Source organism: Drosophila hydei, unplaced genomic scaffold (genome assembly GCF_003285905.1).
Source record: "Drosophila hydei strain 15085-1641.00,03,60 unplaced genomic scaffold, DhydRS2 tig00000172-arrow-pilon, whole genome shotgun sequence".
In the NCBI taxonomy this organism is placed as follows: domain Eukaryota; kingdom Metazoa; phylum Arthropoda; class Insecta; order Diptera; family Drosophilidae; genus Drosophila; species Drosophila hydei.
In genome coordinates this window covers 3,413,622-3,539,268 of record NW_022045682.1, presented here as the reverse complement: position 1 = coordinate 3,539,268, position 125,647 = coordinate 3,413,622, and the positions used below count along the sequence as shown (strand labels likewise).

Genomic DNA, 125,647 nt, shown 5'->3' with positions numbered 1-125,647 from the left:
ATTTATTGTAAATTGATAAGTTCACTATAAACTAAACATGGAGGACAGCCTCAGGCAGGAAGACAACTTCAAAAATTTGATAAATAAAAAATCTTATAAAATCCAATTGAATAGTAAAATAAATTACTTAAAAAATAAACATGAAGAGCAACTAAATTCACATTTCTGCATGCGATAAAAAAAGTGAATATGGAATATAGATCTCTAGTTCTAAGAACTATAAGAACTAGAATGATAAATAAATCAATTTTGTGCCTATAGAGAACAAAAAGCGAGCAAGGAGAACATGTCCAGTCTTTTATCAAATGTAATATTGTTATTAATATATATAACTTAATTTCGTATATTGATTTACGCTTAGCGAGCCAAACTTGTCTTGGGCGACATCTGAACTGTGATTAAAAAATAATTTCATAGAAAAATATGAGACGAAATGAAAATCGAGCGAGCACGTCTCCGATTTGCAGTCGAGTGGGCGGGGAAAGTCAAAGAAAACATTTGTCAGACATCGAGAAGACTGATGGCGTTTTTGATGGCCGAGAATCAAGTTTGTTTTTACGTGCCTCGTGACGGGGACAGAAACAGGAATAGAAGCTGTAGCATGGACGTGGCAGCGCTGCTGTGTGGGAATTTGGCTGCGGATATCAAAGGTCGCAGCTGCTGCAAATGGCTGGTGCTTGGGCGAAATGAGCGCCAGCCACGGTTGGCATTGGCTATGAGAAATCGCTCGTCATTATTGACGCTTGCGAAAATTCGCTAGAATCGACACACATGTCCCTCCGCCCACTCCGACTGCCACTCCCCCTCCACTGGACGAGGCCATAAATTATGCCACTTTCTGCGTATGGCCTGCCGCACGAATATATAGACATCTGTAGCTGTGAAAAATCGTGCCACCAAAAACTTTCGACCCCCGCGCCCAACTCCAACTCCAACTCCAACTCCAACTCCAACTGTTGCCAACTTATTGAAAATCACTTAGACACACATGTGACGCCCGGACCAATGCGTTACGTGAGCGCACAACTGAAACTCCTACTCCGTCTCCACTTTGTATAATTTATGTTTGAGCATTAGAATTTATTTGTCGAGCCCCGCCTAACCACGAGCTGAGCTAATCTTATGTGAACCAACTGCCCTGAGATGGGCCTGACAGGCGTGGCGAAGCGGCGACCAGTCAAAGCTATTTAAATTGTTTAAGGTAATTACTGGCCATTGATTTCAAAGGCAATGGAGATAAGCAAGACACGCAGCATGACAACTATTTCGTATTGAGTCAATGTATTCATTGAAAAGTTTTCACAGGGCGTAAAGAAGTTAAAGACTTCTTTTGCAGCAGATGAAGTCGGTGATTTGAATGAGCCTGCTTCACTGAGCCTGCTTTATTCTAGTCAAAACTCTTGATTGATCACATTATGAAAAGTTATGGTAATTCTACCTTGCCCTTAGAATTTATATAAACATCTGTCCTCTATAGACTTGTTGCTCCACTCTAATATATTTTTAAAAAAATATTCAAAAATTTCTAAGCTTACGAAATTGATTATAAAATAAGTCTAATATAGTAAAAGTTAAGAAACATTTGTAGCTTCAAGAATTTAAATATTTTTTAAGCATATTCTAGAAGCTTACACTAAGAGAAATAAATTGCATAGAGAATGGAAAGCATTTCATCCTTTACTCATGTAACTAATGCCATCTTTTTTTTCTTAGCTCTTATATTATTTCAATGAGCAATTTAGTTAGATAGAAAGGCAAGAACTGCAAGCGAAATTAGTTCAGCAATGGAAAGAACAAAAGCCTTAAAATTTATCTTCACTTACACAAAGACAAGACAAAGCTTTATTCCAAATAAATCATAAAAAATATATATTAAAATAAGTTAACACTCATGATGCACAAAATTCCCTAAAAATGTATATTCGAGGTATCTTCTAGTCGAGCACTCCCGCACTAAATCATTTTTTACATATTTTTCAGCTATTTTTACGAAGTTTATAGAACCATACCTGACTGTAGCTGCCGTCTCCCTCTCACTTAACTCAGGTCACAGTCGAAAGGAATTTAAGAAAAAAATATAAAACTATTCACAGATATCAAAGATATACTTTGCCACTAACGGCCAAGCGAAAGAAGCGCAAAAACTTAATATGTCCTGCCTGTCTGCTAAATGTCACCGGATATAGCATTCTAATCCACAATCACAACTCAAGCATTGCTTTAAAATCCGTTTAAGCAATGTCCTGCATGGCGGAGGAGGAGCGAGTAAGGGTGGGATGTCCGGGCAGCTGTCGCGGCTGGCTGCACTTGATAAACGAGCTCCCCCTTTTGGCAAGAACAAACGGGTTCCAGGTCCAAGGCTCGAGACTCGAGGCTCGAGGCTCAGCAGCAAAACCCCAAAACTAAGCCTAAGCACTGTCAAACTCGGACATTCTAAGGCTGCTAATAGACACAGCCGAGCGTCAGCTACGGCGGCAGCAACCAGCGACGACATATTCGTAATTTATGACCCGAGCCGGGGCAACGCGCTCAATGTTATCTTCGCACTGTAAAGGACGACCAGGACGACGACGCAAACATATCTCCGGGTATACATCGGGTGGACAGAGTGTGGCCGGCCTCTGCTAACAACATTCACGCACTGCTTTTGTGGCTGTCAGTGGTCGTGGTCTGTAATTGTTTTCCTAATGGCACGGCACCCCAAACATTGACCGCACTTAAGTTGTCATACGAGTATGTGCTGTACAAATTTATGAGCTACACAGCAGCGAACTTGAGAGCTCAATTGTACAAGGATGCAGCGAGCAGCTTAAAGATTGTTACTTACCTGTCTCTTATAGATTGTAGTCTGTGACAATACTACTGGATCAAATGGCAAATGCTGTCAAATACTTTAGCAAGGAAAAGATATCGATAGCTTGAGTAGTTGCTAAAATATAGAAATCGATAATAGTGTCACTTGTGTTTGGTCTTCTCTTAATTCCGATTGCCTAACTGAACTGAACTCGTTCAATAACGAGTTGGTTGATAATACCTTAATTTAATATATGGATAACTCAATTATCCATATTATAAGTTATCGAGTTATCGATCGAACTGTCAGGTTTATTTTATCTTACTAAAGTCAATGTAGATTGTAATATGAAGATAATTTGGGAGTAGTTTAGTCATTTTGCTTGCTCCAGTTACATATTTGCTTTTCTTATTTTTGCAGTGTTGTAAAACTCGCATAAAAGCTACTTTTTATTTCACACTGACTTCTTATCCTACTATCTTCGAGTTCCCTCCACAGACCAACCCGCATCGATATTCGCTTTCGATAACTTTGTACAAACAGTGCTGTAAAACTTGCATAAAAAACAATTTTTTATTTCTGCTCAAACCCTCCGGTTAGCTTTTTGCTATTTGCATTCATTTCGAAATGACTTTTGAATCTCTTAATATGTTATTTTTTCGCCCTTCCAAGCTTATTCTAATGCCATTAAAGACTAAGCTATTTTGACCAAAACTGAATTTATGTAAAAAGGTTTCGTTCGAAATGCAAACATGAATCCACAATAGCGCAAGCAAATCCTTTTGCCAGCCAGGCGGAGCAAGGAGTAGCAACTCAATTAGTTGCACGCATCCATTAGATATTCCAGGCACAGTTGCAGAACGATTGCAAAGCCATAAAATAGCCAAAGGCCGCATTGAAAAGACCAAAAGAAGATTATTTTTGGGCCAGCCAAAAAACAAAATGAAACCAAAGATGTCACGCAGCGGGTTGCCCCAGGGATTTGCCACAGCACAGCCAAATATATAAGTATATAAATATATAATACATATATATGACATTTTGTTATGAATACTAATCTGGGCGGAACTTTAAAGGGCCAAACTTACACACTTTGCATAGCTTGGACAATAGTGTGAAATGTTATGAATTCTTGACAAGTATTCCCGAAATGGGAAATATGCGCAAAACTTGTTGATTTACAGTAGAATATTAAATTAAATATTTGAAGGGTTTTATGTTTATGAAAAAGGGCTCAAATTTTCATGAATTTATGTACAAGAAATTTGCTTGTAATTTTACAAAACTAGTGCTAAAAATTTGTTTATAATAAATTTTAATAAATATTATAAATAATATAAATACTTTATGCAAAATTATGTATAGATGTTTTAAGAATGTAGTGCTTCTATTCTAACTATTTCACGCTTTCATACATCATTTTGCACAGCTTCGATGTATTAATGAATGGAATCTGAGTTTGTAAAGAAATAGTTTATATTTAGTCAAGTCTGGAGAAGAAAAAAGAGAAAATCATAGCATTAAATATTCATAAAAATATGTATAAATTACTATAAATTAAAATTGTGCATATCATCGATTGAATATTCAATCAGTAACAGTTTTAAAGCAATTTTTAAAAATATTTTCATGACTTTTCAATCAGCTATTCTAGAGAGCAATGAATAACCAAACATAACCAAAAAATGTGAAAAAAAGTCGAAAAATATAATTGAGGTAAATGACAACGAAAAAGCTATAAATATTTTTAAATAGAAAAAAATTAAAGCAAGAAAAAGAAATCTGGACAAATCGTAAGGCAGATTAGTTGAAACCCTATTTATAAGAAAAGCGAATAAAAGAGCAGATAAATATTAATAAAAATGTCAGTAGTTTGCAAATCTCTGAGATGAACATCTCATTCGAGGCGGCTCTGTTGAAAGGTTAAGGCTTCACCCACAGATTGTGAAGTTAGCGAAATGACAGCGAATTCCCAAAGGAGAATTATAAAGAATTATATAATTATACAAAATAATAAAGTATTAGATTTTGCACATGTTTTTTATCAATTGAAAAGTAAAATCTATAAATTTGAACTACAAATTATTAGAGCATATTCAACACTTTCATAGTTAAGCGATATTGAGGCGATTTCCTACATGAGAACTATGAAAATCTATGGAGTGCCCGGCGCCAATTCGTTCAGCCAACTGCAACTAATGTGCCGCCATCAGATTGTTCGAGCACAAACGCTATGCATTGATAGAGAATCAATTTTATTCAGTGTTTGAGGGCGTTACGATTTTTTGGCAGCGGGCTCGACTTTGCGGCACATGCCGAGCAGCTGGTCCGGCAGCGGCTTGCCCGAGAGGCTTTTCACGCCCAACGGCTGCAGTTTCTTCAACAGATTCTGGACGCACTGATGCTGATAGCTGACGCCAGAGCCCACCTGTCCAGTGTAGATTTTGTCGTCCACATAGAGTATGTCGATGCCCTCGTTCATGATGCGAACATGGTAGTGATGGTTGCTGGGGAAGAAGTTGAGCTCGGTGCCCAGCTCTTTGGTGATCAGCGTATTCACCTCATAGATTTTGACCAGAAACACGACGATTTCCGAGCTGCTGTACAGCGTTTGGCCAGCAGGCAGTGCCGTGATCTCAACCACACAACGCTCGCAGCAGATGAGCTCCGGCTCGTACGGTTCCATGGCGTGAAATGTCAACAGCGCTGAGTCGGGCTAAAAGAATGGAACATACCAAAAACCTAAACGCCATACGATAGCTCACAGAAATACCTTGAAGCGCTTGCGATAGCTATCCAACAGCTCCTCGGTGCTATAGATAGTGCCATGCCAGCGTGGCGGTATGAAGAGCTCATAGTCGGCCGATGTCAGCAGCATGACGCCATGCTGAAAACCGCATGACTATGCATAATAAACTAGCTTAGTTTACTGCAAGCTTACCAAATCGTATGTATAGTCGTGCAGGTTGTCGGGTGTCACATCTTTGGGCGCGCCATAAGCATCGAGAAACATGTTGAATTGTATTGAGCTCGAGTGATATTTGGATTGCTGTATATAACTTGAGCTCACAGAAATTTTGTAAGTTTTAAATTCAATCGAAGCAATTGAACGTTGACAGCTTTCACAGTTTGCAGAGCTAGTGATGACACTTAACTAAGCGATATATGCATACATTCGATAGTTGCTCTGCCAAAACTTCAATTAGCAAATGCAATCTAAAATTATGAAAAATTTATCAAAAGGAAATGCTTCTATTAAAGTTGCAATCAGTTCTTAGCGCCAGCGTTGCCAGACTGCGCGAGCTGCCTAGTTATGCCTGCCACACTTTGAGAGAAAGTGCGGCCAAATTTTGAGAACTGTCAATCTGTATATCCGAGCAAAGACTGTCAGGCTAAAGCATACAACGAGTTTGGCTTACACATTCAGTTGAACATTTATACTTCCAAAGAGAGGAACAAAAAAAAAATTAGAATTTTTTTAAATAAATTTTTTTTTTGCAATTTTGTTGCTGAACAGTTTAGCTCAAAAAGTATCGCGAGTTTTGTGTTCTTTACAAATTTAATTTATTTATCGGATATAGAATTGTGATCATGTTTTTTTCCAATTTGTATTCTTGAGGCATATAAAAATAATTTCTTGTGATTGCCGTCTTAATCTCCTCAATTATAGCTTAACGACGTCCTTTTTTAGCCGTCTGCAGTTTTGGGAACAAGAAAGTCACATGCTGTGGCTGCGGACATCTAACCTGGTATATTACTGATTTGCGTATTGGATGCTTTTCTTTTTATATGTTGTAGGTAAGTTGTCAAAAGAAAGTATAAAGTTGTCTATCACGGCAAGTTTATTTCTTATATTATATTAATATATTTTTCTTTTATATATTTTTAAATGATCTATAATTTCCTTATTCCTCAAGCAGCTTCAATTTCTAATTCGATTTAATTCTAATTCGAAATAATGGATAAATGAGTCATCCTCTGAGCCGTGTTTGTTTTTTTTGTTTTATTTTTGGTATTATAATTTGTGTGTTGGATACAATGTAATCTGTTGCGAGGTGCTACAGAGCATAGAATCTTTAAAATTAATTCATATTCTGATTACTATAAAGATGTTATATATTTTTAATAGATATATATATATATTTTTAATAGATATGCGTAGCTTTGTCACATTTGTTGTTCAAGGAAATTTAAGAAAATATATATTTGCATTTGTTGTTCGCATTGAGTTTGCAGAATTCTTACTAAAAGCGACTCTGGCTGTCGTGCAGTCCGCTACTATACAATATAGCCAATTTAGTATCTTGGAGAGCTGTCGAGCACAGCTTCAGCAATAATTTATAAGTAATAAGCTTGAGCCTACGACAATGCGCAAAAGAGCGAATGAAGTATGTGAGGATAAATAGAAAACGGAGTGAATGAGCGCAGTTCCAATCTTAAATCTTGCATATAATATACATACATATGCTATACATATAATATATATATATAATAATTGCTGTATTTCTGAAGTCTTTATAATGTAATTTAATTTCTCCTTTTCTGTAGAATCTTTTTAATAAAACTATGGTAACAGCTTTCAGTTTTCGAGTGTTGTCGAACCTTTGTAATAAATAAATTTTCTTTTACTATGAAAGTTAATTATATGTATGGAATTCGTATGATGTACCTAGTTGACATTGCCTAATTTACAGATTGCGTTTGAGGTGCAGCAGTTCAGCAGAGCATAGCTTAACCTTAACTAACATTCAAGTTTACTTGGCACTCTTTAAGAAACCCTGCTCCATTCAACAGCACACGCAACAATAATAGCTGTAGACATGGACATTCTGTTTAACATGATAATATTTGTTCTGTGCGCTGCGCTGTCTGCCACCTGTTGCCCACCTGTGCGGTAATTGATGTAAAGGCTGTCGACGCTGTGAAGTGTCACAGCCGCTGCCTTTTGCAATTGCAATCGTTCCTGTCGCCGCTCTCGTTGAGTGCCTTGTTGATCCTTTTTGCACAGCTCCAAAGGCACTCGAAACGGGGCGAAAAAAAAGAAATTCAAAAAGACTTTTTATGTGGAAACTGTGCAGCTGTCTAGCTCTAGTCAGGCCTATTGGCCTACCCAGCCCCAAACAGCATTTGAACTTATGTATAAGCACTTGGCTAAATGATAAATAGCATACGAGTTAAAGAGGACGCATAGGGCAAAGGCTCGCACACCTAGTCACCTTGGTGCGCGGATAACGAGCGGCACATCCTTCTGGAGCTAAGCCCAAATGTAATGAAAATGAGATGAAAATTATTGCACCGTAAATCAGCTGCGTCCTCCTGGGCGCCCAGCTGCGTTCTCTGCTTTCCGGGCTAAACGTTTGCAACTGCTTAATTTGGCTTTCATTGCGTCTTTTCTTTTTCCTTATCCCTTGTTTTTTTTTGCTTTGCTTGGCGAGCCTGACATGAATTATTTAACGATCTCCAGCTGCGTTGATGCGATTTCGCAAGCATGGCTCTAAATTAAAGCTATAACAAGCTTAATGCACGCCAAAACCGCAAAACGGAAGACGGAAGACGGACCGAACCAAAGCCAAAAACTTCATTTAATGCTACAATGCTGGCCAAACAATAAGCGACCCCAACTCTCTCGCCCTGTAGCCATAGACACAGCTACAAATACACATTCAGATACACTCAGACACAGACAGAGGCACACACATACATATGTAGATGTAGCCTTGGCCATGCTTCATGTGGGGACTTAACTCTTTGTGTGTGTTTGTGTGGGCCAACGAAAAACGTCGTTGTCGACTTTCCAATTTCAAGTGAAAAATCCCGCGAATGAACATGTAAACAACAATGCCACGATAGGTGGGCAAAGGCCAAAAACAACGTGGAAACAAAGGCACAAATAGAGGCGACTAAGATTGATTCGATGCACAAAACAATCGACTAGCAAATGCACTAGAAAAATTTTAGTAAAATTAAAAACAAACTAAATGGAAAGATAATTTATCTTGGATCTGTGTGTGGCCTTAATATAAAATAACAAAGATCAGAATTTAAAAACTGGGTTTTTAGTTCATAACAAATATTTTATTTGAATTTCTTTTAATTATATAAAATAAATTAATTTGAAGATAAAGAAAAACAGTGAATTTATAAAATGAGCAATCAATGGCATTTATTTTATTTTTGTTAATATTTTATATGATTTATCTCGGAATATTCATCATTATAGAAAAAAATGTTAAAATATAAAAAATATTATGGGTTTTGTTTCATAACATTTCGTCATTTATTTATGTTTAAGGTAGGTAAAAATGCGTTATGGCAGTCATTAAACTTTAAGGTGGAATCTTTCTATATGCTGTAGCTGCATTAGGATTTTTAAAAATATGTAAATTTCATAATTGTAATTTTTAATTCCTATTTTAAATATATAAATTAAATACCTTAAAAATATCTGAGCTGAAGTACAGTTTTTTTAAAATTTCAGTTATATTATTGCATATTTCTTTACCAAAAATGTTATTGCCCAACGCCTTTTCTTTGAATATTTCGCTTATAAATGCCTAAGCTGTTCCACTTAGTAGCTAATATATCCGTTTGGGCGATACTCTACATTCAGCATCAGCTCGGCAAATCCGGCCGAAAACTACTGACAGACACCACTGGGCGCATTCAATGCCAACGCTTGCTTCCTGTAACTGCAGCAGCGAGTGCATATGTATCTGTATCTGTATCCGTTGCTGCAGCTATTGCTATAGCTGTGTGGCTGTGGCGTGTATGAGAAATTTGCAGTGAACGTTTGAACGAAAGAGGAAATCCTAAAAGCAAATAAAATGCTGCTGCTGAAACCCACTTGAAATATTTTTGGCAATGAAAATAAGCAAAAGGAGATAAACGCAGACATAATAAATAGAATAAACTAGCGCTTCGAGAATGTTGCAACGCATTTGCAACGTTGCGTGGCATGCAACACAAACGGCAGCAGCAGCAGCAGCAGCAAGCAAAAGTGCAAGCCAAGCTCTGCTGCTGCTTTTAATCCTTGGAAATTTGTCTAAAAACCCGAAAATCCGCGTCGTTCCGTGTCCTTCGTAAGGCTGATGAATGACAACGTTCTCGCTTGTCGCTGCTGTGCAAATTATAAAAGCAATTTGCATTATGTGGGTCGCCGTTGTCCCGGCTTAAATATACATAAAGCCACGAGGTATACCGTCAGCCAGCCCCATCCGCCCACACCCAAACAACGCCCACCCGCCAAATTATTCACGCTCAGGCATTGTTTGCGAGTCGTTAGCTGCTGGCTTTGGGCTTAAATTAGCTATGCACTGCAAGACTATGATTTCTGCTGCCAGGTTTCATATTCCAAATTAACTTTGTATTAGTTTATATTTATCATAAATTGTATTTAACATAACTTAAGGATATTATAATGCTTAGAAAAACTAAACCCAATTAAATCAAATTCTTAGAGTAGAGAGATATTTATATTCTTTATAAAAATTATATTCTCAATAAAATAAATAGAATTTCGATTAAAATGCTTTTTAATTTAAAAAATGATTTTAACTAAAAAATATAGAAAATAAAATGCGATTAAAATAAAGCACAATTTAAAGATTTAATTTAAAAAATATTTCATTAACCAAGGAAGATTAATATAATTTTTTCGATAATTAAAAAAAATATTTTTTAAATTTAAATGCATATGAAAAACTAAATATTTTTTAAACTCCGACAAATTGAATTCGCCTTAGTAAAATAAAATTAATCTGAAATCAATTAACTCTACACTATGAATATATATATATATATATATATATATATATACTCTATAAAAATAACACATAGTGCTCAAAGTTGTAAGAAATTAAATGACCTTTAAAAGAAATGCATTAACTAAACCCTAAAGTCATCTAATTATGTGCTTTCATTTCAATCAACTAATTGCCATTGAAATGGAGGAACAGCACTTGGAAGGGCTCTTTTTGATTAAACTATGACTCAATCGGCTGTCATCGCAATCCACCCCATGAACGGGTGGTCCACGCATAATTGCGAATACATAAATAAATTGATGCTCGCATGCGGGGTTTAAAGCATAATAAATTTTTTGAATGCGCCATTAGCATGATTTATGCCTATTTAATTTTTCATAACAATGCAGCCAACACACAGCAAGGATAATGGACAAGGACAATGAGAGCAACTACACATAATGTGACAACAGGCGCGGCATTAGCGCCGCCCGCACAAAAGGATCTGCGAGCTACGCTGGACCACCATAAAGAAGAGTGCATAAAAAATGTGATCCGCCTGAGGGAAGGGGCAAGGGGCAAGGCACGACATAATTGAATAGTAAAAGCGCGCACTGAAAATTAACCACCACAAATGACGCAAATAATGTTAAAATGTCAGCCATGAAGTAGTCGTCGGTGGGGGCTAGTAGGAGAAGGGAGAGGGGCAGGGCGGGGCAACTAGCTAACGGGAGGCGTTGGGGTAGACCGCATGTACGGACGATTAAATTTCATTGAAATTGAATTACATTAAAAAGTGCAAAAGGCGAAAAAGCAGCACAAAAGCGTAAACCACTCGTCCCCTGTCCACGCGTTGAAACTAGACTTCAAATGCAACAACATCCGCAACAACAACGGGAACAAAGCGAACAACAGGAGCGAAACAACTGCGCGCTCGCACTACCCCTCGGGCAGGACAATAGTGCGCAAATTAACTTACAAAAGCGAAATAAAAATCGCTTATGCGACCATTTTTAACAGCGACTACAAACTGATATATGTTCGCATACTCATTCAAATGTGATTGAATGGGGTATATTGGTTACGCTGTGGTGTATGTAACAAGCTTGTCCCTAAAGAAAAAGCATATCTAAAGAATTTTCCAATTTTCTGTTTGGCTTCATCTATTTCCAATGAAGGAGCTACAGCGATCAATGCTGCACTGATCGCAGCTCTAAAGTGCTAAGATTTTTATTTAAAATTCTTTTCTTAATATGAATATTTTATTTACAAATGAAGATTCCTTTTTCTATGCAAACTCTTTAGTATTAACGTCGTAAACTAGTAGGAGGCTGTCAATAGCATATTCATGCTTGAATATTCACATTTTTCTGATAACAGCAACATCAATCAAATAAGTTTATTAGCTTCAATCTTATATATAATTTTATTTATTTATTTATATAAATGGTTTGACTTTTCTGAATTGAAAAATCAATTTTTCTATATAAAAGAATTAATCAGTTATGATAAAGAAGTGTCGGTACATTTTAACTATCTATGAGTTATAATAATTTTTTCAAGAACATCAATAAAAGCTCAAATTTGAAGAAAATCAATTATATTAAATAAAAAAATTCTGGTTTGTAAATTTCAAGAACATCAACAAATGGGCGTAAAACTCTGTTTAGTCTTTAAGTTCATATTTAGCTCGAACTTTTTGCTATAAATACCATAAAAAGTGATATTCAACTTGGGCTATTCGAGCATTTCTGGCAGATAGTGAGAAAATCAATAATGTAATTTAAAATGTAGATACTTCTATAGCTTAGACAGATATAGTATATAGGAATATGTCACGTTTGAAAATATACGAAATCTTGATCTGCTCTTTCCGAAGTTGTTTTGTATTGCCTTATTTCTCTAGTAAAACGTTAAAAAGAGCTGCAGCAATTCCACAAGAGTTTTTACATAGAAGCAGCACAGAGCATCTGCTAGTCTCTAATTGAAACTTGCGCTATCTCTCTATCACCCTACCTCTAGCTCATTTACACGCTTCTCTATCCCTTTCATCTCTCTTGCAATCTCGCTAGCTTTCTCCCTAGTCATTCTTGTAGTCCCTCTCCCTCACTCTCTCTCTCTCTCTCTCTCTCTCTCTCTCTGTTGCTGCATTTGCTGCTTTGCCTAAACACCATCTGCCGCAATTTGGCTTAATGCTAAACAGCCAAGTTACTCGTTTCTTCTTTGCAGTTGCACACACAACTCTACACACACACACACACACACTAACACACACAGCAAGCAACCTCAAGCTCAAACCTTTGGCAAACGTTGCATAGTTTAGGGCGCTTTGTTTATGGTCGCGTCCTTTATCCTTTGGCCTTATCGCATTTGTCGTCACCGCGAAAAGCAGTTGCTTATTAAGTAATTTACGGATTTATTAAAAGTTTGCGCCTTTTGTGCGGCGCTGCGCTTTGTCTCCGCTGTCAGCCTTTTAACTGTGCCGTCTAATTACTTGCCTAATTCGTCGAGGTGAAGCGCACAAATGGGGCTATCATGCATTAGCTGAATAACTAATTAAGAGTTAAGTATTTAAAAAATTTAATTTAATTTAATTTTAAATATTTCTGTTCTTAAATATAATAAAAAAATATATATTTATTCACATCAACTGCTGCACTGGCTGTACTTTTGGCAGCTGGGAATCAAATAAAAAACTTTGCAAGCAGAAAAAATAAATCAAAACAGAACTCATCATTGCGAATTACACAACTCGTAGCCAGCATACGCACCACATAAATCTACTTGACGCAACGTGCCTCCGACTACTCCACGCAGATAACAACAGCCCCGCCCACCTAGATTTAGTCCACAGAGAGTCTGAGTATGGCGCAGCGGGCGTGCCGAGCAGCTCCAAGATTTATGAAACAGTCAAGTATTTTCTATTTAAGTTAATAACAATCATAATAATGGAACTATGAAAATTGATGCAGCGCTCTGTGTGTTGGTGTTGTTGTGCTAAGCTGATGATAGATGATGTGCATATAAGCTCAAATAAACACAAAAATCTTTGAGAGGGGGCGCGCGCGAAGCAGACAAAAAATAAATATAAATATAATGCCAGCAGGTCGTATACGTAACACAAGGTGGGTGAAAGTCTTTGCATATTTGAGCAGCTGCTGTGCTGTTTCTGCATTTGTGACATTCACTTAAAAATTCCATTACAGTAAGCTCCAATAACCACATGAGCAGCAGACGAAGCTGCCCCCAAAAATCTTATTTCAGGCAGCGTTAAGCACACAAATTGCAGTTGACAACAGCAGAACTAAGAGCGCATACCTGACATATATATACATATATATCATTTATATATATATAGTACTTTATTACATTTAGGGGTAGCAGAGCTTGTCGGCTACAACTCATTAAATGCTGAAGAGCACTTGAACAGCTGCTCGAAGCAGTTGAAGTTGTATTTTCTTTGCTCTATTGCTCAAAGATGAGTTGCGTTTGACCTGCGGCTACACTTAGCGAACACCTCGATGAGCAGTCAAATATTCTGCACAAATTTTGACACATTGTTAAAAAAGAGAGAAGCCTGGACGAAATTGAGCCAGACTAGCAAATACTTTAAGGGCGTTAAGCATATCAAAGATCGGATATTTGGCCTAGTGGTATAAGAGTGAAAGCAAAATATTTTTGGGGTTGACATTTGAAATGTAGATTGGATATCAAGTATATGAGTTGTGGCAGCTTCACTGCAAACTTAAAAGCAGTGATAATCGATATTTATCGAATCGAAATAGCGTAAAGTATGGATTTTTTCGACAGGCAGAAAACGGGGAAAAAAATGTTATGCTGTAAGGAATTTGAAAGAAATTTTAAACCGCTAACTATTTCGAGCTTAAAGTCAAAAATACTTAAAATCGATATTTATCGAATTGCAAAAATTTGATTTAAACAAAACATGACTAAAACTACCTTTTAGATATGCAAACTGATGATCTAAGAATCTGCAATATAAATATAACAGCTAAGGGCGAGACCTCGCTCAAAAAAACTCAATCGATATTTATCGAATTTGAAATTTAGCTCAAAGTATCGACGAATTTGCCTACACATGAAAAGCAAAACATTACATAAAGAGGCTCATAATGAATACCCCTATTTTTGACAAATTACAGGGTATTCATAGCTGAACAACAAATGAAGACCAGCGGCACTGAAAACTGCTTTGTAATTTTGTAATCAAATTAATGTTGTGTATTTAACAAAGTTTACGCCAAACTTGAAGTAGTCCCCATCCACTGTTCCAGCTCTACCCCTAAACACAAGTCAACAAAAATAAGGGAACATACAACAATGGCCAACAGAATGTGGCCTGCAGCGCAGTGCGAATGAAAAGCGTCAAAGAATTCACTTTCATATTATCGCAAAAGAGAAATCATTCAGACGGATTGTTGCCCCTGTCAATAGCAAGTAGCTAGCTGCAAGGCAAAAGGCGCCAGGGTTGTCAGCATTCAGTGTTTAATCAACGAAACTCTTAAACTAAATATATATGTGTAGATAGATAGATATATAAACTGTCATTCGCAAATATCGTGGCTAAATGTGTGGTGCTGCAGTGCACACAAATAGATCTGTTTAAGCACATATGCTCGATGTATGCTTCGAGTGTTTCCCATTTCAAATGTTTGCTTACGCATCTTTGAGTGCATGTGGTTGTGTGGGCATGTGATTTTGTCATGTACATTGATTCAATTTGGTAGTTTTCATATTTAAAGTGAGTTGCTTGGCTTGACTTAAGCAAATGCTTGCTAATTGAAATGATAAACAAAATATGAAACGTGTCAAGTGAGCTTTGATGAAACAAAAGAAATATTTAGCATTGTTCTTTAATGGTTTTTTGAATAGATAAACAAAATGATCTTCAATTAGCTGAGCTTCAAATGTTGTGTAATGCAAGTGCCTAAGCTTTGATCGTGCTTGTGTTGAAAGCTCTTTTTGTTATGCTACGCTAAAGATACAACTTAGACGTATACTGAATAGAGATTTGATTCAACATCTTTCTAAAAATCCTCTAGCTGGAGTAGAAGTTTCTCTTCAATACATTAATATACATTATGAAGCGAAACTTAGTCTGTTCTTGTTGTCATAGTATTAGTGAGCTATCAAAAGCTCAACACCTAACATGAGCTTTGGATTAATCAATACATGTGGGTCACTCATCTGTGTTCAAAACTATGACGAAAAACTATATCTAGACGCAGAGTAGCTGTCTGAAGAAAAAGCTCACATAAATTAATTCTTAAGCAAGTCAAATGCTTCAGCTTTAATCAAGTTTATACGCACATGCCCCTCCGCATCCTTAAGCTAACTTCAAACTTTAAAATTAATATCAATCGATCGCCTTCACGCACGCAGTTTGCACAAACTTTGCGTTCCAGGCTCTGCTATCGAGAGTCATTGTCTGTTATGCTGCTAACTGTTCAATATGCCAATCAGCACATCATATTGTCAATAACGAGTACTGTAATAGCTTCCAGTCAAAAGCCGGCGCAGTTACCAGTTAGCAGTTACCAACATTAAGCGGCTCAGTTTAAATATGCGCAAAGCCTTTAAGCGGTTCTCCGACTCAGACAGTTGATGGCCAAACAATGACAAGCTAAACAACAATAACAACTACAATAACAACAAACAACTATTTGCCAATGTGTGTGAGAGCTGGTGTCTGCTTGTTTGTGCGTGAATACACATAGGTATGCGATTCAAGGCAATTTCCTTAATGCTATTTGAGGAGCGTCTGGCGTCGTCTAGCAGATGGCCATAATTAACGCACGTTGTCTGTCAGGCATTTTGGCTGAGCCAAGTTTCCTTTATGAACACACGCTGAAACTTTGCTACGCATGCACTGAGCAGAAATGTTTGGAATAACTGCGTAGAATTTGCAGATTATTGGAATTATTAGGCGTTCTAGATGAGCAGAGACGGTTGTTGAACTATAATTTAATACTTAAAAATTAAATATTTCTATTTATATATTATAATATAACTTCATTTATTATTGTATTATTTATTGTAAAATTTAAGTTAATAATTAATTCTATTTTATACTTAATTTATGAAAATAAATACGATTCAAATTGTGTTCAGCAATATCCATTCACTTCTATTGATTAATTTTTCTGCATTTATATAAAATATTTATTTATATTATAATATAATTTCAATTATTTTATACTTAATTTATGAAATAAAATTCAAATTGTGTTCAGCAATATCAATTCACATCTATTGGTTAATAATTTTTCATTTTTTTTCTGAGCAAAAATTTTAGTTATGTTATATTTCATTATATTGAGCCATTTTAGGTCAAGTTAATTTTAATTTTATCTTAAATTTTTTTTTTAAATAAGGAATAATAATATTCAATAACTAAAAGCAAAAATATTAAAATGATAAAAAAATAATATAAATTATAAACTTAAGAACACAAATATAAATACAACATTCTCAAAATAAATATTCTGCAAAGACCTTTTTTTAGTTGAAGAATAAAACTTGTGCTACTCCTACATTTTATATATATATTTATATATATATATATAGATCACATTTTTATCTTCTATATATTAGATATTTTATGTAATTTTCTTCTGGTTTTCCAACCCCTGTCTTTTCTCAGTGCACACACATGACAATAATAATTATTGTCTTTATTATGCTCCTGTGCATGTTTTACTATTTTACTTATCCGAGTTTTGCCATTTAGCCAAATTGGCAGACATTTGTCTTCAGGTCGAGCTAACTGCTGCTACTCGCTCTCAGACAAAGACTTCGACTGGGAGTCCTCGTGGACTGCTTTGGCTGTCATTGCTCATACTTCATCCGACATCCTTCAACCTGTCCGTCTGCCTTCAGTTATACCTGTGGTATTTCTTCTTATTCTCTCTGCTTTTTTTCTTCTGCTCGTCCAACTTCACCTTGATGCTGTCGCAGGCTGCACATTGGATGCCTGCGAGTCCTTGCTGCTTAAAAGCTTTTCATTTAGCTTAATTAACTTATAACAATTTGGTGGTTTATTATCTTAATTTATAACCTGCAGGCATAAATCGTTCCACTCTTTTGTCTGGCGCCGTCTGCTTTCTAATTAAACTCTAAGTGAATTTCATTTGCGAACTTTTCCTCGTTTTCATGTATATTTAATTTTTATAGAGACGTCTTCACTTCTTGGCAGAAGTTTTCACTTTGATTTATTAGCGAGCTAATCAAAGCTCTCTATCAGAACCCAATCAATTTGACAACGTCAAGAAAAGTAAGAAATAAAAACAGAAAATCAAATGCAACTGTAATACAACTAATTTATTTAAAATGCTCATTCATGCCATGTCGAATTCTTGTCTATTCATCAAAAGGCAAAAGTCCTGGGCGACAGGACATGGGTCAAAAGCCTTTTGTGTGTTCGCTCCGACCCCACCGCGCCAAAGATGTCCCTTGACCCAGACCAAAGCTGTGCAATTAATATTGAAAAGCTCAGCACTACGCAAAACTTGGCAACTCAGCTTAAGGGTGGCTACCCTGACTGAATGAAGATGATGGAACTGATGAAAGCGAGCGTGTGACAAATGTGCTGCCTGTCCAAAGATTTACAAATCTGGCTAAGCATTTCTTGAAGGTAATTAATTGAATAGATTGCGGACGCTGGTCAAGCAAATGCAGACCAAGTTGACATTTGCCAATTATCTAAAGCCAACATAGACTAAAGTATGTAAATATAAATATATAATAATTTATATATTTAGCTTGAAATTCATGTAGGATTAAGGCACAAGGCATATGTATGCTGGCCCAGCAAGAGGGATGCTATTTTGAATAGCTTTATCTTAGCAGTTGTTGCTCAGAGAAAGCTGCTTTAGTATTTAATGAGATTTGCCATTTTTAAATTTTATCCTACAATTGCTAAAAATATAAAAATTGTTGCAAAATTTTGGCTTTTTTAATACGCAACTTGAAGTCCGTCTTAAAGTCGCATAACATAAATCAGCTGTTTTTGATCTTTAGGCAGTATTTAAATGGATATTAATATAATATACAATAATATATAATACAATATATAATATTAATATATATAGTTGCTGTAGAAATCAGAGTTGACGACATCCAGCACAGCCTACTCGGCGTCAGCATTCGAGATGTCCATTGACTTGATGTATATACTTCCATACATATTCATATATATATTTATAAATATATATATACATTCATACATAAATAAATACATACATACATACTTGCATGCACACATCTATGCATCAAAATTAATGAATTTACTGCTCCTCAATATTAACTAAGAAAAAACAAAAGGAAAGATCTAACTAAGTTTTGGAAATCTTTTGCCGTTCCGCCTCATTATGTGATTCATTAAACGTTTAGCGGTTTTCTCGAATATTTTTGCCTGTCAGCCTTGCAGTTGGCTGCTGGGTGGGCGTGTCGTGAGTTGCACATTTAGATAGAGCGCGCGCGTCTGTTTAATGAGCTATAAGTATCTGGTGGCAGTCGGGACTCTGTCGACAGAGTGGCTGGCACTCATTTGGTTTGTCATCGCGCCGCTAAGTATGCAGCAACTTTTGACAAACGACATTACGGCCATTGGCAATTAATTTCGAGTGCGATGAGACAGCGAATCTGCTCTGCTGGCCTATTGGCGGGCATTACGTTAGCACCAGTCATGGACGTCACATTACGTCTCATTAGCGGCTGCGGCTGCAACCCGGAAATCATTCATTTCCGCCACTCAAAATGAAAATGAGAATGAAAATGAAAATGAACAGTTTTTCGGCACTTTTCAGCGGCAGTTTTTCAAGCAGCAAACAACAAAAAGCGACATTGTCATCGAGTCATCGAAGCGAGGGGCTGGTCTGGGCGGTAGCTTAAAACTCCCCAATTCCCAAAGCTACGAAAAACAAGTGAAACTGATTTAGTTGGCTATGACTGACTGCTAGATATCCTAAGCTAGGGTTTTCCTTTAGATCATCTCTACTCTATGTGCTCTTGCGCATTGATCTGTCGAATAGCTTTACCAATTTCAAGGAGTATAATAGGAAGTTAGTATAAACTGCGCGCTACCAAAATTGATGCCTTTAGTTCACATGGTTTTCCAGTTTTGATTAAAAACACTTACCCTAAGTCTTCACTAATTTAATTTAGAAATTCTATTTAAAATGGAGCTTTCCAGAGTCCGTGGGTATTTTATAAGAACTAAAATACCAAATTTGATGTTAGTAGCTCTCATAGTTCTCAAGCTTAGAACAAAATATCAAGGCTTGAAATTGATAATTTGAAAAGGAATGATACAATCGAAAAAAATAAAAGTTCATTTTGTCTAAGATAGACAAAATTGTTTAGTATAAATATCTAGCTTCGAGCTATTGTAATTTTCGAGCTAGTCTTAAAAAAAAATTAAACTGAAAAACAAAAAATTAAAACTGAAAAAAAATGTATCAATTTTAAGTCTCGCCGCGATCTTCAGCTCACCAGTTAACGATAACGATCAGTTATCGTATTGCACATTCATATGGATAGGGACAGGGGAGGCGTGGCCAAGGAGCGTTCGCTGTGGCTTGATTTCCGAGGCTTAAGTAGAAGTATTTTATGGCAAATGCTTCTGAATTTTCCAGCTTTGAGATTTTATATTATAGATTTTATATTATGATTTAAGTAGAGCTGAGAGATATTCTCCATGGCTTGGCCAGATAGCCAGAAGAACAAGCCAAAGAAGCCAAAGGCTCGATCGACTTAGTTCAATGCCTCTATCAACATCAGCTTTTCTCAGTCTGTTATTCATCATATCCGCTCAATCAATGAGTGTAGGGTATAAAAAAACGTATTTCAATTGAATTGATTTTGAATGCTGTGCTGTCTGCCGCCTGTCTGCTGCCCATTGAAAAGTGCGTGCGTGTTTTTTGTGGGGGTACAAAGAGCAGCCTGTGGGGGAGGCTGGGTCGCACACGTTTCTATTAAGTTTCGGTAAAATGTCTGTGCAGCAGGCCCCCCTCGGAACTCATCCACACCCACGCACTCACAGCGTGCCTCACCTCGCTCTGATTGACTTTTGCGTTGACATTTGCGCTGGGTTATCGCGCGCCGCCCTTCGCTTGTTCGGGGAGTATTGCTGGCAGCGACGGGACGGGACTTTCCCCGGTGCTGGGCGGTCGGTCCACATCTGTGACTGTCTGCTGCTGCTCTTGTGATTCCACAATAAACGCATTATGCTGCCATTAGTTGAGTGCCAGAGCCTTCCGCTTGTTTGCCAGCTTCCGTTTGTGTTGTTGTTTGTTTGTTTGTTTGTTTGTGACTCGCTTTTCAGTTTTCCTTTCTTTCATTTTTGTGCCCACCAACAATAAAACTGCCTTGTCAATGGGCGAGCTCAAACAAAAATTTCCAAACTTTTCATGCAATGAATTGTTAATTTACTTAAACAGTTGCCCCATTTGCTGGCAGTTTCTGTTTTTCTTACATTTTTTCTTCACGTTTTCCACTCGCCCCACCTGTGGACAGGTTGTTCAATGACTTTTTAGTCGACCCCGGCTAACAGGCTCAGGCATCAAATGACATTTACGCTGATTGCATTTCTATGAGAGTCCATAAATTCTTGGATTCTAATGCTTCTCCTCCTTCTGGGACTTAACAAGTGTGAATAGAGTATAAAGGAAGTATATATATATGTATTTAGAGCGTTGAGGAAATAAACATTTAGTTCATATTTACGTACCTGCTCTGAATTTTAAATGAAAATGTCATTTTGCAACTGGATATCTTTAGAGATTGTAGAAAATATAAAAGTACGAAAACTGAATTCCATTAAAATTAGACTAAAAACTATATTGAATTTGTAATAAAATATATATTAATTATATAAATTATATTAAAAGAAAATAGTGGAAGAAGAATCAATCATTAATGGAAGTTTGATGAAATTACTTTAATATGGGGTAGAAGCTTTAACACAAATAAGACAAATTCTTTTATGATAGAACTACGAAAATGCATTTAAAGATTTTTTCTGAAGTTACAAATGAAAGCATTTACCAGATTCGTTAGCCTTATCTAAATCTTCTAGTTGAGCTTGATTACAAATTGCCAAAGCAAAGCCAGTTTTTTAATTGAAACTTGAAAAAAATATTTCTCAATTTAATTTTCAATAGATAATTTCTTCAAGTTTCTGAACTATGCAAAGATGATTTGGATTAAGAAATGTGAATTATGTATTAAAAAAGTGTCTCTAATAAAATACCTACAAAAAGAAAACGTCAATGCTTTTAATAGTTATTTATTTTTATTTATATAAAAATTTTTAAGCAAGTTTAAAATTTGCAGCATCGGTTGCAAGCATATTTACATATATATATACATATAAATATATATATATATATATATATATATACGTACATACGGATTAAACTAGATTGCTTCGACTGTTGAATCTGATCAGGAGACCCCACGTCTCCTTCTGCAATTCTTACAAAAATTTTCGCAAAACTATTTTCCCTTTTCAATGGGTGTACAAAAATTTTATAAAGATTTGCTATATTTTTTATTACAAATATTAATTATTTTTTATAATTGTACAATCAACTTTTCTTCGATATATGTAATTGTAACTTACAGCTTGCTCCCTGTGAGATCTGCCACCAAGAAGTAAAACGACCGTCCGCCTCGAGTCTCAAATTCAAAGTGATTTTTTATTGCAAGGGGAGCATAACAAGAGTGCATTTGCCTGCACGCTCTGGCAACTTACTCACCAGTCTCTCACCTCTCGTACATGCAATGCAGCAATTTCAATGTTCAGTTAAATGTGTACCGAGCAGCTCAACGCTAGTTCTGCGAGCGCTATCTCTTTACTCTCTTAAGGTAATTCCTTAGTTATCATGGCTACTCCATTATACTTTCCATTACAGTTTTATACTATCATCGCTATATATAGGGTATAGTATATGTCTTAACACTTTTAAAAATTAGTTTTTGTCTTAATTTACGAGTCGTTGCTCTTCAGTCTTTGATTTTCTAAACATTGAATTTTTGCCTAGTTTGTTGCTTATGTTGGCAGTAAATGGCGGTCAGCAACGCAGACATGCATGCCACCCAGTATCAAGTGCTTCATACACATTCACACACACACACACGTGTGTGGGGTGCTGCTGCGTGTGGATGTCACCTAACGTTTAACGAATATTTTGCTGACAGCGACAACGGATAATTAGTTTCGCTAACGAGAAAACTTCCACGTGCTGGCCAAGTCACACACGCACACACACACACACACACACACGAATAAACATCACACTTGACACATGATGGGGATCTCTGGTGCAACATGTTAACTCAAGTAGCGTTAACAACGGCGAGTGAAACATGGCCAACACGTAGTCCAATACAAGCTGCTGCTCAGCCATTCGAAGCGAATCGCTGGAATCCTTTGGCTGCCTCGCTTCACTGCATCCGCCGTTGCGTCCTGCTGCTAATAAAATGATTATGTGTTTGTTTTAGTGCTCGCAGGCAGCAGCCAGCATCAAGACATCGTTGTCTGTCTCTTGGCCGAGCAGACACTTTCGAAAACAATTGCTGCGATTGTTTACATATTAATGACAGCTACTTTTATGAACTGCCAACATTTTCTACATAATTGATTGCCGCGCAAGTGCTTGAGCATAAAATGCCATTTCCCGCCGGCTGAAAATGAAGCGCAAATTGCGCACATCTTTTTTTTTACAACAAGTATCTTATGGTAGCGTATATAAAGAGCATATGTGAAGTGTAATCAGCCAGATGGTGGCGGGCATTTTTTTATTTGACTATGAATTGTACGATGAGCAGATGAAGAATGAACTTAATTGAAATAGATTTGTTTTGAATGAAGCTGCAGGCAGCTACAAGTTTGAAATATCGCTTATCTCTACTCATGATATCTATATCAAAGCTATATAAGAATAATAATATCCTCCACTGCCTTCACTTCAGGATATCACAGATTTATGTACATGGAAAAAAAGAGCGAAAACAATTCTCTAGGCGTGCAGAGTTGCCTTTAAAACCAGCCAAGCCAAATAAATTGAATATAGAAAATACATAAATATTCTATAGAAAATATTAAAATTGTAAGCCTCAAAACAAACTTGAAAAATGTTCCATTACTGTATTACATATATAAAAAAATTAAAGTATTAATTTAACATATTTCAAAAATATGATAATAAAAAGGCAGATCAAGAATATGTAAACCATAAAAATCTGATTGCTGCTTTTAGTTAGTTTGAAATATGAATTATTAACAATGAAACTGCATAACTGAGACTAAAATTTATTTAGACAAATTTTGTTTTTTTTTTATCGACTATGAGTACAAGAATTGTGTTGGGACCAGCAGCCAGCGCTGCGTTTAGCACCAATAAATCCTCTAGATCTTTAGCTGATAGGGACTTATAGAAAATCTAGTATCTATTTCATAGTGCCATCTTCAGCTGTTACTCTATGCAACACTGCTGATGGCAGCATATGCAATTGTAAGCACCATTCACTTGCTCTCCTCCCATCACTCGCTTCTAACTGATGATTAAATTTGCATTAAGCACATTTTGTAATGCATTTGCCTTTTTTAGAGGCAACCGCTCATAATAAATGCTGCCCTGTTGCCGCTTGTGTCCCTTGGCCCCTGGATAAAGCACGCACCGGAAGTGGCTGTCGATTTGCAACAAATGGCTGCCGGATGTTGCCAAATGGCGCACGTGAGTCGCTCTCACTGCTGCTCTTCCCTCGTTTTTTTTAACGCTCCTCTAACCCCTTGGCAATTAATTTTGCCTAGCACGTAATTATTTTGTAGTTACACACACACACGCACAGCAACTCACACACATGCATAATTTGGGTTTTTGCAGCTAATTAAAAGCGCGTTGCTTTGTTCAAACTAGATGCAACGTGAGCCGCAAGGGGTTGGCTTGCAGCTAAGCAAGGGCAGCCGTTGCGCCGGCGGCAGCAACTTTTCAATTAGCTCTCCACTGGCCATTTGTTTGGTGGGCAAGTGCTTAAAAATTTAAATTTATGTTGCCTACTTTTGTGCGCTTATGAAATCTAGGCTGCGAGTTGACTTGTTGGAAGTATGTTTCGAAAATGATTTTTTTTTGTAGAACACTTTTAATATTTTTAGAATGAAATTCTAAATTTATTAAAAATATAGGCAAGTTAAGATAATAAATTTATTCTATAGTATAAATAGTATAGAGAGTATAGTATAAACAGTAGCTTTTAAAGCAACCTTAATCCCACTGCAGCTATGTTTGCACCCACAAACAGAGATTATCTTTTTAGTTATCCTTGCGGAGGAGAGCAAAGGAACAAAAGGAATCTAATTAAGTTTTCTCTTCTAGAGGAGACATAAAATGAAATAATTAAGGTCATGCCACTGATGGTACTTCAGAAATTTAGTTTACAAAAGCGTGCAAATTATTATATTAAGTTGATAAAAGTGGAAATAATAATTGGGCATTTAGTCTGCCTATATTAAGCTCTTAAAAAGCTAAATCAACTAATTAATTCTTATTTCTCTTTTATTAGATATTTATATTCTATATTTTAATCAGTCAGCTCATAAAAATTAATATAAGAATTTATGAAATATAAAAACATTTCTTGCTTTTTAGAAATTCGTCAGGTCTTAGAAATAACTTTTCATATATGAACATTGGAATTAATAAAAAATAGTTATTTTCAGTTCGGCATAAAAAAACTTCCTTTATTGAGTTTTTTTATTTACTCTCTGCTCTAAATCTAGTGAGTGGGTCCGTATAGCAGTAGATACGTCTTAAATTTCTACAAATATTCAATTCTACACATATTGTTTTCAAATTTAACAGATTGCTCTATAGACAATAGGCTATAATCTCTACAGCCTTGGCTTATTGTTAATAGCCAAATTATTTGCGAGATGGCTTGGCTGCGTTGACAGTCCTATCACGTATCTGGAGCTGCATTAAACACTTACCTTGAAGTCTTTGCATATAACATGCGACTTTCTTGTGATTCAATTGTAAATTGTACAAAAAATGTTGCCTACTTTTTAGCGCGAAAATATATTCATTCTCTGATTATCTTGTACATTTTATTATAGGGTTTCTTTCTGATAAAAAGCAAAGGGTATTTGAAAGTATTGCTAAAGAACAATAAAACTGAATTCTTTTTCCGATCAGTCAAAACCTCATGTTTCTGTTTTGGAATGTTTTGCTCTACGTAGGCTGCGACTGGGAGCTGGTTCTATGGGAGATTTGTAGAATAGGAGATGTGTAGCATTTAGACGTCTGCTCCAAGAAATTCGCTTCAAAATTCACGTGGCTAAAGACTTCAGCTAATATTTTTATTTTATTTATATTTATTTTATTTATATTTTATAAATTTTGGGAGACTTTCAAGTCTCAGTTTTGAGCACAGAATATCTCATTCATAAGAATATGACTTTAATTCGCAATCATCAAATAAATTTAATTCACAAAATCTGTGAATGCATTTTGAAAAGTTTAGTCATTAGTTAACAACTAAGCTGCATCCATACACATCATCTATAAAAGTAAATAAATAGCTAATTTAATTAAAAGCAGTTGCGAATCAGTTTCATCCTTGATGAAGTGCACAAAATAAGCAATAATAGAATAAACAGACGCTGTTTGTGTTTGCTTTGTGAATTTCATAATTATGGCATTTTTATTTGCATTTTAATTGCTACATTGTAAATACGCGTATTCAATATCAATAATTACACATAGACATACACTTAGTTTCTGTATTTTCTAATGGATAAACAACATACGAATATTCTACGATAAACACATAAATATGTATGCACTAAATATTTTATGCTTCATATATTATTTTACTTGAATATATATTTATTAATGTGTGTGTGTGTGTAAATGCATATCTAATGGGGTTTACAAATTGTGTTTAGCCATTAAATTGAAGGAGTTTTGTCATATATGCCTGCTGGTAATTACGCACTAATTACATAATAATAATTACATAAGTCTATATATATTTAATAATATAAGTATGTGTGTATTATAACTAAATAAATGGGCTCTGCTATAATTATTTGATTTTTAATTACTATATGCACAATTTGATTCGTAGTACTATTTGCATATTCGCATACATTCGATTGAAAACTCGTCTGGGCTCTAGCTTAGTCAACTATTTACATTTTACATAATTTATTAAATTTATTTCAATTTTTAGTTCATAATTAAGCTGTTACGTAACAATCTAACTAATCATTTAAGCGCCGGCCTTTAGCTGCCCGCATACTTGGAGGAACTTATCATACGTTTCTTTAACATTTACAATCATCTACAGCTAGAACTAAGCCTAAAAGAAGGGATAAAGCATTAAAGAGAGACAGAGATAGTGGAGAAGAAAGAAAGAGAGAGAGATAGTGTGTGGGTAGTTAGTCTATCACTAGCATAGAGCCATAGATATTGGCACTTCTTACCAAGTCAGCTTTATATATGAGTAGTTAGTTCGAACGAAACCTTTGAGAGTAATTTGTTTACTTCCTTTGAAATTAACAGCTTTTTTAACTCAGAAATGCTCTCAGTCTTAGTCACATTAAAGAAGTTTAGTTGTAACAATATTCCTATAAATCATACCAAATATATTTCGTAGTAAACAGTCGCAGTTGGGCTCAAGCGTGTTAGTTAACTGATTAAGAAAGAACAGGAGATACACAAAAGCTTTTAAAATTTTCAAACTTAATTGACAACGAGCAAGCTTTACGTCTAAATAAAGCTTGAACTCAAAAGATAAGTAAGTCTTCATATGAGCTTTAAGCTGTTTGGTAGGTTAAACCATTTACAAAGCGAAAGCTCACGGAGAAAAAAGCTCATTGATAAGAGAATTGTTTGAAGAGCTTTTATATGATTTGCTGTTTTGCTATTTTAAGCAACTGAAAGCACATTAAAGCTTAACCAAGAATAACTGAATAGATAGAGAAAACAATTTTAATATGAAAGCTTAAGAGTTCGCTATGAATTGCAAATTTCTTGCCAACTTTCGAGCATGAGCTACTTAAAGCTTTTGCTTAATCATACTGATTTAAGTAAAAATTAGGCTTTTTCAGCTGAGAAATTTATAGATAAAGAGCATAGTTCACTTCACTTTGCTTTTTACAGCTTAAGTTAAAAGCTCAATCATTTTACTCCTATTCCTTCACTTAACTTTATGCATTCAGCTAACCAACACGCATGAAGTCAACGTTTTTTTAGCACTGTTTAGAGTCAGTCACTGTCCACTTCGTTTGCTTACTCAAAGTTCTCAGCGCCGCCGTTGTTGAAGCGCTCGCACCAAGCAAGCAGCTCACGCACCTCTCTGGCGTGCAGCTGCTCCTGCAGCTGCGCCGGCGACTGGCTGCTGGCCGTGGCCAGGGGTCAGACATTGTGGCAGGGCTGTTGGCTGCTGCTGCCGCTGCCGGAGTTGCTCAACAAGCTGCGCTCGCTGGCCACGCTGCCAGGCGCATAGATCAGCTCGGCGGCCTCCTTGGCCAGCGGCTCCTCCACGTGAGCCTTGCGATTGGAGCGTGTGCTCTGCGCCCGCCAAGACTGCGAATCGAGTGGCAGCTGCTGCGGCAGATGCTGCTGCTGCGGCTGCTGCTGCTGCGGCACCAATGGCAGCAACTGTTGCTGCTGCTGCGAGGGCTGCTGCTGATCGTCGACCTTCACATAGAGACGCTCCATATCGTCCAGATCCCCATCGGCTGTATGATACAGCGCCTGATCGTCCTCGTGCGACATCAACATGGCCATGGGCGAAGGCGAGCCGCCGCAGCCGGAGTCAGCCAAGCCATTGTAGCAGAACGAGGAGCCATCCAAATCGAGCAGGTTCTGCTGATGACTCTTGGCCAGAGGCTGATCCTGCACCTTGAAGCGTGCGCTGTCCCTGCCAATGCTGCAGCCATGTGGCAGCTGCTGTCGCCGCACGCTCGCCGTCAAGTTCAACTGTTGCTGCTGCTGCTGCTGATGTGTGTTGGGTGCCGCTTCATAGGTATGGCAATTGCTCAGCTTGTTCTCTGTGATGTGCATGTGCATATGCTTGTCCTTTGGATAATAATATTGATCGGAGTAGACAGAGCGTGCGCCAGCCGTGTTGCTGGGATAGATCTCGCCCGTGGTGGACATTTGCTGATAGATGTTGGCGCTGGAGTGTGGTTGCAGCTGCAACTGTTGCTGCTGCTGCTGCTGCTGCTGTTGTTGCTGTTGGTAATGCGGATGCATGGGTCGCTGCATGCCATAGGAGTTCGGGCCTGGACGCTGCTGATAACGTGGCTGCTGCTGCTGCTGGTGTTGCTGCTGCTGCTGCTGACCGGGATTGAGTATGACGGAGGTGGCATAGGGTGCGGGAGATGCATTGCCATGACGTCCATACTCGCTGGGCGCCTTGCCAAAGCTGGACACCTCCGCATAGTCGGTGGGTATATTCGAGTACTCGCCCACGTAGCTGCAAATGAAGAGATAAAAACAAAAAAAGAACATTTATTGCCCGTCGCTTGTTTATTACAATATTCCCTCAGAGAGTGACAGAGGGAGAGGGGGAAGTAGAAACATTTTTCGGTTATAAATTTGTCGGTTCGTTTCGGATTTTTGGACTGCCTGCGCTTGAGGTTGAGAATTTATGGCGTGCGGTCGCCATACGTAGCGGAAATTTGCATTTCGCCTCAGTGCGGAAGCCCAGTTCCCAGGCAGCGGGCGCGTGCTCATGTGTAAAAATGGAATTTATTTCGGATTTAACATTTTACATATTCACACCTGAACAACTGCCCAGTTCCCCAGGCCAACTACTCTACAAAGCTGCAGCTGTAGTTGGAGTTGGAGCTGGAGCTGGAGAAGCTCTAAGCAGCAGATAATGCTTATCATCAACTGCAGCTGGGCAAAGCAGCTGAACGCGACTCACGCACTCACCTAAATTAGCAGAGCAAAATACATCAACAAAAAGAATTGAAAGGCGTCAGTGATTGACTTGAATATACCCTGTAAAAAAAGCTGTAGCTGCATGTGATTTCTGCAAAATTATTTCAAGTAAAAATACTTTTGAAAATATAAATTTTATGTCTTTCAGAAGTCAAGTACTTGAACTCTTACTCTTAGCTCTTGGAGTTCTTGAAATATGTGAGGTTAAAAATTTAATTTATTACATAAAATTTTTGAGTTATATAAGCTTTAAAGCTGTTGAAAGCTCAGAACCTATTCTTGAAAATCCAAGTTACAAAGGCAAATCTTTTAAATATTTCTAAGGCTCTATCAGTCCAGTTAACCTTTCAACAACTTCTACAGGTGACAAAAAAAATCCAGGTGAACACAATTTTTAACATTATTTTCGTATTTAAATACTGAAAGCGGATTAAATAGCAGCGAGCGGTAAGAGTGAGACGAGCGAGTGTGCAAAACGAGCCCGAGTCGAGCTAAAAGCTGACTAAAATATGTATGCAAATACATACATATATATATATACATATATATATAGCGTATTGATGGAGTCGCCATGGTGCAGTCGAGGTGGAAGTACAAACAAAAAAAAAACACTTTGGTGCGTGCATTTCAAAATACGCTTTTAATGCCCTTAATGAGTTTTCATTTGGCGAAGGGAAATGTCTGTGCGCTGAATGAATCCTTTGTGCCAGACCAACAAAAAAGGTAAAACTGACTGGGGTCAGCGTTAAATGTCAATGAAAACTATGTGCAAAAAATAACTGCACGAGCATAAGTAGTTTAAATAGCGTTTACATTGCAAATGTGCAAAATATATACTTATTATTGAATTGGAAGGGATTAATTGGGCAAAAAATTGAGAATCAAAATTATATTTAATAAGCTGAATTTGAATTGAAATTGAAATTTAATCAAGCAAAAATGTTCAGATGCAGGTGCTGCAGCGTTGCCACCTGCTTGTGTTGTATAGAGCTTAAGCATAGGGCAGTTGCTGGTATTATCAGAATTAAAAATCATTATATATTAAATTTATTTACGAATATTTATATAGTAAAATAATTTATTTTTAATGGAAATTGTTAGGAAAAAGAATTGTAAATTCTGAATAGTCATTGCCACATGGTTTTGCAATGTTCGTTTGTGTTGGAAATGGTGATAATAATTATATTCACATTTGTGATGATATATATTGATAAATATTCAACAATTTTAGACTTAAAATTAATAACAAAATATACACAAAAATTTAAAATATATTTAGAAATTTTTTAAATTTTAAATATAATTATTATATATTTGTATTTCGAAATAAATATTTAAAATATTAAATTCCATTTAAGAATAGTATTTTGTATATAGAAGCATTAATATATCTGAGTGGGTTTCGTTATCAGATATATTAATACAGTTCTGATAACTGGAATATTTAATGATGCTACAAGACTCTTAACGCACGCTTAAAACTGCATTAAAATTGAGCCCAAACGAATGCATTCGTTTTTTTTTCTCGCTGCACATATGACACTCATTAAAGTGTGATTACTTTTATATTGTTATTGTTATTGTTATTGTTATTATTATTGCGCTTGTTATTGTTGTTGTTATTGCGTGTTTGTTGCAATTATTATTAATATATTTGCGCGCATTTTCAATTTGTGTTTTTAATGTCTAATTAAGTGTGCGAAAATAATTTTAATTATGTCGCTGCAGATATTCAGATCATATATATATATATATGCACGGTAGTTGGAAATGCAAATTGCATTTAAATTATGGATAAATCGAGATTCATATAAATTTATATTTATTTCATTTTGTCGTTACATTTATTTCTCATTTTTATTTGTATTTTATTGATATTTGGTGCGGCGTTGCTGCTCTTCAGCTTTTTACGCTTGATTGGCATTTAATTGCCTTTCAGCGGACAGCTGTGATTTTTGCCAGTCGCCGTGGACTTATTACAATCCACTCTCGATTCCCGAAAGTTATGCGAATCTAAAAGCGCACTTTAAAATAATTTAAAGTCTATTTTGTTAGTGGCCACGTCAATTATGTAATTGCATTAAATCTGGGAGCGCTGCAATGCGTGAAATTGGCCACAAATAAATAACAATTACGGCTTTTTCGGCAGCGAATCAGCGAGAAATTAAACAAATCTACAAAATGCAAACAATTATTTTATGCCTTCTGATTGCCAGACAAATAAATTAGCCACGCCTGCCGTTGTGCCAGCTGCCATTCTACAAATAATATTTTCAGCTTTGATTAACCATTCCACTAGAGCCGCAAATGATTTATACGAAATGTAAACGAAAAAACATGAAAAAAAGAATATTAAAACAATTTGACCAAAACATATTTTGGGCAGGCCAAACAAAATATTTGCACTCGCTTAACTTGCTTAAATTAAGCGAAATTTAACAAAAAATATTATGAATTTTTTTGTTATAAAGTTTCTATAAAGATTCATAAAAAGTTAATTATGAATCCATTTTTCTCTAATTAAAACAATTCCTACTTCAGCCATCAATTCTAGTTAGCTAGCAACTAAGCTGGACTCTTCTAAACCTTAGCAGACAGCAACTTAAAGCCGTTAAGTCTTAAAGCTAGACAAATGTATATGTTGTGTAGGTAGCACAAACTGCTGCTCGACACTCCAATAATTACATTTGTGCCAAGCGGCGGGGGCGAGCTGGCTGAAAACTATGCAGCCAATGTGAACTGTCCGCCGAGAGCTGTTCGCCAGGGAGCTGTCCACTTGCTGCTGCAAAAATCAACATAAATAGCGCGGCAACATCTCCATTTCTAACTTGATTTTTGCTGGCCCGGCGCCGCCTGCTAAAAAGCGAAAACAAAAATCTACCAAAAAGTTAGGTGTGGACTATGCTCGACTAGGAAATACCCTGAGTGGCAATAAGCAAAAATTTCAATATTTTTTAACTGTGTAGAAAATCTATAAATTTATCGATTTTACAAAATATCGATAAAGTATATTTTCTTGTGATTGTGTTAATAATTAGAATCATATCATCATATTTATTTTTATAGATTTTCTTAAAATTCGATAAATTGTAAAAATTTTATATTTGCGCTTAACAGACAATTGGAAAAATGAACTTAATCGATAAGCTTATCGATTTCACCTAAGGAACATTGCCTCGCTCGGTCTACCAATATTATGCCAGCATAATTACAGCTTGGTGGATGTCTTCATCTCAGTATATAATATCGCTCTTCCCTCATTCAATACACCCACTGTGTCCACTGTGGCAGTGGCCACAGGGTATTACAAAAGTTGTGTAAAAAAAATTGTTTTTGCGACGCGCCAGAAAAATGCAATTTCACAGTTTGGTGAATTTTTATTGTCGTCGCTTTGAGTGGGTCCCCAGTTAAATTTCCTATTTCCCTTTCTATATTTTTTCGTGCGCTTACTCTAGGTGGGGGCGTGTCTACCTATGTAACTATGTGGAAAAACTTACCGCTGATGATTGCGTTCGCCGGCATGTCCATGAATATCATCGATGCCGCCTGTGTTGCCGCTGCTGGTGGTGGCGCCGCCTGAGCCGGCACCGCTGGCACCACAGACGGGCGCATAGTCGGCAATGTGATCCTTCTGCATGTCGAGGGTATCGCCACTGGGCGAAGTGCGCCAGACCATGCCTCCCGTGGAGGCATCCAGCCAGTAGCCGTTGCCATTGCGCGTCGATAGGCTCGGCATTTTAAGCACGTCACTCGTGTGACTGCCTGCAGGTGAGAGAGAGAGGCAGAGTGTGAGTGAGAGCAATTAAATGTTTTGCTACAAATTGTGTGAGCCAAATAAATTGTTGCCCTAAATGAACAAGCAGAACAAAGGTGGAGACAAGCGCTGTGTCTGTTTCTTTGCCTGTTCCCAAAAACCAATTCGCAAATGTGCCAAAACAATTTGAGCCTTGTTTTATAGAAAAATTTGTATACGACTTAAATATTATTGCTTTAAAACAGCGAAATATGGCAAATTCTAAAAACATATTAAATATAGTTTAAATATCTTCAGAGAATTTGTGGAAACTTTAAATTTAAGAAGTAAAAAAAAAATAATAATAAACAAAATTTTGAAGCCATGCAAAAAATCTGGCTATAGCCAAATTGCAACTATTTTTGTAGCTATTTTCAATTTTTTAAATTTCTAGCTAATATTTTAAGCTTACAAAAAAGCTTAAATTTGATGTAAATAATATCAAATTTTTTACAAAATATATATTATATATATTTGACAGCTCAATGTACAAATAAATATTTATCATAAAAAATAATAATCATTCAGCGTTTTTTACTTATTCTTTCATTTCTGCCATATCTGATATTTAAAAATTCATTTTATATGCTTAAAAAATGTTTCGAATTTATAATTGAAATATATTTTACAGCTTAATGCCGAATTGTAATTACTATATTTTCCTAGCTTATTTTACTAATTATTTAGAATTTCTAGCAAACATTTTAAAGCTTAAAAAGTAGGCGAAAGTGTCCTTTTCGTTTGGCTTATGGGATTTCAATGCAGTGCTATAAATTCAGCGCATTAAAAATAATATTATGCCAAGGGCAGGCACAGGGGGGCGTATGCGCAATTTACCCTATTGTCACAGCACACGCACACACACACACACGGCACACAGTGGAAAATCAAATAAATTATTGTCAATTTTCCAGTTGGCGCTTGTGCAAAAATGTGTTGCATACTTTCGAGCAGCTCAAATAAAGTAAAAGAGGAAAAAAAGTATTGCATAAAAAATGCAGCAATTAAACTGTCCCCGGGTTATAACTGCGCATCAAGCGAGTATTTTATGGCGCCTGTTGTTGAGTGGGGCGCAGGGGCTGAGGTTGGCAGTTGAGTTGCTGGGGCGCGGCCTTCATTGTCTACAGCTGGCCAGGTGAGCTTTGCGCTTTTTGCTGCTTAGTTTATTGCAACTGGCGCCCGATGAATATGCAATGCGCGCCTTTTTTTTAGCATTGGGTTTTTTCGTGCTCTGCGGCTTGCTGAACAATGCCAAAGTTGAAAGGCAATGTGGTAGTTGTTGCTGCCGCGACAGCTAAAAACCAAATCACAACTATATTGTAAACTAGTGTAAACTATGGAAATTGAAAATAATAGCCAACAGCTTTTACGGGCTTGTTCTTAATGCGCTTTCGCTGCGAACGCGCTGCAGAAGTTCTTTTTCTTTTTTTGAAAGGGCTTTCATAAATATTTTAAGCTCCATTTCATGATGACTATATGTTGGATAAATATAGGAAGAGGTGTAGTAAAAGTAGTAGGAATGAGTAGTAGTGGTTGTAGGAGTAAAAGTAGATGTAAGAGTAGTAGTAGTAGCATTGGGATGTCGTAGTAGTAGTAGAAGTCGCTACTAATAGTAGTAATTGCAAGCTATCAACTGCTAGTAATAAAAGTAGTACAATGTTATATAGTACTAGTAATAGTAGTAGCAGGTCGTAACAGTAGTAGTATATAGTAGAAGCAATAGTAGTAGCAGTAAGTAGTAGTAGTAGATAGTAGAAGCAATAGTAGTAGCAGTAAGTAGTAGTAGTAGATAGTAAAAGCAATAGTAGTAGCAGTAAGTAGTAGAAAAGCAATAGTAGTAGGTAGTGATAGTAGAAATGGTAGCAGTAGTAGTAGTAGTATTAAATATAGTAGTAGGTAGAAATAGTAGTAGGTTGAAATAGTAGACCATAATATTAATTGGAGTAGTAGTGGGTTGTTATATAGTGGTAGTAAAAATTGTAGTAGGAAGTAGAAGCAATAGTAGTAGGTCGTAAAAACAATAGTAGGTAGAAATAGTAGTAGACTATAATATTTGTTGTGGAGTAGTAGGTAATTATAATATAGTGGTCGTACTAGTAGTAGACATTAATAGTAGTAGGTAGTAATAGTTAGTAGTAGGTCATCTTAGTAGTAGTCTTAGTAGTGGAGGTAGTCACAGTGGAGCTTTTAACAATAGTATGAATATGAAAAGCGTAGTATTAATACTGTTAAGGAAGTAGTATTTCATGGTAGTAGCTGCAATAGTAGTAGCAGCAATAGTGGCAAATATAGTAGTAGCAACAATAGTAGTAGCAGCAGTAGTGGCAAATATAGTAGTAGCAACAATAGTAGTAGCAGCAATAGTGGCAAAAATAGTAGTAGCAACAATAGTAGTAGCAGCAATAGTAGTAGCAGCAATAGTAGCAGCTGTTCAGCCACTAGAATAGGAGTAGCTCTCTAGCCACCAGAATAGCAGTAGCTTTCCAGTCACTTTATAGTAGTAACTACATCAAGTAACTACAATTTTTGGTGAGTTATTCAAAGTTCTTCCCTAGCCATTGATTTGCTGCTCAATATGCAGCATCTTTCACCTCAGCACGTGCCATTTGTATACCCGAATTCGAATTGGAATTGCATCTTCCATTTGCGTAACTATTTAATTTGCCACTGCCCTTGTTTATTGCGTAGTGCCACAAGCCAGAGAGCTGCGTTTAGTGTGCAGCCAGCTAAACGGAAAGCCCAAGCACCAGTTGCCACATTCAAAACGGGCGCCGCATGCCTCTCATGCAACCAGGCAGCCTCTCGGCATGCTCGTAATGCTGCTAATTTCAATTAGACCACAAGGTCTGCCCTCAAATGCAAGTGTTGAACATGCCAGGGACACACACGCACACGCTCACACACTCAACTTGTTGGTTAATAATGCACACAGAACTAAATGCATAATTGCAACCGACTAGGGCAAAGCTGACGAGAGGGAGGAGGGACTAGGGAGTAGGGAGTTCCTCTCCGGCGTAGGACGTCACGTGCAAAATGTTAATTTCTATTATGCGCCCGGCACGAAAATTTTGTGCTGCCTGCTAAAATATTTATTCGCACCTATTTTGTTGTGCGCCTGTGTGTGGGTCGCGCACAATGGAAAATTAGTGTTATTTATACATGCAAATCTCTCCGTGTGTGTGGGAATGCAAAAAGTCTGGCTAGGAAGGAAGCGCCACTAGCTGAACGCAACGGATGCAGCTCGGATGTGGCCGCCTCCGCCTCCGCTACGCCGTCTCGTACTCACCTCGCATGGTATTTAGCGCCGACTGCTTCATCATCATGTGCTTGCGCTTAACAAAGACCATGGCCCCAAAGGACAACATCATGATGGCCAATATGGCGCCCAGGAGTATTATGAACCAAGGCTGTGTCAGCACATCGTTCACGTGATCCTGATTGATGGGATAGCTGTAGATGAAATGAAATATAAAACTCAAATAAATATCTATGTGAAATTATGCTTAATTAAACGATCTGGCAACGCTTAATTGTCGTATGCGCTTATTAAGTTGGCTGCACTTATTAAGTTGGCTGCGCCTGAGTAGGGCGAGGTTAGGAAGGAGATCATATCGCTTGGCTTCTATAAGCTTTGCATAGTTTTTTCTGTAAGCAACATAGAGCTCTACAGTAGAGCTTCGCTTTAAGGAACACACAGTTCGTCATGCCTAGCTTTCACTGTAATTGCAGCAAACATCTTCAACTTACCGCTGATTGATAAACGGATCTAGTCGCTTCGTTATGGGATCCAGCCGCAATGTAGCGGGCACGCAGTACGGTCCAATGCCTGCATTATTGCCCGCTGCCACGCCCACCGTATACATAACGCCCTCCGTTAGGTTGGCCAACACCAAAGTGGGCGAAGCAGCATCAATAGTGACATTTGTCAAAATGCGCGAGAAATTGTGAGCCGTATCAATGCCACGCACAATGACGTGATAGTAGAGCAAGATACCTGCAGTTGGGGTTAGGCAGAAGAGAAGGGTCAATGAGAGGTGCAAGGGGGTTAGAGCGAGGGTTATACATACCATGCTCTTGCTTCAGCTCGGGCGCCTTCCATTTCAAGAAGACCGCAGAGGCATTTAGCAGTATGGCCTCCATGCCAAATGGCGCCTCGTTGGGCACTAAAACGAGGAAGAAAAAAGTGAAAGATGAGTTCGGCAGGGTTAGGCGGGTTTCCTGGGGTTTTTGGGTCTACGTTTGGTTTGAAATGCGTTTTTGATTGTTGTGCCAGCTGCTCTAATGAGTCGCGGCTGCCACTGCTCTAATTAATTGCCATTTAGTGGGTTTAGCACTTGGGCGCAGTTCCGGGTAGACAAGCCCATTGGGTGCCAGACAGAGACAGCGACAGCTAGAGAGAGGGTTATATTTTTAGATGGCTACACAGTGGCTGCAACTCATGCTGTGGCACACTCCAAAAGCTCATCTTCATTTGTTTATTTATTTCCTGCTCCTCCGTCTGAGGCAATTTCTTTAAATAAACACACGTGCGAAGCAACGCAACGACATCGTCTCTAAATAGGCGACTGTCTAGGTAGATATATATATATATGGGGTTAGGTGTACTTAGGAGCGTGTTGCTGCGATTCCTCTTTTATTTTGCGTGCTTCGCTTTGTTGCTGCCACATTTTCCTGCTGCGACATGCTAAAGTGCTCGTCAGGCTTTTTGTCTATGGGGGCTTTGCCTTGCTTTCCTCTTTCTGATTTTGTATTTTCTTTGCTTTTATTTTCTATTCTTTGCTATTCTTTTCTTGTCTCTTGTTGTTAGCCGTGTCTGATGACGCGCTTAACACGTAGCTGCCATTGTGTGGCATACACGACCTCGGGGCAATTGTAGCCAAGGCAGCAGCACAAAAAATGTGTTGCACATCACATTTGAGAAACCAATTGGAAAATTGCAATCGAAACGACGCTTTCCACTGGCTGCTTCCACTCATTTGCCAGCCTCGCAGTACCCAAGCTGTATTAAGGCAGCTCAGGTCTGAGTGGCTCAGCACTCGACCCTAAATGCTCTGCTGTTTACACTGGCAAATTGGCAGCAATACTACTAAACAGTGTTGTAAAACACTCGTGAGCTCTAAGTGGTATATAGTTCTCTAGTTCATTCATTGCTTAGCTTTTGCAGCTGCATTTCGTGCGGCTTGAGTTTATAGATATATCACGAAATGCCAAGTAGAAAATTTATTCTAATGTTTTTATTTTTGTTTTGTTTTTTTTTTCTGTTTGCTTTCTTTGACTACTCCACTTTTATTTTGCTATATATAGATATTTCGCATACTCATATTTTATTTTATAGTTCCAATTTTCTGGAAAAATGGGTTCTAATATTTTTATATTTAATTATTTTTTTTTCTTTTGTTTTAGCTGTATATAAATATAGCTTATACCGTATTTTATTTTATAGCTTCAATTTTCTAGAAGCTTATTTTACTTTCCAATTAAAGGAAATGCCTAGTCGAAAATGTATTCTAATATTTTTATATTTAATTTTTTTCTTTTGTTAGCTATATATTAATATAGCTTGTTCCATTATTTTATAGTTTCAATTTTCTAAAAGCTTTTATTTTCCAATGGAAATATCAGAAAAATGGGTTCTAATATTTTTATATTAAATTATCTTTTTTTCTTTGACTAATCCACTTTTGTTTAGTTCCCAATTGATACTGTTTCCTAAGCATTACCTTCAGAATTATCTTAAAAATATGTTTAAAAATTTTAAACACACTTAAAATTTTTAATTAAATTTTATCTTAGTTTAAATAATTTTATTTAAACTTTTAAATTCTTAAATCTTATTTTCTAATTTTTTTTACACAATTTCTCTGTTGCAGCGCATTCCTTAGTCGTCCTAAACCTGTCTTCTAACACTCCCCAGTTATTTTTTTTTTTATTTTTTTGCTTATCCTTTATTTGCCCAGTTCCGCTCTGACTGTGGGGGACTTGTGCCAAATGCTTCCTGTGTGGATTCTTGGCTGCACCCACCTCCCACGTCCTACTCTAAGCCAAACAAGCTCTAACAAACGCGCATCAAAATTGCATGGCAAGGCGCTGCAACACTTTGTGGAGACACCAAAGAGGCAGCTTCGTCTGCAGGCAGCAATAATTGTTGTTTATCTTTACACAATTGCGTTGGCAATTTCTTTGAGCTGTTGTTGTTGTTGTTGGGAAACGCGCAGGTGGAAATGTGATGCATACGAAATGAGTTTTGATTTGGTTAGCTTCCACGCAACTGCAGCTACTCGCAGACAGAGGGCGCTTTGCCGCTGACATTTGTGCATTTTGTATTGCAGCCGAGCGTTTGTTGACTTATTTGCGGCACTGTTGCCGTGTTTGCCTTTGCTTGACATTTGCTTGGCTCTCTCTCTATTTTTGTATTTAATTATTTCGTAAAAAGTCGTCTCATTGCGCGCTCTTTTGAAGTTTTTCGGGTGATAAAATGCAGCGATAAACCTGTCTGCAAAGTTTCGCTGAAGTCTTTGCATTTTTGCAGCTCAAGCGCCTAGATAGCAGCAGCGGGTGAGAGCTGAATGGAATTTTTTTGGACAGTCTTATCGACTGCAGCTGGAGCAAAAGCGCAGCTGCAGGACATGTGTCTTAGTTAAGCGAAGTTCACAGCAAAATCAGCTCGACGAAATTCGCCAAGTTTGCGCTTAGATATGTCGAACTTAGCTGTGATAGCTGAACAATTAAGCTAGGCAAAGAGAGTGAGCTTAAAAGGCTTGAAATGGCCAATAGTTGTGCCTTAAGAACAGAACGTGTGTGGGCTGAAGGCTCTAGATATAGCGAAGACTCCACGGAGAGACAGATCAATATTCTAATAGACAACTGCTTTAGACTGATTGCAATGCATAGTTTCTATAGGCTAATATAATATGTCTATAGGCTAATATAATATATCAAAGCAAGTCCAATCATCTCTACCTTAAAGTCCATAGTCCATAGAGACAAGCAGAGCTCTTAGCTAGGGACTCTATCTAGCGTAAAGTTTTAGCTTCTCCGTGCTCTCTTTGTCAGTCCTGTCAGTCCTTGCTGCATTGACTGTTTAGCTGCCCAAACATTATTCTTCACTAATCCAGAACTCGTTTCCTATTGTTTCCCTTACCTCGCTGGTCTTTGTTCCAGAGGTTTTTTCATTTATTCCTTCTAAGTTCGCGAAGACCCCTCCTACCACATCGCTTATCGATTCAGTGCGGCACAAATTTCTCCGCAAGTAGTTTCTCTGCGCTAGCATTTAAAACTTTAGCTGAAAAACATTGTAATTGCAAGGCATAGCTAGCTGTAGACGACATTCTGGGTACGCACATGTCGAGTCATTGAGCGCATTCTTTCACCTGCGACACATGTAAATCGTCACATCAGGTATTCAATACGGATGAATGGCGTCACGTGTGCTCAAGCCCCGAGCCCTTTTTCTTTGCCTAAACATTCCGCATGATTCGCTTTTTGCAGTGCTCAATGATTGACATACTTTTTATTTGCCATATCCGAAAGGAGCTCGGCCTTTTTTATGCGCGGCCCGAAATTATATGGGATTAGGGGACCCGCATCGGCAGCTGAGGCCAAGCACAGGGATGAGCGAGGAAGAGTGAGGTCCTGGCTTGGCATTTATGTAACGCATTTTCCTTTTTAGCGCTCATATCCCTTTATTGTATTACGCTATTGTTGCAATGCGAGCTGCTAGCCCCAACCCCTGGGCTGCATTTGTCACATGGCAGCAACCCCCGCGAGGCAGAGGGTTGCTCGCTGCCTGTGCTGGCATTTATATGGTTAGCTGAGTTTCGGGCTGCGATTTAGCTGGTTCATTAGACAACTGCATGGACTCTTTGCCACGCATAAATAATACATCAAAGCAGCCAAAGGCTGCGCCCACCAACTGACATCAAGTACTCACCATCTTCGAGGGTGCGGGCAAGGCGCGAATTCGAAGGTTTGCCCTCGACGGATTTGTAGAATGGCACAATGAAAAATTCATAGAGCGTATACTGCACGAGTCCTGTCAGCGTGCAGGACGAAGCGCCGCCGCCATTCAATATGGTTAGCATGCGATATTTGCTGCTGTACGCGCTTTGGATTTGACTCTGCGACTGTGCCTGAGCCTGAGCCTGTGCCTCGTGGCCATCCATCGCATCACGTTTGCCGGCAGCGGCAATATTTGGTTTTGTCGAAATCAAAGCCGATGCCGACGCCGACGCCGACACCGCGGCGGACGTGGAGGAGGCCAGCAACGGATTGGCATTGGCTGTAAGCGAGTTTGTTATTGGATTTGGTAGCTGGCGCGCATAGATGTAGAAGCCCTCGACGTATTTGCCATTGATGATCTGCATAAGCAAACAAAGTGTATTAGCTCTGGAGAGTACTGGAGTGGCCGGCTGCAGCTCTCGACTCTTACCTGCCAAGTGAGCTTCATGCTGGTCGAGTCCACAGCGCTCGCATTGGTCAGCTCGACCACATCGCCGGACAAGAGGCTGGCGCGTGCCTCGCTCAGATCCAAGCCGCTGTTGAAGTAACGCTGCGAATCGAAAAGATTTTTAAGTTAAGCTAGCTCCAGGCTCAAGCTCCCTACGCTAGGCTACTCACCGTGCCCACGGCTATGGGCTCCGACATGGGGCTGGGCAGCGATAAGCCATGCGAGTTCTCAGCGCGTATCAGGAAGAAGTAATTCACGCCCGCCACGAGGCCCAGCTGGGTATAGGTGGTGTTCTGTATGCGTGTGCCGACGGCCACCCAGCCGTCGGTTTCATTCTTGCCAAACATCTCGACGACGTAGCCGACCAGGCTAGACGCGCCCACTTTGTTGCTGCGCGTCCAGCTGAGGGTGACCGAATCGTCGCCTTTCTCCACCAGCTGCGGCTTGCCAGGCGGACCCGGATAGGTGGATAGCTCTGCTGCACGATAGAACTTGATGTTCGGATTGGTGGGCGTGTCCAGGCGCAGATAGCCGCTCCACGATGATTTGCCATTGCGATTGCTGGCGACGCAGGTGTACAAGCCCTCATCCTCATGGCGCTGCAGGTCCGAAATGGTCAGTGTGCCGGCCTCGGAGAGATTGCGACGCTCGTGCTCCTGCACATCGATGGGTATGCCATCCAGGTACCAGGATATCTGTGGAGCTGGTGTGCCCAGCGTGCGACAAGGCAGCACCACAATTGACTTAACGGGCAGCGTCTGGTTGACCGGACCCTGTTCTATGATGGGCGGCGGCAGCTCGAACTGGGTGTCCACAGTGACAACAGTGCGACTGCTGACGCTGCCGACGGCATTGAGCGCATTGCAGACGACCACCTTGCCGGAGTCCTCGCGGGCGAAGCGCGCTATCGCGAGCACCGAACGACCTTCGGGCGTGACGCTGACCTCCAGGCGACCATCGCGATAGCCGGGCAGCAACAATGAGCTGTTGCCCTCGACGGACCAGTATAAGGTGGGGCGAGGATGTCCGCTGGCCTGGCACTCGAACAGCACTTCATCGCCGATCTCCACCAGCTGGTTCTTGGGGCGTGTAATAAACTTGGGCGGCGCTGCGGAAGTGAACAAAGCAAACAGCGGATTGGTTGCGGGCTAAGCGTTGGGGGTGACCAGTTTGTGGGGCAATTAACTTACCGTGCACGGTGAGTATGCCCGTGGCTGTAATTGAGCCGACCGCATTGTCCGCCTCACAGCTGTACTCGCCCATGTCCTCCAGCGTGACGTCGTCCAGCTTCAGACTGCGGTCCTCAAGTATATGCACGCGACCTGTGCAGAGAGAGGGGGGTAGAGGCAGCGAGGGAGAGACATGTGAGAGCAAGTCAAAAACGAGCAACTTAGTCGGACGTCTTCTTCTACTTCGTTAGTAGTTCAAGTAGCGTAAAAATGGCCAAGACTGGCAGCCGAGGAGTTCAAATAACCGCAGCAAACTAAGCCAAAGCTGGCGGGGGCAGCGGCCGAGCCAGGGTCGGATATACACATTGAGCAGCTAGCTTTGTGGTTGTGTCTTACAATAAAAGATAGACGAGAGCTGCAACAAAAGGCAGCGACTAGTGTGATGGATATCGAAGTGCTAATACCCTGTAATCTAAGGCTATGTGGCACATGTAGAGTTGTCCTGAATCTATAATTCTCGCAGCTGTTTCGGGTCTTACTCAAACTACCCTCAATACATGGCTAAAAACTTGCTTTCTTTTCGCTTGGTTGACTGACTGCGAAGTAGGTTTTAAATGTTGTTGTTGTTGTTGTTGTTGTTGTTGTTGCTCCTTCAGTGGCCACTGTGCCAATTGTTTGCTTAACAAAAGTTTCGCCCACTTTTCCTCTATCTCTGGCAACTTCAAGTCTCGTCTGAGCTGACGGAATGTGTTTTTGCCGTATTTTCTTTTACGGCTTTTGGCTGCGAGGGCAGTTTAAAGAAGCGTAACTAGCTCGCAGAGGGGAGACAGACTAAGTGTATGTGTGCGAGCTGCGAGCATTTCCTAACACAGCTTTTTACCCTGGTTAGTTGCACTCTTTGGGGGGGAAAGTGCGTCCCTGTCTGAAGGACAACATTGCAACAGTCGAGTGTTGTGCAAGCAAAATTGTTGATTGCTGCCAACAGAGATTGGCAATTAACGGAATTAAAAGTTACAGTTGTGTTTACACACGGCAGGGGGACGAGGCGTGGGGCGTGGCATATCCCATCCACAACCACAATCGCACTAACAACAACAACTAACTAACTGTTCGTATAGGTGTTTATCACACTGAGAGAAATGGCTTGGCAGAGCTGAGCAAGGATGTGACTTAGCTAGTGTAAGATGGTATGAATAGCAGAGAGCAGCATTAGAGAAGTTATTGCGTTAAACAAATGTACATATTGAAGCGAGTCTAAATAGAGTTTGAGGCATGTTTTGATGGCTTAAGAGACAGAGATTAATGCTGGAAATTTGAGCTGGAAATGGGCATTTGCTTGAGGGAGAGAAGCTAGTGAGAAGTTCTTAGAAGTTTGCTATGATTCAATCGAAGTTATTTTATTAATGAAATGTTTAAATTAAGATGACTAAAGAGAGTTTGAGACAATTTTTGATGGCTTAAGATTCAGAGATTAATGCTGTAGATTTGAGCTGGAAATGGGCATTTGCTTGAGGGAGAGAAACTAGTGAGAAGTTCTTAGAAGTTTGCTATGATTCAGTCGAAGTTATTTTATTAATGAAATGTGTAAATTAAGATGACTGTAAAGAGAGTTTTAGACAAGTTTTGATGGCTTAAGATTCAGAGATCAATGCTGTAGATTTCAGCTGGAAATGGGCATTTGCTTGAGGAGGAGAAGCTAGTGAGAAGTTCTTAGAAGTTTGCTATGTTTCAGTCGAAGTTATTTTATTAATGAAATGTCCAAATTAAGATGACTCTAAGGAGAGTCTTAGACAAGTTTTGATGGCTGTAAATTTGAGCTGAAAGTGGGCATTTGCTTGAGGGAAAGATCATATACGAATGTGGGATAATTTCAGGCATCAGCTTCTAGCTTTCAGATACACATTTCCTTACATTTCTCTCAGTGTAGCTCAGCAAATGCTGTTGCAATGTAAACATGAAATGCCACAGGCCAAAGTAACCGCATAAAACAAACTTTTTTTTCGAACTGTGACAGTTGCCTTTATCAAAACTGCTCGCCCAATGCAAATATGGCAAAGTAAAAGCTGAAATTTCATTTGAAATGAAACTAAATTCCGCTTAATTGACTCGGCCAAGGGGCGGCCTTAGATATAATAATAATATAGAGCTGTGCAGATGACTTACGTAGTGGCATGTTGCCGGCGGAGGCTGTGCGACGCCAAAGGACATCCGGCAGGGGATCGCCGCCAATGCGACACTGGAAAACAACGGAGCTGCCCACTACAGCTGTCTGGTTCTGCGGGCCGCGTATGAGAAAGGGACGCACTGCAAGCGAGAGAGAGAGATGGAGAGAGAGAGCGTAAAGTAGGGGCAGCTTCTTTGGACACGAGTCTCTACACTTACCGTGCACCTTGAGAGAAGCGGTGCTCGACTCGCGAGTGCCGACGACATTCTTGACCACACACTGGTATCTGCCATCATCCGACTGACGGGCATCCTGTATGGCCAGATTACCGCCATCGACGATGCGTATCCGCTTGTTGCCTCCACCGGCGCCATTGCCACTCAGATTCAGAGTTTGTCCGTTCTTGCGCCAGGAGATTTGCGGTTCCGGTGAGCCACGCGGTGCACCGCATTCCATCAGCGCTACCTCGCCCTGGGCCACTCGCGTGTTTTGCGGTTCCAGTCGAAATTCATCGCGCAGAACTGTAAATAGAATAGCAGAGAAAACGAGAGAATTTTGTAACGGGTACGGGTTAAGCTTTGATTGATTCAATATTAATAACTCCACTTTGGGGCAGGGTAACGGACAGCAGCTTCAGAGACAAACATCCTGCAGCATTTGCTTTATCCCTTCTTCATACTTAATGCCGTCTGCCATTTGAAATCTACCCCGCACTCGCCCACCTGCTTGCGCTCAATACGCCAATAAAACCTTGATAATGATGTGCAGTCCAGACTTTGAGCTGCTGCTGCTGCTGCTGCTGCCGTTGCTACTTCGACTGCAGCTGCAATATTAATAAGCTTTGGCATTTGCAATGCGTATTTTCCTGCTGTTATTTCTTTTTACGTATTTTACAAACAGAAATTGCAAAATTGATAACCAAGGAGTAAGCATGACTTGCAAATATCCTGCCGAGCATATTGAGTGGTATCTCAAGTGTTATGGAAACTAAAGAAGATTGTAAGCCATAGCTCTTAGATGAAAGACCATAGAGCTGTCAGTTCGCTGAGTCGAAAGCTAGATATAAACTAGATAAATAGCCAAAGCTTAAGCTCTTATCTTGTCTCACTTTTATCTGTCGCAGTAAAAAGTTTTTCCTTCCATATTTAGGTCAATCAGATCGGAAATTTCTAAGAGTAAGCCTTGGTAGATGCTTGACTAATAGCAATCTTAGGGAACCCTTTGGCTTCTCTCTGGAAAATACCTTGTTTTTCAAGCTTAGGCCACCTAGATGTTAGATTTCCGATGTATCTTACAATATAATTCTCCCTCAGCTATAGTCTTTCAGGTTCTTTATATATTCCTTTAAATGAAAATATTCCTCAGCGCAAATTCTTTCTTTTGAAAGATTAGGAAAACTTTTTTCGTTCCATATTTAGGTCAATTAGATCGGAAATTTCTAAGGGTAAGCCTTGGTAGAAGCTTGACGAATGGAAATCTTAAAGAAACCTTTTGCTTCTCTCTGGAAAACACCTTGTTTTTCAAGCTTGGGCCACCTAGATGTCAGATTTGCGATGTATCTTTAACAACATAATTCTCCCTCAGCTATAGCCTTTCAGGTCCTGTATTATATTTTCCTTTAAATGAAAATATTCCTGAGCGCAAATTCTTCCTTTTGAAAGATTAGGAAAACTTTTTCGTTCCATATTTAGGTCAACATGATTCTCTCTCAGCTATAGTCTTTCAGGTTCTTTATTATGTATTCCTTTAAATGAAAATATTCCTGAGCGCAAATTCTTTCTTTTGAAAGATTAGGAAAACTTTTTTCGTTCCATATTTAGGTCAATTAGATCGGAAATTTCTAAGGGTAAACCTTGTTAGAAGCTTGACGAATGTAAATCTTAGGAAAACCTTTTGCTTCTCTCTGGAAAATGCCTTGCTTAGGCCAGCTAGATGTTAGATTTCCGATGTATCTCTAACATGATTCTCCCGCAGCAAAAGTCGCTTAGATTATTTATTCTATATACGTTTAATAAAAATATTCCTAAGCTTAAATTCCTCCGTTGCCTTTCAACTGTTGCCTATAATCCCAACAAAACAAAAGCTGAATCTGGGAAAGACTAGACTAAGGCATATATAAAGGCAGTGCAGCCTAGATCTTTGTTTTTCTTGCAGAGCTTTGCCCATTTCATTACACCCCATTCCATGCCATTGCCATATACAGGGTATTTAAATGGAGAATAACAAAATGTAAAATACGAAATGCGAAATGTGAAATGCAGAATGTGAAATGCAAAATGCAAAATGCAAAATGCACTTCAATAAACGCATAATGCGCTTCAGTGGACGCCAAAGGCAACACAGAAAGCAGCTACGCAAACTAAATGCGAGCTTAACAAACCAATCCAGCATTGAATCCAAGTGGACCGTGCAATGTTGTTAAAGATAAACAATTGTTAGCCAGGTGAAGACTATTAAATGCGAATGCGAATGCTGAAGGCTCTTTTCAAGCGAGGCTCGAGGACTGCAGAAATTGAAATCCTTTGCTCGACTGCGGCTACGCAATATTAATTAATCTGCTTGGGAACAGCCCTTGGCAACGCAGCGCAAAGCAGCCCCAAAAATAAACAGCGAACGTGCCGCCCTCTCCTGTTGCTAATCGCTCCATCTGCTGTTGCTCTGGATATCAATTACAAAACATTTTTGCGAACTGCAAACTGCGAACTGCTTTATTTTATTAATTAGAAAGCAATGCAAGTGCATGGCGTGCCGCGTCTACCAGCAACAGCAACAGCAACAGCAACTTGCAACTGGTCATGCAATGCACTTGCAGAAGGGTTGGCCAGGCTGGCCGCAAGTTCATTAGCTGTAAATGTGCAACGTCAATCGATCAACGTCATTGAGCCGATTTTTTGGTCTTATGCCTATATGAAGTTACATGTGGCTAACGCTAAAAATAACTATTAAAAATATTGCTAGCAACTGAAGCATGTCGGAGTACGAGCCATAGCAGCTTGCCAGCTATTTAAAGACTAGTTGTCACATAGGAAAACCTCACTTTAATGAAATAGCAAACCTTAACTTACATGGGTTTTCTATGAAAATTTTGATATAAGCTGTAGAAGGCTTGAAAATTAGTTTCGTAAAAAGTTTTTTAGGATTTGCCTTAGATTGTAGCTGATATGGTGATAAATGTATGGTTAAATGTGCCCCGTACTTTCCTCTGCTAAAATAATTTAACAAATACTATAACTTATTTTCTTTATATGAAAGTTTTTCATTTGAATCAATGCACCTTTCCCTAAATATTCAGTATTTAGTTAGTGTAAACCTATCTTAACTAAAACTGCAACTCTTAAATGACATGAGATTTGCGTAAAATTTTATATATACGCTCTACAAAGCTTCTCTCTAAATTTTAAAAAACTTTTGTAACAATATATCTAAAACTTTAGAAGATACAAAGATTTTTGTGTGCTAAATTGTAGCAAGTTTCTATATTTTTTTTTAATTTATCAAGTCTTATAAAAGAGCTCCTTCCCTCATTCGAACTTTCCAGCTACCAAATAAATTGATAAATACACTATAATCTATAACTAATCACGGCCTAACCTATGCCCATTAAAAAACAACCCTTAAATCACACATAATTTAGCCGAAATTTACAGAAAATATAGAGCAACATCTAAAATTGACTTGTACAAAAGTTCTTAAGCCGATTGACTAAAAGTTCTTGACTTATAGATACTTACATGCGACTTGCAACGTTGCATTCCTGGAACGTGCGACGCCGAATTCGTTCTTTGCCTGGCACCAGTACGTGCCCGCATCGCTCTCCCTGCGCGAGTGTATGACCTGGAAGGAGAGTGAGAGAAAGAGTGTGTTTTAGATTAGATACTTTAGAGAAGATATGTGTAATATGATGGCGAGTAGTTAGAAGCTTAAGAGCGACACGTGTCGGTGCAAAGATCAAAAACGAAATGCGCTCAGCCAAAAATCAAATAAAACTCTGGACCCAAAATTCAACTGCTGACCAAACGAGTCCACTCGACGTATACGCAATTTAATTTAATTAAAAAAAGACAACAAGAGTAGACAACCCTCTGCGGAGAGGGTCGTGTCTGTGTGCGTTTGTGCCTTAATCACTTGGCCTCTTCAGTTTTAATTGGCAACAAACTGTAAGCCGGCCGACAAGTCACTTAGGATTGGGGCACGGCTCCAAAAATGCCATTGAAAACAATAAAAATTAACTGGGGGTAGGAAGAGGCAACTCTTCTCGAGTTTCCGGGTTCTGTTCAGCTCGAGATATGTAGCCTGATGATTTTTAATGATAATGATGCCCGCCCCCCGCTCACACGCTGCCCACTCGACACTGGCGTCCAGAATATTGCAACCCATTCGTCAAAACAATAATTTGAACAAATTTAACAAAAACTCAATTCAAAGCGCGCTCAACTCGAAATAATTCGTTAAATTCCATTAAAATGGAAAATAGAAGCCAGAAAAAAATAACAATAAATTTTATATCAAATACATTTTTGTTGCATTTAATGAAAATCAACTGAGCGGGGGGTATACAAAAATGTAATATAAACAAAGCCGAAGCGGGGCAAAAAAATGAAGGAAAACTGGCAAAAATTGCAGCGCAGGGGGTGAGTGGGTGCTTAGCAGAGGGTGACTGCGCCCAACCCCCATCGCCTGCCCCTGCACCAAGACTCGTTAGCTTGAATTGTGAAATGTGCACGCACCAGGCGGAAAGGGGAGGAGAATGTGAAAAGACGTAGAGATGACAAATGAAGCGATATTTAAATGCAGTGCGAAATCGTTTAGATGAATACTGAAGACACTTTCAATACTAAGAATAAAAAATATTAAAAAAATACTAACATTGTTTTCAACATATTTCTGAGAATATTTTTAGAACATTTTTTTTCAATAAATTTCTTTAATACAGTATAAATATTTTTCCAGTATTCTAAAACATTTTTGTATATATAAAAAGTTTTTTTTAAAAATCCTAATTAAATAAATATTAAAATAAACAAATTCTTAAATTTTGAAAATATTCTTATATAATTATTTCTGAGTTTAAATCGAATATATTGATCACTAAGCGCCTTTCAATATTTCTAGATGTTTTGAAACATTTTAAATTTGAAATATTTTTGAAAAAATAAATCAAAATTATTCAAAAACTATTCTACCTGAACTACATTTGAGTCAAGACTTCTTTCATATATGGCTTCCACCCTATCCTAAGTTAAACCTCTAGAAAAGTCTTCGATATTTCCTCGCTTCCCTTTTCCGCCCCTTCTCTCTGATGTAATTCCATCTCTAACACAGAGCAACAAGAGTTCTTCAGCCTAGACTGTTTGGCAGGCCTGAAAGGGGGGCATTTTGATGTCCATGCCCTTCATATCTCTTGTTATTATTACGAGCTGTCTGCACTCTGTTTTACTTGCCGATCGAAATGCAACGAATCGGAAGCGCATAAAATAATATGAGCAACATTTCTGATGCACAAATGTTGCGATTCCCAAGAAACAAAGAAACGAGAGAAATCGAGTTGGGGCAGCTGGAAAGTCTGCTAATGATAGACTTTAAGACTTACCTTCAGAAAGAATAAACCGCCCGCGGGTAACATTATGCGATGCGAGCCCTCGTCCGTCTTCAGTTCGCGTCCATCCTTGAACCATTGAATCGAAGGAGTTGGATTGCCCTCGGCTTTACAGTTGAACGTAAATGGGCCATTCTTAGGGACCGTCGTATCCATGGGATGCTCGATGATATGTGGATTTTCACCTGATGAAAAGAAAAAAATTGAAAAATTAAAAAAGGCAAGGAAAACAGCAAAATTCTTTGTAGTTTCTTTGACAACATAGAAGTTTTTTTATTTTATCCTAATACCACCCAGAGACTTAAGATTTAACATGTGTGCCTGATCTTAAGTGGTTTCCTCTAGGGACAGGTCATATATCGTTGTTCCCTTAACAAGTTTTGTCACTTAAGCAATTAAGGCGCCATTAGGAGTTCCTATGAAGTACGAGTCGCAGTCGCCCCCCATCAGGCACCTAAAATTATGTTAAGGAGCAATGAAATCTAGTTGAATGAAATTCACTTGAATTTTGGTCCACCCCACAAATTCAATTAACTCCAAGAAAATATTTGCTCGCCCACGGTGCAGACGGAGAGAGCGAGACAGCAACAGAGAGAGAGACTAAACATAAATTTACAAGCATGTCGATAAGGATGAAACAAAGGACAACGCTAGATAAACTTTATTAAAAGCGGCAGCCAAAAACAACAGCAAGTATAAGAATGTCCAGCGAAATGGAGAACCGACTGAAATGTAATTACAAAAAGCGCTTAAAGGTGAAAATTTATGTATGTGTGGGAGAAAATGGAAAATGGAGATGGCAGATGCTGCACGCTGGATGCTTGATACTGGATAGTAACATCATTCGGCCGGAAATTAAGTTCTGCAGATTTATTGAAAGCGGATAGTAATGAGAGCTGAGCGACAGAGAACGATGATTGAAACGATATTACAGTTAGAGAGCGCATAGTACATAAATATAAACTAAAGCGAGCGTATAAGAGTTTAAGGCCAAAGCTTGCTTGAACAACAACAAAAACAATGCACAAGAGAATGTGCAAAATAAGAGAAAGAAAATATAACGGCATATATATGGCGCATGCAAATCAAATCAAATCAGAGCGAGCCATTGTTATCACTATGAAAAATCACTATTCAGTGAATTTTCTGTGAGCCATTTCTCAAATGCCTCCTACCAAGAGAAATGGAGAGAGTGCGAGTGAGAGTGAGTGAGCGCACCTTGGTAAATTTGTCAATTGCTTTTGTGCTCGGCCAGCAGCAGCACCAACAGCAGCCTTTTGTGTGCTCCACGCTTTGTTTGATGCAATGCTTTGGCCATTGTCTCTCTTCACTCTCACTCACTCACACTCTCCCTCCCTTTCTCTCGCTGTGTGTGCATTGCGTGTCCCTTTATTGTTGTTGTAGCTGCTGCTGTCAAGGCGACAGCGCTTGCTAATTTAAATGATGAAATGCCTGAAGAGACGAGTTGAATATAAAGTAAATGTCAGCTGAATAACGCTACCTTTCTCTTCCTCTCATAAAGCTCTGCACTGCGGTAGCACTGATTATTCAAAAATTCACCAAGCAAGCAGAGAGAGCAGAGAGCAGTTTGTATTTTTTGTATTTTTCAAAACTCTATTTTATTAGTTCATACTAACTAAAATTCTTTGTTGCTAAAAAAAATATTTATTTAAGCAAAAATATGTTGCTGGCAAAATCAACACAAGCACGCAAAGGAAAAATAAAAACAATTTATGCAATTTTAACACATGAACAAAAAGGTAGAGAATTCAAGTAAAGCAAACTTTTATAAGCTTTACAGCAGCCAAACTACAAAAACAACTGTAAATCAAGTATAAATTTACAACAAGAATTTCTACGGCAAAGTCAGAAAGACGAAAGCTTTTTCTTTGCTGTTGTGCATGAACTTCTAAAAATACCAAATATAAGTATAAGCAATGTTGACTGTTGAATACGCTACTGAATTGATAACAATGATTTTGCGCAAGTAGCGAACTCCCGTCCTTTTCTATGCGAGTCAAAAATTGCAATGTACGAGAAGCCGCAATAACTTTGATGCGCTGCTTCTCGTTTGCTATCAAGCTACACATGCAGCACTGAGTAGATGAAAGAGAGTGTAAGTGTGAGAGCAAGCAGCAAAGGAAGACTTTGCACTTAATTACGCTCATTTGGTGTACGCACTTTACACTTGTGTGCGTGCGTGCTGTTTCATGTGTGTGCAAATGCATTTGTTTGTGTGGGTGGCAATTTATGCATATGAAATAATGTAAAAGAAGTCTGTGTAAATAAACAGCAAAGTGCTGCCGGCGTTGAAATCATACAAGCGAACATACACCTAAGCAAACAGACACACACACGTACACGCACACAGAAACTTTAGGGAGAGAGAGCAGCAGCAATAATAACAGGAAGTGCATTTGTTGTTGCCGCTGTTAAGAAATCTACGGCTGCTGTAGATGCAGTTGTTGTTGTTGTTGCTGCTGCTGCTGTTTGTGCGTATGTTATCTTAGTTTATGTGCTTTTGCGCGTTTTGTTGTTGTTTGCAGTTGCTGTTGCCGCAGTTGTTGTTATTTGTCTGGCATAAGCATAAAAATGTCTGCCTTTGTGGCGTATCCCAGCAGCAGCAGAAGCAGCTGTTATACGCGCTCTGCCCTCGCACTCTCTTTCACTGCTAATTTGCGGCTCTGTTGGGTGCTAAGAGCAGTTGTGCCAATACGATCATTATTAGCATGTCAACAACAACAGCAGTAACAAAATCACAACTTTCGACAAACACAAACGATGAAGACGAAGACGTCAACATCGACGACGACGACGTCGGCGGCTACATGACAAAGCCACAACAGGAGATGTAGTAACTGCACAAATGCATATGCAAATATGTAAGTAGCTGCGCTGCCATCACTGTGATACCTCCTCTCTCGCCCTCGCTTCTACGCCCACCATATCTCTCTATGTGTATCTGCTTGTAATCAAACAAACACCAAATAGACTGCCGACCGGACAGTTGCAAACGACATGGAGCCGAGTGCAGGTGGAAAATGTCCAGCTGTTGGGCTAAATTCTTGTGCTAGCTGTAAATGCAGCCTGCCGGAAAACCACTGATTATGATATGTTTGTCTCTCTCACCCCAAGTTACTTAGGTTAACGCATTGAAAATAGAATTTTCTTGTTTAAATTTCATACAATTTCCTTAGTTTTTCGCCTCGAGTCAAATGTGTGAGCAAGGCGAAGTTTTTTGTTAAGGAATTAGGCACAAAAGTCAAATTGAGACAGCTTCAAATAGCTGTAAAAGCGCTCTTTTGGAATCAACTAACTGTATCGTTGACATTGCGGCGCTGCTTCCGTTGGCGGCGTTGGCGTCGCTGTTAAAAAATTAACAAAGCCTGACAACGGGCGTGCTTCACTGCCAATCGAGTAACTGTTGTTTTTGTTATTGTTGCTGCAATAGCTCAACATGGCAGCTCGACAATAATTTATAAGCTTTTAGTGCAACAGCAAAGTGGCTACAACAACAATAAAAGCCAAGTTTTTGATTTGTCTGTTGTTATTGCTATTCCTACTTCTGCTACTATTTATTTATTTATGTTGAATGTTTAATTTTTAATGTGCATGCAACTTTCGCGAACGTTATGAGAACTAACCGTGAAAGCTGGAGGGCAACAGAGCGAAGAGCGTAGAGCAGGCGAAGTGAGAAGAGCGGGCCCAACTGAAACGGCGAAAAAGGGCTGCCTTAGCAAGGCGGAGGGGCTTAAGAGTTTTATAAGCCTTTGGCACAACTTTTGCCACTTAAGCTTTATGTAAGTAAATATGTGTAAGGGAGCGAGAAGAAGAGAGCATTGTCTGCATGTGTGTGTATGTTTACTTATTGTTGTAGTTGACTAAATATGTTAACGCGTTTAGAAAACCTGCCGTAAGTCAAACAAAATCTCTTTAAATTGAACAGTTGAATGCGTTTAAGAGAGGAAGGAAATGGGAATTGCCACAAAAATCTTTTAGTTTCTTTAATATATATTCTATTTAGTTCTACTCCTAGGCTAATTAGTTAGAAACTATTCAATTCTTCCGTAAGAACTTAAATACTTTTTAATAAGATTTCCATTGCATGCATTTTAGGTTATGCACGCTTGAGCTGCTGTCGAAGAATCTTTCAACTGTAAATAGAAGTACTTGTACACCTGCATAACGGTATTAAAACTCAAATACTAGCTTTGCATCTATGCACCTTGTCTATTGAAAGCCCGTATAACAAATATGCATTGCAATATTCACGAGAGGCGAAACAAATGATTCTCCACTCCAAAACTTGCTCCTGCAAATCTGTAGGTGAGCGAAAGAGAGAGAGGGCGAGAAGATTTGTTGTTGTTGCAATGCAAAGTGTAAGAAAAATGGTGTAAAGTGCGCATTGTTCTTCCTGTTTCTCTTATACTGTATATGTGTGAGTGTGTGTATTTGTATTTGTGTTTGTTTCTGTGTTTGCGCGAGCCTCGCTTGTTTGTTTGCTTAGGAGGTCGTAAGAGAGGAGGAAAGGTATGGGGATAGGGAGAGAACGGGCTGGAGGGAAAGAGCGGAAGCTGCTTGGCTGCCAATTATTTAAATGCTGGTATTTACGCTAAAGCGGATGTGGGCCAAGACACTAGAAGAGGCAGAGCGTGGGACCAGTTGCCAGGAGTCGGATCTGCGAGTCGGAACCAGGAGTCGCATCAATCATTATCACATTTATGTAATATGCACAAGGAGCAAAAGAGACAGACGACAGCAGCCGGGTCATAAAAACCGCAATAAACCAACGGGGATTATGGCCATAATATGAGGATTTTCATTGTGCGGGGAATAGTCAGAGAGGGAGAGGGAGAGGGGAGAGGAGGAATAGCATGTAAGCAAAAGACAACAACGCATTTTTATTGCCTTCTGTTTTTTTGATTGCAACAAAATGCAAGAAATCAAAAAATCAAATAAATTATTCAAAGCCAGCTGATATTAATATAAATGCCAAATAACATAAGGATATGTGAAGGGGATGCAAGGATATGAGGCATATCCTTATGCCATATAAACAGAAAATGCTTCAGGCACAAACACACTTGATTGGATCGAAACCGCAAAGGCATTCCTCAAGGGTTTTTCTTCCCAATATTTTCAATGTCAAATTTATGCCAAGGCACGCCAAAAGTCTGGCAACGCCGGCGCCACAACAACCACCCACCCACCCAACTCACACTGCGCGCACTCCTCTGTCTGCAGTGCTAATGAGCCAAAGCGCCCCAAGGTGCGGATAATGTTGAGAATAGGGAAAATTCTCAGACAGCTTTGCAGACAAACTCATGTTCTTTCTTTCTTTCTCTCTCTCTCTTGCTCTCTCTCTTTCTGTTTCCAATTGACTTGGTTTTTTTCGCACATTGTACGCATTTTGTTAATTTGGCGCCGCCTTTGGGGTTCGAACCACACGGCCAGCCACTCAAAATTGTAACGAATACCCTGTACAAAAAAGACTCAATGGGTATATGCTCGTATATATATTAAATGAATCTCTACTTTTTATATTTTTTAAATGAAGTTTAACTGCCTTTTGTTTAGGTTTTTACTAACTCTATGAAATCCTTGCCTATCTTGAATTATTTTTATTGCATAATTCAATTACATAATTTAAATTTGTATTCAATATTTTATCTTTTTTTAGGATTTTTTCATTAACAGATTTTTAAACTATTTTGCTAAATATTTTTAGGCTTTGAACTTATGTTGTACTTTTATTATCTACATTTTTATCATTTATAAACTTTTCTTAAATTTTTTTTATTTATCTTTATATAAGCTCTCTTCTTCTACTTTTAAACTTGAAACGCTTGTGATTTACAGGTCATCTCCTAGTCTGATACTCTAACTTTTACTGTTGTTTTGCCTGAGCTTTTTCTTTTGGTTTCCTTTCGTCTTGACTTTTGGGGTTTTCCCTCTGCGACTTTTTTTCAACTGTTAATTAAATTCGACTGCCTTCTGCGTGTGTATGTGTGTGTGTGTGTGCCACGCCTCCTCAATCCCCCCACATGCGGCACCGCCCTTTGTTTTTACTTAGCTGCAAGTTGTGCAAAATATGCATTGGCTGTTATCTTTTTTATGAGTGAATGAAAGGCTGGCGCAAAAAAGGGTTCGCTTCTGCGTTCGCTTATCAATAAATTCATAAATGCTGAGCAGAAAAAACATTGAAATCCTTTTAAAGCTGCCGCAGATAAACTAAAGGACGCTCACACATGGGACAACGCTCAATGTCATGTGGCATATTTATGTGTCCCTCCTGCTCCTGCCTCCTCCTCGGCAACCATTCAGCATTCGGGTTTTTATCAACTTTATAGTTCATATCTTTGTTTTCTATCTATCCGTTTTTTCCTCCATTTTTAAATTGCATTAAGAACTTGTATAGCTTTATCGGGCTGTTCATAAACTTATTAAGTGCTTTATGCAAATAGCCCTAAAAATGATGTAAGCCCAGCGAGCGGATAAAACGCGCAGCTTAGCCGGTTTCGAGTTGCCTTGAATCGGAAATCTGCATTACAATATGCGTTCCATTTGTCAAAAAATTAAAAACTATGGACAGTTTCAGAGTTGGCTAAGAAAGACTTGAAGATGCTCTGCAAGAGAGGTCTACGAGAACTGAGCTTAGAAAAGAGGAGTAAAAAATAGTAGTGCATAAAGGAGTGCTATAAGCCCTTTATAAATGTTTGAGAATTGCATAGAAGAGCATTCGTTCTATGATTTTTAATCAATCATATGAATGTGGAGGATAAATATATATAAAAATATATATTAAAAAATATAATAAAAATATATAAAAAAATATAAAAAATATAATAAAAATATATAAAAAATATTAAACAATATAAATAAAAATACTTTTGACGTCACTTTAATTATTGGCTCAAATAATAAACAATGATTTTTTCTTAAGCCAATTTTGAGATCCAGTGGTCACATATACCTATAAATTTCTACATTTATATATATAATATTCACACAATGAAGCTTATTCAATTATTTATTTAAAAAAATAATGAAATACTTGACAACAAGTTCATATGACTGAACTAAGACTGCGATAAGAGAGCTGACATTAAATACATAGCTGTCAGACCTTTTGTAGCTGATAAGTCTGGCCTACCCTAACATTCATAGACTCCCATACATATATATATATATATATATATATATATATGACAGCTGGAAAATATAACATCAAAGTGAAATGCAATTAATCATTTTGGCTTAATCTCTAGATTGTCTCATATTTAGATTTGAATTTCGATTTATTTCGTAAGCCGATTTCCAACAAATCTCGTAGTTCACACTGGGTTAGGAACCTGTCTGCTCTATAAGACAATATGAATTCATATTTTGTGTTTTTTCCTCTTCCTCTTTCTTTCATAATTTGTCAAATGTGTTTGCTCTTTGTTTAAATAAGTGGAAAAAAAGCTAAAATTAATTAGATTTGTCATAGCCATTGACATTTCGACAACTTTTCTATTAATTATATTTGATAGATGTGCGGAGTGGGGCTGGGGGCTCTTACGACTGGGTGGGTCTCTGGAAATTTTGAATGTGTCAGTCGCGCGAGAGGCTTGATTTATGGGCGTGACACAGTTTCCAAATGCTCCACATTCATTTTACTTGCCTGCACCAATAGAGAAATAGATTGTTAGCCATTTGCTCTGAGCGTCTTGGTATTTTGTAGTATTTTCTGTGGTATTTTTATGCTTACCTAGAAAGAGAGAGAAGCAGAGAACGTATGGAAATTAGAATTTGTTTTTAAATTAGAGAAGCTTTCGCAAAGTATTTAGTTGACATAAAATAAGTTGACATAAGGCTTCGTAAATTCAAGAAAAATACTTTGAAGAAAATAATTAAAATGATACGGATGACTTTAAATAGAACAAGGCTTTAATAGAACAAGCAAACATTAATTATAATATATTTTTTAAAATTACAAATGTATATATAATATATATATATGGAATTTTAATTTAATATAATTTTAATTGAAAATAATTTATATATTTCTCATTTTCAAGTAAATACTTTTTTTTATAAACTTTTTTTTCATTAGGCAATTGTTTTATGTAAGCCACATTTCTTATATAATATTATATATATAATATTATATAGAAAATATTATATGAATATTTTTATAATTTTTATATTTGAATAAATGTATTTTACAATAAAATTAATTTACGATTTAACTTTTTTTATATTTAAATATATGTTTTTTTTATCCTTTTTCCCTAGTATTCATTGTTTTTTATTTATTCCCCATATAATTTTGTTATTTTTCAACAATTTTTATTATATATAATTATTATTTTGTAAAACCGAACAGAAGAAAAATTTTTATATTTTTTGTCTCCCACTAAAAATTTTGTTTATAACAAAAAATTTCTTTATATTTCTGTAGCTGTAATTCTCTATAAAATATTTATAAAATTTGTTTAATTATTTCTTAACATAGTTTAGCTTTCTCATAGAGAATAGCCTGGCTTTGTTTAAGGGAACTGTCGCATATGCCGCATATAAATGATGCGATTTTACGTTTCTGGTTTTTCGATTTATGTTCGTTTTGACAGCTACGACAGATATGCATCGACCCCTGGGCACAAGCTACCCAACAATCCGGCCTGACTGCCAGCCCAGCTGCTTCTACCTCAAACAAAGAGATCATTATCGTAGCAGCAGAGGAGAGCAAGAGATGAAAAGGAAAAAAATGCACACAGATGTCGTTTATTGAATATCGATTTACGCTGACTTCGTTAGAAGAGTCGACGAGTCGACGAGAAAAACGCATGTTAAATGTAAATATGAATAAATGAGCTAAGCGAGAGGGAAAGAGAGGGGAGAGTGGGGGCAGTGAGAGAGGGAGGCAGCTTAGCTAGAGCTAAGTTCTTGCTGCAGCAATGAGTCATGAGCAAAGTTCAAGTTTTTGGTTTCAATGTCACATGTTGCATGTCCTGCAGGCAGCAAACAACAGCAACAACAACAATGGATAAGGGAGCCACTTGAAGCGCGAAACTCAACACTGAAGCTCGAAACGACAAAGCCGCCAGGCCCAAAAGATTTTAGCATTGGATAAGCAGGCAGCAGGACACAGTCGAGTCGAGTCGAGGGCAAAAAAGGGCCGCCGTCTGCTGCGATGATTGATTTCATGGCAAAGTTGATTTCAATCAGCAAATGTTTATGCAGTTTTCGTTTTTTCCCCATTTTTATTTTTTTTTATTTTTTTTTTGTTCTCCTCCTGTTTCAGTTTCTGTTTGTGCCCTTGGGGGCTCGCAAACTGACAAGAATTATGACACTATCCATATTTGGAGCCGTCTCGGGGGTCCGACTGTCGTTTAATTGCCAAAAGCGCATAATTATGAAGCGTACATTGAACCAGCGCACACAGAACTAAAGTCCAAAAGCTAATAGGCTTTTAAGCCAGGCCAAAAAAATAAAAAAAAAAAACAACTAACTTAATCAAGAGCCATGAAATCGCCTTCAAATGAAAGAGAAACCACGAAAAAGCGAGACAAAAAAAAAGAAAAAAAAATGCTTAAAGTTATTATTATTGAACCTGATGATACAAATTGGGAGAGAGAGAGGAAGATGGCGAGAGAGCGAGAAGAGTGCTTATAAGCCGGTAAAAATGAAATTAAAAAGGGAGGAATTGAGAGAGAGAGGAAAGGAAGATATCATGTATGTGTGTGCATATTGTGATATATGATATAGGAAATATGTGAGGTTGAAAAAGCTACACTCAGAGAAAAGATGTGATGTAAAGAAACGGCAAATGTTCATTAATGGAAGAGGAAAAATTGAGGAGTAGAAAGAAGGAGAGAGAGGGAGAAGGTGAGGGAGAGAGAGACAATAGAGAGCGAAAGAAAGGGAGGGAAGAGGTAGATAATAGAGAGAGTGAGACTGACAGAGGGATCCATAATATGAAGAGGGAAAAACGAAAATATAGATAGACAGGGAGGGATAGAGATATAGAGAGAAAGAACAGAGAGCAATAGGGAAATATAAATGAGTTGGGGAGGCAAAAAGAAAAAGAGCGAAAAATTGAGATGACATAGAAATGGAAGGGAGAAAGAAGAATGCGGGAAAAGCTAGACAGAGTAAAATCATGATAGAAAAAGATGGAAAGAAGTGAGAGAGAGGGAGAGATGAATAAGTGAGCGTAATACAGAAAGAGAAAACGAGGGAGAGGGAGAGTTAGAGCCAAAGAGAGTTAGAAAGAATTGACTAAGCTTGGCTCAAGGAGAGAACTAGCAAGAGATAAAAGGGAAGAGAGAAGAAAAGATAAAAGAAGTTAACATTAATAAGAGCATAAAAAGAAGAAAAATGGGAGTATGCGAAGAAGTCGTAAGAGAAACAAAGTTGAGTAACCTAAATCTGAAAGGAACATGTCTGGTATTATGCCTGAAGAGTAGAGAGTACAGTACCACTTCTAAGACCCTATCTATTCGCTCAGTGTATTCGTCTCCCCAGCTCAATTCTAAATGCCCAGACTTCACCCTCAGCTGCTTCCGCGCGCCCTCACTCTCTCACTCTCTCCCTCTCTCCCTCTCTCCCTCTCTCTGTCTATCTGAGGCAATGTCCAGCAAACTGATTTAAGCAGCTCACACAACATTTAATAAACGTTGAAAGTAAATGTCATTAGTGAAAGAGACGCTGAAACATTTAGACTAGAGGCAGGGGCAGGGAGGTGGGCGTGGGGTTTCGGGTCGTATGCCATTCCGCGCTGACACTTGATGAGCTGTCATAACATTAGATCATGTCGACGGAGCATGTGGAGGCGGCTGCAGCAGAGCAGCTCATTAGTCGTGGAAAACTGTTTACTGTGCTTATTATTATAAACATTAAATGGGGGAAAAGGGAAAATGCGGAAAATGGAAAAGAAATGGGGAAAAGTGTGGAAAAATGCTTTAACTAAAAACTAGCTCAAAATTAACACGAGACAGAGTAAAAGAAAGAGAAATATGGAAACTGTGAATTGATTGATTGATTGATGTGTGGAGTGTGATTGACTGCCTGGCTAAATGCCTGCAGAAGCCAACGACGAGTGTCAAAGGTGTTTAGAGAAATTGCCTTTCCAACATATTTTGAGACTTGTTGAAATATTTTTGAAAAACGTAAAATATTTGACTTCAATTTTTATATATAGAAATTTATTTTTCATCAAACAGTTTTCTCGCAGCTGTCATTGTTTTTAAGTGCGCGCGGGAAATTCGATGCGCTTAATGAAAGCGACACTTGACTGGCCACATATACATATAAACATATCTTCATATACAGCTGCGCCTCTTTGGCAGCCTGACTAATCAAGAAATTATGAGACGATTTGTTACACCAAATATTAAGTTCATTGACGGCATAGAAGAGGCAGCACTTATAAAGTGAGGGGCGCGACTTGATTGAGATGTGGGCGCTGAAATCGAGCTGACACAGAATCTGAATTCGGGCATTGAAACCGAAACTGAGATCGGGAAAGTTGAAATTTAATTATACTGGTAGAAGGAAAACTATTTGGAAGAGAACCGAATCTAAATGAGAGCTGAATAGAGATTGAACATTAAAAATTAAGCATGTTGAAGCTTAAAGCTTTCTTGATTTGTTGTGCTTTATTGTTTAAAAAATCTGAATAAAAGCTTTGTTTTGCTTTTCTCTATGTATGTTCAACAGCTTTGAAAGCTCTTGGAAGCTCGCTTAGAATGCGACTAAGTGAAAATAAAAGCTGTGCTGAGCTTTTGTCTTTGATATTAAAGAACTTTTAAGGCTCCTTCTACACTTCTTTAATATATGCTAAAGCTCTATGACGTGAATTAAGCTGTATTGCAGCTCAAAGCTCGAACAGCTGCTTAAAAGTTATTATACTTTTCTCAAATTGGCATTTAATATGCAGTGAAAATAAACAAAACAGCTTTTGGTTGCCTAAAAGCTGTTTATTTCAAATTTCAAAGCTCATTAAAGCTCCAGAGTTGCTATATAACGAGCACGCTTCGCTTAAAAGCTTGCTTGAAAGCTTAAAGCTCGCTTAATTGACTATTATATAATATCTCTTAGCAGATTCTTTGATCTGAGCGCAAAAACTGATTATTGCAAGCTAAGCAAGAGCCAAGCTGAAAAGCAGCTTTAAGTATAGTCTGTAATAAAAGTAGCCACAAATGACTTCCGTTACAGACACAAATTATAATGTAAATCGATGCAACATGAACATGAAATATAATTGAATTGAAAATGTTGCCACACACAGCAACAACAGCAGCAGCAGCAGCAGCAGCAACATCAACTGACAGCGGACAACTGAGGACAACATCAAGCAGCGCAGACCAAGTAAAGGGCAAAATGCTAATAAATGCTAAAAAAAAAGAAACAAAAAGAGGGCAAAGGAACGAAGGGGCGCGAGCAGAGACACTGACTGAATAGAAAGAAAACGCTAAACACACAACATTGTGGCTCGTTTGGCCAATGACAACTTACGAGAACGTCATGTAACATGCAACTGCACATCAAATATGGATGGCAAGAGGAAGAAAAGGAGAGGAACAGCGGGTTCGTATAGACAAAGCGGGGTAAAGAGCTGGCTGGCTGGCTGGCTGGCTGGCTGGCTGGCATGGCTTGGCGGCGATATATCATCAAAGTGCAGGCCAGATCAAGAAAACCAAAGATGTTGCTGCTGCTGTTGCCTTTAGCTACAGCAGCAGCAGCAGCAGCAGCAGCAAAATCAATGCAATTTCTATTTGTAAATGACCAAAAATGAACAGCAGAATGTTGTTGTTGTTGTTGTCAGTTGGTTGCATACAATTTGAGGCAATACATGACTAAAATGTTGCCAGCCATGTTGCATGTTGCAGCTAGCGACCACCTCAGAGCAACGTCACTTGCTGCTGTCTTTCCTGTGCTTCTTGCTGCTGCTGCTGCTTGCATTTCTATTTATTTCACAATAATTAATAAACACATTGCCCACCATTTATCAGTGGCATGTTGCAATGTTGCTGCGGCAAGTTGCTGGCAAATCGATTAAGCTATCTTTGGACGCAGCTGAGTTGAGCGAAAATGAATTAAAAACGCTGAAAATGGAAAGAGGCAGCAGGAGCAGGAGAATGCAAAAAACATGTGAGCAGAAGAGAAATATGAAAAACGGGCGCCGGCTTTTTGATGCATGTTGCTGCAGGGCAACAGCAGCAGCAGCAGCACAGCTCGCCTTGACTTGCGTATTTGTTTTTATTTTTCATTCTGAGCGCACAAAAAAATTCAATTTAAAAATTATTGCTGCACGGCGGCAACATGTGCCTGCCCCAAACATGTTGATTATTTAGCAGCAGCAAAGGCTGCGAGGCGGTGCTCGGCAAGTCGTCGCGACAGACGCAGCAGCAGCAGCAACAGGACAACAGGCAGCAGCCAGCAACAGCAACATAATTTGTTGCCAGCAACATGGTGCATGCAGCGTCTCCTAAGTTGCATTTTGCATTTGGCATTTGGGCTCATTTGCATTTTACTGTCAAATTAATCCAATTTAACACAACAGCAACTGTTGCTGTTGCTGTTGCTGTTGCAGACTTGTTGCTGCTGTGGCTGTGGCAATTGCTGCTTTGTTAGGGCTACGCAAAATGCTTTGGCTGCCAAAACGAACAACATAATTACCGTTAAGAATTGCGCGTTGCACAGAACAGTTGCCACGCCTCCCCTGCCGCCCCTTAATTGCCAGCAATGTCTGCCCGGTAAGCTATGCAGCTGCCCCTTTGGCCAAGGCGCACGATTTTGTCTTGCCAAACGAATCGCTGACCAGCATGTGCAACATGTTGCAGCCACGTCTCTAGCAGTAACTATTGCTGCTGCTGTTGCTGCTGCTACTTGGCTGCCGGGAGATGACCGCACGTATCGATCGCATTCCGCGTTCCTAATTCGCGTTTGCTCAGGCTACAGCCACAGCTGCCTGGCCATATATAAACAGGCAGATATCTAGCGAAACCGCTCGACTGTCGCAAATCAGATAGCAACAGAGGAAGAGAGAGAGGGAGAGAGAGAAGCTAAAGGAGATAGAGTGAGAGAGGCCTTTGTCCGCTACGCAGCATACGTGAAAATTATTTGCATACGACGCGACGAAGACGGCTGCAGAGTTTTGTATCTGCGAGATACAAAATATATTAAACGTACGAAACGAAATATGTTAAACGCGTGACTAATGTGAGAACGTTCCACGAGATACATTTTGCCCGTTCGTTAGGCCCGGCGAGAGACTTGACTCTTGATCAATGATCAGACACCGACATCACAGGGCGACTGCTGCTTGGCTAATTAGCTATGCAAACTATGAGATACACAGCGCAAGATACAAGCTAAACTTTTGGCATTCTTTTTAGCTTCTTTTTAGCTTTTTTTTAGCATGTTATTCGGCGAGCGGCAACATGCGTGTAGGAAAGTCTAACTCGCTTTACTTCCAATTAGCTGCCATTTTTGGCCGTTGTATCTGCAGCCCGTGTATCTGTGTATCTCATGCGTGTGTGGGCGCCCGTGTAGCTTAGACCGTTTTCAAAAACCGAACTCTTAAAGCCTGTAATTTAACTAAAGACTGATATTGCTCGTCTGGCTAAGTGGCCTGGCTTTGCAAATCTCTTTCGACTGCAAATCTTTATAAACGATGTTATGTGGATCGGCCCACGGCCACTTTGCAGCTATTATCAGTTAAATGAAGTTCGGTCTTTAAGATTAGCTACACTTAAGATATGGCCAGTCGCTCAGCTCTCTTTCATATCCAATTCCCGCCGCTTAGCAAGTGCATGCGCCAATTCGCATGCGAAGCGATTTCTCTAATGATGCCCCCGTCGCACGTTTAGCCATCAAATCGTGCTAATTTCTGGCTTTCTTGTGTTTAATCAAAGCGCTATTAAAATCTGAAAATCTGAAAATCTGTTCATTTTATTTGTGCCTAATGATGTAACACAGTTGCAGTTGCCTGAGGCCTTTTGGCTTTAATTATTGAAGATTCATAGTTTCTTACAAAATTATGTTAGAGGCCAAGGCACAAAAAAATAATAATTTTAATACATGAATACAAAAGAAGACAACAATTTAATTTCACATTAATTAATTTTTGCTATATATAAAAATATTTTTTCTTTAATTTAATAAATTTTCGTTATACACAAAATATAAATATAAAAAGCCAATTTCTCCTTTTTAATGTTACATAAATTCAATTATTTTTTTTATTTTTAATCTTAGTTCTTCTTACTTTAACTTTCTTAATTTCCAAAATACATTAAAATATTTTTCATATATTTTAAAACTTTCATAATCATGCCATCAGGGTCAATATCAACTGCATTTTTCAATATTTTTTTTTTGTTTTTTTTTTAGTTTCTTTAATTAAGAGCTATTATAATGTTTATTAATTCTTTGTTTTTGGAATTATTAAAGTAAAAAGTGTTTGCTCTTAAAAGCCCATAAATATTTTATACAAAATTGTTGTTAATTATTTCCATGTACAAAATATATAACAATAAACGAACAGGCACAATGCAATGCAGCTTGGCTTGATTCAAGCAGCTTTGGCCGTGACTATGGAATTGACAGGATCAGGAAATAGATCTCAAGCTGCTCATGTTTAATTGTTACTACTTTTATTTTGCATTTCAGTATTTTCGTATATTTCTATGGGTTATCTATTAGCTGAACTTTTAGCATTAGAAATTTAAAATTTTCTTTCGCTAACAGATTAAACATTGGCAATTATTTCTTATTTCATAAATTAACAAATTTGTTGCTTGGCGATGCTTCGCTTTGCTTCTATATGTTACTTCTTTTCTTGGATTATATCTTTTATATTATAAATTCGTTTTAGGTTTTGTATAACTTCCTTTTTAGGACTAATGCCTAATCTACTTGCTTTCATCTGTTCCAGTTTCCAAATGCTGCCTTTCACCAAAATTGCCTTTGCCTGTGCCTGTGCCTAAGCCACCTGCCTGCCATGCAGGATATATATATATAACTATATCTATACATTTATTCCTGTTAGGAACTCTAACTTTATCGACTACATTGTATCTAGAGAGAGAAAGAAAAACTGTTACCAACATCTAGCAGCAGCACAAATTGTCTTCTACCTAAACTCTTGAAACATACCAAATGCCATTGTTGTTGAACCTTTTCTTTTATTTTTCTTTCTCTCTACTGCTCTCTCTCTCTCTGTCTCTCTGTCTCTTTTTGTTAGTCTATTGTGTGCACTTCTTTTTCGACTATTTGGTTTTTATTATTTTTGGTTAAAATTTATGACTCGTTGTCTTGGGTCTTGGGTCTAGTGTCTGGAGTGTGACCAAGCCATGTGTTGCATTCAGCTTGAGAATGCGTTTCTTGTTTCTACACACACACACACATATATATAAAGATGTATATATATGTCTGACTATTGTTTGGGCATTCGTTTAGTGTGCTGCAGCTAATCGGCTGCGTTTTTCTCTACCTACGCACTCGATTCTTTAGAGACCTCGCAGCGCCCGTACACAAAAAATTTCTACTCTATTTGGCGGCACAAATTGCCTTTGACCTTGTCTTTGTCTGGTCAAAAGGGAATATTTTCGGTAGACAGACAGAGTGAGCGAGACAGAGCATCGCCTTGTCGGCCATTTTGAAGTTTCCATTGAAATCATTTTTCGCCGCCTTTGCATTGTTGCTTCAATTAGGCAAAAGGAAAACTTTGCACATTAAATGAAAATGGCAATGGAAATGGAAATTGCTCCAACTGCCTAACTCCCTTTCGCTGTTGCTGTTAAAACAGATAATCATAAAAATTTAGCAGCATGAAAATTGTTAAATTTTATTAGTAAACTTTTTTGTTCTGAGGCAAAAATTTAATTTGTAACACTGGCCAACATCAAAAGCAGCTGTTTTTTTGTTTTTTATTTGGCTAGTCTGTCGAAGCCAACAAACAAACGAAAGAACAAACAAATAAAGCTGACTTATGAGGCATGTTTGACGGGCAAATACTGTTTGCCTGCAGTCGGAGCACCGAAAACGTTCAAATTTCCATTATATTATCATTTATTTCTATATAGCTGCTTGAGCTGCATTAGACTTATTATAAATTTAACTAAATATTGTTGCAGAGAGTTCATGTACCAAATTTCATTGCCCTAGCTGCTATAGTTGCTGAGTTCAATGAGGTTATATGGTTAGATATGTGACTTAAATACAAGAAGAATTTAATTTTATATTTGCGTAGTTATTTAATGAGTGAATGTGGCATATTAGAAAGTAAATACATTAAAAAAATGTTTTTAGAGTTACACAATATTATCAAATTTCCATTATATTATCATTTTTTCTATATAGCTGCTTAATCTGCATTAGACTTATTATAAATTTAACTAAATATTGTTGCAGAGAGTTCATGTACCAAATTTCATTGCCCTAGCTGCTATAGTTGCTGAGTTCAATGAGGTTATATGGTTAGATATGTGACTTAAATACAAGAAGAATTTAATTTTATATTTGTGTAGTTATTAAATGAGTGAATGTGGCATTAGAAGGTAAATACATTAAAAAAATGTTTTTAGAGTTACACAATATTATTATAAGTTCTTTGATCTGTTGTTTATTAGGTCTTAGCTATTGGATATTTAGAATTTATGTGGCTTAAACTATCTGTAAGTTATACAAATGCTTGTATACCAAATTTTAGCACGCTAGCTCTGAGCTAGTTCTGAGTTCCTTGAGGTTGGAGAGCATTAGACTGGGATTATTTACATGAATTTGCTTAATATTTATAAAAAAAAAATCATATATAATTTATAATTTATATTTTTTTGTTTTACAGGGTATCCCACAAATTCTCTCAATATATATGAATTTTCCCCATTTTTCTGTTCGACTGCGCTTGCCTTTATTGCAACTGCGTATAATCATTGTATATAAAAACCATATAGATTACTGCGAGTGTGTGTGTGTGGGTTTTACCTGACTCTGTGTGGGATTAAGCCTGCCAATGCGAAATTATACAACTTTGCCAACTTTGGCTTTGTTTTGCCCTCGCTCTCTCGGACTCTTTTGATTTTTTTTTTGTTATTTTGTTTTTCGATTCTACGAAAATTGTTGCTTATTGCTTTTGGTCTCTCTATAAACCCGCTTTATACCCTACATGCCCTGCTGTTTCTCTCCTTTTTGGCTGCGTGAGTTATTGTGTGTATTCAGGTAAGCGTGAAAATTTGCTAAGCCAACTTAATGCAACTTCTTCTTGGTAACTCGGCTTGCTCGCTGCTTCCTGCTGCTGACCCCTACGCATTGTTTGCCTGTCTTTCATGTGACCCGGTGCACCCTGTGCTCGTTGCACCCTGTTGCCGTTGTCAACTCTTTGCCAATTTATGCAGCATTCGTATTTATCTGCAAGTTGTATCTGCATCTTGCTCCTTTTTTTGTTTCGCTGTCGCAGCCTAATAGAGATATGACTTGGCATCTGAACCGTGGCTTTATTTCATTTATCGCGCCTTTTTTACAATTTACATTGCATGTTGTCACGTCATTCTGTCAACGGTTTGTAACTTCCACTTGGCCACGCCTCCTCACTGACAGAGACGGCTCTTTGAGAGGGCTTTGGCAATTAAGTCGCACGCGTTTTGGCCTCTTTTTCTGCTTAGCCAAGTCTGAGCGGCTTTTCTTTTAGCTCAAAAATTCTTGGCTCCAATTAAAGCGCCATGAAAATCACTTAAGTGCCGCATTTGACAATCAACTTTAATAGAGAGCCTCAGCCTCAGCCTCAGCTTCGGAGTCAACCCAGCCTTGACCCCCAGTCAAACGGGCAACAGGACTCGAGCGGGCCCAAATGGGGGAAACAAGTTGCGATAACAACAACACGACTCGCAAAAAAAGGGCGCAAAAAAATTATGAAAAATTAATTTCTGCCCGACGGCAGACGTTGCTCCGTCGCTCTGCCAGACAGACACATGGAAAGTGTTTCGCAGGGTCAGGGAAATGTTTTTGTTGTTGTTGTTGTTTATGTTTATGCGTGCATGAAATAAAAACCCCATCGAAGGGCATCACGAAAAATGTTGCCAGCTGAACGCGAAAATAGTTTAATGTGACTGCAAATGGTTTTAGCTGTTGATTGAAATAACAAAAAAGTGAAGTTGGTCTTGTGTGCAGAGTTGCCAGACAGCTGAACTTAAGCATCTATAAAATAAGGTGAAATCATTACTGAGTTGTGTTTGTCATAAAAAGTGAACAATTAGCAATGTTTTGTGTATTTAGAGCATTTAAAGCAGCAGAAACAGTGGCTTGGAGTTGCGACATCGTTGCGATTTGAATGATTTGTTTCATGTGGGAGCTGAATAAACTTGTAGTATTTATATGAAATATGATGCAATGCGCTTTTGAGCTATATATTTGTGCTTGTCAGCTATTTGGCGTTGCCAGATCAATACAATTTTTATGTTATGTGGACTTTAGTCAATGTTTTACTAAATATAACTGCAAATTAGCTTAAATTAATAAATGAAGGTTTCAAAATAATGTCTTAATAAATCTGCAGCGTTGCCATATCTTAGCCATACTACAGAAAAGCAAAAATATATGCACTGTAACAACTATTTATAGTAATTCCTGGCTGTACTTACGACTAAAAACATCTATATATACATACACAGACATATCATTGCCAATAAGTTAATTATGCTGTATATGGAGTTGCCAGATAGTTAATCAAGGTTAATCAATATATTTTGCGCGCATTTGTGGTTACATCGTGTATGTTTACTATAAAAGCTAAGCTTAAAATGGACAAAAATGAAGACTTGCGGAGTTGCCAGATAGTAAAATGTTGCCAGATGTCACAAAGAATCATGCGCAATCAGCACTTAGATATCATGAACTCAATTATAATATTGTTTTATATTGAACTACGAGTTTCTGCTAGCTCCTACTACTATACAGCGTTGCCACGTCGCTAAATAACTCATAAACATGCTACTTGAACATATGAAACTATGCCATCTAAAAAATCATGAGTAGCTGTCACGCATAAACCACGCCTAAAGGCCTCCACAATAATCACACAAAAGACGAGAGCAAAAGGCAGCAAAAGAAACAAAAATTGCTCACATCATGCTGAAGTTGAACCCTCAGTTGCTTTGGCGATTGGTCGCATGTGCTGCGCTTTTGTCTGCATGTTTTACAATACATTCCACTGTTGTGGTAACGATGACGATTGCCACCACCAAACCAGCAACAGCAACAGCAACAGCAACAACGGTGGCAACTTTGGCTGCAGGCTCGCTCCCTGCTGAAGCTGCCTCCTCCAGTTGAGCTGCTGCTGCCGCTGCTGTTGCTGTTCTTCCTTTGGGAATCTGTTTGGATATGGGCACATTCAGCGCGTTGCCCTTCGATTTGTTGGTCTGTCATCATGCCTCATCATTGTCAGCCAGCTGCAACAGCGTTTATGTTGTCGTTGTCGTTGTTGCAACATTTTCATCATCATTATTTTATGAAGCAGTAGCCTTTACCTTGCTCGCTTACACACTTTTTTCCTTCTTTCTATGCATTATTGAATATTGTTTATAAAGCGACATGTTTGCTGCTGCAATTATGATTTGAACTCGGCATTGTTTACTCTGCCATGCCTGGGAATGTTTATGTGTTAAGTAAATATTTACGAAAACACAAGAAAAAAAGAAACTCCCGCTGCGACAGCAACATCTGCAGCGGCAACAGCAACAGTTGCGCATTTGAATACAGACATCAATGCCAGCCAATTGTCACCCATAAGCCAAATCACAGCAAGTGCCAAACGATGTCAGTTTGTCAGGGATCAGTGATCAACGTGATCACTGATCACTGATCACTGATCGTTGATCCGCACAGCAATGCAGTGTGAATCAATGCAACAGCAACAGCTAAAGCAGCCTCAACAGTCTGCAGTTCTGCTCAGCAATCTTCCAGTCTCGACGTTGATTTTTATTGACAGCTCACAGCGGTTTATTAATGATCGTGCTGTGTAGATCAGCAAAGAAGAGAAAGAGCAAGAGAAAGAGTGAGATCGAGCTGCAGATTGAGATGGCGACACGCGATGCCCGCACATCAATCTGTGCAGCTCTTGGGACGCCCATCGCTCTCGTCTCTCGTCTCTCGGCTGTCTGTGTTCAGCTGAGTATCACTCAGCTGTCCTTTGCTCTGGCCCCAAGGATCGTCATGCAAATTCTTGTGCATGATTAATTAGCTGCACAAATTGCAGCTGCGTTTTGTAATTAATTTTCCTTGCTTTTTTCTCTTTGTTTTTCTTGCGAAATTTATGAAGCGCATGCTTAGGCAGTCGCTGCACGTAAAGTCTGTTCAGTTGAATGCCCAATTAGGCATAGGCCTAAACGATTAATCGATAATAATCGATGCGACAATTTATATAAGAGCAAATCATGTGGCGCAACATCTTCTCGATGACTTGGCAAATAAATTACGAAATTTTCCTAGAACTGACAACGACAACGTAGAGAACTGAATTTCCCACAAGGTGCGTCACTGATTCAATATTTAAGATTGAGCCACACCCGGCTAACCCAGTTCTAGTTCCAGTTCCAGTTCACATTTCGATTGCAATGTTTGCTTTACAAGAAAGAAACCCAAACAAACCGAAACTCTTCAAACAAAAATGTCGGAACGCTGTAATTTGAGCCTAGACCAGATATAGCTAAATAAAAAGTCTAAAAACAAAGCAGAGGCACGGCGTCTGCTGTCAGTCAAGAGCGTCTCTCTCCGTCTCCCTCTTTATTTTTTAAAATGTAAATAATGCTAAAAGAGGGAAATATAAGAAATGCCAAGGCGACGGCCACGGCGACGGCGACAAGTGACGCCTTATCTTAAATGCATGCCTCTTCGAGAGCTGCCCCTACCACTGCCGCTGACGCATTCAAAGTGTCGCAGCACTCTTGCAAGTGATTGGCCTATCGCATTTCTTCAGCCATTTGCCACACGGCGCAAAAGTGCAATAAATTAAATAGAAAACCCGCTTCGCACTTGGCAGCTATTAAAAAATATATAAAAACTGACTCGACTCTGGAAGCCAATCGTTGCAACTAAAGCTAATGAATTTGATGACAAAACTAGTTGAAAAGCTACTAGGGTTTATCAACTCAATGTATGTTATGCATGTGCGTGGGTTGCTTTAATAGTTGTTCACTAAAAGTAGAAAGCTCAAATCGCCTTTCAAGCAATCAAGTTTTATGCAGCTCTAGAAATATATGAAAACTTTTCTTTTTAGTAAAAATAAGAGCAAAATAATAATAATAATAAGAGAATAACTAATAATAATAATTGAAAGATTAATTAAAAATTAAATTTTTCTTTATAAAATTTAGCAAAATATTTTTCAAATATTATCTATAATAGTATTGTGAATGCATGCATGTGTTATCTTATTATTATATTTAATTTAATAATTTCTAAAATATTTTATACCAATTTTTTAAGCAATTACAATTTTAAGTAAATTTTTTATTATTGTATAATATGAATAATATATTTATACATTTTTTATTTCTAATTTTTTTTTTCGAATCAGTCAAAAATTGAAAAAATATATTAAAAAAAAAAACAATTTAAAAATTTTAGTGGAATAAATTTGCTGCTTTATATATTCAGATTTTTTTATTTTTTTTTTAAATAATTTTAGATTTAATATTTGAAGTCAATATAATTTTAATTTATAATTAAAAATCACTATTATTAAATAACATAATAATAAACATGCGAAATTCTTTAAGCTTTTTATGAAATTCGAGCCATGAACTTTTTGAACTTTTATATAAAAATTATAATTAAATTGAACTTCTCTAACTCTTAATGCTATTTCTAGCACTTTAAAAAGCCGTTAGAATTAGGCTCACTTAGTTCTTATGGAGCTGCCCACGATTTGTTGCAAATATTTCGTATGCAATAAGTAAAGTTTTTAATGTTTATGCTAAATGCGATGGCAGTGCAATATCAATATCGAATGCAGGTTCTTAACATATTTCAGTGTCTTATCAGGCGGCGGCAAATGAGTCGAAGACCGAGACAGAGACTCAGACTAAGGCTGTGGGCAACATGCTGCAAGAGTGACCATAGTAGGTTGTTGTTGTTGCTGTTGCTGTTGCTATTGCTGTTGCACGGGTTGACAGTCATTTAGATTTATGGCTGATTGTCTGCGTGGCAGCGTCAGCGTCTGTTTATAGTACTTGCTATACCCTAAAGCCATATGCAACTGGGTAAACGAGTTGCCAAACACAGTTGGCCAAACAGAAGGCTTTTAGTTTTTATATATAATTAATTTGGGCTGTGTCTTAAGACAAAAGTAAGTTATAAAACACGTATTTTATATATATATTTCCTATTCTTGAAAATCCTTGTGAAAGTTTGTTCATTGCTCGAGAAATATATGAGTTAGAGCATTGCAGTTTTATATATGAATTCTTGTTTAGTACATGAAGATTAAACACATTTCCTTTCTTAAATTATTCAGTTCCCAGTTTGTTTTTTATACTTGGCTCGAGAAGTATAGACTTTATAGCTGTAAAATTTAGTATGCTAGGTCTTGTGCTATATATAAAGCTAAAAAACATTTCCTTCTTTAAAATAGCTTGAAAACTTTGGGAACTAAAATTCTTTTTTTTTTTTTTTTTGTATAGCTCGAAAACTATTATAGCTACAGCTAACATATTTGATAGAAAGGTTCTTTTGAGGTATATGAATATATTGTATAATTTCTTTGTTGTATATTTTGAGCATAGCTCGAGAACTCCAGGACAACAGTCCTATGCGACTTATAACTCGAGAACTATAAGAGATATAGTTAAAAAATTTGATATGCAGATTCTTGCGTGATATATATGAATAACACCACGGCAACATATTACATTTCTATCTCTAGAGCTGTAAGCACCACAGATTTATACCACAGATTTGGTGTGCAGACTCTTGCAAGTCATAGGCTTACATGTAAGGAATACTTCAGTTAAAGAATTTCAAACGTGACAGGCCCTCTTTATAGGCTAAGTCCGAGTCGTTCATCGACGACTAGTCCGCTCTTATTGCAGTTGTTGCCCGTTTTTAGCCTTATTTGCACGCAGCGCAGTCCAATTTTGCATGTTGCTGCAGCACGTTGCAACGACTCGACGCTGCAGCGTCGCCTGTGCGACCGTTGATGGTTGTCGTTGTCGTTGTCGTTGTCGCTTACGCAGGTGACTACAAGAAAGCAGCGCCCAGAGCCAGAGCGGCAAACTTGTTTAGCAACATGGCCAATTTGCATGTGTCGCACTCGACGAGGCGGAAGATGCCAGCTATACAGCCACAGAGGAGTGGCAGCGGCAGGGTTTGAGGCAAGTTGAGTTTTTGGGCGGCCTAAACGCTGCAGGTCTCACTGTCTAGCTGTCTGGCTGTCTCGGTGTCTCACAGTTTTCGCATTGGTATTAGATATCAGAAATGCGATAAACGCTAAGCATTCTTTTATTGATTTAAATGCCAGAGTCGACTCCGCTTGTGGCATCTCAGCTCTCGGCTTTTGGGCCACAAAATTGCACAGTTTATGAAATGTCGGAGTGAAAGAGATTAGGATTAAGCCGTTTGTCAACTTGTCATAATTGCAGACGGCTCTGGCGCCGTCGATCGGCTTGTTAGCAAATTATAAACTTTTTTACCAACTTGCAGTTGTTGTTGGCGACGTGCCTCAACGCCAACGTTGGCGACTCTGTGGCACGCTCAACGTGGACACAAACGATGACTCAAGGCAACTCTGTTTGCAAATTTTTTTATAATTTGTTTGTGTGCCGCCGCGTAGGCAGCGTCTCAGCCAAATCTCAACTAGCAACTTGCAAGTTGCAACTTGCAACTGGCAAACGCTGCCGGCAACTGCCAACTCCCAAGCTGCAAAACTTCAGCCTCAGCCTGAGCCTCAGCTTCAGCTTCAGCTTCAGCCTCAACTTCATCAAGTGCAAATATGCAAATCTTTGACTGCAACGTTTTTTCGGTTGCACGCTCCACGCTCGAAATCCTTGTCGAACCACAAAACCTACTCAACAGCCGCAAATCAAGCTGCCAGCTTCAAGTTATATATATTTATATTTCCAAGTCTTTAATTTATGCTTTAAATGGCTTTTTGGGCAATTAACTGCAGCCATATATAAACTAAAGCTGCAAAGCTATATTTATATATTTATTTATAGCAATTATTATAAATATTTATATATATAATTTTTATAATTTTTTTCTTTGATTTTATATATAATTTAATTTTTATAATTTTATATAATATAATTGATATATTATATTATTATTATAATTATATAAATATATTTTTTTTCTTTTGTGAATATTAGATTGTAGATTCTCAAAAGTATTATCTATTCTGAGTAAAAACAAAGCCCGAACGCAGCTAAAATAATATATAATTTTTAGAAAAATATATAATATGGCATTATGTATGATATAGCTTGCTCATTAAATATTCCTTGGCTACATAGAAAATGTGTTAAAAGCAGTTGGCTAAACACATGCAATTCACAGGAATAGCATAAACACGAAGATGATGAAGAAAGCAATGTGAAACATGATCCAGCCTTTTACAGATATACAATTTAATAATAAATATACTCGTAAATAAGAAAAATTTCAAGACATACTAAAATCATATGGGACTTTTATATTGGAAATGGCTGTATACCTACTATATATCTAAAGCCTTGTTCATAAAAATAGTAGTGCGATTGAGCGCTAATGCTGGACAGAAAAATAAAGTGAATAAACAGAATTAAGCAAAATTAAATAAATAATATATTGGCATTGAAAGCAATTTGATATAAAAATTAAGATTAACGAAAAATCTTAAAATGTAGTTGTTCACAAAAATAGTAGTGGCTGCTAAATAAGGAAAATCTATTTAACAATAATCTAATTAATTTGATTGTTTTTTTGCCTACAAGCTTACAAAATTTAGTTGTTCATGAAAATAGTAGTATACCTTTTGCTATTATCTAGATAATAGCTTCCTGAACCTCCACAAAAATCTTTAACCCATTTTAACGCTGAGTCAATTCTATAGCACAGCATGCCTTGCAGTTGCCAGGCAGCTGAAAATTTATTAATATTTAATAAAGAATGTAGAAATACCATCAATGCCTCAAATAAATATTATAAATGTCAACCCCTTAGCTTATATATATTTTATTTGTGTATATAGAGCACTTATCATAATTTTATTCTATGCAGGAATATCCCTAACACGATTGAGTACTATAAAATCAGCAGCAAAGATATGCATATAAACGATTCTTTGCACTTATAATACATATATGTACATAGTTTATAGATTTCTATATGCATTTGGCTATAGTTTCGGCTATTGTCACGATAATCCGAAGAAGAAAAAAATCCATTAAAATCTCTGCACAATTTGAAACCTCAGCCAAATCGTATGCCCAACTATCCCTTGGTGTTGCCAGCTTGATTATAGCTCAGCGGGAAATCTAGCTGCCAAATCACCTTTCAACTTCTTTCTGTGTTATTTTTGTATGGTCGCAAAACGCTTCGAGCTTTTGGCAGTACGAGCAACGCCTTCTCTTGGAAAACAGAAAGCAAAAAAAATCGAGAAAAATATGAAAAAGCATTTTCCAGGCATTCGTTGCATGCAACAACTGTGCAACATTTGGGCAGCCAAAAAAAAGAAGAAGAAAAACGCCAAAATAACGGCTGAAAGTTTGCATTTAACGCGGCTGCCAGGCTTAATTTTTTCAACTCATTTTTATATTTTTTTTAATATCGCGCAGAGCGAGCTAAAATGGGAAGACATGAAAGAAAACCCACGGCTATGTAAAGCAACATCAACTACAAAAGGCGACTCGTTGCGCGCACACACACACACACACATCTGTATAGAGTGTGGCTTGCAAGTTTATGTCCAGAATCACGTCCATGTCCAGGAAGCAAAACTCTGCGTATTTGCGTAGGCAAAACTTGGCGCTTGTCTAAGCCTCAGACTCGACAACGAACGACTCGCAGCAGAGCAGCCGGGGAGAAGGCTTAAATTGAGACTCAGCCTGTTCGCTAGTTGGTTTTTCATAATTAATTATTATTTAGCTGGAAAGAGCTGCCCATGGCAGATCAAATAACTCAGCTGACTGGACACAAAAAATGCAAGCGCTTAATTAAAAAAAAAAAACTAGCACAAAATATTAATTATCTCACGCATAAAACGAAGTCTAAAATTGAGTTACATAAAAATAGTTTGTCATAATAATAAGAGCGAGTTACATATATGATTTGCATAGTTAAGAATTTGTTGGGAAATAGCACAGACTCAGCTTAAGATATAATATCCAAGCTTTTAAGCATGAGTAAGTTATTGCATAGCATTGTATATCAAATTTCAGCTTGATAACTACCAAAGCAAGCAAGTTCACAGACAGCAAATGATATAGGGACAGTTAAATGAAGTAGTATTCAAGCTAAACCACAACTTATGGTTTTATAAGACAGCAGCTATAATTATAAGAGTAGAGATGAAATTTCAGCATGATATGTGCAGTAAGAGCCAGGTTCAGATGGACAGCAAAACTTATTATAGCCTATGTGAGTTATATTACTGCTAAAATACTGTTGTATAACAGCTTAGAGAGCATTTGAAAATGTAGCAATGAAATTTCAGCTTAGCTCAATTAGGTACGGGTCTTGAGCATATAGAGATTACCTGATATAAGAGCTATCAATGATGCAAAGTTACCACTTAAGATTTTTTTTCAATATGCACACAACCAAAAGACTGGGTACCAAATTTCAATAGATAATACTAAATAGAAGCTGAGTTCGCATAGTTAAAGATTGCTCATATAAGAAATCCCAAAACAATTTTCATGTCAAATGTTCTAATGAAACTCTCATAGATCTTGAGTAAGAAATATGATTTTATAGCTGGTTTCTCTGTGGGCTTTACCCAGTTAGACCTTTATGCAACCTAATTTCTATAGCTGAAGGGCTTGCAGCCTCACAAGCTGGAAGTATCTTTGCAGTTCAGTTCGCCAATCATGTGATTGTTAAAATAACATGTTGCCGCAGCACTTGACTTCATTTACATGTCTCGCACAGTTTGAACTCTCTATCAGCCACGCCCACACAGCCCACGACCCAAAAAAAAAGGAACTGCATAGGCTAGCCGAACTGCTACTTAGCCCAATTTCGCATAATGCACATGAGTTGCCTAGAGTAACCGAATTCCTGGGCCTCTCTCTTTTTTCTTGCTTAGCTTTTACACTGTGCTACAAAACGAGCCACTTTGCAAAATTACAAAAGCGCCAACGGCCTGAAACGTTCGCAAAACAAAAATTGAGCCACTGCAATTGTAACACTTTTTTACACTCTCCTGCCTCTCGCTCGATCTCTTTCTTTCTGCCAAAATCTGAACTAGGCAATAAAACAAAATTGTTGAAGAAATTCCCGCGAGACAAAGTTTTGCCTTCTCTGCTTCTTTCTCTCTCTCTCCTTCTCTAGTCTAGCTGCGTTTTTTTCTTTAAAAATTGCAGTTAGCTGGGCCAAACGCTCCCCAGAGTAACATTACGGAGCAGTCTGCTTTGGCTCTTGCTCTCTCGCTCACTCTTTCCCACACTCCCCCCCTCTTTGCTTTGTCACATGTTGAGGGCGTTTAGCAGCAGATAATTTTTATGACCCGCTCTGATTCGGCTTTTTCGTAAGTGTTGCTAGTGCTGCACAAGCAGCCAGCGATTGACCCACCACCAGCTCTCAATCGGACACTGAGCCACGCCAACAAGCAACCGCCCCTTTCCTTCCCTTTCACCCCTTCGGTGTGCCGTGTGACGTGTGCGAGAGATAATTTTATACAATTTATTATCAACGTCGCGTGCAACACTTGCCACATGGCCAGCCACACAGCTCATCAGTGGCAGCCTCAACTGCTGCGTGTTGAATCGTGTTATATATCTATGTATATATGTATATATATATATATATCTGGCAATCGACATCGGGCGCTGGCGTTGCGTGCCGCTGGCCGCTTGTTGCATTAAAAAGCGTTTAATAAGCATTAGATTACACGTTGCAGCATTTTTTTGCAGCTAACCGATTCTGTTCGGGTTAAGGGTGACCATTTCGCTAAGCTTTATTGGCATTATCTCACTTAATGCAGCGAACTTTAAACGGGCGTAAGATAGCGTACATGACCTCAGGCGACTTGCCCCTGGCACACGCAGATCCAGTTCTATACGGAATTTGTTTATCTCGAAATTTATTTTGATTTATGGAATTTATAAAAAAAAAACTTCGCATTGAAGTCAAATGTAAACTGGATCAAGCTCTTTTCTGACATTTAAATAACATTTAAAAGACATCTGTATAGAGATTAGATTTATAAATAAAAAATTGCCTAAGCTAATTAGCTGATTATCAGATCAATTCAAATGATTGATTATGTTATAGCATATTTTGAAAATATTATATTTATTATGTAATAAATTTACAGTTTTAAAGCTCTTGATATGTCGAACGAAAGAAAAACATAATTTACAGATAAAATAATTTATAATTGAAATATTTATTTAATTTTTAATTAGCCTCAAATTAATATTTTTATTTTCATTATTTTTATTATTAATATTAATTATTTTAATATACGTCTGCATTAAAATTCTTTCACTTTATCTAAGGAAAATATACGCATTTACCATATTATATATTTTTATATATTCTTTTGTTACTTATATTTAGTATTTCAGTTCACATATTATTTAATATGTATTTTTATATATATTATATTATTTAAATAATTATTTTTTTTTTATTTGTTTTCACAATGTTCATTTGCTATTGAGCTAATAGTATAGAAATATATTTTTGCAATTTTTTTTATATATTATATTTTATATAATATTTTATGCCCATCTGTTCTTCACTTGCAATTTTTGCTCTTCTTTAAATTTGTATTTTATTATAATTTAGATCATTATAGAAATATTTTTTTTTTTGGAAACCCTTAATTAGCTGCTAAATTCGAAAATGTCTCAAAGCAAAAATTTTCATATTTTTTCCCTTAACAATTTCCACGTTTTTCCATTAATGAAAAGCACATGTGAAGCAGCGCATTGTGTCTTTTCGTAGCCAACCGCAACAAATGAAGACAAAGTCTAGCAAAATAATCGACTTTGTCTTTAACTCTCTCTATATATATATACGTATATACAATGTGTGTCTGAGGCTCTATGTATTTGAGTATTTGATATTTCGTAAAGTCAAAAACTAACCGCAAAAACCACACAAAGACCTCAAAAACTGTTTTCGTTTTGTATTTGCTTATTTCTCTAGCTTCGGTGTTTTCTTTTTGTATTTTTTTATTAAGTATGTTTGGCTTTTGATGTAATTGGCCAAGAAAACGGAATCTAAGGCAACGCAATCGGTTTCATGATTATTGTGGGACAATTTAATTGCCTACCAAAAAGCTGAAATAACGCGCCGCAGCTTTATAAACAAATGTTTTGTGTAATGGAAATTGTTGCAGCTTCAGAATATTTAGATATTGAATGTATATGGGCCTAAGCGAAAGCCATAATATCAAACAGATGACAAGGGACATGGTGCTGGTATATAGAAACGTGTTGAGTCAGCGACGATGAGCAAGAAAAAGAAGGAAATTTCCTAAGAGTGGATACAGTTGTGGGCAGTATTATGATGGATCAAACGGGAATTTAAAAGCTTTTGCTTTATATGAAATAGATTTTTAGCTAATATATAATTTTACATATATATAATTAGCATTAGCACTAATTCTATACTTCAACTAGTATTTCAGGCCATTGTTTGGTTGCACAATTATCTTAGCCATAGCTCACAGTTGTCTATGCGCTGTGGACATAATAGATAGATGAACTGTCTTATAAAAAATTAATATTGTTAAAATCACATGATTAATTGAATATTCTTATGCAGAACATTTTTGAATTTTGTATACTTTTTTTATTATCTTAAAATATATTTTATTTTTTTATATTAAAACAAGTTAAACTAATGTTCCTTTAGTAACATAATATATTGATTTATATATTTATGAAATATATTTTATGTCATATGCATATCATAATATATAGTATATAAAATATATATTTTTTAAATAATTATAAACAAATGACTAAGAATTTTATTCGCCTAACAAAGAAGTTTTTTCAGAGGCAACCTATTCATACCTATAATTTCATATTAATACATGTATGACATATTTTTTATATATTCTTGAAAGCAAGTTCTTTAGCCAATCTTCCTGAATTTCCAAATTTTTTCATAAGTTTCTCTATAATTTCTACAAAAATGGCTATGAGCTGCAGCCGTCGGTAAATGCTTTTATGTACATATATACATGCGTACAATATGTTTCTCTTTATGTCTGTCTAGCTATATTTTTGAATAATGTGCGATGATGTCGTGTCTATAAAGCGGCATTAAAATCCATTAGCAAACGCGCCGCATAAATAAAACCGCGTTGCCTTAATTTGCCGCTGCAATCTGGCTATAGCCAAAAATAGCCAAATGGAAACTAAACAAACGACGCTAATAAATAAAGGAGCGAGGGAGAGGGCAATATGGTGCTGCACTTCCACAAAGGATTTGAGCAAATGGCCGGAAATGAAGGCCAGGATTGGCCTTCAAACAGAAAGCGGAGAAATGTTGCAATATGCATAATGTTGCAGCTGAAAACTTACCCTTGAGTGCGGCAACTAGTGTTAATCCATTTAATCCAGCCAAAACGAGCAGCAGCGGTTGCAGCAGTTGCAACAATGCAACAAACTGACGCATCTTTTCGCTCTCTAATTTTAGATGCGTCGGCGACGTTGTGGCGACATTTTGATTGTTTCTATTTTCCTCTGCCTGTTTGATCTTTTTGATTTTATTTTTATTTTGTAAGCCAAATGCGTGAGCACACATTTCATTCGAATGCATTTTGTCAAGATTTTCTATTTTTTTTTTGTTTTTCTCTTAATTTCACTTTTTCTTTAGATTTTTTTGTCGTTTCACTTTACTCGATTTTTCACTTATATTTCACTCGTTTGGGTTTATTCTATGCCATGGCGCTACGAGCCGGAAACCGGAAACCGCGTGCAGCCAATGACATTCGACCGTAACGCACGACAATTCGCGCTGCCGACATACGAACTACAAAATTTCCGTTTAACATGCGAAATTCGACGAAACGAACGTAACCGCAACGTAACGTAAGGGAACGCACGAAACCGCTCGCACAACCGAAGCGCCCGAGTACCAGCAGCAAATTGAATGCTTCTAGCAACATGTTCAGCGTTTGGGCCTGTTAAGCGAGCAGCGCACGTTCCACACACAATCCACAACTCCTCGACTGGCACTGTTAACAGCGCGGCTTACTCCCTCAACTGTGTGCGATTGTGTGCGTGTGTGTGCTCTGTTAAATGACTCGCTTGTTGTTGTTCGTGCTCTTGTTGCTATTAAACTTGTTGCATGCTGTGGATGTTAACTGTTTGGCTTTACATGCGCTTTGTTTACATTTGCAGCAGTTTGCTTTGTTTTGTTTCGCATTGCCGTTTCGTTCCACCGCTCCGCTTAGCAACATTCTAATGTTGCCAAACGTGTTTAATGGCAACATTTGCCTTTTGCTTTGCAATTAATTGTGTTGAATATTTAAATAAATCTAATTTTTATTATGAGCGAACATGTCTATATATGTGTCTATATATAGCGTTTGTCTTTATGTCGCTTTTGTCTTTATTTTTTTATAGCTGTCATAAAAGATAATACGCTAAAAATCACGAACATGCTCTAGTAATTTTTTTTAATTAGCTAGGCAATTATTTGTTGCTTGATATATAGCTATTTAATAATTTTAAAAATAGGTATGTATTTTTATGAAAATCTAAAGCAGATATCCGACATCCGACATTTTCTCTTCATTCAACAATTTCACCTTTATTTCTGGGTAATTAATTTTCTATTAAATAATCTTAATTCTTTTTTCTACATTGAAACTTCTAAAAACTATTTTTATTACTTTTTTAATTTTAAGCTAAGTAATTTTGTTTTGCGTTTGGAATTCGCATTTTAAAATTAATAATATATATTAAATAATTTTGACTTTATTTTATATTTTATTAATATGAGAAATATATAAATCAATATATTTTCATTATCATTATAAAATTTCAGTTGTAAATAAATATTTTTAAATTTATTTTAACTCCATCTTCAAATTTATTTTATATTTTCTCTCAATTCTCAATTTAACTACAATTTATCGGCTCTTTCCATATCTTATTAAGGTGTTGGATTGTGCATTCGTAAAGCTTCGAACAAACAAAAATCTTGTGCTCGTTATTTTGTATTCTTTTGTTGGATTCTCCAGTTGTTCGCACATCTGAAGAGCTCTATTCAAAAGTCGAACTGAGTTCTTAATGTTGACCATTCGCTATCTAATCTGAACGAGTGCCGCACTCGCTCTCCAGCTGTTAGCTCATCCATTTCCAAAGTGCAATAAAAAGTAAATTTTGAAGTCATTTCACAACAGAATTTTAGGTTTTTAGATATCAAGAGAGGGAGGAGGAGCTTCGTATTATTTTTATATCGGCGTCCGTTAGAAGCCGCTAATGAATTTCCAAAAGCAATTGAATGGACATAGATATTGTATTAATTTATCAAAGTGCATAACCCAAACCCTAACCCACAAAAAAACGAGGCTTTTTATAAATCGCTGCCTAATTTCCCAAACGTTAGTAAAATAATCAATAACTGAATAACCTGCCTCTCTCCCCCTCTTCCACTACTTTTCTGGAGTGTGAACTCAGTTCATTAATGCAGCTCAGTCCGAGCTACAGATACATTTACCAAAAGTGTAAAATAAAGGTGTGTATCTTTTATATAGAAAATTGTGCGTGCATTCAGGTCCGGGCAGGTATGCGGCATGGCCAGCGGTAGACGTAGACGTAGGCAGGGGGCAGGTGCTGTGGCAACAACAATGTGCATTGTCTTTGCCCGTAAAAGGTCACAAGTGCGTACAATGCACGTAGCCTGCCGTGGCGCAGGTAGAGCGAGTGCATCGAATGCAAACGTTTCAGGTAAAACATATTTCAAATGCCGATAATTGGCCAATTTACAGCGGCCCGTTGCGCCGTTGCCGCACTTCACAATGCGCTGCAAGCGGACAACGTTGCATGCAAATGAAATTGAGCTCAACTATTTGAATAATGCGCTGTTGCCGCACTTCAAAAAAGCGCTGAAAATTGATAACGCTGTGGGGCTCAGTCAAATTGTTCGTTCTTTAATCAAGTGTAAAAGAATTATATATAAATTTCATATAGGCATTGGACGAAAATATTGCTAAATCGTCAAGTGAATTGATATATACAAAGTGATGCGCTGTTGCCACATTTAATAGGGCTGCAGTTTGGCAACATAGCGTCTATTTGCTTAAGAACTTCCACTCTTTCAGTGTAGCCGGACGTCATCAATTTAGGCTCCAATGAAAAGTAAAAAAAATATATTAAAAAAGTCTGCACTTGTGCCTCACTTCAAGCTGCATAGTACTATAAAATTTAGCAGTTCGTTAACATTTTTATATTGCTATTTAAAAAAGGCGCCAACAACATTTCGCAAAGCTGAAATTTGGCAACGTTCAATATCTAAACATTGGCCTACCTTAACTCTGAATTAATACTCCGCTTTGCAGCTCAACAGCGCTGTTGTCACACTTCATTTAGCGCCCTGCCTGAACTTTGGCAACGACGCTTGCTCAGTGCTCGCTGTTGGTAAAATATTTTGTTGGCTTGAGAGACGATTTAAATGTTTGTCAAAGTCGCAACTTGTCACATTGTTGTTGAGTGACTGTCGCTTACTCTCTCCCTCTCTCTTTCTCTCTCTCTCTACTCTGTCTGCTGCCCTAAGCCCTTGTTAATGACATGTAAGTTGCGTCTCAATTGCGGATTTGCTTAGCTTACGAATTGAAATGACATTTTGATTGTCAGCCAAAGTTCATTCTTACACTTTAGTTGAATATAGATATATATATATATATAAATGTTTATTTAGCCTGGCGTTTACTTTTCGTAATTAATTTGCCTTCGTCTGCCAATCAAATGGGCTCAAATGGCGCTAAGAGCAGCTGCGCGTGGTCTTTGTTTTCATTTCAGATAATCGAGAATAATATTTATAAATAATAAATAAAGGCTAAGGGCTGATTTCATTAGATATAAAAGCTAATTTTAGCCGGGTAATTAGTATAATTTTCACAGAACATAAAAGCAAAGTTTGGCCAGGTTTGATAATGAGGACATTCTTATGTTTGCCTGGAATATGCCAGCCTTATCAGGCTTAGACTAAGCGTCTTATAAATAAAAGCCAAATTAAATAAATAATTTCGTTTTAGGTCTTATTAAAATTTTAGTCTATTTTATACTTATTATATTCTTATAATAATAAAAAATAAATCACTTGGTTTATTCTGCTTTTAAATTAATATTTTATATATATTTAAAGTTATTAATAATATAAAAATTTAATATTATTATGTAATAATTTTAATAATTATGTAATTATATATATATTCCTATACAATATTTTTAATAATTTTTTTAGAGATATAATTATTAATATACAAATTTAATATTATGTAATGTATATATTCCTATACAATATTTTTTAAAATTCTTTTTTAATTAGTTTGCATTTTTTATTAAATATTTAAATATTTTTTGTATTTTAAAATGTTTAGTTAAAATTTTTTTTTTTGATTACTTCGTTAAGTATGTATTTTTAAAATTCATTTTTATATAATTTTTTAATTTTTTTAAATTTTCACAATGTTTTTTTTTTTTTTTTTTGACAAATATAAATTTGAACTTCATTCTTTACATTGTCCTCTTACATGGCTTATTTATTTTGAAAGCCCTTTCCTTTTCAATTGCTTAATCGCACTACCTAACGACTGATTCAAGACGATGTTTCCGCATTTATTTATTATTTAGTGGATTTAGGGCCTGCTCTGTGCGGGCTTTTGGCTAAATTTGCGCACATTTTGGCAGCGGCACTCAAAAGTCAACAAATTACTCGTACGCACACACTCGAGATAATTGAAATTAGCGTCTGTGACAGCCTGATTGCCTGCAGAGATCTCCAGGGAGGAGCTGAACCCGAACCTTTGGCGTCCAAAGGGGCAACCGAGACGAGCAGCAGCAGCGCAGCAAGGCAAGACGATTCGCCCACTCGACCCGCAAAACCCGAAACCAAAACCAAAGCCAAACCCAAATTGAGTGGGTTTCTTGGACAACGCAGCAGATGAGGAAACTCGCAGATAGGTTGGGACTCATGTGGAGCCCAGGAGAAGAGGTCCGTCTGCCTGTCCCTCAGTCTGTCTGCTGTGCGTACAGCGCATGCTCATCTAACTTTGCAGATTGTATAAAACTGGCTATATATGTGGCATATAGGTATATGATAATGAGCAGGAAATGGATTCGAGTGTGTGAAATTTATGTACAGGAGTGTCGTCTGCTTCTCTATCGTGCAACCCCTTCTAGTTGGCCAACATGAATGATGATTATAATTAAAAATCTGTCTGACTGCCTTGTCTTTTCGATAATGAATTTATGCCTGAATTATTCACTTTATATGCGACGTGACAAAAATCGTGTTTTGATGGACTAAGACAAGAGCCAGTTAGTCGTTTTTTGTTCTGTATAATAAACTTCAGGAACAGTAAAATATGCACACGAATAAATGAAAACATAAGGGAAAAACTAAATGAACATAATTTTGATATGTTTATTAGGAGGTTGTGTCAAGGTTTTTTCTTGCATTTTGATTTACTCTTCCGAAAGAGAGACTTTTATTTATATGTTGTTCATTTAAAATGTGATTCAGGAAAGGCATTTGCCTTTCTTATAGATAGACAGAAAAAATATGAGCTCTTTTGACCAATTGGTTGTGGAGTGCTTCTAAAGGCAAGCCTAGTATAATTGTGCTTTTGTTGGCATGCCAGTAAAACGTTTAAGAAAGCTGCAGAAAGGCAGACATGGAAATAAATATAGGAAGATAAATCAGGAGAAAGACTGAGAAATGGGGAAAGAAAAAGGAGAAAAGGTAGATGAGAAGACAGATAAGGAGAGAGACACAAAGAAAATGAAAGAAATAGAAACAGATGGAGAGCCAGAGAGAAAGAGAGACTGACAAAAAGAGAATGAAACAATATATATAAATGAAAGAAATTGAAATGGAGGAAGTGAGATAGGGCGACTATACGTCCTGTATATAGTAAAAAATAAAGAAAATTTTAACTAAATAGACGCTTCAATAAAATGAAATTTGAATATTAATAGCCAAAGATAACAGATTGATTCACAACTAATTATGGGAATGCAAAAAAAGCTATGCCTGCTTTAAAAAGGCATAAAAATATAGAATAATAATGAGAAAAAAATATAATATGTATATTTATATAAATGCATAAAGTTAATCTCAGAAAAGATTTGCATTAAAACACTTAATGAAAGTACAAAAATAAACAAGTAAGAAAGCTCTAGTCGGGGTGCCCGACTAGGAGATACCCTGATCCCAGTCCTTTGAGTTTTGTAATATTTTCCGTAGTTTGTATCGAGTATTAAAAAAAAAAAGAAAACAAATAAAAATCGACATTGCGAGACCAGGATTCGAACCCCGATTATTTACGCAACGTGCACAAACTCTACCAACACCACCACTTCATAACTAAAAAATAAAAATAAAGCAATGAAAAACATTTCATCTCCACTGGTCTCGAACCCGAACCAAGCTGCATGCGAGCGGCGCCTCTACCAACGCCGCCACTGTCCTTCTTACACGAACTGTTGCAAATTTGAACATAAGTAGCAGCTAATATTCAGCACAATTCAATCGCAATTTCAATTCTTGGAATAGAAAAGAATACACGCATTTGAATGTATGTGTGCACACGCATAGGAAAAATGCGTGCGCGTGGCGCTGCTGACATGTGCTTTTGCAAAGTGGCCAAACGTTTTGTTTAATAACTTCTGTTTTACTTAATGGATTTTAATGAAATTTTCAGCATATGATCTACATATCCTATTGGCTTGGTTGAGATGCAAATGCCTTCACATAATGGACCTAGTTCCAACTAAACTTAAATTCTAAGAATTTGGGGGAATTTGGAGCTGGCATCCAAAATCTAACAAAAATCAAAATTGCATAAAATATACATAAGACTAAATACAAAATTTGGAGTCTCTAGCTCTTAAGATGTTCGAGATATAATTTATTTACTGCATTTCAATAATGTTTTTATTCGATAACAATTAAATGCGAATAGTTATCGAATATTTGAAACAAACTTGACCTGCGCGTGCTATACACGGACCTACAAAAAAAATTTCAAGTCTCTAGCTCTTATAGATGCTGAGATCCACGCGTTCACACATACGGACAGACGGACAGACGGACAGACGGACGGACAGACAGACGGACAGGGCTCAATCGACTCGGCTTGTCGTCCTGATCAAGAATATATATACTTTATGGGGTCTGCCACGCCTCCTTCTGCCTGTTACATACATTTGCACAAAACCATTATACCCTGATTTCCCATTTTTAATGGGATCAGGGTATAAAAAAAAATGTAAAAAATATTATGAATATAAATGCATAAATATTGGCAATCCCAAATCATTATGCGAATATTTCTTTTTGCATTTTAATCTTATAAATCAGTCTGAGCTGTGATTTGCGCTCTAAATATATACTGACTCGTGTGACTCATTCAAATTCCTATAAAATATTCAATAAAGTGCTTCACAATTATAAAAAGCATTAAATAAAAAAGAAATATACAAAAATTGAGTTGTGTGCATAGAAATTCAATATGAGGCATAATTAAACCCGCTGCGCAGTTCAAAATAAACAAAAAACAGAAAACACAAAAAACCAAACAAGCATAAAAAATGTTAAACAAAAAGAATGAGAATTACAATTTCGTAATCCAAATGTCACACAATTGAAATATGTAATTAATTACACAAATTCATGAACAAAATACGTAGCTGGATGTATTCGGATAGAGAGATATATGTACATTCATATGGGCTGCATTTATGCCATGCCGCCTGCTGTTTATTTGGTGCTACCAAAAAACAGCTCACAGCGCGTCGATAGAAATCTACAAAACTATTTGCCACACAGAGCGTGGCAGGAGACGGGAAGAGCGGGGCTGTGGGGGCGTGTGCATGGACCGCCAGCAGCTGTGCGAGAGCAGCTCCATAAAAGTGGGTGCCTTTTGTTATACCCTGCAGGCAGCTGACATTGATAGGCAAAGGGTATATTGGCAGCGTCTGTTATAATAAAAAGTTTCTAAATTAATAAAAAATCGTTTTGAATTGTTTCAAAATATTTGGTTTATTACACAATTTTTTTGCACTACTTTTTTTATGAACACATCTGATATATGTTCATCTGAAATGCTTATTTTCAATTTTCTTCTACTATGAATATATTTACGTAGACGAATCTATTAGATTCGAATATGTTTTTTTCGTATCCACTTAAGATAATTATTGTCTCTAGCTCATCTTAAACTATCTCATCGATCTACTTGTATTAGCTAGTTTTCAATTGTCTCTTTTACTCTTATATCGGTAAGTTTAGAGTATCTCTAGATCTCTCTCATACCTTATTTGACATATATAAGGCAGCTTCCCTTGCAATACGGTTCAAATTCCTTCCAAATAGATTCGATACTTAAAAATTGATAACAAACTTTTGATATTTATTTTATATTAAAGCTAGACTAAATTCTAGCACACACAGCCTCTAGTCGGTAACATTTTGTATATACCTAATCTACTCTGAACATTCTTTGCAAGGTATCTGCTAGTCTAGCATACTCCTTTACAGCACGCTTCATTGTTTTTTGCTGCTGCTGCCGTATTGTAGCTCATATTTCGTTTTAATGAATCCACTCTATGATTATCTAGATTTCGAAACATTTTGAAGCTCATGTATGAGCTGTATTTAAACACCCACACACATGCACACACAGTCGCACACACCCATCGAATGGATTTGAATGCGCTGTTATCAAACGCGCCGTCGGTGGTCGTCGCCGACTACTGAAAATATTAATTAAATGCCATAAAACACAAATATTGATAAATAGTTATCAACTATATTCAATTTAAGGCCCATGAAATTGTTACAAAACGCCAGCAAATACGAGGCCTAATTTATGAGCTTATTTTAAATAATATGTGAAATACCCTGTAAAGCAATTGAGCGAGCATAAGATAATTTGAATAGAGATTGCAACTTATTATGGAATACTAAAAGTTAATTTATCAAACTGTTTCTGGAAATAGATCTGCAGCGAGGGAGAGGTGGGAAGACAGAGCGAGATCTCTTCTTGGCTTTAGATTTATTTGTTATATTTCTTATGCGTAGTGCTCTCTTTATAGTTCGCTCAAGAATCCAATTTAGGTAACGCAAGCTGAGCTATAAAAAATTATAAATTATATAATTTATATAAAAAATTATAAATAAATAAATATATTTTAATATATTTTCAAGGAACTCTATTTTGTTATATTTTTTTAACGTTTCTTTCACAGTAAAAAAGAGAGTTCAATTTTAATTAATTTAATTTTAGTTTATTTATTTACAAGGCAAGCTGTACAGGGCATTTTCAGTCACACACATGCCCACACACACACACATAAATCTGTCATATTTTTGTAGCCCAGATCCAATGTCAATATTAATGTTTAATTATGCAACATAATACGTTTGGAGTAGAAGTGAATGCCTGGATTTGTGCCTTACTGAAATGGTGATCTTTTGTGCTTAATTTATAAATATTTTATGCACACATTTTACTTTGGCCAAGTTTCAAATTTAATTGACTTTTAATTTCATTGGCTTTGAGTGTTCGAGTTTAATAGGATTTGGATTTATTTTTTTATGACTCGATTTTAATGTATTTGGTTTTTATGGTATTTGAGCAAAGGAATAAAACGGCTGAAAAAATGTGGATGTTGAACCAAATAAAGAAATTCCAGAAAATCTAGAAAATATTTTAGAAAAATTCCATGAATATTAATAATAATAAAATTTCAGCTAAAAATGCTACAAAAAATGTTAAAGAAATTTAAAAAAATGTGTAGTTTTTTGTTTTTTTTTTTGCAAATATTTTTAATTTATTTCAGTTTTGAAGAACCAACAATTGTTGGCTAATTTTATGAGCTACTGATATGCCACACATAAGCATGAATCAGCTTTTGTTGTTCAGTTGATCGGGCAGGTCCTCTGCTATAATCACTTAATACCCGCAGAGCTAATGATGCCATGGCTTAAGCCGAGCGTAGCCAACAACTTAACAACCATCTATCATTAAATAATTTGTTAAATTTCAAACTAAATGCGCCAAGCGCAGAGCCCTTCAGGGCAGCCAGTCATTCCGCACAGACTCGAACTTCAAGTGGGGGGACTCTAGGCTCGGGATCTGGTTGCTGAGTCGAAGTATGTTTTGTGAATACGAATGCGAGAGTGAAGCGTTTTTTAATTAGTTGTGCAGTCAATAAAAATGCGCTGAAAATGAAGCGAAGCGAAACAAATGAAAAAAGAGAGAAGAAACCAGAAGGAGAGAGGGAGAGACAAAGAGAGAAGGGAGCAGTTGGGTATAAAGATTCGCACGGAGCAAAAAAACCACGAAGATCGTCATCGGCATCGGCATCGGCATTGATGGTCTGTACGTGATCGGTTCATAAAACTAAAAGCAGCCATAAACTGATAATTTGAGAATTTATAAATTTAAAACGCAGACGCGGGCATTATGGGACTTGGGCATCGGCTTGGGAAACGCCAATAATGTCGAATCCGATCCCGATCGATCGCAGCTCAGCAGACAGGAAGCAATGATCTTACTAATGATCATGATCATGATGATGATGTTGTGTGCCCAGGCCAGACCAATAGATAGACAGGAAGACAGACTTCTGAATTGCCAGGGACTTCCAAGAAGCTGAGCATGCGCCATAAACGCTTCTCTAATGCCACAACAACTTGCGGCAGTCGAAGCGGAAAACAGAAGAGGGCAAAAGTGTCAAGGATAAAAATTGAGCTACAATGACACGAGTTTAGTTCAGGTATGCCAGAGCAGATTTGTATTTAAAATTTGATTGTGTTGCTATAGAAATTTGCTTAGCTGGCAAATTAAGTTATAAATAAATTTTAATAATAATAATATAATTATTAATTATAATTATAAATTTTCTAATTAATTTTCAAAAGTTTTCCTAAGCTAAAAAAATTGCAAAAAACTCTTTAAGCTGAGCTTAAATTTTGATTGATTCGCCACTTCCTAAACTTATTGATATGTGTAACACTCCGCTTTTCTTTTCAACCCGAACGTGTTGATGTGTGTAGAACTGGAAGCTCCAAAGCTGACTATGTGCTTGCATAGTAGTTAGACAAACCTAAAGCCAATTTTATTTGGCTTTCTGGCAGGCTTAAGCCCACATCTTGTCTCTACTTAAAGATTAAGACGCCCTTCGGCTGCGGCTCGTCTGCTCGAGCAGCAAAGCTGTTGCAAAGAAATGCTTAAGTCTTGCTTGGGCCCACACGATTGTTTTTATGTGGAAAGTTAATGTGCGTTTCTTAAGACGATTTCTTACGCGCATTTAAACATTTTATTTTTAGTCGCCTACAGTTGGGGCTACTTAAGCGTGTGTTTGCTGTGCCGGGACCTGCTACTGGCAGGTCGTTAAATCGCCACGTCTCTGAGGGTTTCGAGTCTTTCCGAGTTTTATGTGCGTTGCACTAATTAAAATATTACGCAGAAACGAAACGAAACGAAACGAAACGAAAATTCCAAATTCGTGTTAAATCTTGACTCAAAATGCAATTTGCAATAATTAAGCATTAGCTTGGCATCAATAAAAAAACGGAAAGGAAAAGTAAGACGGGATTTGGGTTGGCTTGTCTTTGGCTGATAAGGCGAGACAAACATTTCTCATCGGATCGCATCGGGTCTATTCTATAGAGAGACTTATCTGCTCGGGTCAAGAGCGTCGTCGACCCTTGACGACAATAAAAAATTGAAAATTACCGAAGAGCGAACGATTGCAGGCGTCTCAAATCACAGCCAATGAATGAAATGTGTGCTGAATGAAGTGGGTACAGTGAACACTGCTGGGTACAGGCACACACACACTCTGAATTGGGCATGGTAAGCAGACCTTTAGGCATTGCATTGCAAACTCCATTCACTTCACATTTTATAGAGCTGTGACAATGTTGTTGCTGTTCGCTTTGTCAATCGGCGCTGGAGGGTTGTCCTGACAGAGGCGTCGATAAAGCCACAGGGGGTCATAAATTCTTGAGCTTCTTGCGTTTGTTTGCCACTGCCAAGCGAGATATCAATGAAAACGCCGACAACGACGAGCGTCTTGCCACATTGTCTCCCTTAAGTTATCGCCAAAAAAAAGCAACCAAAAGAAAATAAATAAAAAAATAATAATAATAATAAACAACAACAACAACGGACACTAACAACAAAAACAAGGAATATTTCAGTCAGCTTTTTTGAATGCATTATTTACTTTAATCTTTTTTTGTTCATTTTCTGCCAGGCATGTGTCATGTTTTTATGCCGTATGAAATTATCAGGAATTTATACAATTTTTACAGGGTATCAGAAATTGATCAAGGTGCGTTTGGTGTTGGATTTTTATTAAATGGAGTCTGTATATTTAGATGAATTTTTAAAATCTTAGTTTATTATTTTTTAAAAATTTGTTCAATTTTTAAAGGTTTTTAAATTTTACTAAATTATGTTTAAAAATAAATGCAAATAAAATATTATATTATTATTATGTTATATTATTTTATTTTAATAAAATATTATTTTAATAATTAAATAATAATATTGAGTAACAACAAAATATAACAAAAATGCAAATAAAATATTATATTATTATTATATTATTTTATTTTAATAAAATATATTATTTTAATAATTAAATAATAATATTGTGTAATAATAAAAATATGATAAATATATTATTATCATGATAATAATAATAATAATTCAAAGTAATCTATCTATCGATTTTCATCTGTAATTTTAATATTTCATATATTTATATCTTTCAATCCATCACATTTATAAATCTGTCTACATACTTGTATTGATATATATTTTTCTCTTTGCTTATTCAATTCTCGATTTTTTTATATTTTATTTTTTGCCTTTAAATAAATATTTTTCCAATTATTGCCTTAAATCTTGCATTCTGATATTTAAGAGTGCTTTTCAAGCATTTCAACTTCACTTGAAATATACAGGGTATTTAAAGTTCGATCTATTAACAATCAACTTCAGTTGTCTTTAGTTGTTTTTATTTTATTCTCCGTTGTTGCTGCTATCGCATACGATTTAGTGTCTTCTTTGCTGCTTATCTGCGGTTGGCTTTCTTTTGACCAACAGCAACAAGCAGAAGAAGCATGAGTGCTGCCAAGGGGCAAGCGGAAAGGGGCAAGGGGTAGGCGTCTCCAAACGCATGTGTCATCGGCGTTAAGTGCAACGGCAAAGAGTTAATCTCGTCGATAATTATAATTTATGGCTCGCTGTGTGTTCACCTACCTCAAAAATCAACAAGTATCAGAGATATATATACATATATATAGACTTAGCTGCGCTTCTTCCCTTCCTCTGTCTCTCATCATAATCAGTTTTAATTGGGCAAAAACTTGTATATATAAGCCATACATACATATATTTAATACATACACATAAATTTATATATATTTAATTTCGAATTATGTTTTTGCTGTTCATAAAAGTCAAACTGACAATATTTATGATACAGATTGCGCGTTGTAATTGATCATTGTCTGGGCGATCATAAACTATAAACGAGTGCGATGTCTGTGTGTTGTTGGGCTGCTTCTTCTTTTTTTTCTTGGTTTATGTGTTAAGCCCAATTATGTCAATCAGAGCCAGTGGCTACTGTATTCACTTTCACCTACTTAGATACGGCCGGGCGTGCTACCTAGCTCTCGGCTCCCAGCGATATCTGTATCGTAATTTATCATATTGATAAGCCGCAAATGTTGCGACGTCAAAAGCGGCTTTTGCTTTAACCCACTTTAACCCACCACAGGCGCAACTGCACCACTATGCCAAGGCACCACACTTAACAACACTGGTAGCTAAATGCACCGTAGATAAGTTTAACTATAAAGTCCAGTTTCTAAATGATCACAGCGCGCTCTTTAATCTCTCACATTAACTTAATTTACGCGATTAATCCTTAGGAAAACATGCGCAGAAAGAGGCTTGAGTGTATGAACTAGAAGATACCCTAGAGAAATGTGGAAATTATCTAACAATGAGAAATGAGATACAAGATTTTCGTTCAATGTAGTCATTGTCTTCAATTAACTTATTAATATTAATTAATCTAATTAAATTTACCTTATGATATATTTATTTTTTTTTTAGTATAACACTTGCTTAAGATATTGAAATAAGCTAAACAAATATTTTAATATATAACAAATGAGGCAAGGGAAATATGCCCATAATTCGTAAAAAATATTTTCGTATTATTAAATAGTCTTATGATTTTGAAAGAGTATTAAAAGTAGTAAAATAAAGTAAATAAAAATTATTAATATATAATATAATAATATTTAAATATATTTTAAATATTTTCTCATTTTTATTTATTAAAAATGTTTTTAATTGTTATTTTTTTATTTTTTTTTATTTATTAATAATTTTATATTTTTATAATTTTATTAATTCTATTTGGAGTAAAGAAATATTTTTAAAAATATTTTATATTTATTAGTTATAATCATACTCAGTATTTCGGAATCTCCCACATCTTCGTAGCATAAACACAACCCGATTCACTTCACTCCTAGCACTACTCTTCTATAGGGTATCAAAATTGATGGCCACAACAAATGTGCACGCATTTTCAGGCAGCTTCAATCATAATTCATCAGTCAAGAGATAGAGCGACTAGTCGAAATGTTTCTATTTACAGGCCACATGAGCAAGCAGCTTGCAGCTCCCCTTTCGGCCCTTTGCGAACGCTGCTTGAAGCACTTAATCATGCGAAGGCTGCGCAGATTAACTCATTACTTAACACGCTTCCACAACTCGTTATAGCGAGGATCTGTTCGCCGTGTTGACGGATGCTGCGCTGGATAATTGTGTGGCCACAGCGAGAGCGGCAGAGTGAGGCGGGGGAGCGACGCCTAATGAGCGGGGGCGTGCCATCGATGTTTCTTAAAAATATGTATAGTATATATGTATTTATATACTTTTTTCAAATTGATGTTCACCTTCTGCTAGTGTCGCACCCCGCTGAATCACCGTCATCGGTGACAGAGCGACATGAGTGGGGCTTCGGCTACTTTTGTAGCTTTTTGGCTGGCGCATTAACATTCCACAGTTGTTGCTGTCGGGGGGTGTTGCACAAACACAGCAGCTTAAGTGGAGGCTCTTTAATAGCAGCAGCTACTTTGCAGCCACTTGCCCCACGCATCAACAAGATCTCGAGTTCATTGCTTAATCCACTCTGCGGTCGTCCCCAAAGGAATACAACTCAAAAGATCACTTAAGTCACATTTTGTGTTCTCCAAATTTAAAGTTCACTTTATGTTGTTTTTAAATGAATATAAATGAAGGTTTGCTGAACAGTTTAAGAATTTTGCATGTTTTGCATAAGGAAGTCATTTGTTCAGAGTGCGTATGTGGTGGCTCGTTGTGGGTGTGAGAAGCGAATAGAAGGGTGCGGCGCTGTTATGCAACACAGTTCATTTTCGTATGCGTGAAAGATACATTTTTTTAGAATTTCAGCTTACGATTTATATTCGAATAAGAGAAAAGCATAAAATGCATAATTATAAGATTTATGGAATATGAGCTGAGTTAACTAAAAGAGAGAGTAAAACGGAGTTATTAAACCAACTTCTATAGTTAGAAAGGAGATAGCTGTACGTATATCGTACAGAGTTTAAAAGACAGAGAAGGAACTTTTTATTAAGATTTTAATTGAGAGAAGACTCTCTTAAATGGAAAGGTTCCCTGTCTTATAGAGAAGACTATCTGTAATAAAGTAAAGCCTATACTTATTCTATATACATAGAACGGCAATGTCCATACATAAATCATAGAAAAAGTTATATTTTTAAAGAGTAGAAAGCAGGTTCTGTTTAATAGTAGAAGACTTCTTTACACTTTTTTGCATAAAAAGATGCAAAATTAAGCAGCTACCAAGTTCCATCATTTTTCTTGCTTTTAAAGTCATTTAAAAAATATTTTTACAGTAATATCCTAAATTTGGCTGCATGTAAAAGATATGCCAATGCGTTTATAATTTAAAAAATACTTAAAAAATAAAAAATAAAAAAGGATAATAAAAATAAATAAATATTTCTTGTTAACCAATTTATATAAATATTTATATACTCATAGATATCTTTAAATATTTCTGCTTCCATCCTAACTTAGTTCATAACACACAGAAAATATTTTCTTAATTATGTAGCAAACACTTAATAATATTTCACAACTGTTTACTGAATCAATTTAAATCACAATTTTAACATAATTTGCAATTAAAACATAATTAAATTAATTGAACACATTTCCATTTATAATGCTGCCAAAAAAGTACTTAAGCTCTTAGCGGCCCGTGTGCTTAAATATTTGGAAAATAAAACTAAATTTCGTTTGGCCACTTCTTAAATAAGCGACGCCCATCAAAGAATTTGTTGTGTGTCTCGCTATGAAATTTATGATATTGCTGAACAAATTTACAGCAATAATTAAATAAAAGATACACACGGACAGGCATCGAATGATATAAAATGCAACGCGCTGTGGCTGACAGACGTCCAAACTCGAAATGCGTGCATAAAAACTGAGAAATCACAGCGATTGACAGACGGCCAGACACAGGCAGCGAAACTCTGTGGGAAAAGTCGAGTGCTATATAGATTTGCATATGCTACTGCTGCTGCTACCCTCCTTTAGCCATAACCAATTATTTACCAACACTCATGTCCTGTGCACATCCTGCGCACAATCGCAAAATGCGGATATGCAGTCAATGCATTCAAGATATGCCGAATAGCCATACAAATCCCTCTCTCTCTCCCCCTGACTGTCCCTTGCCATTTCGTGTAATTATAGACATTTTCGCAACTATTGTGTTACATTTTAATGGTTCTTTACCTGAATTTGAATTGGTCGCAGAGAGATTGCGGACCAACACATAGCTGGCAGCAGCTGGAGCTGTGAATTCCAATAAAAATAGTAAAGTAAAATTAACTTTATTTTGCCTTTTATTCACTTCGAATATTACTTCATGGCAGACCATAAACTAAATTTAAAATTCAGCCACAAATCCTGAGCACAATAAAATCTCTGTTAAGCACCCTTTAAAAAGATAGCCCATCCATTTATAATCCTTTAATGGGCGTGTATAAGGCATAAAGCTAACAATGAAGCTGATAAATTTGTGTTCATTTCTTAGCCTCACGTGGGCTAAGCCCCAAAGGCTCATTGTTGCATTTAAGCACATCATGAACAACGAGTTGTTGCTGTTGTTGGCTAGAGAAATGTCAAAGCAACTAGAAATGCGCCAAAGATTTTTATAGTCAGGAATGTGCGGGCTGCTAAATTGACATTTGAAGTGTGTATAGAGTCGGGCGAAGAGTTGGGCATCAAGATTAGATACGAATAAAGTGGACAAAAGGAAATCTTTGAAAAAATGAATGTAGAACTAGAGCGAAAAGAAATGAAAGCTGAGGGATCTCCTAACATTTGCGGGTATTATGCAAAATTTTTAAAAATTAAAAAAAATAATAATAAAAATAAATTATATGAAAATAACGAAAAAGTATTTATAAATTGTATCATATATCACAGATATTTTAGTTTACATTAAGAAACAATTTATTGAAAAATATTGAAGTAGTTCCAAATTTTACAGATTTCTAACAGCCATAAAAAGAATTTTATCTTTCAACTAAAACAATACGAAAATATATAAATAATAATAATAATAAGAATTATATTTTATTATTTTTACATTAGATTTGCTTATTAAAATTTCAAATATCTCAAATATTATCTAAATTTAATTATCTTTCAACTAGAACATAACGAAAATATAATAATAATACCCAATAAGCCTTATATTTTATTATTATTAATTTGTATATTCAATTTGTAAAATCAAAATGTAAAAATTAATTTTAAAAAATTTCTAAATTAAAATTTCAAATGTCTCAATTATTATTTTCTAAATTCAATTATATATTCAAGTAATTTTTACAGTACACGCAACGAAAGCTACTAGAGACAGTAACTAATCTTCTGTAGCGCAGAGGAATCTGATGCGCTTGAATTTTACTGTAGAGTATAACATAATAAGGAATAAGTAACTGTAGACTTAAGATGTATATGCTGGTCTATAGACCCACTCACTGGTCAAGGCTTAGAGCTATTGAGTCCCAGACAATAAGCTGCAACAAATTAAAATTAGAAATTGAATAAACTGAATATTAAAACAAGCTGTTCGAATTCGAAAGAAATTTGAATGCTGAATATTCTTAAGGCTTTATTTGATACAAATGTCTTTTACTTATGCCATTTCCAAGCTCAGTTCATTGAGATAGCTGTTGGCATTGGAGATACCTGTGAAGGGAACAAAATTGATATGTTAGCTAGAAGAAGTTCAAATTTACAAACAAATTTATGTAATAAAATAAATTTCAGTTTAAATTTAAATTAAGTTTTCTTCTTTTTCACTTCAATAAGAATTTCTGTTCAATTGGTAGAATTTATTCATTTTTATTTATTTTTTTGTTTTCAAATATAATTCCTCCTATAAACGCACAAACCCATTATTAAATTGTCACATTAGTCAAAGCTGATGCCCTGTCCAAGCGCAAAATATTATTTTCTTTAGTTATTTTCTATTTTGCTAGCAGTTGTCAAATGGCCATTTGATTTGCCATCAATATGCGCAGCAGTTGAAGAAGCAGAGCTCAAAAGTGACTCGAGCGACAGGCGAAGAAAGCAACGCATATGATTAATTGCTGGGTAACTTCTTCGTGTGACAGCAGCAACAACAAACGAGCATTCTTCATAAGGTGCCTCGCCCCTTGTGGCCAGCCCCTTGCACTAGAGATTGCCCAAAAATAACATCAAAGCAAACAAAGGCCGCTGAAAATATGAAGTGCAAACTGCGACGATGTAACGGGAGAGGAGGATGCAACAGCAGCAGCAACAGCAACAAGGGAACAAACAAACAACAAGAGGAAGACAAACAGTAAGTCAGATGGAAATCTTGGCGACAGTTGAAAAGTTGAACAAATGTTGTTGTTGGATATCGCAGATCGTCGGGCTATATGTATATATATGTGGGCTATTGGGGAGAACTTGTTTCTTTTTTGGCTCTGACTGTCGCCTGTCGCCGCTGACAGCCGACGAGACGTTTCGCTTCCTACTTGGCTGCCAAATTCCGATGGCGTTGGCAGCATGCAAATTGCCTTTTGGGGGTCGAAGAGGAGACGCAGGTGAGGCGGCGGGGGCAAGGGCCTGGGCCTGGGCCTGGGCCTGGGCCTGGGCATGGGCATGGGCATGGGCCTGGGCTGACGCACAAATCGAGTTGTCGTAAAATTAGCACTTAATGCTTTAATTAATTACGTCGACGTGCGCTGAGCGAAGTACAACAGATTTTCGTTGACTCTGTTGCTGCTGCTGCTGCCTCGTCGTTTAATGCATTTCGCATTTATTTATGGCCGTTGCATGCGCGTAACTCAACTCCGCTTGCACCAACTTCTTCTCTCTGCTCGCTCCTGCAGCATGTCTCAACGTCAAGTGTCAGCCTGGCGAAAAGAAATTCATTGGCATTCCTCGGACACGTTTCACACTTTCACAGCACGGCAGACGGCAGAGAGACAGTGGGACGAAGAGAGATACGTGCGACCCGTTATTGCACGCTTTACTCTCGAACGGTTTTTATGAATGGGGAGTTGCGCTACCTGAGCGTGACAGTTGCTGTCTGTCTGGCGTGTTCTATATACCATAAAAAGTATCTTTTCATCTCTAGCTAGCCCTTTACGACTGTCTAGCTGCAAGTTGTATCTTATCAACGTACTTCAGCCTCTGCTCAATTGATGGCCATAACAAACTCACGTTAAAAATTGCGTTTATTGCCCTGAAACATCCTTTTGTAATTTACAGTTATTTTACCTTATTGATTTATGTGTGCACACAAAGTATTCTCAAAGTGGAAGACAATCAATGCGATGGTCAGTGCAATGATACGCATTGGCTCAGCTGAAGTAAGAGTTACTGGAGCGAAATACTTGTAGGTGCTGATGCAAAGGTACATGCAGATACAGAGATAAAGACAGATAAAGATACAGAGATAAAAGCACATACTATGCTGAAGCCAGATACAGATACAGAAACAGATATGAAGATACATACTCCATTGAAGACAGAAAAAGAAACAGATGCAGATACATCGATGAAGGCAGATACAGATACAGATATAAGGCAGATACAGATACATCTTATATAAGGCAGATACAGACATATACAGACAGAGGCGGATACAGATACAGATACAGACAAAGATGCAGAGATGAAGACAGAAAGATACGGATAAAGATACGGATACACATACAGAGGTAAAGGCAGATACAAAACTAATGGCAGATACAGATACATATCTGAAGGCATTCACAGATACAGAGATAAATGGAGAGCAAGATATTTATACAGATACAGTGCTGAAGGCAGATATAGATATAGATACATAGATAAAGGCAGAAAAGATACAGATACAGATGCTGTGCAAAAGACAGATACATAGATAAAGACATATTTGGATACAGATACATAGCTGAAGGCAGATATAGATATAGATACATAGATAAAGGCAGAAAAGATACAGATACAGATGCTGTGCAAAAGACGGATACATAGATGAAGGCATATATAGGTACAGATACATAGATGAAGGCATATATAGATACAGATACATAGCTGAAGGCAGGCACACATACAGAGATAAATGGAGCGAAAGATATTAATACAGATACAGTGCTGAAGGCAGATATAGATACAGATACCGATGCTCTTCCAAAGGCAGATACATAGATAAAGACATTTATAGATAAAGTTACAGTGCTGCAGACAGATACATTTGTATCTGCAGCTACAATTCCACCTACTCCATTGTAGCTCCCGCCAAATTAGCTCCAAATACCCAAATATGTTTCAATTAACCTGTGGCCGAAACAAAAACAGTTTTCTGCTTGCAAATGAAGCTTCGCGGAATGTGTTTTTTGCGAAATGCAGTTTACTTGTTGGACATGGAAAGCCTTGTGGCCGGAGCGAAAGCAAAACAGACAGCAGCAAGAGCCACAACAACATGAGCGACAACAACAATATGCTAAGCCCCGAAATGAATTGGTAATTTATTATGCGAACGTCATGGCGTGGGCTAATTAATGGGCCAACGGATCGGTTTGGCTCAGCTCGGCTCGAAGCTGGCCATGTCAGCGCTTATCGGACGCGTCCGTTCATCGACAGCATTTGCCAAATTAATGCAAATCATGCAAACCAGCAGAAGATGCTGCTGACCACTGCTGCTCCAGCTGACAATGATGATGACAGCAGCAATCGTGATGATGATGATGATGATGATGATGGCGTATCAATGTACGCCTAATGAGTCAAGTGGCCAAAGGATTTTGTGGGTGCGTTTGTGTCTGGACGTCGAAGCTAATCCAGGCCAGATAAATTGTATAAATTGTCTACCAAAAAGTGAATCACAGGCTAAATACGCAGACAGACGGCACAGCAGCAGCAGCCAGCAGCAACAACAACAATGAGCTTGTTAATGTCGTCTTAGGCTCGAGACAAGTCAGATAAGACTCGAGAGATGAGTTCACATTTTGGTTGCCATTGCCAACTAACAATTATTCATGCGCTCATTCAATCAATCGAGGCGTGGCACATTCAAGGTGTCGCTATTGTTGCGGCCATGCCTGTGGCTGCTTATTTGTATAATTAATCATGCGACAATCGCGCCGATAGTCCAGTCAAGATACAAATGTATCTATGAGTGTGCAGCGCCAGATGCCAATGCGGCCTTTGACTTCAGTTTGAATCATGGTTTTTTCTTCTCTTCTAGCGAGTGAGAGAAGCAAGTGAAGATGACTTTGAATAGGTGTTGTATACAAGCTGTTGCATATGGTTAGTTGGCGGAAGTTTAGCAATTGGAAGGGAAACTGCAAGTAACTAAGTTCGAGTGTTGGGTATCAATTAAGAACAGCGTCTGCTCAATCATCTCTTATGTTATAGTTAATATGTGTATATAGCTTTGACTATATATATATATTTATTTATTCATTCAAAGCTGCTCACAAAAACAACTTTTTCTTGAGAAAAAAAGCAAATTTAATGTCGTCAGTTGATCGCTGCAGCATTGACAGACTTATTGGGCATATCTGTTGGAACCAGAGCAACAAAAACAATGCCTGTGTGGCCCACGCTGTATGCAAATGAGAGCAGGCCACACACACACACACACACGCACACACATACAAAAGTGAAACGCCACGCTCTACCAAAATTTAATTAATGCGACGGCAATTAAACATGCATCATTTACAGTCGCTGCAGCAGCAGCAGCAGCAGACGCGACGCCATCAGCGGAGGCGGCAACATCGACACATGCGGCATCCACAGATCTGTCAACACTTTTTAAGGGTACGAGGGCGGCACCCGCGACAGCTTCTTGACATTGTCCAACATTGCCATCATTTGTCAATATTAAGTTTAATTAGCAAAGCTTCGAATCACACAGCCTCAGCTCGATATATATACATAAGTAATTTACTATATATACTACAAACACTATATACAAATTGTTCTTATTTCAATGAAGTGCAATTTGGTGCCTGTTTCCTTATTATAAATAAACATCGTTTATTTTCATTACGAAATTTTGTAAACTTCTCAGATTTATTTCTTTAACAAATTTTGTACATAAATAAGGGAACTACTTGTTAGTGAGCAGAGTTCAGTATGGAAGCATATATCTTTAAACTCTTGAACTACATAGATATCGAAATGTGCACTAAAAAGAACGCACTCAATGATCGATTGCTTGCTGCATAGGAAAGCGCATTGCGCATACGCCCCATTAACCCTTTCAACAAAATGCATAAATTTCATTTTTCATGCTCATGTTGTTCTATGTGTCAGAGACACAACATACAAACAGAACATAACAAACAGTAGTGGATGGTCTGAGGGGAGTAGATGACCAGCGAATGCCCTGTGGACATAATTTAAAATTAGTGGAATTATTTGTATTGTATGGAGATAATAATACGTATTCCCACAAAAAAAATTAATAAAACTGAATTGATATTTAAATGAAATTAAAAAAAAAAATATTTTTAAAATTTTAAAACAAAACATTTTGTCATATCTAAATTATATTATATAATAATTAAGCAATTTTTTTCTTTAGTATATATTTCTAAAAAATTAAAATAAAAAAATTAATAAAACAGATAAATGGACATAAGTTAAATAACAAATCAATTAAATATTTACATAAATATCCATTTGCATTTTTTAAATACTTAAATAAAATTTTATATAAATTTGTAAACAAAAAATTACCTATTTATAATATAATATTAAATTAAAAAGTTTATTTTTTTTTTTAAATATTATAAAATTATTTTCATGATAATTATATAATTATTTTTAAAAATATTATATTATTAAATATTAAATCGTAAAATATATCATTCCCTTATGTAAGACATGAGTGTTGTATAGATGGAAGTGTATACCTCTTTCTTCTTTTTACAGGGCATCTCAAACCATCCACAAACTTTAGTCTGTTCCATAAAAAATCATTTGCAATTCACACCCAAATGCATTTTTAATTATTGTTTTAATATTTTGCCAAATTATCACATCATTTATATATTTTCCATTTCTTTTTTATTCGCTGTCTTCCCGTTTGACTGAACGTGAGGCACTTCAAAGGCCTCGTACACTCTGCTAATGTGTTGATTTTTCGACTCGATCGCAGTCGCATAAATCATACAAAAATAAAAAAATGAAAGAGGAAAAGCTAATGCAAGTCTTTGAGCACTTGAGAGCATTTACCAAGCAGACAAATACGAAATTCATATTTGAAATCTAAAAGAAAATATTTTTACTCGACAAACGTTTGCCAAGTGGGTGGCAACTGAATTAATTTGAGGCTTCTTCAGTGCGCTCTCTCTTTCCCTCTCAGCAATTTGGTATTTCTTTTTGGGTTTTTATGTTTGCGTGTCGAGCAGACGCAAAATAAATAAACTTTAAGTACTTTTCGAAATTGCTGTTGGCTGTTGTGTAATCCTAAGTAGTTCGAGCCATGCACTCAGTCCACACTCTGACACACATACGCACAGACAGCGAAGCATGTTGACATATTAATGCAATTAGTTTGAGGCGCACTTCGTGCTAATTTTATAGTCCTGCTCTCTGCCGTATTTACATTATTCATATTTGTAACGCCCCCTCGACAAACCCCCTTTAAACTCGGGTGCAGCAACAGAAGCTGCAGCTGTTTGCATTCCCGAATTTATGAGCCACGTTCCAAATTTATGCCTCAAATTGACATCGTTAATGAAAACAAAATATTCCCAGTACTAAGAAAACTTTACACGGCTCTGATTTATGCATCGAGAACTTCGACGGAAATGTGAAGTTTTAATGATTTCGCTGATGTTATGATTGATTCTTGAAGTGTCTTTAAGTGTGGGCATAAATTAGTGAGGCTCCAACTTAAGATTTTCGATAAGAATTCAGTTTGCATGTTAAGGCGCAGTTTACATTAGATTGCATTGAAAATATTGTAGACAAATTACATTTTGAATTAATTAATCTTAAATTTTTTATGTAGAATTTATCTAGAGGTAAAATGAAGGAATCTAGAGTTCAGAATTCTTGTTTTTTTTTTTTTTTTTTGAAAATTGTGCGAATATGAATTTAGGGTCTAAGACTTTTGGTTTGACAAGCCAAAATCTTGCTAATTATGCCATGATATTTCTCACATTTGGGGTATTTTTCAGCAAAAATATTCAAGTTGCTTTGTATACAAATATTGACAATCAGAACTGGCCTAAAATATAAATTAAAAATAATATATAAATATAAATTTACTAAAAAATCAATTTTGAAAATAAATAACAAAATGGTATAAAAATGTCTACCAGAAATTTACTTAATATCATTAAATTCACAATTAAAATAAATTTTAATAATGGGTTAATCTAGAGCAGCAACTCTAGGCTGACCAAACAAGAGTGACACTACTTGCGATAACTATATTTCCACAGCTATTCTGGCTATCGATTACATTCAGCTGTTAAATGATTAAATTGATTTTGGGCTCTTATAAGCCTTTTGAAGTTTCAGCAATATTTTTAAAAATTTAATAAAAATTGGAAAGATTTTACCATAGAAGCGATGCAAGACTGAAACTTGTGATGCAGAAATTTAGTGACTCAGGCAAGTCATTGCGATCGTTCTTCCTGGTATTCACGCGAGCAACATCAAGGGCAAAGGCTAGATATAGAATACAATATTTTTGCGCTTATTGAACTAAGTAGTTCGAAAATTGATCTCACGTTGGCAGCAAAGCCAAGGCAGTCTTCTAGAGTATTGTGTTTTTTCATACCTAATGGCTTGGGTATAGTTTCAAAATGAAATCAGAAATAATCTGATATATATTTTTTTATTTAATTGCAACTTATGTTCTGCATGAAGATGAACCACATTCAACATTGATTGAGTTTGATGTAGAGTTTCTAGTAGAGTAACAATATTTTCGCATAAATCAATATTTTAGTGTTGCATTATATGTGGAGAACCACAAAAAACATTGAACATTTCCTCAATAGTTTCATATGAAAGGAAACCGATTCAGTATATGATTGATGGCACCCATGCTGTATAGTCAAAGAACCTCTGCGAATTAGTTTGTGTTGCAACTATTTTACACCCCAAACACATCAAACATTGAATTTTTTGACTACCTGTGACCAAAACTGCAAAGAGCCAAAAATTGTCGCATTTCTCATTGTTTGGGCAAACACAATTTACACAACGTTCGCTGCAATTATCCTGCGCAGTTTGTTATTTTTTGATTATGAAAGCCCCTCGCAGTGTCTTTACCTATATATATATATATAGAGAGAGAGAGTTTCAGCACCATGGCAAACCCAATTACATGGCTACAACAAAGGCCGTAGCACGTTTAGTTATAATTTATGGGAGCAGCGCGCATAAAAAACCAACTACAAAACGGGACGCTGTGCCATCCCATTTCCGTTTGCGCAGAAGGCTAATCAACAATTTTTCTAACCCCTCGCATAAAAAAGGAACCACGCACCACCCGGTGTGCGACTCTCAACACACATATATACACATATATATGTGAACTCGATCGAAGCCGCGTGCTGCGCTGACTTGTAATCCCAGCTGTAAATATGTTGCTGATCCCGCAACGATCTTAAATCATGTTTCTATATTTATGTTGTCACAAGAGATTTGCATGCAGGCAGCCTCGGCTTGGAGAGGTGTGGCTAAGCTGGGGCTTAAGAGCAACACAAAGAGAGACTTGGCCTCTTTCCTTGCCCGTCGGCCATATCCGGTTCTCAAGGGTTGCACGCGCCACTTTTTATAGCGCGCGAGAGAGGCTGACTGCGCTTACCCTAAATTTCCTGGTCCATCGATCATCTATTTTAATTAGCAACAGCGTGTCGATGGCATTCACAAACTATCAATTTCACTTGAACACCCTTCGCTGGCTATTTACATAAGCACAAATGACATGTGACGAATCTCAAGTACAATTCAGGACACATTTCGCTCTCTATAGAGAGACAGAGAGTGAGAGCGAGAGAGAGTGAAGTAGCTCTGTACAGTGGGCGTGGCTCTATACACTTGGAGACAGCGATAAACACTTAGGCATGGTTCCTCGTCCAGCTACGACAGCTGTGAACTGCATTTGATAAATGGAAACCCAATGAAAGATAGCCCGAGACACGCTCTCGTATCGAAATATCTCGCATAAGACACGGGCGGCACAGGAAGCGGCTGCTGTTAACAACTCTTCTCAAAATTTTGTAGACTGCTTAAAAGGTATGTCGACTGGGCTATGAGATTTGCTCAGGAATATCAACATTCTATTAAAGTTAGTTAAAAGTTAAGATTCTTAAGCTAAAATTTATTCAAAATTTATTCATTTTTATTTTTAAAGCACTTGGTAAAAATGGAATTCTATAGAAAAAAGATTTTAAGTAACTTTTTTTTTACCAATTTTTAATACAGTTATTTTGATTTAACTTTCCTATAATTCTAAATTTTTTTTTATTCTCGCTAACAAAACTTAATCAATTTTATTTTTATTTACTTAATTTTTTTTTAATAATTTTTGTCTACAAAATTTAATTGTATTTAATTTTCCATATTTTCAAACTGTTTTATTTTTTTATGTATGTATTTTACCTTTTTAATAGTATATTTCTTTATTTTAGCACTTAATCAAATTATATTTCCCAAATTGTTTTTTATTCTCTTGAAATTTAATCAATTTTATTTTTTATTTATTTTTTTATTTTGTTAATAATTTTTAAGTTTTTGTACTACAAAATTGAATCATATTTAATTTTTCATATTTTCAAACTGTTTAATTTTTTATGTATGCATTTTACCCTTTTAATATCTTTTTTTTTTTAATTTTAACATCATTTAATCAAATTAGATTTTCTATATTTATTTAGAACATTTTAATTTTTATAAATCAAACAAATTTAATAAATTCAATTTTTTATTTTTTTTACTCTTCAAGAACATTTTCTTAAATATTTTATAATGCATAACTGAGGGCATACGAACGTCTCTATAGACAATTCCATTCAATTATCGTTTCCAGGTATTTTCTGTTGATGATTCATCGTTGAGCACTTCTCATCTGTGTGTATATGTTTATGCTTGGCTCTGTTGTACAAAGAGGTTCTCCAAGGATTAGCCTTTCATAATTCCATGTTCTGTGCGATGATTTTCAAGTTTTGATGAGTGCGCTCGGCTCGATTGGAGATGTGGGTCTTCTTAAGAGTAATTATTGATTGCATTGTTAACGGAACTCAATACAACTCGAATGGTTTTTCAATTAATTTTTATAATATATCATGTGGTTTGTAAGCTGTGTGTGTGTGTGCGTGTGTGGGTAACCAAATGTTGTTTTGTTTAGCAACGTCCACAGACTTGTGCCCTGCACCCTGATCGGTTTCTTGTTGCCTGGCCTCCTGCTGTTTCCTCTGTGCTGTTATTGCATTTTGTAAAGTAAACATGCCAAGTGCTGCTGTCGCCCATTGCCACCCACAAATTACACACACACACATAGACACAGACACAGTTGCACATTATGCAAATATTTACTTTGCGTTGATGAGGCTGATGAACAGGATGAATGTTGCCGATGCCGTTTGAGCCTGTCCATTGATGAAGCCACTCGGCACAGACGCCACACATAAAGGGGCTAAAACGCAAAAAGTGCTGCACAAATAATGTCATACGGCTGCCTCATTTGCTTTGCCAACTACTCGCACCCCCTCACACCCGCCTTGCTAGCTCTTGATCTATTGCACCCTTTCCATTTCCACATGGAAGCTGCTGCTGCCGCAACCCCTTGGCAACCTGCTGACTGCGTTTTTTAATACCCTCTACTCAAACAAAGGGCTAAAAAGAACGGGTAGCTTTACGTGTGTGCAGCTAGATGCGAGAGGCAGTAAAGAGTGGCTCAGATTTAAATGGAGTAATATCAGTGAGTTTATATAGAGAATATATTGGTTTGAACTAGATTTATGCATTTAGTAACTGTTTTTTAACAAAACTGAGACTCTGAAGCTAAAGTTTTATCAATTTATATTTATAATATAATATATAGTAAAATATATAAAAATTATACAGCTTATTACTATTTATATATATATATATATATATTTTTTTTTTTTTTTTTAAACCAATACTACTATTTCTATGAACAACTGAAAATCAATATCTTTTAAAATTCTCAGAAACAAATTAATTTTGACCGAAAGTAGAATTTTTTTCTATTTCTCCTCTGTGTATTCTATTTTAAGTGAAAATCTTGAATTGTTTTTTTTTAACACAAAAAGTAACAATTTATTAAATTTATAAATCTAAGGCAACAACAATTAGAAAAACTCACCTCTCTCTAGTTCTTTATTTTCTCTTTTTACCTCTACCTCTACCCACAGTTATTTTCTAGTCGCGTAGATCCCTAACAAAAAGCCGATTAAAACATAATTAGTCTAAGATTTCAAAAATTAATCAAAACTTAAGCAGCTTCATCCCCAACTGCTTTCCAGTATTTTACAGCATATCTTCTAGTCGTGCATACCCTACAAGTTGAGTGTAACTTGTTCAGTATATTTTTTTCCTGTACCGCTTTGCAGTTTCTCAAACTGCTGTTGGCATAAATTTCAAAATTAAAATCGCAACGGCGACATATGCGAGCGGCCTAACCCGTCGTGGCGATTTGGGGGCGGGGGCTGTTGCCACGGGGTTGCTGGCAGGGGGTGTGGCAGCGGAGTGGGGGGTAGGATGTGCGCGCTGCTCTCAAAAAGTAATTATTTGAAGCAAAGACGGCGCTAGGGGTTTGTGTCTTTGTCCAGATTCAAAACTCATTCGCTTTTTGTTGCAGCTGTCACTTCACTTTGACATTTCGCAGGCATTAGCTCTCTCTCTCTCTTTGCCTCTCTCCCTCTTGCACAATTCATGTTTACATGCGCAATAATTATAAAATTTACGTTTTGTTGTAATTGTTAAATAAATCAATGTCACAGCGTTTTTATCCGAGCTGCATTGTTCGTGTCGTTAGCTCTGTGAATAACCTTCTCTCAATCCATCTCTCTCTCTCTCTCTCGCTTACCTTTGCAGCTTTTCTGCCTCTCTTTTCACCCCAAGGACTTCGAGTACTGTGCAGCGAACTCTTTTTTGTTTCGATTTAATTGCTTGTTAAAGGCGAATTGTGCAGTTGAGTTGATCCAGGAATGTGCTGACTTGCAATGGCCTGTGAAAGCGCCCGAAGGGGCTGCACTGGGGTGGCTCGGCCATGCGACGAGCATTTGGAGTGTAAGTCAGCAGTTGAAATTTGATATTCACTGCACTTTTCAGTTCAAATGAAAATTAACATTGAAATGCAGCACTTACAATCGATGCCCAGCTCGTAGATAGTTTCGAGTGTGGGTGGCGGTCCGAGCATATTTTGTCTGTTCATCTGGAACAGTGCTGCCATTCAGTTGTGTAAGCTTTAGGCAACACTTTTCATGCCAGTGCGGAAAGCATTCTGTAATTTGGACTTTTCACTCATTTAAATGCACTTCACAGACGTGGCATGTGGCATGTTGTTAGGCACTTGGCAAATGTGGCAGAAAATGTACTTGTAAATTATATAGAAATAGTTTATTAATAAAGTTTCTAGGTGTATACCTGTTAACTGAAGTTCATCTTCATTAACTGAAGTTTAAGGAATTTTAATTTTTAATGTCTTAAGCTCTACCTTCAATATATTTTTATAGCTACTTAAATCTTGCGAATTTTATTTTCGCTTAAATAATGTTGTATATATCTTTGAATCTTATGTGTACTTAATATTTAAATGAAATTTTATATAGCATATTAAAGCTATTTTAAACTTCGATCGTTAAACGCTTAGCTAGATGTATAAAAATAAAGCTCAGTAAAGCTCTAATTTTTAACGAGCAGCGTAAAAGTTAAAAATGTCATTAAAGCTGCGCTAAAGCTTTTGTTCAAATAGTTATATGAAGCCAATAAAATATTTACATACTTCGATTTGGAAGCCCGTCTTACTTCCATGGATAAATTCTTCACACTAAATTTCAACAATTTCATAATTGAACTCTGAAATATTTAAGCATACAGCTTTAAAGCTCTCACTTCTAATTTATTTAATGCAAAAAAGATTTTCTAACCACTTGAAGTTGAAGCTTGTACTACTCTCCCTCCTCAACAAAGCGAGCACATTTATAGAGCATTCCATAGTCGCCATTAGCTCTGCGCTTTGTTGCCTCATTTGTTGCATAGGCAAAAATCCAAGTCACACACAATCAATTTGATGTCAAATTTCTTTTTTTCGGGTGCACAACAATAGAAATGCAGCTTCATTAAATATGAAATTCAAACTAAAAGCAATTGCAGATTGCACTCAAAGAGCTCAGCACTGGAGCTGGCGACAATATTCATGATCTGTGTGTGTGTGTGTGACATGTCTCTGGGCCTGTTACCCAACTCGAACAGTTCCACAAACATTTTACAATTTTTGCAATTGCTGAGCGAACACACACACACACTCACAAAGCGGACAGCAGCCAAGGCGGCGACACACAGATCCGGGACTAGAAGCACAGACACTTGAAGTATTAAATAATTTGGTGCCATTGTGTTGACACCACAGTCGAGCAAAGCAACTGGAACTAGGTTCTACTATATTTTATATAGTTGTATATATATATATAAATTTTTTTGTTTGTGTGTTTTCATGATTTCAAATTATTTCTTCATTTTGTGCTAAAATATGCAGAAAAAAATTAGAAGAAAAAAAACAGAAACTAGCACAAGACATAAGCCAACGTTGGCGTCATTGTAATAACTTCTCAGGCAGAGTATTAACAATTTATGAATTCTTATGTGAGACTTAGTAAAATGATTGCCCATAAAACAATATTTTGCAATATATGACTAAAATAGTATTTAAAAATAAATGAGTAATACAGAAGTGAGAAATAATAAGAAGGGAAAATATATAAAAATTTTATAATAAATTTAGCACTAAAAAAATATTTCATTTTTAAGTTTTTTATTTTAATTAATATAAGGAAAATATATGAACTTACGACTAAAGCTAAGAAATTAGGCAAATATGTAAAACAATTTAATTTGTGTTTTACTTCATAATAAAATATTATTTTATTTAACTTAATTCTATTATATTTTATTTATTATTTATTATTACAATAATTTTCAATTTAAAAATCATTTTAAAAACTTTAAAATGTTAAAAATTTATTGACTTATACTAGCTTTTTTAAACTGAACTGAAATTAAATAAATGCAAACAATAATTTCTTGATTATTGGAGTATTTTATAAAATAATCAGACCTCAGTACATAATTTGCAAATATTTTTATAAATATCTTAGTGAAAACTTTTTTATATAAAAATTATTTCTATGAATCTTATTTAATTTAAATTATATATCTTATATTATTATATTTATTTTATATATTCCTTATTTTTGCCACAAACGTCCTGCACTACTTGCCTGTGTAGTGCATCGATACGTCGATAATCTCAAGTATTTCATAGTTAATATTTACTTTCTACTTATGTTATTGTTGGCACTGTCGTTGTCTGCATTATTTGCCGTTTGATTCCTACCATTTTTCATCCATGTCTGCATGTTTGCATGCCCTCACAAAGGACAACAATAATAATCGTGATGATGATGATGTTGATGCTGAAGATGAAGATGAGACTGAGGCTATAGCTGAGGCGGAGGCGGAGGCGAAGGCTGTTGAGGATGTTGGCTGCCAGCGTTGGTTTTTGTGCCAGTGCATGCGAGTATTTGTATGCATTTCCCATTTGGCTCTTGTCATTGAGAATAAACAACGTAATTGCAAGTTTGTGTGGGCGACACAAAACGCTGGCGACAAATAATCCAAATAAATACAAATACATGTCTCTCTGCATGCTTAAGAGGTCTCTGCCACGCCCTCTCCCTCTCTCTTCTTCAGTTCTATTTCAATTCGTAGCTGGCCAGCGTCCAGACGTCATTAATGTTCGCGACTTTATGATGCAACGACCTTTGACTGGACAACATCTTCAAAGAACGTACCCGGAAAGGCCTCAAACTCAAACTCAAGCATCATGCAACATGCTACATGCAACATGCCATAAAATTTATGGCACACGTGTATATGCGGCACGCGGCTTGATCCCCCATACCCATAACCATAGCCATCGCCACATCCATGCCATATACCCATTCCCATTCCGAGTCCCATTTCCCATTCCCGGAACACATGTGGGCTGCATCTGTTCAAGGGGCAAACGCTCTATGATATATTCCCAAGTTCCGAGTTTCAAGTCTCTTCATTTCTCTTTTCTTCTATGTTTACTTCATAATTTTTTGTGAAACCCCAAAAACCTTTTACTTTATGCCGCAGCTTTACGAGCTAATCACGCTGATTGTGACCGTTGTGGTCATTTTGTTGTTTAAATACCCTGTAGAAATGCAAAAGTTTAGTGGGCTGCTTTTTACGTCGAAGATTATGAGTGAGAAACCAGAAATATATATATATGTATATATATGGTATGGTATGTGTTTATTTAGGAGGGAATAATAACAGTCAATCAGTCAATCAATCAATCAATCAAGTCATTTAGTCGAATCGGTCAGTTAATCAGCCAGTCAATCAGTCATCAACCAGTCAGTCAATCACCCATACCATTCAGTCATCAATCAATCAATGATACAGTCAATCATGTTTCCTATGCCATTCAGTCAGTCAATCACCCATAGCATTCAGTCAATCAGTTGACCAAGTCAGACATTCAGTCAGTGAGTTACTCAATCATTTGGTCAGTCAATCAGTAAGTCAACCAAGTCAGTCAGTCAATCAGTCAGTGAGTCAATCTATTAATCAGTCATTCAGTCAGTCGATCTGTCAGTCAATCAGTAAGTCAACCCGTCATGCAGTCAATCAATAGGTCAATCAAACAGTCAGTTCATCAAGCAATCAGTCTGCCTGTCACACATTTAGTTCACCAGCAATCAGTCTGTCTGTCACATAGTTAGTCAATCAGTTTTTTCACAAACTTCAACTAAGCTAACCCCTTTCGCTGCCTCACAGGGTATCTGGTATACCCTGCTTTGCTGACTGTCTCTCTAGCACTTCTTCGGCCTGTCTGTATGGCCTGTCAGTTGGCGAAGCGCCTCTCAATTTTGTTGGGCAATTAAAATGCAGTTTCGCTGCGAGACATTTATGCGTCGCAGCCGTCGACTTGTTGAGTGATTTGTACCTCGTGTCATCTTATACTTTTTTGAGGCACCGCGTGGGGGCGTGCCACTGCGGCAACTATGTAGCGCGGTCATCAAGTTGTCAAATGTCTTCATTTGCTGCATGCCCAAATCCAAGCTCGAAAATCAAATTCGTGCCACAAATTCAATTTCAATTGTTTGCAAATTTCATTTGACTGCATGCGGTCGGGGTTGGAGTGGGGTCAGTTGCGCTTGGGTAGTAGGAGCTGCTGCAGTGGCATTCCGCATTCGGCATTCGGTGCAGCTGGTCACAGCCATGACAAACAGGCGGCTAATGTGCAGTCCACTTCAGCTAGTTGGGCACTCCAACCCTCGATACCCTAGATTTTTCCCAGTTTTCCATTAGCAATTGTGCAGTTGTTTTTGTTTTTCTTCATTTTTTTTCGCACTTGAACGCATTTCCCGTTAAGTAAAATTCAGCTTCGATTGCGTGTTGGCTGCCCCTATTTCACATGGGTCAGGGGATTACACAAAATAATGACGCATAAATCCGGCTACGGCGAAACGCAATCAGCAGAGCATTGATTGCCTTGGACCACGGTGAGGGACACAGCTACCAAGGGTGAGGGCGAGATCGAGGATGAGGATGGTGCTGGACAGTTGTGGCATGGGGTGGCTAAATTGTGGTAATAAGTATGCAACTCATTTCGATTATCATTGTGGCAAACATTGAACTGAAGACTTATATAAGGAAGGCTTCTGTGTTTGCTAGGTAATACTTAAGGTTCAGATAAATAACTGTATTAATATGAGCTGCATGTTTGGAAGATCTAAGATCAAGTTTAAATTTTCATATATTTTTATTTCATTTACTGCCCAATCATCTTAAATTAACTATATGTTCTCTATATTACTACATATATAGGAAGGTCTAAGAATAAGTTTAAATTTCAGTTTATTTTATTTTATTTACTGCCAAATCGTCTGAATTTATATAAATGCAGCAAACATTCACTGCAAATCCATCAAGATAACTCTAATTAAAGATCAGAATCTGCTCGACGAATCCTCAGAATATTTTTACAATAGCAAATTCAGAGAAGCCCAAGTTGCCACTGAAGGCAATTTAATATGATTTTGGCAGATTAAATGATATTCGAAACTGTTATGCAGCAACTCACAACCCTCGAGAGAGCTAGATGTTTCATGGCTTTTCTATACAGATAAACGTGACAGTTGCATTTGGCAATTAGATGGAAATTTTTATAATTTTTTTAAAGTTTTGTATGACATGTTTGCTAATAGATGTTACTATTAGAAAGGGCTTTTTGTTTATTTATATCATTTTCTTCAAAATTTGAAATCTTGGTTTAATGTGGGCTAATAATGATGGGGCGTCATTTAACCAAGACAGAAAAGTCTGGCTTGACACGTTATTTCGTAGTCGTATTTAAATTGAAAAATATTGCTTGAATGATATAACCTCAGCCAAAGTAGTTTGTTTTAAATTTATAAATTTTCGATGCAAAAAATGTAATGGGAAATGTGGTCATTGTAATTGTAATTTTACATTAGTTAATGCAGAGCTTGAGCTGCTTATTTGCTTTAACTTGAGCATCTAAAATAGCTCTGAGGAAGTAGTTGACCTCGATGGCAGCGACAAATCAACAGATTCGCCAGATATTGCCGTCGCTTATTTGCACAGCTTCAGAATGGCCTGATTCTGCCTTTGACTTTATTCACAAAGCTGCTCTTATCAGTTACACTTCCTCTCTTGGCAGCGCAGTGGCTTGCTTTTAATATTTGCCTATGTTTTCTACGAGCTAATATCTATTCTATAGTAGAAATGTGTCTGAATCAGAAAAGTTATATCATTAAAAAATGTGGCTTTATTTTATAGCTAAACCTTATCTAACCCTCAGCTTGGCAATTTCAAGACCTTCTGAACTCTTAATTTTCATGAATAAATATTTAGTTTAATTCTTTAATATTATTTTTTAAGTAATCATACCGCATTAGAGTCCTAAAGCTTTTCAAATGCCGCACATAAATTCATAATGCCATGAAATTTAACTTTATTTTATTTTTTGACTTTGCTTTTGACTATTTGCAACTGCAGCAAGCTAATTTGGAATTTTAATTCCATTTATTGCCGCATTGAAAGCCAGCAACGGAGCTGCCAAAAAAGGAAAAGGAATTGCCAGAAATATGATATGGGCTGCTCTCGTCTAGCTGGGTTAGTTTCAGTCAGTTCTGCTCGGCTCTGTTCTGGTCTGGCTGTGTGGAAACATGAGTGGCTGTGGCAGCAGACAAGACGTAGAATTTGGCTGGCTGTGTGAATGGCTTGCCAAATGCTGCTGCAGCTGCTTTGATGATGAGGTCAGGGGTTATCAGAGGGTAGAGCAGGGTAAGCACTCGATGCGACAATTGTTGAAATTTAAGAGGTTGCAAACGCGTGTTGCAAAATGTCGCAATTTGCCGGGCGCGTGTGGCACGTGATGTGAAAAATGATGCACGCACTCGCGCACACACTCTTTGTAGTTGTGATCGGATCACAACATAATCTGAGCCGCGTTATCACTTTGGTAAACAGCAGTCGAAGCAGGCTCGAATATCAATCAATTGCCCTACCTCACCTCACTTTCTCTCGCTCGCGCTCTCCCTCTTCCTCTCCGCCCCTCTTCTCTTTAATCTCAAATATACTCTCAACACATTTGGCAAATGACACTCTGAACTTGTGGGAAATCTAACTGTCTGGGACGGGGTTGAAAACCTTGAAAATAAAAGTAGTTCAGAATGATTTTAGTTCGACTTGTGTAGACTATGAGCAGTTCATGCGATAACCTTTTCAATTGCTCTGCACAGCCCAACAAATTCTTTATCGCCAGAGCCTTGAGCTTGAGCCTTGAGCTGACAAAATCGGGCATCAAATTTCAACTGAAGTGGAACCTTAAAAAGGACTACATTAACAAAGCATGGAGATAAGCGAATCAATTCTTGTTTTTAACTACACAAATTTATGAACTAGTTCTTAAATGAACTAGTTCTCAAATGAACATAAGTTGAATGTATAGAACATATATATTTATAAATATATATATATATTTTGGTTCTGAACTAGTTCATAGAAAGATAAATAAAAGAACTAGTTCCGAAATGAATTCTCAATTTATAAAAAAAATAAGTTTTCAGTGCTACTATTTATTTTCAACTAGTTTCAATTTATATTGATGCTCTTGGCCAATCACTAAATGAACTAGTTCTAAAGTTCTATAGCTCACAAGTTCCTGGAACATTCTTATGAAAAATAATTAAATATATAAATCAATAAATTGTTAAAATAGTTTTTCTTTTTATTTAGATTTGAAACATGAAATGAACTAGTTCTTTGGCAATCTATCAGCATGACTATAAATTAATAGTTATATTTTAAGTTCTCCAATTACTTTTAGTTCTAGTTCCAAGCTGTACAGAATTTACAGACTAATAAGTAAAAACTCATAGTTTAGATATGAGTTTAAGTACAAACAAATGAACCAGTCATAAGTCAAGCAGCTAATTATTTTTGGAACCAGTCAACTATCAGTCGTTACTCATTGTACGCGAACTGAACAAACTCAAACATCGACGTATCACAGATGACTCATATTCTCCTTCCTCTACCTCCTACTTTAAACATCGGACCTTTAATAAAAATTTATATAAGGGAAAGATAAAGCAAATGTTGAACTAATTAAACTTATGCACTTCACAACAAAATAAAAGTCTGGAGGCGATGAACCTCCCGCTCTGGCATTTCAGATGCAGATATAACTGTGGGCAGTGGGACAACAAGGAGAGACAAAATAAATAGAAATAATATTTTAGATACTATATTAAACGTTTTTCAGATTTTAACAAGTTGCGAATTGCAAGCAAACTTTAATTTTCTCACTATTTACTCACTTAATAAAAATCAAAAGAAATATTTTGTTGAGTTGTGAAATGCGAAATGCTCAGCAGAATGAGCACTGCGACTGATGCAAGACGCATCTCAGTTTCGCATTGTTTTCCTAGCAGAGCGGTTCATATACGCAAGTGCCTCAACATGAGATCCGAGCTTCTTATGACATGTATATTGTATATGATATCAAATGAAATTTTCACTGTTAGTGGATGGTGCTTTATATGTAACGAGAAGAGAGCACCTGATATATCGCAGGCAGTGAATAAAGTTGTTGGCGTTATTGAAGATGAGCTGGGCAGCTTGTCACATCGGTTTAACGAAATGAGCAACTCCAATGAAAGAATTTCGCTTAAGTTAGATGAGTTTTGTCGCAGTGAACTGAAAGAAGTAAACCAGGAAAATATGAGATACCTTAAGCAGAACAATTTGCTTTTAGCCAAAATAAGGAACTTGGAAATGAACATCAGTGAACAAAAGCAGCCAAGCCATGAACAAGCGGAGAAGATTGAGAAAATGGAAGCACAGCTGAGCTTTGAGAGGGCGAAAAATTTTCATTTGGGAAACGATTCGAAAAGTGCAAAGCAACGGCTAACTGAAACTGAAAAGCTTCTTCAGAACTATATAGCTCTCATCGAAAGTAAGGAAGTGCAAATGCGAGAGCTGGAAGGCAAAAGTCAATCCGATGCGAATCAAATTCAAAAACTTGAAGCTCAGCTTGAGGCCTACGACAGCTACTGCCAGGCAAAGAGCTGCTTGATGTTCGGCTCTTCGACGGATGTTCATGTAATAAAACCTCGAGGTGTTGAGCCTTTTGAGGCACTGTGTAATGGAGAAGTCGCTGGACCCGGCTGGATCGTGATACAACAGCGGCTCGATGGTAGCGTCAACTTCAGGCGTAACTGGACCGAATACCAAAAGGGATTTGGTAGTCTGAGAGGTGAATTTTTTATGGGCCTGGAAATCCTACATCGCATCACAGTTTCGGAGCCATACGAACTCTACATACAGCTGGAAGACTTTGAGAACGCGACCAGGTATGCACGGTACGATCTATTCGAAATAGGCAGCGCAGAGGAGGATTATGCTCTCAACAAGCTGGGCGCCTACTCGGGCAATGCTGGGGATGCGCTGAGGCTGAACTGGAAAGCGAAGTTCAGCACCTTTGATCGCAACAATGACGCCTCGGAAGGCAACTGCGCCCAGGATCTAGCTGGCGGTTGGTGGTACTATAGATGTGGCTTTAGGTACATTATATATACTATCATCGATATTCTATATTCTGTAATTCTATTTTTATATATTCAGTAACTTGAATGGCGAATATCTCATAGCAGATTCTGATTATCGTTCTGTATTTTCGGGAATATTCTGGGCTAAATGGAGGCACCTGGATTATTCGCTGAAGTCCGTCCTAATGATGATACGTCCGAAAGCTGTATGAAAACGCAATCGTAGCGAATCACATAATTAATTAAATATAAATATAATAAAATATATATATGAATACTCTTTGGTATTTCCAGAATATTTTTATATAAACAGAGATTAGCTTTATGAATGTGTGCATCTGAGTAACCCCTGCGTCCGGTGGTGTATAAATAGTTTATATATATAAATTATATACTATGTTATATTTTATATACTATATACTATATTTATACAATATATATAGTATATTATATACTATATATATTTGAGTGTCATACAAGGTGTCTGTGATTGTTGGCTGAGATTGGCTGAGAAACCTTTGTATATTTTAATTTGAAAGCTTGCGGGGCATATATAAAAATTTGTATGAAAAAGTTGCCTTTGTACAGGGTATATTCAAGTGTCATACAAGGTATCAGCTATTGCTTGAATGCAAATACTTAATACAATTACTCAGACCTGGATTATATATATATTTATTTGATACAGTTGGTAAAGCTATAGCATATAGTTAGCTAATCAGACGAAGTATATTTAAATTTCGTAGCAATGCAGAGGAATTCATAATTTATTTTGGATAAGCTCTAGAGCTCGCTGTTGCTAGCTTAAAGACTCATAAAATTTGAGTATTTTCAAGTCGGATTGAGGTTCAGTCGCTCACCAGCTCTTATCAGCTTTAGCAGCTGAAAACAAATAATTGCATAAAGGAAAACAGTTCAGTTTTACATGCAGCGAAGTCAACTGGACTGTATTAATATTAAAACAAAAACAATGAAAGCCTTGACTGTACTTGGACTTATATTGCTAGCATGTCCAAGTCTGAGGAGTGAGAATTTTGCAGACGAATTAAGTTCACTGAGTACTGAGCAGCTACAGCAGAGAGTGAAACATTATAATGAGCTCATAGAAAGCTCTGAGAAATTGGCCGAAGCATTGGAACTTGAATTCAATGAAATCCAAGAATCGATTAATTTCGATAACTCTGCGGCAGAGTTTGAGAGCATGCGTAAGCTGTCGAAAGAGTACCGTGAGATGAAAGCTAACTCCAGAGCTTTTGAAGAAAGCTCAAAGCTTTATAGGGATGAACTTTTGAGAATCGAGCCTTTACTCTGTCTGGACGATCACCAGGTTAATGGCTATGCTTACGGCATTTGCGGAGGCGACAGCACGGCCGGACCTGGCTGGACTGTTATACAGAGGCGCATTGATGACACGTTGCACTTCAATCAAAGCTTTCAAAATTATCACTTTGGATTTGGCAACAGCAACAGCAATTTTTTCATCGGCCTGCAGAAGATTTATGAGTTGACAAATTTCAAACCTCATGAGCTGTATATAAGGCTCAAAAGCATTACGGGCGAAACCAAATATGCGCGCTATAGCTGTTTCAAAATTCAATCTCAGCATCAGGACTTCAGGCTCTCAGCATTGGGTGATTATGTTGGCAATGCTGGCGATGCCTTAGGAAAATCTCTATACAAACAATTCAAGATTTATAGCAAGGGCGACAATGATCCCAGCACTACATCCGGCTGGTGGATTGGAAACGGCTATGAGGGCGTTGAGAGGTATAAATGGAAAAGATGGAAAACTTTTAATATTATAATATTATATTCAAACATGTATTCAACTTCATCTTGCAGCAATCTGAATGCATTACCCAGTCAATGGAATACTTGGCCTGTTTCTCTTATAAATGTGGAAATGCTGATACGTCCGCGATTAGCTATGCTCGATTCAGATAAATACAAATATAGTTGCTAAAAGGGTTTGAAACTTGAACTGAATGTTCGCTTGAATATGAATTAATAAACGTATATTAATTATATATGTGCATGAATCTTTTTCAGACAGGCGTGATACCAGTTATGCACACTGATAATACTCAGTATTCACTTCTAACGGGTATATACTTTAATTAGAAATTTGAAAATTAAAATTGTCCCGACATCCCTATATAGCAATCTCTCTACTCAATTTTTCTCTCTCACTCTCTCTCTCTCACACTCCCTCTCTCTCTCTCTCTCACACTCTCTCTCACACTCTCTCTCTCTCACACTCTCTCTCTCACACTCTCTCTCTCTCACTCTCTCTCTCTCACACTCTCTCTCTCTCACACTCTCTCTCTCCCACACTCTCTCTCTCACACTCTCTCTCTCACACTCTCTCTCTCTCACACTCTCTCTCTCACACTCTCTCTCTCTCTCACTCTCTCTCTCTCACACTCTCTCTCTCTCACACTCTCTCTCTCACACTCTCTCTCTCACACTCTCTCTCACACTCTCTCTCTCTCACACTCTCTCTCTCCCACTCTCTCTCTCTCTCACTCTCTCTCTCTCACACTCTCTCTCTCACACTCTCTCTCTCACACTCTCTCTCTCACACTCTCTCTCTCTCACACTCTCTCTCTCACACTCTCTCTCTCACACTCTCTCTCTCACACTCTCTCTCTCACACTCTCTCTCTCACTCTCTCTCTCTTTCACACTCTCTCTCTCTCACACTCTCTCTCTCTCACACTCTCTCTCTCTCACACTCTCTCTCTCACTCTCTGTCTCTCTTTCTCTTTCACTCTCTGTCTCTCTTTCTCTTTCACTCTCTGTCTCTCTTTCTCTTTCACTCTCTCTTTCTATCTCCCTCTCTTCTCTTTCTTAGTTTCTTGGTTACTCAGTTTAGCAACTTTATCAGATTCCTTTTCTCCACTTGCAAATAATCGATAAATATCGCTCATTTTATTTCGATATTAAAGCCATTCAAGCTTTAGCTTTAATCTTTGCTCGCTTCTATAACTTTCTGCTGGGTATTCAATTGTAGGCATCTTTGTTGAGCTGCTCTACAGCAGCTAAGATTAGTATAAAAGTTTCGCTCTGACAGCTGAATGCTTTTGTTGAGTGCGCAATATATATGTGCGGCAAAAACAGAAGCAAATAAAACTAATTAAAATATGCAAAAAATCCGATTGGAATTTGTCGCTTGGCTGCTGTTTGGCGTTGCTTTGAGTCATAAAAATCAATGGGACTCAAAGATCGAACAGATGTTCTCCGTCATTGATCAACTCGAAGACAGCATAACAGAACAGGAAGAGCTATTTCAAGACTTACATAAGGATATCGAAGAGGAACTGCAAGATTTGCCACCAATTAGCCAGCAGGAAGAACATCAGCTGGATAAAGCACAGACAGAAATTTGGAATTGCCAAGCCGACAGCCGTAGGAAAGAGCAACACATATTGCAGCTCAGCCAAAAGTTTTGTCGATCGCAAGAGAAACTTCTGACTTGTCGGACTGCCCTCAGGCAGACTACATATAGAGCAGATTATTATGCTAGAATTCAAGGAGCCAAAACCAAGCCACTGAAGTTAAATCAAAATTGTCTGCGCCTGGAGAATGTGAACGGCAGCTACACTATTAAACAAGGTTTGTATACACTGCCCACACACTGCGACTCCAGCTGGACACTTGTGCAGAGGCAAAATAATAACAACTTGATGCGAAAATGGCTGGAATTGAAATCAGGTTATGGACAATCGATGGATGCTCATGATTATTTCATTGGCCTCGATACTTTCTACAATATGACGCGTGAAAGGTCACACGAAATGCTGATAAATATTCAATACAATGACAACACTTGCGGCTTTGGCTACTATAACCACGTGTCCATAGGCAATCAATTCGGCAGCGATAAACTGAAAAGCGTGGGTCAATACTTGGGCTCTCTTCCAAATCATTTGCGAAAATGTGTCAATCAAACGTTCACAGCAGAAAATGGAAAGAGTGATCAACTTCCCTTCTCCAACTGCGTCCAACATGCGCTAACTGGCTACAATTATCTATATAATAACTATAAGTCGTCGATATTCCTAATGCGACCTTTATTATAATGGAACAAACATCGTTGAAGCTTGCCAATCCCGTAGATATGCACTGTATTTGTGGGTAAAACCAAATAGTCTATTTTTATTATTTTTAATTTTATATATAAAATCGATAGGTATATCGATAGTCTTGGTTGAACAGTAATAGCTTTTAGCTGTGATGTGTATGGACAGATTTTCGCGAATATATGATTGTTTAAACTTCCATATTTAAATTTAAAAAATATCAAATTTCTTTATATGTTTATATATAATCGATAAGTATATCGATATGTTGCTGTCTTCAAATATCGTGTGAGCTAAGTAAATTTAAAATTGCCTTGCATATATATATAATTTGTTGTTCTATATATATTCGATAACTATATCGATAGACTTAAACGAACTCTAACAATGTTTACATGTCATAAATACCAATAGGATTCAGTAAACAATCCAATTTACTCACATTCAGCTTAGTATGTACTGCTTCTTTATCATTTATTTA

At 37.2% G+C, this 125,647-nt stretch overlaps 4 protein-coding genes across 5 annotated transcripts; 2 read left to right on the top strand and 2 right to left on the bottom strand.

The window, feature by feature from the left end:
* Positions 1 to 4,829: 4,829 nt before the first annotated feature.
* LOC111595853 lies at positions 4,830 to 5,945 on the bottom strand. Of its 2 annotated transcripts, XM_023309767.2 has the most exons (4): positions 5,736 to 5,945; positions 5,568 to 5,681; positions 5,355 to 5,510; positions 4,830 to 5,301 (listed from the first exon to the last, which is right to left on the bottom strand). In XM_023309767.2, the coding sequence occupies exons 1-4, from the start codon at positions 5,805 to 5,807 to the stop codon at positions 5,050 to 5,052; spliced, it is 594 nt and encodes a 197-aa protein (XP_023165535.1). In that variant the 5' UTR covers positions 5,808 to 5,945; the 3' UTR covers positions 4,830 to 5,049. The 2 variants fall into 2 exon arrangements, with proteins under 2 accessions (XP_023165535.1, XP_023165534.1); XM_023309766.2 differs by having other exon boundaries at positions 4,830 to 5,510; positions 5,736 to 5,940.
* A 21,723-nt stretch (positions 5,946 to 27,668) lies between these two features.
* On the bottom strand, positions 27,669 to 83,085 carry LOC111595847 (protein sax-3). Its single transcript, XM_023309757.2, has 14 exons — positions 82,412 to 83,085; positions 50,679 to 50,869; positions 48,820 to 48,922; positions 45,307 to 45,609; positions 45,088 to 45,228; positions 42,946 to 43,077; positions 41,926 to 42,863; positions 41,738 to 41,857; positions 41,240 to 41,666; positions 37,377 to 37,472; positions 37,057 to 37,303; positions 36,596 to 36,759; positions 33,014 to 33,278; positions 27,669 to 29,046 (listed from the first exon to the last, which is right to left on the bottom strand). The coding sequence occupies exons 1-14, from the start codon at positions 82,647 to 82,649 to the stop codon at positions 27,981 to 27,983; spliced, it is 4,431 nt and encodes a 1,476-aa protein (XP_023165525.2). The 5' UTR covers positions 82,650 to 83,085; the 3' UTR covers positions 27,669 to 27,980.
* A 36,877-nt stretch (positions 83,086 to 119,962) lies between these two features.
* LOC111595843 (microfibril-associated glycoprotein 4-like) lies at positions 119,963 to 121,326 on the top strand. Its single transcript, XM_023309753.2, has 2 exons — positions 119,963 to 121,100; positions 121,162 to 121,326. Exons 1-2 carry the CDS (start codon positions 119,998 to 120,000, stop codon positions 121,295 to 121,297), a joined length of 1,239 nt encoding a protein of 412 aa, XP_023165521.2. The 5' UTR covers positions 119,963 to 119,997; the 3' UTR covers positions 121,298 to 121,326.
* Positions 121,327 to 121,884: 558 nt separating this feature from the next.
* LOC111595861 (fibrinogen-like protein 1) lies at positions 121,885 to 123,048 on the top strand. The gene is made up of 2 exons (XM_023309776.2): positions 121,885 to 122,852; positions 122,928 to 123,048. Exons 1-2 carry the CDS (start codon positions 122,011 to 122,013, stop codon positions 123,046 to 123,048), a joined length of 963 nt encoding a protein of 320 aa, XP_023165544.2. The 5' UTR covers positions 121,885 to 122,010.
* The last annotated feature ends 2,599 nt before the right edge of the window (positions 123,049 to 125,647 follow it).

Bases quoted from the DNA above. Each gene is read 5' to 3' on its own strand.
- LOC111595843 (XM_023309753.2), top strand. From the start codon at position 119,998: ATGAGATCCGAGCTTCTTATGACATGTATATTGTATATGATATCAAAT. The intron at 121,101-121,161 runs GTACATTATATA...TTATATATTCAG, and splicing joins TACTATAGATGTGGCTTTAG to TAACTTGAATGGCGAATATC.
- LOC111595847 (XM_023309757.2), bottom strand. From the start codon at position 82,649: ATGCATTCGAATGAAATGTGTGCTCACGCATTTGGCTTACAAAATAAA. The intron at 50,870-82,411 runs GTAAGTTTTCAG...TCTTTTCATCAG, and splicing joins ACTAGTTGCCGCACTCAAGG to GTGAAAATCCACATATCATC. The intron at 48,923-50,678 runs GTAAGTCTTAAA...CTCTCCTTCCAG, and splicing joins GCGGTTTATTCTTTCTGAAG to GTCATACACTCGCGCAGGGA.
- LOC111595853 (XM_023309766.2), bottom strand. From the start codon at position 5,807: ATGTTTCTCGATGCTTATGGCGCGCCCAAAGATGTGACACCCGACAAC. The intron at 5,682-5,735 runs GTAAGCTTGCAG...TGCGGTTTTCAG, and splicing joins ACGACTATACATACGATTTG to CATGGCGTCATGCTGCTGAC. The intron at 5,511-5,567 runs GTATTTCTGTGA...CCATTCTTTTAG, and splicing joins GCTATCGCAAGCGCTTCAAG to CCCGACTCAGCGCTGTTGAC.
- LOC111595861 (XM_023309776.2), top strand. From the start codon at position 122,011: ATGCAGCGAAGTCAACTGGACTGTATTAATATTAAAACAAAAACAATG. The intron at 122,853-122,927 runs GTATAAATGGAA...TTCATCTTGCAG, and splicing joins GGCTATGAGGGCGTTGAGAG to CAATCTGAATGCATTACCCA.